Genomic DNA, 144,179 nt, shown 5'->3' on the forward strand with positions numbered 1-144,179 from the left:
GTTGAGATATATCACATTATTATTAAGAGTCAGGAGCAGAAGACTAATCATGTGTGCTCTTATGTGATGTTAAGTGTTTGTATGGTGAAGCCTCCTGAGAGGATTACAGTAGATAGTAGGACAATAGCTAGTGTTATCTCATATGAGATTGTTTGTGCAATTGTGCGGAGTGCCCCAATTAGGGCGTATTTTGAGTTTGATGCTCAGCCTAATCAAAGGATGGAGTAAACGGCCATACTGGAGAGTGTGAGGAGAAATAGTAGTCCGAGGTTTATGTCTATAATTATGAATGACAGTGGTAGTGGGGTTCAGAGTATTAGGGCTAGTAGTAGGGCTATTATAGGGGCTAAAATAAAGGGGGTGAGTGATGAGGCTGTTGGTTGGATTGGCTCTTTGATGAACAGTTTTACCCCGTCTGCGACTGGTTGAAGGAGGCCTGTGGGTCCGATGATGTTGGGCCCCTTTCGTAGTTGTATGTAGCCTAGTACTTTTCGTTCCAGTAGTGTTAGAAATGCAACAGCGATAAGAATCGGTAGGATATAGAGGGCTAAGTTAGTGATAAGAGAGGGCAGGTGTGGCATAGTTGAGGAGGGAAGTTGAGCCCCTGTTTAAAGAGCTTAGGTCTTTTGCATGGCTGCTCTGCCACCTCAACAGATTGGGGTTGTGGTCTTCAGCCTGATTGAGTGTGTTTGGTGTAGCTTTATATAGTGTCAGCTTAGAAAACTAACGCGTGTTGGTAACATTGGCGCTGCCTTCCTGGTCCTTTCGTACTGGGGGAGGCGTATCATAGATAGAAGCCGACCTGGATTTCTCTGGTCTGGACTCAGATCACGTAGGACTATTAATCGTTGAACAATCGAACCTTTAATAGCGGCTGCACTATTGGGGTGTCCTGATCCAACATCGAGGTCGTAAGCCTTCTTGTCGATAGGGACTCTATAAGAAGATTGCGCTGTTATCCCTGGGGTAACTTGGTTCATTGGTCAGTGGTACTGGGTCATAGGTGTGTTACTTTGACTTGTTGGTCTTGGTTGGGTTTTTGGTCCTTGGGTTTGGAAGTTTTGTTTGTTTCCAAAGTCGCCCCAACTAAAAATGCCAAATCATTGATGTTGATTTGGTGATTTTAAGCTCCACAGGGTCTTCTCGTCTTATGTATTTATACCACCTTTTGTCCTGGGAGATCAGTTTCATTGACGTGCTTTAAGAGACAGCTCAGCCCTCATATGGCCGTTCATGCTAGTCCCTATTTAGGGGACAAATTGTTATGCCACCTTTGCACGGTTAGAGTACCGCAGCCGTTTAACATGTGACTGGGCAGGCTGTACCTTTAATACTTGTGTTAGCTAAAGGCTATGAGGAGACAGGCCAGCTGGAACAAGAACAGGCTCCTGATTTTGTCTTTGCTGCCTCTCTTTCTGGAGTCCTTCCTGTAGGGCAGTTGTTGGTAGTCAGTTCAGGGGTGTGAGGAGGGCAGTTCTGTTGGAGTAAGCTGTGGGGACTTAATCTATACTTGCTCTCCTTTCCTTTCCACACGACAAGGTGATAGATTTTGTGTGTGTGTGTGAGAGAGAGAGAGAAATGGCAGTACAGCTAGAGCACGATGTAGTGACTTCATAACACAGGAGCCCTGCTGGATCAGGCCAGTGGCCCATCTAGTCCAGCATTCTGTTCTCACAGTGGCCAACCAGAAGCCCCTGGGAAGCCTGCAAGCAGGACCTGAGCTCAAGAGTGCTTTCCCCTCCTGCAGCTTCCAACAGCTAGTTTTCAGAAGCATGCTGCCTCTGACTGTGGTGGCAGAGCACAGCCGTCATGGCTAGTAGCCATTGATAGCTTTATCTTCCATGAATTTGTCTAAACTCTTAAAAAAGCCTTCCAAGTTGGTGGCTATCACTGCCTCTTGTGGGAACGAATTCCACACTGTGCAGTGAAAGAGGAAGTTCTTTGCTTTGTCTTTCCTGACTCTTCTGACATTCAGCTTTGTTGGATAGTCTCATGTATTATATGAGTAAGGAAGGAAAAATTATTTCCATCTACTTTCTTCACACCCTGCCTAATTGATAGCAGTTTACTATGGCCCCTCCAGGCTTTCCTGCTAGGGCAGAGTTGTAAACTAACTCTCAATAGGCTGATCACCTCCTAAGATTAGCTCTTTACAGGATTTATCTCACTGGCATTTAGCTCCTAGCACACAGCTCCTGCTGTGCTGCTGTTGTTTTGGCTGATATTTCAATAAATAAATAAATGGGTAATGCCCTCTCCCTGCACAGTTGCATAACTCTCTTGTTACCTTGATGTGGTGGTTGGCCCTATTATAACCTGTTTACTGCCCTTCTTGCTCTTACTCCTTCTATCTATAACAGCCTTCACTAACCTGGTGCCCTCCAGATGTTTTGCACTGCAACTCCCATCACCCCCAGCCAGCTGTGCAAAGGCTGCTGTGTAACAGTCTGTGGAATTCTCAGTCCTGAAGCTTCACTTTTCCTAGTCTTCCAAAGAAGTGGATCACCAATGTAGTATATCAGTAGTCTAGTGGCAAATTCAGAAGTGCAGGGTCCCTTCATAATAGTCACAGCCCCACACCCTTCTAAGATTATAAAAATGTAAATGTACTGCCTTCAAGTCAATTCCGACTTATGGCGACCCTATGAATAGGGTTTTCATGAGGCTGAGAGGCAGTGACTGGCCCAAGGTCACCCAGTGAACTTCATGGCTGTGTGGGGATTCGAACCCTGGTCTCCCAGGTCATAGTCCAACACCCTATCCACTACACCACACTGGCTCTCTGATTATACAACCTGTAAAATTATAGAATAATATGACCAGGCTTGAATTTTGCTTTACAAGACTCTTTTCAGTGGCTAACACCTGATTGGCTCACAGAACGCTGGACGCATAGGGACACTCCTTGGTGGTATTAAGGGCAGTCTTCCAATTCTGGCTCTGAGGCAGTGCTTCATCTCCTCAGGCTCATCTTGTTTCTCACTTATTTTCTGAAGCTTAACGAATTCCTTTTTCTCTCCTTGTTCATTCCCATCTCTATCCAACATCATTTGTTCTAAACTCTTTTTAGTGCTGTATTTTAAGTTATTGGCACCTTATGTTTAAGGGTGGGCAATAAATCAAATTAATATTTTAAAAGCAATGTGAAATCCAGTCTGTGCTTTGTGTGTATTGTCATCAAATACAGGTATTCAGTGTAGGAAATAAGTCCTCTATAAAAGATTGGCCCTGGTTTAGCCTTTGCAGTCTTTGCTAGGTCCAGAATGTACCTCCTTTTGCCAGTTTCTTGGCTAAAGCTCTGTATCCCTATTTGTCAAGCATATGGAACCACAAATAGAATTTGAACTAATTTTGCTTGAGTTCATGGTTGTAGGTGGCCTCTACCTGGAGTTGCCACACCCACCTTGTGTACAAGAGGAAAAGGTGTTTGCATGGTCACCATAAGCAGGAAGATTCTGCAGAAAGCCAGCTGGGCAATATTAGTGCAGCCTTGATAAAGTTCTGTCTGTCTGAGAGCTTGGACCATAGACTCTGGGCAAATTCCAATGCAACATTTTCTTCTTGGCAGAGAAACACATTATGCTGAATTACAAAATCCACTGAGATGTTGCAGGAAACACCTTATATCTCGAAAGATAAATGGGCCCTAACCTAACAATTAGTGTTGCTCTGAATGAAAATTAAATAAATTGTTTTGTATTTGTTTAACTTGTTATCTGTTTTTTCATCTTGAAAGCATGCTTAATTCTTCCATAAGGAAAAGAAAACATAAAATTTAACATTTTTGCCAATATATATATTACATGATCTTTTATGCCCATTTTACACCCCTGTTGGGGTTGACTCAGGGAAGGTTCCACCTCTTCGTTCACCCCACCTTAGTTACACGGCTTGCTGCTTCCTTGAGAATCACTTTCCTTCAGATACAAGGATCACAAATACAACATATTTCCAAATGGCAAAATATCTTTTCCAATTCCCTTCTATTGGATTTGTGTTAAAGGTCTAATAACTACCCTTCCAGGCATGATGTTTATTAGCTGGGGGATGTGCGGGATGATTTATGCTTTTTTGCCCAGAAAAGTACCCTACAAATATTTTAAATGAAATAATTTACTGTGGTCTGTGACAGTGTTATCCCTATGAGAGTATTTTGCAACTGGAACCTTACATTTTTTGTAATGCGATAAAGCAGGAGTGGCGGGCCTCAGGCCTGGGGCCAAAGGCACCCTCTAGGCCTCTCAATCTGGCCATGCCTGTCACTAGCCCAGCTCTATACTGCCCTCAAGTGCCTTTGCCTGGCTGGAATGTGTCCTTGAAGTAATGTCTCTTGCTTGCCTGGATGGAGAGGCATAGGAACCTCTGAGTTTTACATCGTGGAATCTAGCTTGCTGAACAAAGGTTAAGCTTGCATCTGTTGCTCCACTCGTTTTTGTCTCTGGTTCAACCCACACTGGCATGTGGCCCCTGGAAAGTTGCCAATGAGGAGGTGTGGAAAAGGTTCCCCACGCATGCAACAAAATAGGGTGGAAAAGGTTCCCCACACATGTAACAAAATAGGGTGCCTGATGATGTCCTTCCGGGATCAGAATGCTTTAGCAGCCGCCTGGCACCTCCACTCAATGTGCAGATGTTCTAACAACTGTGGTGAATGATCTTGCAAAGGGGAAACAGCAACCACAAGTCCTAGGGTAACATCCCTTTTGTGAGGCAGTTCCTGTTTTGCTGCTCAGTTTGGTATTACCGTTAGTAAAGGAAGGCAAGTGTAGAACTGCACTAACATCCTGTGTCATTGTCTTGATAAAACTGCAGTCATGGGCTCATGGCTAGGGAAAACATCATGCTGACAATGCAACATCTGTTCCCCCCTCCCTTATTTGCATTCAATATCTAAGTAAGAGGAAGCATTCTGTTATTTGAAAGCCTGCTTCCAGCATTTGAAACAGTTGTTGGGACCAGGACTGTGGAGTTGGGCTCGTGGGAGCTGTAGTTCCAAAAAGTAACTTTTCCAAGCTCTGGATTCACGTGGTGGTGATGAAATGCCTTGTGCTACCATTTTACTACAGTAAATTTGTTATTACTAGTTAATATACATTTGCCATTTATGAAGGAGTCGGAGTCGGAACATTTCTACCGACTCTGACTCCACCCAAAATTGCTCCCATCTCTGACTCCAACTCCACAGCCCTGGTTGGGACAAATAAAGAAGTTCCATTTGCTCTGTACATTTACTGTTTCTGGCAGAGATAAGGGACAAGTGTGAAAACGTCTGCCTCCTATTATTATTACTATACTTCACCTTTCTTTCCCTCCCTAGAGTTTGGAGGAACACATCTACATTTTATCTCACAACAGCCCTGCGAGATAGGGTAGGCTGGGAGAAGGGGACTAGCTGGCGGTGGCAATGAGGGGACGGGTCTTTTCAGGAGTGCCCCTCCCCCCCAGTCTATGGCATGGCCATCCACGGGAGAGTCAACCTTGACATATGAACGCAGGAAGCTGCCTTATGCTGAATCAGATCCATTCATCCATCTAGCTCAGTACTGCTGACACTTGACTAGCAGCAACTCTCCAAGATTTCAGACAGGAAATCAGGCCCAATGTCAGAAGGGGACCACATGACCCTCCTTAGAGTGAGATGGTGTTGCTCCTGTGCCACAATCTGTGGCAGCATTGGGTTCTGCAACCTGACGCTGCCATGGACTGTGGAGCAGGAGCTTCCAGGCAGCCCCCCATACAGGCAGTGTAGGCTTCAAAAAGCTGCCTGCGTGCCCCCCACTTACCTCTCTCATCTATCTGCATGCCATGATGCATGCCTGCTATCACCCAAGGTGGTGGCAGAGCTTCCCTAAGGGGTTGATGCCCCATCGCCATCTTGGTTGATGGCTGTTGTGCACACTGATTTGAGAGGTAGGTGACGTGTGTGGGCAGGCTTATTAGCCTCACACCACCTGTATTGGGAGGGGGTGTTGGGCTACGGCACTCCAGGCCTGGGTCAGGCTGGTGCCCATGGGCCTAGTCGTGCCTGGTGCTGGCCCTGAAGATGTTCCCAGCTTGTGATGCAAATCACACAAAGCAGATGACGACTGCGCCATAGCACTTTCCTAGATAAAACTGTAGCGTAGACTGAATTGATGTTAATGTTTGGACTCATTTTTTTATTGTTATATACAGAGTGTTGGATTAGGACCTGGGAGACCAGGGTTCAAATTCCGACTCTGCCATGAAGCTTGCTGGGTAACCTTGGGCTGTTCACAGTCTCTCAGCCTAACCTACCTCACAGGGTTGTTGTGAAAATAAAATGGAGAAGGAGGAGGACTGTGTACCCTACCTTGAGCTCCTTGGGGAAAAGGTGGGATTATAAATGTAATGATAAAATAAATAAATAAAATACATTTTTATTGTTTCAAGGGCATTGTTAACTGGCTGGTCAAAAACTAATCTTTTCAGCACCAGGCAAAGATGCTTCTCTTCTCCCAGGCATTTGAGTGTTTTTTCTTTGCGGCAATTTGGTTACACACCACAACAATTTTTTTGTCTCTGGTGGTTAGACCAATGTTAGGAGACGGAAGGATTATTATTGTTTATCTTGTATTGGGCTTCACTTTCAATTATTTTGTTTGCTTTATGTCATATTGTGTGTGTTTACTATTATTTCTAGGCATGCTGTTAGTATATATATATTTGTATTATACTGTAAGACAACAGAGTTTTGGAAGATATGATCTGGGATACCCAGAGGTTTCTGGATAATTTACAGAAATGCCATTAAGATAATCTCACTTCCCCTTCTGCTAAATGGCTTTTTCCCATCTGGATGTGCCAAGGACTACAATATTGTGCAGAATTTAGAATCTGAGAATATCATTTTTTGTGACTGAAAAACAACTTTCTGGTTCTCATGAGAACAGGTGTTCACAATTCACGAGCCACCTAGCTGAGTACAGTTTATCTGCCATGTGTTGTGACCTGGCTGGCAGATGCTTGACTCGCAACCCTCTACCCCTGTTTTTGTCAAGCAGGTAACAAAACTAGGAAGTCCATTGAGCCCCTGTAGGGCCACCATACATCACAGCTGTTATGTGTGTGGCTTAGTGGATCACAAGTTGTTCAGGTCTTTCTTTGAAAAGGTCAGTGAAAGCCTGGCATGTCTGCAAAAGACTCCCAAGATTTATTTGGGTTCAGAAAGAAAAGCTGTCTTGCCAAGATCACAAAGACAACTGCATCTGTTACAGCTACTACTTTTTATTCATTTCTCCTGTGCTTTTAACATCATTCTGACACACAGAAATTAAGGAGATGAAGCTGTTCCTTTCTCTTCACCACCAGGCCAGGAAAAGTTCCACTGTCTTAATTTCTTTTGTTTCGGGATGCTGTTAAAGGCATAGGAGCAGAGCCAGAATAAAAAGTGGCCACTAGGGTTATTTTTCTAAGAAGCATAGTTCTATTTTTTATAAGCTGATCAGCGAGGTTTTATTGGTACTTTAGTCAATAGATTGGAGGGGGGCACCTTAAGTTTCAGAGCTGTGAATTTGAAGAATAGCTGATGTATTTATTTTGATAATCTTTGGCTCTGGTGTGTTCCTGTAACAGAGTAGTCCAGCATCCTGGTCTCACAGTGACCTGCCAGATGCTCCTGGGAAACCCTCAAGCAGGATGTGAGTGCACTAGCACTTTCCCCACTGGTGATCTCCAGCAACAGCTCATATTCAGAGGCATGGAAAAGACTGTTTCAGTGGCAACTTTGGTTTAATATCTTGCAAGTTTTCACACTTTCTTCAGTCTCTCCAAAAGGGCACCTATGCAAAAGTTTTGATTATATGCCAACTTACTTAAATTGATCTGGCAAACTGGATAAAAGGCAGGAGATTTAATAAATTAACAATTAGTTCACTGATTTCCCAGAGTTCTATAAAGAGAGGAAGCTTGTAGCCTTTGAACTGCAAGTCTTGCCTCCCCATGGCCTAATTCCGATGTTGTCATGGTGATTGCCATTGCAAAACCAGTTCCATGTGGCTGGAGACCTATATTACATGTGGTAATAGTGTGAAAACTACTTGGCAAGTGTGATCTGCTTGTCCCTTGCATAGGTCACAGTTGCAATCAAGTACTCCCCCATCTCATGGAAATGTTTTGCAGATTTTTTTTTTAAATCGCCATAGTGGCTCAGGATGAAACGAGAAAAATGGAAGTGCGTATGCCTACAGTGTTGAGGAAAATGCATTCTGCATATACACAGACACCTTGTTTCCCCAGAAGTGATAAACCTACATCCAGACTGTATCTCTTCAGACTGCAGATGGGGACTGCAGGGGATGGGCAGTAGCTTGGTGGCAGAGGGCATGCTTCTAGGAGGGTTTGCTTAATTAAAAGGGGGGGGTGATCTAGTTGTAAATTTTAAACAGACCTGTCTAAAAGAGCCAAGCCTCTGACATTTTCTCCCATGTAAGAGAACATACAGGTTTTAAAAATATATGTATATCTAAATTGGTCATCTTCCCTTAAGCCTGTGTGTGGTACGGCTATTTTACTCATCTCTGAGAAGGGCTGCTATGCCTTTAAAGAATGTCAAAGATGGAAGAAGAATTTTGCCCAGCATAGCTTCCCCTAGTGGTACAAGAAATTTAATCTCATTGGATTCTCTATTTTGTGCAGGAGATGGGGGAGCCTGAGGCCATGCTGGCTGGAGAGGATGGGAATTGGTGTCCAACACCAGCAATAACAACCACCACCACCACTGGAGGGCCACAGGTTCCCCACCTCTGTTTTAAAGCTTATGGGAACTAGCATTTGGCCCTGGCAAAGTCTATTTTATCTTCCTCAGAACTTCAGGTATTCCCTCATCACCATGGTTGTATGTATGGGGGGGGGAATGCTTGGATGAGGTAGTGGGTATATGAATGAGTCAGAGGGTGGAGGTTAGAGGAAATGCATGTTAGTACTCATGTTTCCTGAACCTAATATGCAGAGGAGTTTAGACAAGAGAACTGTTTAGACTGCCCAATATTGCTCTGGCTCCATATATCTAGCTGGGAAACTGTAAATTTTCCTGAATGCTCTTTTTTTGTGCTTTGTTCTTCTGAAGATGAAAGCTGTCCTGTCTCTGAACTCTGCTGCGTTTCTTACCTTCTGGTTGCCTGTGGGTGAGTCCTGAATATGCCTTGTAATCCCCTGGCAGGGAGAGACAGAATCTGGAAGCTGGCTTAATCTAAGGGTGCTGCCCGACGGAGGCTTAATTTGCAAATGGATCGTTGAGATATTGCAAACAGGGTGTTAGCAACAGTTTTGTATTTTCCATGGAAAGGATAACTCTGGATGAAATGAGGTGGGTGGGATGGATATGGGCTGGCATTTTGACACCGATGATGTGTGGCTGCTGCAAAAAACTTGAATGAATAAGAAGCACACTAAACAGTCTGGAAGCACCTGAAGAGCAAAAGGTTCATGGAAATACAAAAGGGGCATGGAAAATGTCATGTGACTTGGCTGAGATGTGAGAACTTCACATATCATGAATTTCTGTGATATCACTTCATAGTAGGAAACTGTAGGTAGGTCAGGCAAACACTGTCTCATGCCATGTTTTGCACCCTGCCCTTGCTACACTTAAGTGCATTTTCTTGAGTGCACTCATGTGGATACCTACCTATCTGGATATCTGGAGCACTTAAATCAACTTACATGTTTAATTTTAGATGGCAGTGATGGTTATCGCATTCTTAATGTGAACTGACAGTGGGTTTTGTCATTGCGTTTTTTCCCTTTTATTGTCTTTCTTTTTCTTTTGTTCTTTGTTAAATTTGATATTTAAAAAATTAATTTAAAACATATCTAGTTTTGCTTAGAGTGGTGACAGTTTCCCCACAGTATATGTGTATGTCAGAACAGATGCGTGTATCACATTCTACCGGTTAACAATATGAATTATTTGCTACAGGCAAGTGGTGTCCAAAGTGGATGTTTGTCATGTATGTTGGCTCTTTTCTCTAAGGGGTGAAACTGTTAAGTTACTCTGACTCCCCTTATGTACTCACAGTGGGTCAGTTCGGACATTATACAAGTTGTTTGCAAAGCTTAACTATGATTTGTTGTGATTAGCTGAGACACCAGAATGTGAAACTATGGGTTGAAGCAGGTTTATAAAACATGGTTAGAAGCAGGCTTTCAAAACCCAATTTGTGAAAACAGTAACTTACTGTGATATCAAAATTGGGAAAAAACATGGCTGCACCTGTTGCTTCATCTGCTATAGAGGAGGCACAGGAATCCAGAGCAGAGCAGGTGGGAATGAAAGTAAAGCACCCACTTTCCTAAGCATTGCTGGCATTTTCCTAAACCCAGCCTCCTCCTCCTCACTCTGGTCATCTCCAAACTGTCAGTATTTTGTGGGAGGGACTGAAGCACATATTGGCAATTTAGGTTTGCACAATTAAAGCGGATTAAATTGCTCAGTCATGCTGTTGCAAAAAAACCACTTTAAAAAAAAAAGACTTTTTGCAGTTAGAAAAATGAAGGGAGATGCACTGAACAGGATGGGATGAATGAACGAATGATATATCAACCGTGCAAGCAAATCAAGATGAACTCAGGATGAATGTTCATTGTTGTAACCTCCCTGCAAACTAGTCAGAATGGGTGCTCAGTAAAGATTGGTGTAACCTCTGTGTAAGCTTTGTGTGAGCAAATCAGGATGAATGCTCAATGAACAGGTTGTCTGGAGGAGCCCTCTATTCTGCTCAGAAGCCTGGTCTCCTTCTCTTGCATTGGCTTTCTTTTGTACCTCAGATGTTAGCTTGTTTCTTGTAGGTGGGACGGGCTGACAAGGTGATGGGGAAAACATTGCTGATAAGCAGAGGATGCAATATGAATAGGGGCCAGTTAGAAAAATAAAAAAGAGGGGCAAAGGAACAGGATCTGCAGAACGGTGGAGAAAACAGGAGTACACAACTGGAACAGGGGACAGCAACCCAAGAGTTTTCAAGGCATCACAGCTGCACTGTCTCTTTAGAGATGCTGTCCAATAGTAGCAACAAGCAAATGCAGAATCACCTTACCAGTAGTAAGGGAAGGCAGAGCAGTTCAGTATAGCATCAATGTATTTTTAGGTGAAACAGGCAAGATGAAACCCAATGTAAACTATCTTTTGGAAAACCAACAAGCTATAGATAGTGCAAACTATGGTTTGTTGTGATGCTTGAATTGAGACAATAAGTGGAGGTGAGCATCTAGATCCTAAATATATTGCAGGGCTATAACATTTTTTACATGGTCAGTGCTTAATATGAATTTGGGTCTAGTTTATTAGCCCACAGAGCCTGTTTTCAGTGCTATCCTGAGCTCTGAAAAGTAATAACAATAGAGAGTGACTTTAACTAGTCTTCACATCCCTCCCTCAGATTAAGGCCAATGTGTCTATATCCATGGTTTTCAGGAAGGTCTTGCTGAAAGACATTTGTACTACAAGAAATATGCTTAAGATATCAGTATAAGGCTATGATAAACTGATATATTCTTTTCTTTGCCCATTACATTGTGTGAGTGCCCCTGTATAGTACAGCTTAATCAACTGCAAAGGAGCACTTTACCCCTGACAGCTGGGGTCCTTCTTGGAGAGAGAGGACCTGGTCGTGTTAATCCATGTCCTGGCAACTTCTAGGTTAGATTACTGTGATGTGTTGTACACTGGGCTGTCCTTTAAAAGCATCTGGAAACTACAGCTAGTTTGAAATGTGGTGACTAAGCTGTTAGCTGGGACTGATTGCCATGAACATTATGCTAGTGAGCACAGGGACCCCTGGAAATCTCACTGCTCGGAGATTGGGGTGGCGTGCAACACTGGTGTTAGCAGCGGGATTGAGTTTCTTGGAAGAAGCATTGGGAGAAAAGTGTGCCTGAGTCAAGGTGGAGGGGACAACAGCAACCCTCCTAGAACAGTTGAATTGATATACCAGGAACATAGGCAGGAGGACTGGCAGCAAAGGCAATGAGAGCACCAGGAGCACTGGCAACAAATGGGGGAGATTTTTGAAAGCATATTTGGAGAGAAAAAGGAGACCCCATGTGAGGAGGTGAGAGCTCTGCCTGATCAGCCGCTACAAGTGTTGAGAGTGACCCAGGAGTCCAACTGGGGTAGCTAAAGAGATCCAGAAAGTGGATGGGCAGCTGGAGGGATTGGACTGTGAGGAGTTGCAGTCAGTAGTGGAGAAGGAAGAAGAGGCTTTGATGGTCCAGGAGCCTGCCAGGGGGGAAGACACCAGCCATGAGGCTCACTGGGTGACCTTGGGCCAGTCACTGCCTCTCAGCCTCAGAGGGAGGCAATGGTAAACCCCCTCTGAATGCCGCTTACCATGAAAACCCTGTTCGTAGGGTTACCATAAGTCAGGATCGACTTGAAGGCAGTCCATTTCCATTTTTCATACATGAACCAAGGGCAAGACTAAATTATACAATCACATGAACAATATTTAATCAATAGGCACATAACCAAGATTGTAAACTGCATATACTATTGCTCAGAATATCTACTAACTGAATACAAAATCAACAATATGCATCTATTGTTATTACTAATTGTTAGGGCTAACCAAATATTCACATGGTAATATTTTCAGTGTAAAACGTGTGCTTTCAGGAATAGGAGGAATTGTTATCAGGGGAAAGAAGAAAGCCTTCCCTCTCCAGATGTTCTTATTTGTTTATTTAGCCTTCGTAGACCAGTGTGCTGCTGCTTTGGCAATGCTCCTCCCTTCTGTGTGGCTTCTCTCTCAATCACTTTGTGATCCTAGCAAATCAGGGATCATGCAATGAGTGTGATGTCACACAGCCAGATTTGATTACATGATAATGTTGTCACTGCGAGCAAGGAAACCAATGCAGAATGAGGGTAATTTTTCTTATATCTCATTGATCTTACTGTGTTTGGGAGAGCTGAATGGGGAACTGCCATCTGCATAGATGGGGGAGTGGAAATGCAGCCACTGCCTGGTATGCTATGGCTAGACAATGCAGGTGTTTCCACATGTTGCAGTAGGTGCGCTTCCTATGCCTTCACCCTCAACTTTCTTTGCCTCCACCTTCTGCATGACCACCATTTTCTGTAGAGCACCTGTCACCCCTGCAGAATGCATGAACAAATGTCCTTCTGAGCCTGTTTTCAACCTTACTAATACTAATAATTACTTCTAATCTATTGTGCTCATTGTGTTTGCCCTCCTGATCACCCTGTGATAAATGCCATATATTTTTAAAGATTCATTTTCCTAAATTATGTTTACTATTACAGAAAATGCAATATATTATCATGACATTTGACTATACTCCATTGAGCCACTATTATGACTGCTAAGTGGTTAACGCTGCACAAGAGCAGAAATATGTAAAAAGAAGCTATTATCAAGAACAAACAGCAAATATAGAACATTTTCATGTTTAACTATAAAGTATGGGATGTATCCAACCATGTAGTGATTCATATACACAGAGATCACAGAGAATTTACATAAGAGATGAGAAACCTGTGACCTTCCAAATGTTGGACTACAACTCCCATAATCTCTCACCATTGGCCATGCTGGGTGGGGCTGATGGGAGTTAGAGTCCAACAACATATGGAAAAGCACAGGTTCCCCTGTCCTGATTTACAGGCAGAGATAGATCTCCATCTGATTCCTGCACCAAACAGTGTTTAAAAGAGACAAACCCTACTGAGTTCAATGGGACTTATTCTAAAGTAAGTCTAAGGCACTGGGAAGTTAACCTCCATGTTAGGGAGTCCCTGACTTCCCAAGGAATCAAGTTGTAAATTCAGAATAAACCATAGGCAAAGATACAGATATTCTAGGTATCTCTCATTTTCACAGGTTCTGCTTACTTTAAATGGACTACCTGCCTTTGAGCACAATAAGAACATAAGAAGAGCCTGCTGGATCACACCAGTGGCCCATCTAGTCCAGCATCCTGTTCTCACAGTGGCCAACCAGATGCCCAGGGGAAGCCCGCAAGCAGGACCCGAGTGCAAGAACACTCTCCCCTCCTGAGGCTTCCGGCAACTGGTTTTCAGAAGCATGCTGCCTCTGACTAGGGTGGCAGAGCACAGCCATCATGGCTAGTAGCCATTGATAGCCCTGTCCTCCATGAATTTGTCTAATCTTCTTTTAAAGCCATCCAAGCTGGTGGCCATTACTGCATCTTGTGGGAGCAAATTCCATAGTTTAACTATGCACTGAGTAAAGAAGTACTTCCTTTTGTCTGTCCTGAATCTTCCAACATTCAGCTTCTTTGAATGTCCACGAGTTCTAGTATTATGAGAGAGGGAGAAGAAGTTTTCTCTATCCACTTTCTCAATGCCATGCATAATTTTATACACTTCTATCATGTCTCCTCTGACCCGCCTTTTCTCTAAACTAAAAAGCCCCAAATGCTGCAACCTTTCCTCGTAAGGGAGTCGCTCCATCCCCTTGGTCATTCTGGTTGCCCTCTTCTGAACCTTTTCCAACTCTATAATATCCTTTTTGAGATGAGGCAACCAGAACTGTACACAGTATTCCAAATGAGGCCCTTTTTTAATGTAAAAAACAGTTGTGTGGTGTTTTTCTTTCTTTCCTTCCTTCTTTGTACAAACTGCCAATGCTATTCCACTATGGATCTGCACATGTGCATACATGCCCACAAATGTTTTCTAAAAGTGCAGAGGTTCTTTCTAAATAGCTTCATTTTACTTTGTCTAAAATTATAAGCTCTGTATTATATACAATTTGTTCACTCACCGACCTGCTTCAAGATCATCTGCCCCAAACTGAGACTGCATTTACAGCTATCAAATTAAGTTCAATTACAGAGGATTTATTTCTCCACAATAAGAGAAACATTTAAGACCAACACTTCACACCAAAAGATGTTATAAATGCCAATTAGCCTATTCACTATTCAAGTTCAAGTTTTGGATGTGTGATTTCCAAATGCTTGGATCACTTCCCCACAGCCAACCTGCCATCACTACCCTTTGTCTCCCTGACCAGTTCAAGTGTCTTGTAACCACCTCCTTAACATCTGCTTGAAACCAAAATGAACTGTCCACTACTGGGCTCCTTTTGAAGACTAGGAAATTGCAGTTAGTACAGAATTTAGGAGCTTATTTTCTTACATTTATATTCTGCTCTTCTGTTGTTATGGAAGCCAATACACTGTATATGTGCCGCCCCCAGCTGAATGCAGCTGCTAGGATAACTACCTAGGGCCAGATCTTGGCAACATCCTCACCCCTATGCTTAAAGAGCTACCTTGGCTTCTGGTCCATTCCTGAATATACTTCATACAGTGCTGACGATGACTTTAAAGGTCTACATGGCTTGGGACCTGGATACATAAAGGAATACCATCTCTGTTGTCCTTTTGATGCCTACTAAAGACCTTCCTCTTCCAACAAGCTTTTGAAGGAGAGATCTTTCCTAGTCTGCATCTCTATTGTTATTATTTCTAGAAGTTTTATAATTTCTCTGTTTGCCACCCTGGCTCCTCCGGGAGGAGGGTTGGGATATACAATTAATATACAATTAATTAATTAATAACAATAAAGTAAGAGCTCTGTGTGTTGATATTTCTGAAGGCTTCCCCCAGAAATGATCATATATGCAGTGAAGGAGGGCCTGCTGACTGCCCATCTATTGCTTAGCAGCAAAGTAAATGGCAGCCGGCAGGTCCTCCTTCACTATCTGCGTGATTTATTAACCATCACTTACATTTATATAGTGAATTGGAGAACTCATGGTCTTCCAGTTGTTGTTTCTGTTGGGAGCTGTAGTCCAATAACATCTGGAAGGCATCAGGTTGCCCATCCAGGTTAATGTGGTATAGTGGTTAGAGTGTTGGACTAGAAACTGGGAAACTAGAGCTCAAATCCCCTCTTGGCCATGAAGCTCACTGGGTGACCTTGGGCCAGTCATCAACTCTCAGCTTGGCCTACCTCACAGGGTTCTTGTGAGAGGATAATATGGAGAACCATGTATGCCACCGTGAGATCCTTGGAGGAAAGATGGGATATAACTGCAATTAGAAAAATCCTAGCTTTTGGGTGTTCAAATTCTGTTGTATTTTTTTACAAGAACCCTGTACAATAAAAGTTATTATCCACGTAATACAAAGTGGGTTCTGATTAACAGTGGCTGAAAACCTCCTAGTGAGTTTGTGGCACAGAGAAAATTCACACTTGGGACCTGGGATTTCTAGCTCAATTTCTTAACCATTAGGCTACACCAGCTTCCATTTTCATCCTCTTCAGCTTTCCCTGTCAATTGGTGTGGGAGCTTTCAGAGTTTTTAACAGGCAAACCTCTCACATGGTGGGGCTGCTGTCATGTGGTTGCAATGGACAGCCATGCTCTTAGAGGTCACTAGTGCTGGTGGCAATCAGGACAACTTGTGGGTTGGTGTGGGAAGACCTTTGTCCCCTGTCCTATCCCAGATCTTCTTGTCCCTGGATCTGCAGGCGGGGGGGGGGAGTCTGATTTCACCCAGAGGTTTTTTCCAGATGTCAGCCTCCCTTTTAATATTGAAAGAGTTATATAGCCACATACACTTTTTAAAATGAAAATAAAAACAATGCACAACTTTCCCTCCCTCAGCAGTGACCTCCTGTTCCAGAGCTTTTCCTCTTTCCTAAAAAAAGTCAGTGCTGCTGACATTAGTGAGCTAGACGGACCATGGTCTGACTTGGTATAAGGCAGCTTTCTATATCTCTCTGAGTGTGGATCCCAAATTGCCCATGTAGTGATGAAATTTAACACCTACCTGAGGTAAAATAATGACAGTAGTTACGACTCAGAACTCCAGCTTTGGAGTAGAGCGAATGTGACAGTGCTGGCCAGCTGCATGTCTGTCTGCCTTGTTATACCATGAACCTAAGAAACCAGTTTCTAGGTTAATGAGATTGCTGTTTGATTACTCTGTCTGGGACTATCACTGTGGCTTTGCCTTGTCTGGGATTGAACAAAGGTCTTGTTACATGCATCCCCAATCTCTGAGCAAGGAGAGATTTCAGGGTTTTAGCTTGTACCTTAGGTTTAGTTCCCTTGGAGTGAAGGGCACTGGAGACTTTTTCTGTGATGATTTTTTCTGTGATAGAAGATTTTATTGACATATATACATATATATATACAGGCTAAGCATAAGATGGCTCACCCCATTAAGACTACAACAGATCCTGCTAGGTTTCTAAAGGAGCCGCAGAACCATGGCACTGGATTCATCACAGAGCAAGCCAAGCTTCTGCGTCTGTTTTAGACCCAGTTTTCAGACAGCCGTACACAGACACCTTGATGGCATCACTTCCAAAAAAGGGAGGATGAAGAAAGACAGGCTTTCAGAAGGATCTCCAGCACAGAAGGGTGTCCAGGGTCACAGTTTCTGTGACAACATATCCCATATACTTGGCCATGTCTTTCGTTATGCAAAGGCCCAGTCTCCCAGCAAAAGCTTGTCCACCCAATTTGACCTCTTCCCCCCCCCCACCTATAGGGCCCCCTTGACTCATTTGATGAAGACTTTGATGTTTCCCCACTGACTAGCAGAAGAAAGCAAACACCTATACTTTTTATTTATATTTCTTAGCAGAACTGAATCAAATTTGCAGTCACATTAGCCCCTTCTCAGGGGCTGAAGCCCACCAAATGTCAGACTGTGCAGTGGGGGCTGTGGTAGGTGCTTTTAAGGTTTGTTTGTTTCCCCTCCCCCCCCCAAAAAGGCTGATGCCCTTTCCTGTGGTTTTGTGGGCAGTTTAAATGAAGGTAGAGAAGCCTTCAAAAGAATACTTACAGTATTTAGGGAAAGGCTTCAGCAATTACATTTGCCATGGTGAGTGTGGTGCTGGCTTTCTGGTGATCATGACAAGGAGCCAGCCTTCTTCCCGTTTATGAATCTACAGAGGTGGGCAGAGATTTATTTATTTATTTATTTATTGCATTTGTATACTGCCCCATAGCTGCAGCTCTCTGGGCGGTTTACAATAATTAAAAACATTAAAAACAAATATACACATTTAAAAACACATTTTTTAAAAGTAATTTAAAAACACATGCTAAAATGCCTGGGAGAAGAGGAGAAATCACCCTGGAAGTTCAGTTGTGAGGTAATATTTAATGTAAGTGGTCCAGGTAGCTGATCAGATGTTTATTTAGAGGATAATTCCACCTTCTCAATAGCTTTCAGTGTTGTTGTAAAAAGAAGGAATTCACCTGTGTAAGTGGCTTGAAAACAATACCAATAATATTTTTCTGCTCAGGGAGTTCTCCACACAGGTCCAATGAAAACATGTGGTCGGCATGCACTGGAGCCAGAGTAAACAGTAATGTTTATACAGCCTAAATCTGGCAAGAATAAAATCTCTACAACATTTAGCAACATGCAGATTTGTAAAGTAGGCAGCTAACTGGGTAGGATTATTGTAAGAGATACCTAAGCAGCAAGGTGAACAGGTTGTACATGAATGAACCAGAAGAGATTGAAAAGAAATGGGCCAAAGTCTTCGTTTTACCAGGCAGATGCATCATTATGTCCCATTTAAAGATGGAGGAATGGTGAGAGTCCAGTATAGGCAGCTAGCTTTGTCCAAACACTACAATAGGTGTTCCCAGGCAAATACGCTAACAGCCCTGTTCTCATTTTAAGATCTTAAGTCAAAGCTTTAAGACTGCCAACCAAGCTCTTACCTCAAAAATGCACTGTCTTGTTTCCAAAAGTAGAACTGCATTAGGTTCATATTTTGGGATCTGTAGAAGGCCTCGTAGAGATTTAACTTGAGCTACATTTGACTCAAGACAACACTCCCCTAATTCAAACAGCAGCTCCATAAAGAAATTGGGAGTTTATCCTAGCCCATCCTTATACACACATACATGTTCCCTAGCAGTCCCAATGCACAAGTGCCTTCAGCCAGGGTTGGTCCTTGCTCTGTCCATACCTGGTGCTCATGCAGAAAAGGGTGACTGCAGAACGGACCCAGGTCATGGGGTCTGCACCCCAAGATGCATACTTCCATCATGAGGCAGGGGAGATACTTGGATTCTTAGAACTGGTACAGGCCCAATTCTCTATCTGCTTCATTGCTGTCTATTTGTTTCTGAGCTCAATTAAAATAGTTTTAGTTTTACAGCCCTCCATTATCTAGTATGTGCTTGTACTTTGAAGGAAACATGGGGACGGAGGTGAGGTGAAGGGGGCTAGGAATGTCTGTGAGAGATTTCTTAACACCCTCATCAAACTACACAAGGTTCTTTGGGGACCATCATGACAGTTGAAATAATATAAGACAGATATATGTCCATAGTGTAGATGTGCCCTCCAAATGGTGATTGAATTATATTACAATATGTTCTTAGTGAGCAATCTCTCATCTATTTTTATATATTTCTTTCTTGTAGTACACCTCCTTGACACTTGTAATGTGACCATCCACCCCAAGGCATCTGTTGTGGTGTTTGGAGGGTCTGTGAATCTAAACTGCACCACTTCATGCACCAATTATACCCAGATGAAATGGGAGGTGTCTCTGAAAGGAGCAATTGAGATAGGAGATGGATGGAGTACTCTAAACATCACCAGTGCAACTGAATGGGACCTTAAACCTCTGTGCCTAGTCATAACAGAAGGCTCTGATCCACTCACCAGTGCTGTCATCTATGTTTACAGTGAGTATTGTATTTATATTATTTCAGAGCTAGGATGTAGCTGGAGGCTATGCAATCTAGTCCCTTCCTCCCATATTTAATTTCCTGGGGGGGAAAGAGGTCTCGTGTTGCCATCTCACCCGCTACCCTATAGCAAAATGCCAGCTCACAACTACTGGGTGTAAAGAAAGGGAAAGGCTAGGAGACTGCCTTGTAAGATAGTCCAGATGTGTCCTAAAACTATCCAATAATGTTGCTACCACACTCCTTCCTGATACTTACAGCCTCTAGGTGGGAGTGAATTTCTGGGAGATGAACAGCAAATACTTAAATGGAGACCCTGAGATACCCAGTTTGCTTGTCTCTCTCTCTGGGGCAAAAGAAACTTGCTTTTCCCCACCAAGATCCCAGTCATCTTAAAAGGGGCAGCTCCTTAAAGCGGAACATGATGGATTTAGTTACAGAATCTGCTCTTTTCAAATACTTCTAAGTAAAATTTTCAAAGGATGTCATCAACAGCCCCCCTTTTTTATTCACAGTAGCAATTTGTTCATAAATCATTATCAGTGTTCTTGCTGTTAGTAACCATTGTTTTGCAATGAAGTCTGTAACAGAAGGCTGTTGCATTAGTCCCTTATCTTCTTCCCGTAATTTCTCTAATTTATCCTTCAGGGAGTCCTGATCAGACATAGATTATTTTCCTTATGGTAGTAGACTTTCAGCTAAGTAGAGGGGCTCATCTATGTCCTGAGCAGCATATCTGTAACAGGGACTGTGACAAAGGGCTTATCCATATGGGAGCATTTCTTCATAGTAAAGACACATTTTTTTACCTCCATTGTTGATTTCTCCGTCTGCACTGCATGCTCCATGCTAGCTGCAAACACAGTCTTTTCCATGCACAAGTAGGCATTCCTCCATGAAGGATCAATCATGCTGTTTCCTAATGATCTCACCCTCTTGTTTTACATTTCCAGTCCCTGTGTTTGCTAGGGAACTGAGCATACGTGTTTTATTTTAAACAGCCATAGTAGATTCCCTTAAAAAAAAAAAAAAAAACACCACCCGCAAGTGCAAGCATTTCCACCTCCTCTGGTTGCTTCAATTGCTTTATTTGCATTTAGCCAAAGGCCATTGCATAACAAACAAACAACAATAAAACAATAAAATACATATAAAACCGAACAACATATAGTTACTGACGTACCAAGGATTGTTAATTTAAAATTTTGACATGGTTGGCTCTGATCTTTCTAGCTGCGAGAGCAAAATTTGCCACCGCAATTGTGACCATATTTTGCTTGTCCCCCAAGAGGTCTGCTATTAAAGTATCGGGAGGACACCCCTCTCTAATACTTGTCAAGGGCTCCAAGAATTTATACCTCCTCTGGTTGCTAGATAACTGGGTATGCACAGATTTCTGTATTTCCGCAAAACAGTCTAGATCAGAAGTCCCAAAATATTTTCCCCCTGCTTTACCATATTAAAATTGTCAATGGTCTTGGCAGACAACTTAATGAATTTTCTTCCTGTTTTAGCCATTGTAATGTGCTATGCTAGATGCTGTATGATTTTTAATTGTATTTGTATTGCTGCTATTATTTCTTATATATTGTATCTTTTTCAACTTTCAACCCTCAAAAGCTACTTAATTGCCTCAGCAAGCTGAGGGGGAAGGGCTAGTCTCCTAAAGCATAACCAGATACTGATCTTTCTTTAGATATGTTAAATCAAGCATTGAGCAGGACAATTAAGGTTACAAACAAATCAGCTGGACAAAACCTGAGAAAGGTCAGTCCAATAGCTACAAGCAGACAACAGATTTCCTTGAAGATATATAAAAATGAAGGTTTTATGGTTTTGCAATGAATAATTACAAACCGTTTAAATGTGTTTCCTGTTGATATACAGCTGTACAAAATTACAGATTTACACCAAAGTGCAAAACGAAAGAAAAAAACAACCACTAGATATGCTTTCTTTTGAACAGGGAAATCTGGACGTGCAGAATGAAAAAGGGGGGCACAGATAGAACACCTGGGGGGTAGAGAAAAAACTGTCTCCAGCAAGTGGGAAGGGGTCTGGTCGACCGAGCTTGATGACAGGACTGGAAACCACTATGGAATGACAATTAGTGACCACTTCCTCTCATCAGCTCCAGGAGACCATGCTGAAAATAGCCCATTGCTGGTTCACTACCCCAGTGTGGATCTCAAGGGTGCATCGCATCATCTCCCACAAGTGCTGGACTGGATGCGATTCAATTGGCATGTATCACCATATGTGGTGGTTGTGTGAGAAAGTGCAAGACTTTTGGACCTGAATATTTGAAGAAATTAAGAAAATAACTGAACAAAACATTGACCAGACACCACAATTGGCTATCCTAAACCTTTTCATAAACTCAGATAGAGACATAAAATGCAAAACACTTGTGGGACATCTGCTCATGGATGCAAGAGTTAAGATTGCATAACACTGGAAAGACTTAAAAGGGGCCAAGCTTGGTTACTAGTTTGGCGTATCGCCTTTATGGAAAAGCTAACCTCTAAGCTCAGACAGGCTGGAGGACTCACAACAAAAGATTTTGTGGATGCTTGCTACTTGTTTATAATACACGTCAGTCAGGTGGGACATGGATGGTCTCCACCAGCTCAATATACTACCAGCTGGAATGATTGCTACAAAATGTAGTGACCCTTTTCGGGGGGGAAATGGAACACTCAAAATATTAATTTCTTCTTCTTCTTCAATCCTTTAAACATAATTTAATCAATAAAAGTACACACCATTGTTTTTTGTTTTTGTTTTTGTTTTTTTTTTAATAATTTTTATTCAAATTTTTCAAAAGACAAACAAAACAAAGTCAAAAAACATAACAATACAACAAAAAAAATAAAATAAAAAGTTGACTTCCGATTTGTCGCAGATCAGCTATAAGTATATAATATACATCAAACCTGTCCCTTAATGTATACATACAGGATCACTTTTCTCCATAGGCTGTCTTAGTTAATCGTCAAATCCAATATCATCATTTTATTTTGATCTTTCAACAAAAAGTCTAAGAGAGGCTTCCATTCCTTAAGAAATGTATCTGTCGATTTTTCTCTAAGTAGACATGTCAATTTATCCATTTCTACTAAGTCCATTAATTTCAATAGCCATTCTTCCATTGTTGAGGGGGGAATAGGGGATATAGATAGGGATTGATAGCAGGATAGTTAAATATTTGGGGGTAGAAATTTATTCATATCATATTATATTTTGGGAATAGAAAAACTTGCAATAGTCAGTCAGTCATTTTATCTGTATGTTATGTAGTTTCATTGAAAATTCTGCAATAAGATATATATTTTTAAAAAGAAGGCAGTAAGTAAGAGGCGGTAGCAGCTGGAAGAGTGAAGAGGAGCAGCCATGTGGGTGGGAGGGAGGGCACTTGGGACATGAGGGCGGGGAGGGGAGGGAGGGTTGGAGTAAAGTGGGCTGCGTGTCCATTCTAGGTGCTTCCTTTCTCCGAGTGACCTGTGGTGGCAGTGAGACCTCCAAACAAATGCACATGGTTCCACTCTGCTTCTTTCCCTCACTCCCCACTCCTGTCCCCTTACACCAAAGGGAGAAGAGGGAAGTAGACGGTGAGAGCAAGGGTGGAATCCTCCTCAACTGCCGCCTCTTTCTCTCCCTTTCTTTCTGAGGCAAAGGGGTGAGGAGTGGCCTTCCCTTATTTTCTCTCCCTCACCTCCCCATCACCACTCCCTTCCCCTTAGCCTGGTAATGGCATGGCCTGTGTGGGACTGCACAAACATGCACGGGGAGGGGAGAGTCTGCTGCTGCCGCTGCTTGCCTCTTTCTACATCGTTCACATTGCAGGAGTCTCTGGTGGGTTATGGGAAGGGGTTGCGAGAAGGCCAGAGGACCCCCCTGCCCCTACACACACCCCTCCCACTCAGGACATGTTCGCCGTCATATCTGTGCTCTCCTTCTGCTGTTGCTGCTGCGGCTGCCACTGGTCCACGCAGCATGCAAAGGCTGAAGCCACCCTTCTCCATGAGGGGTTAAGGAGCTGGGAGCTCAGGAAGAGCAATCAGCAGCTGGTCTCCTTGGGGGGCAGGGCGGGGAGCCAGGAATGGAAGTTGCTCACACGTGTTCACTTTGTTCTAGCAGTCCTGAAGACTTCCTTTAAAAATTAATAAATAATTCCTCTCTTGGCTCTTTGCAGCCCTGCCAGAATGACTTCCCAGCCCCTCTGGGGGTCACGGACCCCAAGTTGGGAACCACAGGGTTAGGCCATGAAGTCGCAGACATTTTCCTCCTTTGCTTAATGGACACAAAGTCCCGATCTTGCTGTATGCCAATGATGTGGTACGTGTCTTATCCTGAGATTGGGCTTAGAAGAATGTTGGTGAGTTTGGCTGACTACTCTGAAGAGGAGAATCTGAGGATTAATTATGATAGAACAAAAATAGTTGTCTTCGGTAGTAGCAGAACCAAGCACAGATGGTCAATTAATGCTCGGCAAATAGAGCAATGACCCTTTAAAAAATACCTGGGTACTTTATTTCAGGAGTCTCTGTCCTGGATGGAGCATCTTAATATAGCTTTAACAACTGCTTATTGCTCTGTGGGGGGCATTTTGAAATGTTTCTAAAGGCAGCCAAGTAATACTTCCAGCACTTAAAATATTTCAGGGCAAAGTATTTACACAGCTCCTGTGCAGGGCCAAAATCTGGGGATGGAATGAGATGGTGCTTGCCCAGCTGGAAATGTCCAGAACAATTTCTTAAGGAAAATCTTGGGTCTCCCCAGCCAAGGTACCCCTGCTGTGCACTTAAGGATGGAGGCTGGGCTGCCCTCAATTGCAGTTTGAGTCTGTGTGATACTGTAAAAATATTTCAAGAAGCTTGACAGCCTCTTCGAATATCACTTAGTTAAATCTTGTTACTGAAACTACAGGGAGGGGAACCAGTAGGCAATTATATTGCCCTATATCCTGTAAATGTATTCTTTGCCCTCACTAGAGGACGTTACACACTCATTATTTTGCCAGTTCCAGTGCGTCTCCACCTTTCTCTTCTGAAAAACAAGGGGCACATGATCAGAGCTTGGAAAAGTTACTTTTTAAAACTACAACTCCCATCAGTCCCAGCCAGCATGGCCACTGGATTGGGCTGATGGGAGTTGTAGTTCACAAAAGTAACTTTTCCAAGCTCTGCACATGATGCTGCTCAAACCCCGCCCCTTTTTACTGTAAAACCTGGTGGGAGCAGCTTGAGTGTTTTCTTAAAATTCAGCTTCAAAGAGATTTCGCAACTGATCGGCAGATCAACCCATTTCCCCTCCAGGTGTGACTCATGGAAACGCTTTGTTTTAGCAACTAATATGTTTACAGCCTGAGCTTGGAGTTCTGAAGTTGGATTGAAGCTGGCTTGGGGGAAAGCTCATCAAAGTACAGTATTCTATAAGAAACTATGAGATACCTGTGGATTGAGGGTAATATCATTGGTGCACGGATACAAAATACAGGGGTGAGAGTGGATTGGAGCCAGAGTAAATGGTAACGTATACACAGCCTAAGTGCTCCCTTGTTTAAAGGCACAAGCAAATGCTGCATGAGGGTTATGTTCTCCTTGACTCCTTGGCATAATATTTAAATTAAACCTTATACATAAGGGCAGGGATTGCCATTTGAATATTTTTTTTAAATAATAATAATATGGGCTTAATATGACAAATGGGTCATTCAAATATTTTAAACAGGTTGTTGACAATAGGGGGGGTTTTTTTAGCCTATTGGATTTTCTATATAAATGGTAAATCTGAATTAAAGGGGACATATTCAGACTGGCATATTGATGCAGTTGCCATTGTGTGGATGCTGCAAAACACTTGCATGTAGTGTGAGCAACACCAATCCCACATCTGGGAGCACCCTAACATAAATTCAGAGAAGAAAATGAAGAAAACAGTTAGCAAATTATAACATAGTAAATGATGTTTCTACAAGTGGCAAAAAAACAATCGTACAATTATACAAAAAGTAATAAAGGATCATAATTTTCCACATACCACTTTGCCATTTCCTTAAAAGAGTTTCCTCTCATAATCTTATTCAAAGAAAAGTTATGTCCATGAAGCTTACAATTTCCACCCAGAGTTGTATAGGCATACTGTTCCCTACGGCCTGGGCCAATTTCACTACTTTACTTTTCCGTTTCATAATCATACTGAAGGAGTAATCTATGCATTTTAGATGGGTGGTGCTTATCATTGTTTAATATTAATTTCTGAAAGATTATCTCTTCCCTTAGTTTGTTATTAGATCTTGACTAGGGATGGGAAGACCCGTCCATTTCGGTCCTCTCAGGTTCTCACTTTCCTAATGTTAAATTCAGTCCTATACATTTCTGCAGCAATCCATGCATTTTTTTAAAAAAACCTCATGCAAATTCTGTTCGGTATTATGAAAATACCAGAGAGAAATAGGAACTAATTTGGTTGGTCCTATTTCTTAGCAGAGATATAAAAATACAAGCCGCAGAATGAGAATAAACCAGCCCCACCTTTCTGTATATAAACAACAACTGTCACAATCTTTTAGGTAAAAGAAAAGATTGTTTACTTACGACCTCATATGTTAGGAACATAGGCTCTATAGCTTAGAAGAAAGAAAATAGGAGTCTCAGTTCATTTTAGTGGTTTAGTATTGATGCTCTCAGAGAGAGCATCTGTGCCACGCGGCCTCTCTCAATGGTGGATAGATCAGCAAAATGAGAATATTCAAAATCCCCCAGGACAAAGGAGGAGGAAGTCAGGTAAGTAACCCCACCCATTAGGAAGTTACATCATGGTAAAACAGGTACATGGGATATTCCCCAAATATCCCTTGAAGGAACATGCAACATTTGCCTATTCCAACAAATTATCCACCATATTAATGTGAATTTCTTCAGGAAAACACATTTTTGTAGGCAGTTTTGACAAACGTACACATTTTAGCAAGCCATTTCTCATCATATCATGCCTTTTTGCATGTTATTTTCACTCATATATTCATTTTTATGCACACTTTCCCCTAATATATGCATTTTTGTAAATATTGTTTAGTTGGCGAACTGCATCCCAAAATTCTAATAAATGTTTATTTTGAAGGATGACTGTGTTCTGGTTCTCATATTGCTTCAGAAAGTGCGAATTTGATCAATTCTGCTTGAAATGCGAACTGAATCAAAATTCTCACCCATCCCTAAGTATTTTAATATGATTTTGTTTGAAAGTATTCAAACCAAGAATAGACAGTTAATTAAGCAATCCCGTACTTAACCTTAGGCTGGGAATGAAGATACAAAACTGGCAGAATGGCTGCCAAATCCAATACTTCCCAGCCTGGGGGAAATACAGATACATAGGGAAAACGATAGACAGGCCCCCAGTATCTATGGCAACCACCACAGCCCACCAATCAGGAACTGTGCCACACGGACACAAAAAGCAGCCAATGAATTCACAATGGGGCTGGTATAAACTTATGCCTTTGGAAGGTCTGTGGCCTGAGTGAGTACTGTATAGGATTTGACATAACTGTGTTTTCTCCCTCATTCCATTCACAGCCCCACACCATTTTTGTCTGCTCTTGGCATCTCTTCACTGATGGAATGGTTTCATCACTGGTGTGTTCTGCCAATGAATATCTCATGCTGCCAGTGTCGTATCCCAGGTTCAGCCAGCATAGCAGGGAACATAGGAAGCTGCCTTATACCAAGTCAGACCATTGGTTTGTCTAGCTTAGTATTGTCTACACTGATTGACAGTGGCTCTCCAGGGTTTCAGGCAGGAGACTCTCCCACCCCTGGGACCTTCTGCATGCAAAGCAAATGTTCTACCAGTGAGCCGAGCCCTTCCCCAAGAGGCCTTTACCTGTTCCTAAAGCCCCTTAGCTGGTGGGTTTTTGTAGGATTGTATCCTAAATTTCAAGGTTCTAGTTTTGATGTACAAAGCCCTTTACAGCTCAAGACCAGGTTACCTGAAAGACCGTCTTATCCCTTCATGCCCAGTCGATCACTGTGCTCTGCAGGTGAGGGCCTTCTGCAGATACCTTCTTATCAGGAGGTTCGTTCTGCACAATATAGGAAACGGACCTTTAGTGTGGCAGCACCTACCCTGTGAAACTCCCTCCCTTTGAATATTAGGCAGGCACCATCTCTGCTATCTTTTTGGCACCTTTTGAAGACTTTTCTTTTCAACAAGCCTTTTAAGTTGAGAGCTATCCCAGTCTGCATCTCTGTGTCAGATTTGCTTAATATGTTTTTAATGTTTTTAACCTTTTAAAAAAAGTTTTAAAAATGTTTTTAACACTGTTTTGTCTTAATGTATTTTAAGATCTGTTTTTATGATGTTTTAAAATGTTTTTAGTGCCTTGTTTGCCGCCCTGGGCTCCTGCTGGGAGGAAGGGCGGGATACAAATAAAATAGATAAATAAATAAATTTGTGCTTACCTCTGCATAAGATGGCATTTCATGCCCTCCAGATGTTTTAGATTACAACTCCCATCAGCCCAAGCCAGCATGGCCAATGGTCATGGGACCTGTTGCCCAAAATATTGGAGGGCACCCAGTTTGTGAAGGCTGATCTAAAACATCCTTATAGTAGTAAATAAAATTATGCTTCCACTTTGGAATGTCAAGATTTAATCAAGTTCTGAATCATTTAAAACCAATTTGCCATTTGGGTTTTCTGCCTCAGGCACTAACATGGCTTGGGTTAGTCCTAGGCTATTAATCGTGGCAACATTGTTCCAAACAATAAATATTAACATCTTAAGCAATACAGTTTCCCACATCTGTCTCTCTTAATGCCGGGAAAAGGTCCCTGATGGAAATCTCTGATGCCAGCTTTCCTGACAGGGAGGCCTCTGCCCTTTTTGTTTACTCTCTAACAGTGGTAATTAGGGCTATAGCCCTGTAAATATCTCCAGGCATCAAGCCAGAAACTAATCTTATGAACACAGCCAATCAGTTCCTCTCCCCACTTCCTCTTCATGTACTTGGGAACAAACTATAAAGATTTGTGAGGTCTATTATCCAGTTTACAGGATTGCTAGGCATCCTACTTTTGTCACCAGCTAGGCTTTAGGTCTATAGTGCGTCTTTGTTTACTATTGTTTAACTCTTCCATAGGCTTGATATTCAACTGTAGGATGTACATGTTCTATACATTAGAGCGGGCAAGCCTATATGACTTGAGAAACATTCTCCCCGTCGCCAGCTGAACACAGTCCCCATTTACTTTTTCAAATGCTGGTCATCCATATTTTTGTTTTCCCCAACATAGACTTCTCAACTCCAGATATCTTCCTGGCTTCTGAGATTGTGGCTAATCGCTCTGAGAAGATTATATGCAATATCTCTAGTTTGACAGTGGGAGGCTCCATCCCATCGAGCATCAACATCTCCCTGAGCATGGGCAGCAGCATCCTGAACAGTAGCCATGGCATTTCATCTGTGGAGTACAGTTTTGTAGCTAAGCCTCAGGAGGATGGGGATGATATCCTCTGTGTGGCTTACCTCCAGGTGGCCTCAGAAGTGCTGGAAAAAAGTGCAAACAGAACCTTGAAGATTGTGGGTAAGCTCCATTTGCTATATAGCAGATCAGTTTTGCCATCTCCTGTCAGGGCTGGGAGGCACTCATATATCTGACAATTTGTTCTAGCTTGGAGGGCTCTGGATGCTTCCACTGGCATTGAGGCTCATAAACTGTAGGTAGACAATTGTTCTTAAGAGAGCTGAGTATATTATTTATTTATTTATTAAAAACCATTTATATGTCACCCATAATTTGAAAATATTAAGGCAATTTACAACCAACTAAAATACAAATTTGTTGGAGTCAGTACGTTAAACAATAAACAATAAATACAGATCCGTTACTAACTATAGTTCAGCATATAGTAATAATGGCCCTGAAGACCTGAGTAAATAAAAAAAAGATTTCAACACATGGTGGAAGCAAGTTGCTGTTGGTGTCGGTGCTTTCCAGTCTCTGGATGGAGGTGATTCCATAGAGTGGGAGCCACAAGAGAGAAGGGCCCCTGGTTACTGCAAGATGGGCATCTATGTTATTACCAGGGAGGCCTCACTGTCAGATCTATATGGGAGAAAATGTTCTTTCAGGTAGCTTAGTCCTACATTGTTTAGGGCATTAGATATCATCAATAAAAGCCATAGTTGCCCATGGTGTATTTTTTGTCCCATTTTTATCTCTGTTCAAATGGGTTGGCAGGTTTGTGAAGCACGATGGACCCCTGCAAAACCCATTTTACAATTGTGGAATGAGCATGCACATTATGGGCAAGCATGCTATTATCATATATCACCTTCAGGTTGCTTCAGCTCTCCAGGGGGCTGGGAATAGAATCTGTTTCCAGCCACGCTACCAGGCTTAACTTATCTTCTTTGCCTGAGATGAGCAGTTTGGGATGCTGAGAAAATGGGTATCCTAGCCTTATATTTAACAACTTCACCTGGGATTGAGAGGTGTCTAGGAAGTTCATGCAGGTGAGTAATTTCTACATTCCTCCTCTACTATCCATGCTGGCTGCACAGGAAAGGAAGTCTGTCCCTCCTGCCTCCTTGTCCAGCATGTGTTGCAGAAGACAGGTTGGTAGTTTTTTTATTAGCCTGTCAAGAGGCTGGTAATCTGTGTTTCTATGCTGGCTGTGGAGGAAAGGGTTTCCCCTTCTCTGTGGCTAGCAAGGAAATTCAGGCTACTAGCCACTTAAGAGGCTAGATTTTTTTTAAAAAGGCAGGCTAGTAACTTTTGTGAGCTTATTTACAAGGCTGAAGGGGGCCTATCAGTTTGGTTCTTGGACTTCAGGCAAGGTTTAGCAAGAATAGTCTTTAATGGGCGGAATCCTTTTTTATTTGCCTGTTCTGTAATTCGGACTTGGGGATTGTATGATCTATATCAGGGGTGACCAACCTTTTTGGACCAGGGAGCACATTTTGAGAGTGCCAGTCACAAAATGGCTGCCATGGGGTGTGTGGCATAAAAACATGGCTGCTATGGAGGCATGACATAACACAAAATTAGAGAGGGTACAGTCATCGTTGCTTCCCCCCACCCCTACAACCTCATGTTTACCATGGGAACTCAGCTGCTATGTTCTATGGGTCCTGATTGTGGAGATACCGCTATTAAAGACACAAGAACCGGGTTTTTCTCAGTGCAGTCCTAACCCAAAGCCTAGGTGGCCATCCTGTACCCACTTACCTGGGAGTAAGCCCCACTAAGTAAATTTACTGTTCACTAAGTAAGTAAAGGGACTTACTTCTGATGTAGACATGTATACCATTGTACTGTAAGTTTATACAGTGATATCTTAATGAGTGTCTGGATTTCAGCTCCTGCACAGCAGGAGACAAGCCTAAGCTTCTGTGCAAAGTTCTCACATTTTGCCATTTGGGGCAGGGATTCTTTAACATTCATTCACACTTAACTGTGTAATAGTATTTGTAGGAAATAATTTCTAGGAAGAACTTGATCTCAAATGGACCCACCACAGGAACAATGTATCCTGATTGCAAGGAAAGGCAAAACACAGAGATTCCAAGGACTACTATAAATTAAGACAGAAGCGGGAAAAGTGCACTAAAGGGGAGGGGGAAACAGAAGTTCTTTAGGACTCCAGTGATTTCTATTGTCCAAACAATTCACTTATCAATCACAGCTCTGACTTCACTCATTGGCTAAAAAACACTGACAGGCGGGAACAACCAGACTGGCTCATTTTCACAGAAATCACTTAGAAGGGTATCTGCACTTTTCACTTCATAACTTTCATTCTAGGAGGGCGAGGGACTTAATTTTTTTTTTTTAAGGAAAGCTCAGAGTCTGGGTTCCTTTCCTGAGGACAGCAATTACAGCCATCACAGGCATCATGGTACCTGTGGGTGCTGGGTTGGCAACCCTCAGTCTACACTGAAGTGTGGCAAAGCTTAATTTCTGGTCTGACTGGAAAGACTTTTGTCAGTTGTTTTCCAGGGTCTCTCACAGCGCTTTCATATTGTATTATTTCTTTGTTGGTTTACCTATTTATACCCTACTTTTGATGACAAGCCTTCACAAAGCAGCTTACAAAGATCACTTAAAACAATTACAATAATTGAATAACAATTTCATTAAAGCAATCTATATTTACAAAAGCTAAGCATTGTTTGTCTGACCATAGCTGATCCACGCAGAAGGTCCCAGGTTCGATGTCCAGCATCTCCTGGAGGGCCACTGTCAGTCAGTGTAGACAATACTAAGCTAGATGGACCAGTGGTCTGATTTATTACAAGGCAGCATCCTATGTATCTAGCAGTGCTTAAAAAATAAAACCCAACATAGCTTTAATTAAAAACAAATTAAATTAAAACCACCAGACACAAAACAATTCAGGAAAAATAAAACAGCACCGCACATTCATTAAAAGTATATTGGAATATAAAGGTTTTCAAAGCCCATTTATGAGATAGTAAAGAAGGAGACATTTGTAAATCCTTGGGGGGGGGGTTCCAAAGGTGTGGCCCCATCACTAAAAAGGCCCTGGCTTTAGTAAGGGTACTTCTAGACATCAACTTCCCCAGTGACTGGGCACTGATAGTGCTATCTAACTATTGCCAGTTCCAAGAAAATGCAATGTCTGTCTTCCCAATGTGAGTGGGCTTCTTTCTCCTTGGTGTGCTGTCCTCCATCTAAAAACAAAGATAGCCAAGGCTTCTGTAGCTCATCAGCTCCTTCATTCCTTATTGCAGCCAGTCCTTACAATGTCAGCATTTCAACAAATCTCAAGGTGTACAAAAGTGGTGCGTCGCTTGTGGTGAAGTGCCATGCAGAAGGAAAGCCCTTTCCAGAGTTTTCATGGGATCTCCCCTCCAAAGTTGGCGTGGAGTACTCGGATGGCAATAAGACCATCACAATCCATCCTGCTCAAGTGAACCATAATGGGACTTACCGATGTCTAGTACATAACGTTTATGGCAACAACTCGGCAAAGGTAGAAATTCTTTATGAAGGTAGGATGGATGTGGCTTTCTTTCTAGTCTTGTTTTTCAACTTAGCACTGAGCTCTTCTATCCCTGTCCAAGGGTGCTGCTAGGCAGAGGCTTAATTTGCAAATGGGTCGTTGAGATATCACAAATGGGTCATAGACAACAGTTTTCTTTTCTTAAAAAATATTGGGTATCGCCTGGAAAGGGTAAATCCAGATTAAATGAGGGGAAAGTACAGGCTGGCATTTTGATACCAATGATGTTGTATGGATGCTGCAAAATACTTGCATGCATGAGGACCACCCATCCCAAAAGACACACACATCTGGATGGACCCCAAGTTATTCTTTTCTCAGTAGAGTTGCAATTGGGTTTTCATCTTACGTGACCGTGCAAGTGATTTGATGGTGGTGTTGGGCCTCTTCCAGAGACCCATTTGTGGAATTTCACAGTAAATCAAAAGAGATATGACAAGACTGAGCAAATTTCAAATTGCACCTCACTACTTCTCTGAGGGGTAGTGGAAATAAACAGGGGAACTTTTGCAAGAGATGCTCAAGCACCACGTCAGAAGTTAAAGGATAATTTCTTAGACAAGAAAGTACATCCAGCTGAAGGCTCTTTAAAAAAAACTCTGAGGCTGTGCAAGGCGCTGTGGGTGCAAGGTGCCCATGTAGTGAACTGCTGAAATACAACTAAAAGCTTCTCAATGAAGCATTTGCAGGGCCTGGACTGACTCTGCCCAGTAGAGGCAGACAGGGCCTTCAATTCTCCTGGGCAAGTAGGAGTATGAAAGGCCTGGTCTTATAGGCCTGACAACCGGCTGGCCCCACAGCTCATGGTTCCCAGCAAGGCTGGCACTACTATTAGGCAGAGTGAGGCAGCTACTTTAGGCAGCTGATTTTGTGTGTCCCAAAAGGGCAACAAATGATTAGTGATAATTTATTATTATTATTATGTATTATTGTATTAGTATGGAGGAGAAGCACTTGTCAAATGTTCTGCCTCAGATGCCAACACAGCTTTACTGGCCTGGAGTACTAGGTACCTGGATTTGGGGTGCGTGGTTACCATTTGCTCCTCCACCTCAAGCAGCAAAATGCTTGAGCTGGCTCTGGTTCCCCCTGTTCACAGCCCACCCCAATAAGCTGATTCTAAGGGGGTGACCTTCTTGCCTGTGCTAATGGTGCATACAGATGACTGCTCCAGGGCATCACGAGCCCACACACTACTTTTTGAAAGGGGAGAGGCAGAGGTGGCCTTACCTTGAACCTTTGGGAGGAGAGGGTACACCCCATTATTTATTTACTTGATTTCTTAGCTGTCCTTCACCATAAGGTCCCAGGGCAGGTTACAGTCAAAACAATTTCCAATCAGAATTATAGGGTGGGTCCTAACTTAAGTGTCAAGAGCATGAGAGTCAGTGTGGTGTAGTAGTTAGAGTGTTGGACTAGGACCTGGGAGACCAGGATTAAAATTCCGACTCAGTCATGAAGCTTCCTGGGTGACCTTGGGCCAGTCACAGTCTCTCAGCCTAACCTACCTCACAGGGTTGTTGTGAAAATAAAATGGAGAGGGAGGAGAACTATGCATGCCACCTTGAGCTCCTTGGAGGAAAAGTGGGATATAAATGTAATAACAAATATGAGAAAAGCTATACAATGAAGGTTGCACCTTCAGACATACCTCCATTGGGAGGGAATTCCACAACTTGGGGCTGCCACAGAGAAGGCCCTCTCCCAGGCCATCACTCCTTGAACCTTTGAAGATGGTGGAACTACCAAGAAGGCTGGTCTTAACACCCATAAGGGTCTGTAGTGAAGGAGGTAGTCTTTCAGATATTTGGGGATTAATGTGATCTCTTTTAATTAGGCATGGAAACAAACTGGCAACCAGTGGAGCTGTTTTAAAACAGAGGTTTTGAAGTGTGGGGCACTGTAGGGCTCTTTTGTACCTCCTATTGGTTTCAGTGGGGGTCATGCAGAATTCCTCCATGGTGGATTGTGTCCAAGGGTCCATCCTAGGGCAGCATCCTGTTTTCCAACGGTGGCCATCCAGATGTTTCCAGGAAGCTCATAAGCAGAACTATTTATTTATTTATTTATTTATTTAATTTATAAACCGCCCGTAGCTAATAGCTCTCTGGGCGGTGTACAAGGTTAAAATACAATATTACAATAAAATCAATAACAAATAGCAGCAAGATTTTAAAACTAGAACATTAAACATGAAACATTAAACGTTAACATTAAACATTAAAACATTAAAACATTAAAATGCCTGGGAGCATAGCCATGAAAGCATGTCTGAGCCCATTTCATTGTTTGTCACCTAGTAATCAGCTTCTTGCTCCTCTCTAGCCAAATCCCATCACTTAATGTGCTGTCTTCTATTGCAGAGATGTCTCGCAGTTTGGTCGTAGTCTGGGTGATGGTGTCATTGGTGATCATAGGCATCTTGGGTGTCATCATTTGGTACTGCCGAAAATGAGGATGACCCTTTGGAAAGACAGCAGACTTGGAATGAACTCTTTTGGCATGCAGGAGGCAACAGTAAGAGGGAATTCAGGACTCTACACAGCAGCACTTGGCAGAAACTGGATCATATCCTAGTAGCCCCTGAATTCCATTAATCTGCTACTACCTTCAGACAAAAACATGGAATGTTTCTGTGAACAAGGAGCACCTTTAGAGTAGCTGGAGTGGGTATATCAGAGCAACAGCAGAGACAAAACACACAATATGGTAACAGGCACATAATTCAGCTAGCAAAGAACCTTTGTTTTTATTTGAAAATTAAAAATTCAAGTTTCTAGCCCTTATGGCTGTAGAAGTGTGTGCACAATGGCTTTTGAAATCTCAGCTGGTCTGGTCTGAATACAATTCCTAATCACTGGAGGCAGACCTCCCCTGTGACTAGCAGCACCAGAATAAATTATTCAAATTAAGATAAATTCTGCTTTCCCCCACCAATTTATATATTTATACAGGTTGCTGAACATAAGTTTTCTTGGACAGAATTTGGGTTTCAGCAGCCCTTCTCTGCCCTCTCTTCTTAAGCTTTGCATAAAAAGCAGTTTGAGTCTCAGGTTGCAACCATATGCACATTTCCCTGGAAGTAAGCCCTAGTAAACATAATTGTGTTTTCTTCCACTAAGAATGCATAGGGCTCTTGCAGTGAAAAGAGATACAGATGTAGTTTTAAAAATAGACTTTTCCATTGGGATCAGGGGATCAAAAATCACCAGTCTAGAGAATATTCTACTCTTCATGGTTCCAATCACAGGGATGGGGAAGGAATTTGTTCACTTTGCATTTTCATGTGAATGTACCTAATTCACATTTCCTGAGCCATCCCTGTAATTGGAACCGCTGTGATTGAATACTGTTTCATAGCCTAACAAATTTCATGATTATCTTTAAGAATTTTTTTAATTGCCTGAATTTATGGACATTTTTTCATTCTGTGTTGTCCCAATTAAAAAAACCCTTTATTTGGTTAGATGTTTTAGATGGTGTAGCTTCAAACTTAAGGTGGCCATCTTTAAACAAAGGAACCTCAAAGGGAGGCTGCAACATGAACTGTTAATTGGCTTGCCAATGCCAAGGTGCATGTGTGATCAACTACTTTTGTGTGTGCATGTGAATGGTTACTGTTAATATGGTCACTATCACCATTTATGTTGCATTTCCTTTCGTGGGCTGCAGTCTGTGAACCTTATACCACAACTAATCTGTTAGTCTTTAAGATGCCACAAGACTGTTGCTTGTTTTAGCTTCCTTGTGTTTCTTATATTACCACAGGGTGGAGCTATGATATTAGGGAAAAATCAACATGACTCCCCATTGGTGTGTCTTCGTGTGTTTTAAGAATAGTTAGTTATGTTCAGGGGAGGGCAACAGGGATGATCAGGGGACTGGAAACAGCCCTATGAGAAGAGACTGAAAGAACTGGGCATGTTTAGCCTTGAGAAGACTGAGGGGAGAAATGATAGCACTCTTCAAGTACATGAAAGGTTGTCACACAGGCAGGTCCAGGATCTCTTCTCAATCACCCCTGAGTGCAGGACATGGAATAATGGGCTCAAGTTACAGGAAGCCAGCATCCAGCTGAACAGCAGGAAAAACTTTGTAACTGTTATTGTGGCACAACAATGGAACTAATTCCTTAGGGAGGTGGTGGGCTCTCCAACACTGGAGGCCTTCAAGAGGCAGCTGGATAGCTGCTTGTTGGGTATGCTTTAACTTGGATCCTAAGCAGAGCAGGGGATTGGACTTGATGGCCTTATAGGCCCCTTCCAACTCTATGATTCTATGTTGAACAAGTGTGAAACTCAGCCTCTGCCCTCCCCTCCTTACACTGTATCACTTCCCCTTCCTCCTTGCCTTAGGGTGACTAGCATTCATAGACTTGACGGAAATTTCCTTTGGCTTAGGAATCTTTTGTGTGGAGAAGTAGGGTTGCCAGGTTGCTCCAAGAGATCTTTTGTATCTTTAAAAGTTGTGCAGGGGGAAGGGAGAATTTCACCTTGTGGTTTTTCCCTTCACAGTGTTGCAAGAACACTTGCACTTGGCTGAATTTTCTCTTCTCTTAAAGATACAGAATCATTCTCAGGCCCTGAGCCTGGCAACCCTAAGGGGAAGAGGTGATTTTCTTTAAACAAGGAGATATTTGTTAGGAAATGAGAGGCAGGCAGCATCTTTTTGATGGTTGTGAGAGAACTAAATTTCCCATTCCTCCATCTACAAAAGTGATTCCTCAGTGTATTGTCTGCATGTGTCCAACCTCTCTGAGCAGTGTAACTCAGCTGTGGTGTTTTGGGGAGATCACTGGTGGAGAGAAGTTTAAGGTGTTTTTGTAATACCTGTGTTATTCACTATATACAAGTGGAGCATAAAGCAGAGGCGAATAGAATCACTGCTACAAGGCAGCAGATATGCCACCTTACATCCACACCCCCGACAGAGTGCCTTCAGACAAAAAGTAAAGGTAGTTGTGTTGATCCATAACAAAAGTGCCATACCAAAAATCAATATTAGGCCAAAACCAAAATGTCTCAAAACAGCGTGCCAGCTTGAGAAGTCCTCCACAATCCTTCATCAAGCTAGATCAGGGATAGGGAGCTGGATCTGCCCAGTGAGCTGAATCCTTATTTTCCCCCATGGGCCAATTTGAGAGGTGGGCAGGGGCCCTTTTGAAATCCGTTTGTTGGCATGGTTTGCATTCAGACAACACTGGTAAATGTACATTTTCCTCTATAGACTGGCAAGTTGTCTTCAGAGGGGAAGCTAGGCAGGTTATATATTAAGAAAGATGGAAATTAATTTTAGATGGTTCAGTCTTTAGCTAACTCTCTCTCTCTCTCCAAACTGCAAATTGTTGCTTCCTCACATGCACTCATCTTAGTACATATGCCTCTTAGTTGTAGGGTGATGATAAATAGCCTCTAAACTATAATGCCTCTAAACTATAATGCCATCAAAATACTTGAGAAAGATTTTGAAACACCATTTGAATGAAGGGTAGGCTAACATCACAATGTATTATGTTTCCTTTCATTCTTATCTTGTACACACACACATCATGCTTGGGCACTGCTTCCTAAAGACAGAGGGTACATTTATATTTGAAAGGCGAGCAAGTGCATTTAGTTGGTGACCTGCAGCTCGGTTTACACTGGTCATTTTTCATGCCTAAGCTACATTTGTAATAGTGTTTCCATGTTTAGTCTAGGCTCTAGTAAATGGGGCAGCCTGATGTGACCATGTGTCACTGGTCCTGAAAGCACTGCACTGGCTGCCAGTGAGCTATCAGGCCAAATTCAAGGTGGTTGTACTACCATCTAAAGCCCTAAATGGCTTGGGATCCAAATACCTAAAAGCAGTAGTGAAACGGCAAACTCAGAAGTGCAGGGTCGCTTCATGATAGTCATAGCCATGCCTCCCTTTTGCTGCTGGGTTGAGAATGAGATCCTTGTTAATGCCTTCTCCCACAAAAACAGACATCGCTAGGAGACAATCATCATGAAAGGGGAGAGTGTTAGCTCAAAGAGGCTTCTCAGTTAATGACTCATCTCCTTTCACTCTGATTGGCTCCAATCATCAGGAAAGGACAAGGAAGCAATGGCTGGAAGGATACTTCTCAATGGCTAACACACTCCCCTTTCATGCTGATTGACTTGTAGGATGCTGGAGACAGAGGGACCCTGCTGGAACCCTGCTCCCAAAAAAGCAAGGGGTCTAACACCCCTTGAGATCCTGGATGACCACACCCCTGCCTAAAAGACTGCCTTCCTGTGGTGAGCCATGCAGGGACGGGGTGGATAGATGAGGGTGAAATGATGAGGACTTGGACTGGGAACCTGGGGAGGGGGCAGACAGTGGGGTGGACTCACAGGGTGCGCCAGCCCCCATCTTTGACAGCTCAGCCCCCTCAGTCCCTGACTCCCCTGTGGATGCTCCACCTGGCCCATCTGACACTCTTCAGTTGGACATGCCCATGCCGCCCATGCCAGAGACTCAACCTCACACGTCAGACGTTTCCCAGCACTGCACAGCTTCCCATGCCTGAACTGACTGTTAGCAGCCTCTCTCCGTCGGAGAGGGAAGTCGAGATCAAACCAGCTTCGCCCAGCGCTCGGAGGCGTTTGTGGTGAGAAGTTCAACAGTTGGAGCTGAGGCAGAGACTTCATTTGTGTGCACAATCCAAGCCTACCTAAGCTGACTCAGGGGGGAAACCCAGTTGCTGAGTCAATGTCAGGGCCGGTTCTAAAGGGCGGCCAGGTTGGGCACTGGCCCGAGAGCCCCGGAGCTACAGGAGCCCCTGAGGGGCCCCTGAGGGGCCCTCCGCTCCCCTTCTGCAATCCGCATCCCCCACCCCCCCCACTTTCCTGTCAGCTGGCTTTTTAGCATTGCTCTTAATGAAGATGGTGGCCGCAGCTTCCCTAAGGTACTGAAGCTGCTGCCGCCATCTTAGTTGATGGCAGAGATGTGCACGCATAGCACGCATGTGTGCCATCAACAAAGATGGTGGCAGAGGCTTCATTCCCCCTAGGGAAACCTCAGCCACCATCTTTATTAAGGGCAATGCTAAACAGGTAGGGGGGCCATGGGGGATGCGTGAGGAGGGCCATGCGCACGTGCGTATGCACGCACACGCACACCCACCCACCCACCGGGGGGCCAGGGCAAGCTGATGCCCAAGGGCCCCCGCATGCCTGGAGCCGGCCCTGGTCAACGTCTTAGAGTCTTGAAGTCATGCTTAGTCAGAGGTAGAGCAGAGCTGAGTTCCAAGATAGAGTAGTTAGGTTAATGAGTTGAACTGCTTTGGATGTACCTATTCCTTTAATAAAAAGAGAAAAAGCCACAGCTGAGTCTGAGTCTGAATCCATAGACTTCGGGCAGGACACTTCCCCAGGATCAACCGTCTCATAGCCTACAATCAGCATGTAAGCCTTGTTGTTGGTGCCGCCACCGGGAGCTGCCAGTTGGTGTCGACCCATGACAGGGCCTTTTCAGTGATGGCTCTGCATTTGTGGAATACCCTCCCTGGTGAGGTGCATCTGTCTCTGTCATTATTGACTGTTAGGAGGTATTCCTGTTTACCCAGGCATGTGATGGCTGAAGGAGACTGTTCATAGCAACCCAGAGATCACAGGAGGAAAGAATATTTGTAACTGTAACTGTTTTTAAAATGTGTTTTAAAAATTAATTTGTTGATGTGTTTGCCGCCCTGGGCTCAGTTAATCAGGGAACAGATTTTAAAAAGAGATTATTTTAAATATCAGTACTCATCCTACAGCAGAAAAGGCTTCACCCAGTATTCCTGGCAGTCTGTAAGCAGTTTTAGAAAATGCCTGCCTGTGTCTGCTGCAATATAATAATTGTTTTATTGATGTGTAAATATATGCAGATGCAGTCAATTGGTGATGAATCAGTTAAGGCTGCAATCCCATGCCAAACTAATACACATTGCTCCTGGGAGCCCTGAGAGAGAGAGTGGCCAGTGCGCTTAGCTTCTCAGCCGCTCCTAGTTACCAAGGGTGCTTCCATACAGCAGTTTACTGTGGATTCAGTGCTGCTCATGCTTGGAAGATTTTATTAGTGTCCACACAAAGTGGTTGTCCTCATAATGCCAGCTCATACTTTTTCTCCGTTTAATCCAGATTTCCCCTTAACTGCAAAAAATATAAGTAAAAATATGCTGTTTTAAATGCATCTGCATAAGAATATGCATATGCAGTCAGTGCTGGTGTGAAAGCTTCTTAGGGTAGAAATACATTCACTGTGCTGCTGGCTTCACTGCATCTCCACCTCTCTCTTCTGATAATGAGGGCACACAGCGCTACCCAAATCCTGCCCCTTTTTACTGTAAAACCTGACGGGAGCAGCTTGGGTGTATTTTAAAAAAATTCTCTTCAAAGAGATTTTGCAACTGATTGGCAGATCAACCCATTCCCCCTCCAGGTGTGGCCGATGGAAGCACTTTGCTGTAGCTGACTAGTGTGCTCACAGCCTGAGTATATTTTCTTTGGTGGGTGGTTCTGTCCATCTGCCACCATGCACACCTACTTCTCTTTGCTCCCCACCTCAGCCCAAGCTAGCCATTTTGCTTCTGGTGGTCCAAATGATGCAAGCAGGGCTATTTCCATCAATTGCTGCATACTGTAGGCATGTCACAATACTTAGACCAACCTTTTTATATACATAGGTTTTGTACAAACTGCTCCTGTGCATAATATTTGCATTAAAACAAAATTAAAAATTATATTGGCCACTCAGGATATCAATGGGAATTGGCAGCTACACAAGAAGGAATAAGCAAGTGATTAGAGAGCTGCCATACCATCCGTTCCAAAGCTCTTCGACCCAGGCAGCTGGCCCAAAGAACAGCTGCAGCTGTGGCAAATGGGGAGGGGGATAGAGACCAGCAAAAGAAGCTAGTGATTCCCCCTACTCCTCTCCGTTTTTGCTATGCATGAGTGTTGAAGAGAGGCAATGCACAAACTGGAAGGAGGAAGGAGCCAAACTTGTAGTAGTAGTGGTAGCAGTGGTAATAATAATAGTAATAATAAAATTCCCTCTCAAAAATACCCAACCTTCCATTGTGAAATACAGTATGTTGGCCATATTTGCTCTTGCACATTTCCTGGGGATTTTTTTAAAGTTGTGCATGCACAGGTGTAGAAATACCTGCACACTTGCTCAGAACTTAAAATGGTAGTAGAGGGCAGGGAGGGAGGAATGATTGAGGGGATGGACAAAAAAACCCACACCCAGGATATTTTTGGTCAACTTTCATCCCCTAGTGTGGATGGCAAGTGGTAGGATGGCAATGAATATGGTGACTGGAAAATGGAGTGTGTGAACATTTGTGTGCCAATCATACATGCAGACGAATTGCATCTGAATGACAGATAGGGATGGGGGAAAATGCTCAAAAAAATCAAACCTGGTACTGGATCCTGACTGAATTCGCTAGTTTGCTATTCCTTTCGAGAGGCATCTATCTCTTGCAGTGGGTTGTGTCTGTAATCAGGATGGATTTTGCAGCCAAAACGGCAATCAGCAATTTTTTTAAAATCCTCCCCCTATTTTACATATTTTTTCATAATTAAGATGTTGTGTCAACCACAGGATTTCCATTTGTCCATTATATATCATGATTTTTTTTTGTTATTATTGCATTACCATTATTATCTCTTTTTCCAAAGGGTTCTTCAGGACCCCCCCCCTTTCTTTTGTAAAAAATCATTATGAACAACACACATACACACTGTGCTGCCCACCAACCACTCAGTTTGGTGCAAGTAGCAATCAATCATTCAGCCAGGGAAAGGGGTGGGTGTACTTTCTTCTCCTCTGAGATATCAGTGCTTCCAAACTGGCACAGACCATATCCAAAAGAGAGTAAGCCTGAGGCAAGACAGACTCAAAGGCGATTATCTGCCTCACTGATATGTAAAAAGAGGAAAAAACACCACATGGAACGCTGTGATCAATTCATTCACGTATGTTACCTAAACATTACTTTACCCAGCTGCCAAAAAAACACATGGAACACTGGGATCATTCATTCACACCAGCTACCTAAAAATTACACAATGTTTTTCCTGCCACCAAAAAAACCACGTGGAACCCTGTGATCTGATAATTCATTCAGGGCCGCCACCTAAAAATTACGCAATGTTTTTCCCAATGCCAAAAAACCAAGTGGAACGCTGTGATCATTCATGTCAGCGACCTGAAAATTATGCAATGTTTTTCTCCACCACCAGAAAACTATGTGGAATGCTGTCATTTACACAAGTATCTACAAAAATAATTACATAATTTTTGCAACCCCCCCAAAAAAACTGTGGATCGAATCGCCAAAAAATGCGAGCAGCAGATCGAATCAGTAAGCACCAGAGAAGGCGGAAACAAAAAAGTCAGTCCGGTAAAGAAACCACGGACTATCAAACTGCATGTGGATTGGCACCATGCAGCAAGCCCCATCGCTGATGACAGGTTTGCAAAATGACACACATGTCTGGGCTAGAGTTGCCCGGTCTCCAGTTTTTGCCCAGAGATTCTGGGTTTGGGGGTCCTCTCTGGGTCTCCAGGTGAATCACTTTGATCTCCGGACTCTCTGCTTTCATTTTTTTTAAAAGTAGGTGGTCTGGTTCAAGAGATAAACACCAAAACAGAAGCCCCCCCAGAACGTCTTAAATGAGCTCGTAGCTGGCTGCTCTAACCCCCCCCTTTCAGGTTTGTAGCCAATAAGTGAAGTCAGGGTTGTGATTGACAAGGGATTTATTGACCAAGTAATAGCTAGAACCTCTTGCGAGGTCAGAAAACGGTTGTCTTTTCCTGCTTGTCTGAAAATCTCATAAATTGAGTAAGTATATAGCTTTCAGCAGTAGCAAAAATCCCTTTCTCTAAATAAAATCACAGCAAGATCTTGGTAGGCAATTGTTTAGTGTAAATATAATTTTATCTTTCAAATAATTTTTGAACAGAAATTTAAAGTGTACATGCAAATTGTGTAAATTTTCCTGGGCTGCTGAATTTGTCTAATTCATAGCCTGTTTTGAAAACTTTCCTAATATGAAGCTTTAATTCTATACTCGCTTTTCTGGGAGTAAAGCTGCAATGCTAATCCCACAAACTGGGAAAAACCCCATTAAATTCAATAGACCTTACTTTTGAGTAAAAGTGGCTAGGATTATGCTGTAAATCAATGAGTGAACATAGCAAAAGATTGTGTATGTGTTGTAAATCTTTCTCTTCCCCTCCAATCCTATTTTTAAAGCAATTAAACAGGGCTTATCTAGGTGTCACTGCTTTTATTTTGTAGGAAACTTAGACTGATTTTATTTTTTAAAAATGTTATGCAATGATCAACTGGTTTTGACAATAACCAAAACCATGGGGTGTATGTATTTTTACATCTCCAGTGTGTGTGTATATGGAATCTTTTCAACAACCCTGTTAGGTAGGGTTGGAAACCAAGACAGCTCACTACAAGAAATAAATCCTTTTAAAACCCAATAACCATAAAACAAGTATAAAACAGTAGCAAAATAGCTTAAAGTGGCATGATTCTGAATTTTGGGTTGGGTGAATTACATTCCTTATCACTTGAGGTTGCAGTCCTATGCACGCTTCCCTGTTTGAGTAAACTCCATTGAATACATTGGGACTAGGGTTGCCAGGTCACAAGCATCCCAAAACCTGAGATTTGAGGGGTGGGCCCTAGTTGTGTCATGGAGGTGGGCCTGAGTGATGTCATGGGGCGGGCCTGAGTGATGTCTGTGACATCTTTCCCTGGTTCTCCCTGTCAGGTTCCCACCTGCTTGTGGCTACTGCCTTTCACTAGGCACCACCAGGGACACCACCAGTCAGGACCGTCCTTTATATGGTTTCTCACTCCGTTCTAGCACAGATCTCACTAGATCTCACTGCTAGGCAGCACCACCAGTCATTTCCTGTAACCAATACTCCCAGAGACTTTGCCGAAGTCTCTCTATAGCTTGTTACTTTGTGACTGTATGCCTATGCTGTTCCCAACCCTCTTGTATCTTTATATATAAAGCATACAACTCTGGGTTGCTCTGGATACTTGACTTGTTACAATATCTCCCTTCACTGCTGCCACCATTAGATACAGTTTCTGTTCAGCCTTGGTAATTACCTTGCCCTCCCTTCTGGTCTGTATATTTCCCCAGCCAAGGATCAGGCCTTTGGTAAACCAAATAAGTATTTATTTACTAATAACAGGAAATAACAAGATTACTTTAGGAATGTTTCACAAGCGTATGGTTTCATATATGGTCACTCTTTATGTTTCTGTTCATATATATACTCTTTAAATATCAGCCAAATACAATCCAAACTTCCCTCAGAACTCTGCCAGCCAACCCTCACCAAATGACCTCACTCCAACCAACTCAACAACTTCTCTCTCTTAACCGACTCAACCCCCCCATCGCTCACAAACCTCCATTTATACCTTCAGCCAGCCAGCCACTCAGCCAATCATCATCCGGCATACTTCAGCTTCTCACCCATGTACCCCCCTTTCTCTCTCAGTCAATTACCATACATCACCTAATAGACCCACACTTACCATATTTACAGATGCTTAACCTACAGGAACATCACAATGTCATTAAGCATGATACATTAAGCATGATACATAGACCACTGAACAGCCCGCTGTCAAGAATTTGCACAGCACTTTGCAGATCAAGTCACTCAGATTCGCTCCGACTTGGACGCTAAAATTGATACAGTCTCAAGGGATGTAACTTTGGCTCCTGCTTGTCCAATAACAATGGATTCTTTTCGATTTGTACAGCCCGAGGATGTGGACAAGATCCTTGGAGAGGCGAGAGCCACCACATGTTTGCTAGATCCTTGCCCTTCCTGGCTCATTAAGAGTGCCAGAGGGGGACTGGCCGACTGGGTGAGGGGAGTGGTAAATGCCTCTTTACAACAAGGCAGAATTCCAATGTGCCTAAAAGAGGCAGTTGTAAGACCTTTGTTGAAAAAGCCCTCCCTGGATCCCTCTATAATGGGTAACTATCAGCCAGTCTCCAACATGCCATTTCTGGGTAAGGTAATAGAGCGTGTGGTGGCTGCCCAGCTCCAGAGATTCTTGGATGAAACGGATTATCTTGACCCATTTCAGTCTGGTTTCAAGCCCAGCTATGGGACAGAGACGGCTTTGGTCGCCTTGGTGGATGACCTACTCAGAGAGCTGGACAGGGGGAGTGTGTCCCTGTTAGTTCTACTGGAGCTCTCAGCGGCTTTCGATACCATCGACCATGGTATCCTTCTGGGCCGCCTTGCCGGGATGGGACTTGGGGCACTGTGTTGCAGTGGCTCAGCTCCTTTCTGGAGGGACGAACCCAGAAGGTGGTGCTGGGGGATTCCTGTTTGACTCCTTGGCCATTGACATATGGGGTCCCTCAGGGCTCAGTTTTGTCCCCCATGTTATTTAACATCTACATGAAACCGCTGGGTGAGGTTGTCCAGGGGTTTGGGGTTCTGTGTCATCAGTATGCGGATGACACCCAACTCTTTTTCTCCTTTCCACCTAAAGCCAAGGAAGCTGTCCTGGCCCTGAACTGGTGCCTGGCATCAGTGATGGACTGGATGAGGGCAAACAAATTGAAATTAAATCCAGACAAGACAGAGGTGCTCCTGGTTAGTCGAAAGGCAAATCAGGGAATACGGATTCAGCCTGTGCTGGATGGGGTTACACTCCCCCTGAAGACACAGGTTCGCAGTTTGGGTGTGCTCCTGGACTCAGCTTTGAACATGGAGGCCCAGGTCTCTGCAGTGGCCAGGAGTGCTTTTGCCCAGCTAAGACTGGTGCACCAGCTGCACCCATTCCTGGAGAAGCCTGATTTGACTACAGTGATGTATGCCTTAGTTACATCCTGTTTAGATTACTGTAACGTGCTCTACGTGGGGCTGCCTTTGAAGACTGTTTGGAAACTCAAACTGGTACAAAGAGCTGCAGCCAGAGTGTTAACTGGGGCTGGTTACAGGGACCATACAACCCCCTTGTTACGACAGCTCCACTGGCTGCCAGTTTGTTTCTGGTCACAATTCAAAGTGCTGGTTTTGACCTATAAAGCTCTATACTGCCTAGGTCCAGGCTATCTGTCAGACTGTATCTCCCCATATGAGCCTGCCCAGGTGTTGAGATCCTCAGGAGAGGCCCTTCTCTCATTCCCAACACCTTCACAAGTGCGATTGGTGGGGACGTGAGATAGGGCCTTCTCGGTGGCTGCCCCCAGGTTCTGGAACTCTCTTCCTAGGGAAGCACGAATGGCCCCTTCCTTGCTATCCTTCCATCGGCAGGCAAAGTCTTTTTTATTCCGACAGGCTTTTGGACTAGAAGATGTTTAAGATGGGGCCTCATAAGGTCTGTTGTATTGTTCTATTCTTAATGTTTTTAATTGTTTTAGTATCTTAAGTGTATGTTTCATGATTTAAATGTTACGAATAGTTTAATTCTATTTTAACTGTATATTTTTGTATGTTTTTTTACCTATGTGTAGTTTTTATTTGTAAGCTGCCCTGAGTTCCAGTTTTGGAAAAAGGGCGGGGTAAAAATAAAGATTCATTCATTCATTCAATCAATCACAAAGAAATCTGTTTGGAAATTAAAATAGAAATCTTAGCTAAAAGATGGAGCCTGGGTAGGGAACATTTAATCTAGCCTACTTGCTTTCAGCAAGAAGAGTTTAAGTGCCTTCAGGCCAGGCCAGTCACTAGAAGGCCATTGTAGGGACAAATGAGCCTAGTGTTGTGGAGATGTTAGATGGGAGCATTGGGGAGTAAAGATGGATGCTCCTGAAGGCTACAATTCTAAACCCCATTAAACCCCATAGAACTCAACAGGACTGACTTCTGAGTAGATATAGGGCTCATCCAAACGGAGCGGGATAATCCACATTTTCCATATCCAGTTCGTCATCTGACAGTCCTCACTTTGCCTGTTTGTTTGCTCTTTCCCAATAAAAATACCCGCTTCTTTTGCACCCATACATGCAGCGAGAGGACCCATACTTCTTCTCGCTTTTTCCCAGCTCCACTCATAACACTCCCCCCTATCAGCCAATTTGTCTGCAAAAATATGATGTATGCTCCTCTCCCCCTTTGCAACAATGCACAACAAGGTGCATGCGTTTGAACGTACGAACGTGAAAGTTTGAATTTCCTGATGGTTTGGTAGGAGTGGCTGTAAGGGGTGTGTGTCTCCATGTGCCCCTGACCATCCAGGGGGATTGTGGGCAGTGCAAGGGATCAGCGCCTGTAATTGCTGGGTGAATCCCCCCATAACCCTTGGGCTCATTCACTGCAGGATTCAGCCCCGGACTGTTATGCAGCTCGGCGGCAGGAATGCTGCCCCTGAGGGAAGCAAACAGTCCCCCCCCATGGGTGGCCGCTCTTGGGTTGGGCAGGGAATGCGGGCAAACAGCCCCACATGCTGCTGTGTCAATCTGCGCTGAAGCGACCAGCACAGGCTTTGCAGTGTTCCCTCTGATAAAAGAAACATGCGAACCATTTATATGCCTATAATTCCTGTATTTTTTTTTACAATAATTTTTATTCAAATTTTCATAAAACATAGAAAACAAAATCATAAAACATTCAAAGACAAAAAACAAAACAAAAATGATTAAACAAAAAAAAATAAAATGTTGACTTCCCATTTGTCACATATCAAATCAGTTATAGGTCTACAATATATAACAATCCTGTCTCTTAAATCATATTATAAAATCACTTTCCTCCAGTAGTTATCTTAATTAATCATCAAATCTCATAAACATTACTTTATTCTTTCCACAAAAAGTCAAAGAGAGGTTTCAATTCTTTAAGAAATATATCTATCAATTTTTCTCCAAATAAACATGTCAGTTAATCCATCTCGTTAATAATTATAATAATCTTATTGTCATAACCATAGTCCAAATAAACATTTCGATTAATCCATCTCATCAGAATCTGTTAGGTCCAATAATTTCAATAGCCATTATTCCATTATCCCTATTAGTTCCATCTTCCTTCTTCAATAGTCCTGTTAAGTCCAGTAATTTCAGTGTCCAATCTTCCATTATCAGTATTCCATAATAATCTTGCTGTTGTAGCCATAGTCATATAATAAGAGTCTGATGGGAATTTCCTCTATCCCAAATATTTTCTTGCCATCCATTCTGAATAAGTTGCTGAAATACTGTTGTAAAGTCATATCTGTGTTCTTCTTTTTTACAAAATGCACTGGCTCATCTCTTAAGAGTTTTTCCATTGTCACATGGCTGCAGTTAATTCCATAGATTTTCTCTATATCAAGCTCCATCACATCATTCCAGTCCAGAAGATTATCCAAGCCATTGATAACTTTATCTCTAATATCTTCATTAATTTCTTCAGAGATAACGTTAAATTCCAAACAGTAGATTTTATTTCTAAAATCCATAAACTCCAGATCTTTTTCCAATTCCACATTTGTTCCAATCTCCAGGGCTTGTATCTTCCCTTTATTTTTTCTTTTCTCATCTCTGATCTCATTCTCCTCTCTCACAGGATCCCCTATTTCTTTAAGCTCCTGCGTCATTTTGCTCAGTTCAATTTTCAGCTCCTTACTACCCTGTCGCAGGGTTTGTTTCGTTATCTCAATCTCATCCATTATTTTCTGAAACATAGTTACTTCCAGATTCTCAGCCACTTTCTTGATTGCCATTTTTAGAACCACGAAAACAAAGCAAAACAAAAATAAAGAAGAACCACTTCTTATTTCAGCAACAATTGGGTTAATATTCCAGGCTTGATGACATCACAGTATAAACAGAGCAACCTGCCTTATCTCTCTATGTTCAAGAATGCAAAACAAATTTAGTTCCCAGCATCAAAACAGTTAGTGGCGTCGTGAAGAAGCAGATTCGTCAAAATAAAATAGACCAAAAAGAGAATAGTCCCAGACAATATAATATTCCTCGGAATAGAAATCAGGAATAGAAATCCCTCTTCTGTTTATATCTTTAGAATGCACTTCCAGGACAGCTTTTTGCGACAGAAACAGAGATAAGCTGTTAATTTCATGAATAACAGAGAAGAGTTATAGCTCACCCAGAAGTTGTCCAAAGCCGATCAATCTGACAAATCTCCGTTTGCTGCAACAATTTAAACCAAGTAAAAAAATAATAGAAAGAAGGGTGCTTGCCTGTTAGTCCGTTCTCTCTTTAAAGAAAAGATAAACGTATCGCTTAAACAGATAGAGCTTGTTCGGAAGTCCGTCCGGCATTGTTGGCTGGACCTTATCTCATAAATTAATGAAATCCAGTCCTCCCAACAAAAACAGGCTTTTGAGGTTGATCTCTAATGTTCTGACTGATTTATATCTGAATAAGCTTCTTTTGAGGCGGGAGCCCGTCCCAAAAGCAGGCACAAGCGAAGTCACCCTTCCCGGAAGTGCCTATAATTCCTGTATTTTTGTTTGTTTTTATTTGCGATATTTTGCAAAACCAACTGTATGCTTTTCTACCTTTACACATATTAACATTTCTGGAGATACACATGATTGCAATTCCACTTATTTCTCCAGAACAGCAAGTAATGATGTGTGATGTCTAGGAAGGTAGACCACCAATCTCTATGGTTGCGGGTCGCTGAGATGCTCTAGCAAACCACTTATATGCCAATAATTCCTGTGGGTTTTTTGCTTGTATTGCGATATTTCGCAAAAGCGACTGTATGCTTTTCAGCTCAGCTGGGCTGCCGAGAACCTGCAGGCTGTGGTTGAAATTGACAAGACTCAAAGAGAGTAGCCTTGCAGGCAGGAAAGCGAAATTGACTAAGGATGCTTGAGTGTCTGTAATCCAAGAGGAAAGCCTCTATTTCTCTTCTCCCCCCCTCTCCCTTGACTCTGGATGCCTGGAAGCAAAGACCAATATGTTCAAGAAGGGCATTTGATGCGAGGGTGAGGGGTGAGAGGTGGAGGTTAGGCAAAGATAAATATTTTCTCCCTTGAAAAAGTTTACAAACAACCACAATTGCAGATGTCACCCTGAGCGGCTGCCCAGTTTGCAGGCTGGCCAAAAATTAACCACTGTTGCTGCTTCTGCGCAAATGCGCTTTTTTGCATCTGCGCAGTAGAAGTTGCGGGGGGGGCAACACCACACCATTGTTCTGATAGGTTCCTTTCTCTCGGGCTTTCCCCGGACATTCGCGCACATGTGCAACAGTGGAAATATGTGATTGGCTGAGAATGAGGGAACGGATATGGGGAACCGGCCGCCCAAGAACCGCCCATCAAACGCCCACAGCTGTAAAGTCTGCGGTATTGCATCCAAGCACCTGAAGATACAGCGGATGATTCCCGGTTTAAAAAAGCAAATTGCATGATTTGCAGTATTGCAGGAGCGGATTTAACCGCGTGAAAATGTGCAAAAACGTGCAGCATCATATGGACAACTGAAAAATAATGAAAACACAAAGCGATTGTGTCACACATTTTACAGTCATCTGGATGAGCCACTAATTTGGATTGTGCTGTTGGTAAAGCTTGACTAGGGATCCTCTGCAAAGACATCCATATCCAAGCAGGGTTGGCAACCCCCTGCCTGGAATACCCTGCCATTATCTTTTAATGTGGCTGCTCCAAACATCTTTACAGATATGACCCTTCACTTCAGAAAGAGGTCTGAGAAATGAGTAAGAGTAAGAAGTATCTTTTAAAATTGTTCTTTTCAATTGACTCTTGAATGAACATCATACCTAGGGCAGATCCACACCATTCATTTAAAGCACATTCAACACCCATTTGAAGCACATGAATCCCACCACAGAATCATGGGAACTGCAGTTTGTTAAGAGTGATGAGAACTGTAACTGTGAGGGGGAAACGACACTTCCCAGGATTCTTTAGGGGAAGTCGTGCGCTTTAAATGCGAGTTGGATGTGCTTTAAACGTATTGTGTGAATCCACTTAATAAATTTTGCCTGCATGTAAATTGGAAAGGTAGAGAATCTTCTTAGCTCTTACTAATTTCTCAAACTTCTCTCTCCAGTGAAGGGTCTAGTCTGTGAAGGAGTTTGGAGCAGCCATGTTAAACGACAGGTAGGGCATTCCAGGTACAGGGTTGCCAACCCTGCTTTGATATGGATATCTTTGCAGAGGATCCCTAGTCAAGCTTTACCAACAGCACAATCCTAACTATATTTATTCAGAAGTAAGTCCTGTTGAATTCTATGGGGCTTAGTAAGTGTGTTTAGAACTGCAGTCTTCAGAGGCATCCACCATTACTCCTGAGTGCTCCCATCTATCATCTCCACAACACTAGGCTCCCTTTTTCCTACAGTGGCCTTCTGATGACTGGCCTGGCCTGAGGTCACTCAAACCCTTCTTGCCAGAAACAAGTAGGCTAGATTAAATGTTCCCTACTGAAGCTTCCTAAGCAGGTGAAGAGGAATGATCCAGTCACTTCAGCTGGATCTGGGAACACCCTCATTATTTATTTATTTGATTTATATTCCGCCCTTTCTCCCAGTAGGAGCCCAGAGAGGCAAACAAAAGCACTAATAACACTTTAAAACTTCATAAAAACAGACTTCAAAATATATTAAAACACCACCACCATTAAAACATATTAAAACAAAACTTCTTTAAAAACATTTTTTAAAAGCTTTAAAAACATTTTAAAAAAGGTTTAAAAATATATTAAAAAGCAATTCCAACACATTCATCAATGGAATGTTCAGACTTGATTTGTGTTATTGGTATCAGTTACATTTTGCTTCCTGGATGTTTTTCTGAGGAAAATGACTCATGGAAAATACATAGCCAACCTGGGAAATTCTGTGGAATATTTGTGGGCCTGAAATAGTCCTTATCAGAGGACATTGACACCTACTTAAATTCCAAAGAAGTTCTCCAGTAGTTGAAAACTTGGCTCAAAAACAGCAAGAAATAATTGCTCCCCCCCTTTTTTTGCATTAAGAGGAGAGTGAGTTAAATATCAGATCTGCAGCAGGCTTCCAAATCAAACAAACATTTCTGGAACAAGTGACTCAGCTGGTTTATTTAAATAACAGGATTTTTCTGTTCTAAAAATTCATTGTTTTTATTCAGCAGGACCTGCAAGTCAATAGTTATGTTGCTGTTCCATTTGCTAGTGATGTTTTGTCTTTGTGCTAAATTCCCTTTGAGAACTGGAAAAACTAATTACGTATTAAAATAATTAGGTTGAAAGGAAAAGTCTATTTGAATTATATATTTAGCTGCAACAAAGATGTTTGAACAGTCAGTCACTTAGGACACAGCCTTGAACTTGAGAGAGGCCAGATGAGGGGCAATTGGATAATTATTTGATGGAAGCCCCACTATGCTGGCAGGACACCAGATATGCTGCCTCTGTGACAGATATGCAGGAGGAGTACACTGGCGGAAAACACAGATTTTGTATTTTCTTCTTGTCTGTATTTTCCCTACCCCTTCTGGGCTGATACAGATTGCATATGGTGTCTGTTTCACCAGCATAGTGTTGCTGTGTCTCCAGTCCCAGGGTAATCGGATTGCTCTGCCCACCCTGCAAACAGAATCTCAAATTGGTAGTAGGATTAACACCATTTGTGGCCTCAGTGCTTTCCTTTCCTTACAGCAGTGGAACCTCTGATTTACAGGATTGCCAAACTAGCATAGGCACAATGCACCTTCCCCCTAAAAAGAGTGAGAGAGAAACCCTAACATGACTAATGCAGTGACAGATAAACACAAATATACATTAAAATCAGAGCTTGGAAAAGTTACTTTTTTGAACTACAACTCCCATCAGCCCAATCCAGTGGCCATGCTGGCTGGGGCTGATGGGAGCTGAAATTTAAAATAGTAACTTTTCCAAGCTCTGATTAAAATACACAGGCAGAGCAAATCAGCTTGCTTGAGGCTGGTGGGAGCAAAGCCGGCAGAGTTGCTGAAAGGAGCCACCACATCCAGATGCTGCTCAGAGGCCTCTTGGAGGGGAGGATGCTGGCTGTGCTGGCAGGGTGCGGCAGAAGGAAACAAAATCTTTCTGCCACCCCTTTTCCCAGTGTACCAGCTGTTGGGACAGAGGGCTGTGGGAGGGAACTGAACGGGACCTGGATGTCATGTAAAATCCCCCTCTTGGCCCCTTCTCCAACACACCTCCAGACCTCTTCTGCCAGCTCTACTTCCACCAAGCTGGGCTTCTCCTGTAGACCTCCAGCTGAGTCAGCTGGAATGAGGGACTTATGCCAGCCTAGCCCGGCCTAGCCTGGCTCAGCTGGAGGTCTGCCACATCCAACTCCCCTCAGCATTAATAGCCCAGCATTAATAGCAGTTGGATTGTGCCCTAAGCCACCCCTAGGTCTTATGAAGCATACATGTATAACAGTTAGCACTCAGCTTATCTATCCAGATCAAAGTCAGGAAGAGCCAAAGAAAAGAAGAACATGCAAGAGCCCTTCTGGATGATGATGATGACAATTAATTAAGGAGAAGCAGCCCTGGGCTGCAAACAAGGGACAAAACACTGAAAACATCTTAAAACATCTCAAAAATAAACTGCTTAAAAGGAAACATCTTAAAAACATTATTTTTTAACAAATTAAAAACTTCTTAAAAGCAATTCCAAAACAGATGCATACTGGGATAAGTTCTCTACTTAAAAGCCTAGTTGATCAGGCCAATGGTCCATCTAGTCCAGCATCCTGTTCTCACAGTGGCCAACCAGATGTCTTATGGGTAGTCTGCAACCAAGAACCTGTTTGCAACAGTATGGTGGAGGGGAGCAGCGACATGTAGATGATGCCTGTTTGGGTTGCTGCTGGATTATGGGGTTACATCGGGGGACTGAAATGAAATTTAATTTTATTGGATATTATTCTATTTTGCTGTTTCACAATTTATATTTTTTTAAAAAAACCTTTCTATAACTCCCCTTTTGAGATGGGGCTCCTCATTTAAGCAAGCCTACTTTTTTCCACTTCTTGAACAGGAATTAAAAGTTGGTACATTTTCAAAAGCAACCGTTGTTTCATTCCCTTTGAGGTTGCAAAGACCAGAAGATCTGTCACCAGTGTTTGATGTTGTCTTTGGGGTCTTTCCAGCATCCAGAAGCCGCCATGTGTTCCCAGGCTATGTGGTTTAATGTTCTGCATGTATGATACTGTTATATATTTTCCTTCCACTGTAAGAGGCAGTATGTCTCTGAATACCAGTTGCTGAGAATCACAAGTAGGGAGAGTGCTGCTGAACTCAGGCCCTGCTTGTGGGCTTCCCAGAGGCACCTGGATGGCCACTGGGAGACCAAGATGCTGGATTAGATGGCCCATTAGCCTTATCCAGCAAGGCTCTTATGGACTTATGAAAGCACTACAGATACATGAAGGACCAAGCCAGATGTAATGTTAATTGTGTGAGAGCAATTAACATGCACATTTCCCCCATTTATTTAAATAGCAGGTGTGGGTAAGCAGTAGGGGCTTCAGGACCATGGGACGAGAAAGGGAAAAGTTTATGTTTCTCTTTCTGTCATGATCCCCACAAATTTTTCTTCTCTGAAACTGCTATTTGCATTTCAAGGGAAGTCTCCGTTGACAGCAATTATGTCAGGTTTTTGTCAGGACTGCGGCAGGGAGAGAAAAACTCCCTTTCCCCACTTCTAGGGTCCCAGACTTCTCAAGCTACCCCACCTCTGCCATTTCCATTACACAATTGTGCATGTCAATTGCATCCAGACAATTAATGTCTCATCTCATTTGGCCCAAGTGGTGGATCTGGTGCCCACCCAAAGGGAAGAGTCACACTCTTCTCAGCTACCCATCCTATCACCGCCTACCTACTTTGTGTACTTCAGTCTTACACAAACATACAGGTGCTCTTGCATCAGGGAGGGACCATCCATCATGCTATGTTCTTCCTGTGAAGTTTTATGGAGAAGAAAAATAAGGTCTTATCAAGGTACAAAAGCAAATGGGAAGTTCTTGGTTAAGGCTGCCAGCATATTGGGTCATGCTAAGGAGAGTGCAAACAATGGGTTTGTTTTATCTCAGTGGGAGAGCATAGGAAACTGCTTTTTTTGAACTAGACCTTTAGTCCATATAACTCAGAATTGTCTACACTGATAGGCAGTGTCTAAGATTTTAGGCAGGAGTTCAATAATAATAATAATAATAATTTATAAGTCGCCTATCTGGCCAATGGCCACTCTAGGCGACGTACAACTCAGTTAAAATACATCATAATAAATACAGTACAACAATAAAACAGTAAAACAGTGACAGTTCAGAGTAGCAGGCAATTAGTCAAAAAGATTAACCCTCCCCGGAAGTCCCGAAGGCCTGTCTGAAAAGCCAGGTCTTCAAGGCCTGGCGGAATACATTCAGGGAAGGGGCATGCCAAAGATCATATGGGAGGGAGTTCCAGAGAGTGGGGGCCGCCACTGAGAAGGCCCTCTCTCTAGTCCCCACCAGCCTAGCTGTTTTAGTTGGTGGGACTGAGAGAAGGCCCTGTGTGGCTGATCTTGTCGGGCGGCATAATTGGTGGCATTGGAGGCGCTCCATCAGATAAACTGGGCCGAGACTGTGTAGGGCTTTAAAGGTTAATACCAACACCTTGAATTGGGCCCGGAAAACAACTGGGAGCCAGTGCACATCGAACAGCACTGGGGTGATGTGCTCCCGGCGACAACAGTTTGTAAGTAGTCGAGCCGCCGCATTTTGTATAAGTTGTAGTTTCCGGACCGTTTTCAAGGGTAGCCCCACATAGAGCGCATTACAGTAGTCCAAACGAGAGGTGACCAGGACATGTACCACCAATGGGAGCTGATGAACAGGGAGGTAGGGTTGCAGTCTACGTATGAGGTGTAATTGATACCAAGCTGCCCGGCTCACTGCCGAAATCTGAGCCTCCATGGACAGCTTGGAATCAAGGACAACCCCTAGGCTGCAGACTTGGTCCTTTAGGGGCAGTTTCACCCCATCGAACATCAAGTCAATATCTCCCAACCTTCCCTTGTCCCCCACGAGTAGCACCTCGGTCTTATCAGGATTCAGCTTCAACCTGTTCCTTCCCATCCATCCACTCACAGATTCCAGGCACTTGGACATGGTCTCCACAGCCAACTCTGGTGAGGATTTAAATGAGAGATAGAGCTGAGTGTCATCTGCATACTGGTGACACTGCAGCCCAAATCTCCTAATGATAGTCCCCAGCGGCTTCATATAGATATTAAATAGCATGGGAGAGAGGATAGAGCCCTGTGGCACACCACAATTGAGAGGCCAAGGGTCTGAAACCTCCTCCCCCAATGCTACTTGTTGGTACCTGTCGGAGAGAAAGGAGCGGAACCACTGCAGTACAGTGCCTCCTATTCCCAGTCCCTCCAGGCGATGTAAAAGGATACTGTGGTCGACAGTATCAAAAGCCACTGAGAGAACGAGGAGGACAAGAAAGGTGAATTCTCCCCTATCTAATGCCCTCCTCATATCATCCACCAGAGCGACCAAGGCTGTTTCAGTTCCATGTCCAGTCCTGAAACCCGATTGGTATGGATCCAAATAATCCGTTTCATCCAAGTGTGCCGACAGCTGATTAGCCACCACTCGCTCAATGACCTTGCCTAGAAATGGTAAATTTGAAATAGGGTGAAAGTTATTCAAAACTTGGGGATCCAAGGAGGGCTTCTTTAAGATGGGCTTCACGACTGCCTCCTTGAGGGCTAATGGCATTACACCCTCCTCTAGGGATGCATTAACCACCGCCTTAATCCCCTCACCCAATTTCTCTTTGCAGCTCACAAGGAGCCATGACGGGCAAGGATCATTTAGACATGTGGTAGGCTTTACAGTTGAGAGTACCTTGTCCACATCCTCAGAAGGGAGAGGCCGAAACAGATCCCATTTAACCGGCTTGCAACTGGCCAACTCTGGTTCATCCACTGTATCCACGGCGTACGGGATCAAGTTCTGTAAGTGTTCGATTTTATCAGCAAAGTGCTTTGCTAATTTGTCACAGGAGGCCTTTGACTGTTCCAAGGGTTCCTGGGCAACTGGAACGACCAGGCTTCGGACCACTTGGAACAACCTCCTGGGACAGCACTCTGCGGATGCAATGGAGGCAGCAAAGAACTTTTTCTTTTCTGCCTTCACTGCCACCTGGTAGGCAGCTACTGCTGCTCTAACCTGTGTCCGGACATCTTCGGAATGTGATTTCCGCCACCGGCGTTCTAGTCGTCTCACCTCCCGTCTCAGATTACGCAACCGTGGTGTATACCATGGTGCTAACTGAGTTCTATTCAGGGGGAGAGGATGTTTCAGAGCCACCCGGTCCAATGCCCTGGTTATTCCCTCGTTCCACTCTATCACCAGGGCATCGACCAGGCGGCCTTCAGCAGGTTCCAATTCCCCAAGCGCAGTCAGGAATCCTTCTGGATCGATCAGGCGTCTGGGGCGGACCATTCTAATAGGTCCTTTTCCCCTGCGGAGGGTGTGTGGCATCGAGAAGTCTATATTTACCAAGTAGTGATCTGACCATGACACAGGGGTGGAAGAAATCACCCCCAACTTCAGAGCACTTCTCTCCTCTCCCAGGACAAACACAAGGTCGAGAGCATGACCGGCTACATGGGTGGGCCCAATATTACTAAGGTGCAGTTCCCAGGAAGCCATGGTTTCCAAGAAATCCCGAGGGGCTCCAATGAGAGTGGTCTCGGCATGCACGTTGAAGTCACCCAGCACCAATAATTCTGGGGACAATGCCCGTACAGCCGAGACCACCTCCAGCACCTCGGCCAGGGAGTCAGTCGTGCAGCGGGGTGGGCGGTACACAAGCAGAATCCCCAAACTGCCCTTCGGGCCCAACCTCCAGTACATGCAGTCAACAAACTTAGTCCTATGAAGAGGAGGTCTGGTAAAAACTAAAGACTCCCGATAGATGACTGCCACTCCCCCTCCCCGCCTTCCTACCCTCGGCTGCTGTGCGTAATGGAAACCCAGCGGGCACATAGCCTCAAGAATGGGGGCTGAGACCTCATCCAGCCAGGTCTCCGTAATACATGCCAGGTCTGCCCACTCATCCAGGATAATATCATGGATGTGTGATGTTTTTTGTACTACAGACCTGGCATTACACAACAGCAGTCGAAGGTCGGTAGGAATCCTGCATCCCCCAGTTGTCGTCTGGTTCTGGACAGACCCGGAACATGGGATGGGTATTAAGCATCTATCCCCAGTTCCCCTAATCTGGCCTGGTCTGCCAGCAGTACCATTCCAGCGTCTGCCGCCCACTTTTTCTATAGTTTGGCCCCTCACCCTCCCTGTCACATCCCCCCGGTTTGCACATGCCCCTATCCCCGACCGCCGATCAGACAGGCCACCCACCCTAAAGCAATAATAAACCGGAGACCCGCCTCTATCACACTCTGCAACTGTCAAATTAATTTAACTCAAATTAAAATTAAAATCAGTGCAATTTCCATCACATCCACACATCCACACATCCATGCACACCCCACAGTCAGAAGTTAACATAAGATTCCTTTTCTACAATCAACAGTGCTTATAGATGGAACTTGCATGTAGAATATAATCAGAGCTGTGATGAACTCAGAGCCAAGCCCACAGCAACGGGAGCTGGAGACAGCGATGATACAGCAGCTGGTAACAAAATAGTTCAACCAGCCCTACCTGGAGATGCACTTGGGGATTGCACCTGGGACCCTCTGCATGCCAAGCAGATGCTCTGTCACTGAGCTATGGCCCTTAGTTGTTGTTTTTCAAGCATGCTACCTTATAGTCTTAGCCCAGGGCAGCCTAGCATGGCATCAACATACTGTACCTGGAAGCATTCGACAGTTTTGTAAAATGGTCCTCTTTCTGTAGGACAGCTGTTCCCAAACTTCCTCTTCCTGGGACTGCCTGAAAATTGCTGAGGGTCTTGGCTGACCACTTAATAAACTTTCTGCCTATAGTAGCAGCGGTAATGCTCAGTTCTAGATGCTGTAAAATGTTTAGTTTTTTTTTACAGACATGCCACACACTACCTGAATTAAGCTCAACTACAGTTTGGAAACTTCTTCTCTAGGATCTGATACAGTCTGGGCACGTGGTGGTGGATAAAAGTGTTTATTAATGGCCTTTTATGGCTACTCCAAGATACAGAAACCTGTGTCATACCTCACATGCCTGTGTGGAGCCTGATAAGGACAGTTTTGTCAATTTTGGAAGAGGAAAAGAAATCCAGTTTGGAGTTGTTGCTTCCCATCTCCTCAGCCAAAGGTAGCAGAAATGCAGTCAAGATGAGGCAGTTGTTTAGGATAGGCTTTGCTGAAGTGGGTCTTAAAGGTCGAGTAGCAAGGGACAAGAAGAAAATAGAGAAAGGAGCTGCTCCAGGCATCCAGAGTGGCATGGCAAACATTTCAGGGATGAGACTGTTGGGTGGCCCTATGTCCTATTTCATAGCAGTCAATCCTCTGTTTGGAGGGCTATTGAAAGACAGTCCTGCAGGCACATGGGTCACCTGGTCACAGTCTTCCCACGTATGGTGTGACATATTGTATTTCCATTAAATCACTGTAATTAATTATACATTTGCATCTATACATTTAAATTAACATATACAAATTTTATGCAGGTCAGAGTCCTCATTTGTCCTCTCTTTGGGCAAGGCATTTCCTCTCTTTTGGTGATGCATAAGTGACCCCCCTTTGAGATGGAGGTGACAAAAGAGCCTGATGGTAGCTTTTTACAATTGACTAGAATATCCCAGCTTGATATTTGAAGAAGAGGAATAATTTGTTGAAAGCCTACAAACTGGCAGCACAGTAACTAATCTTACATCACAGGAACGGGGAGCCTCTGGCCTGTGGGCCAATATTGGCCCACCTAAGGGTCCAATTAGGCCCATTTCCCCCAAACCATATCCACCTGTCAATCAACTGACATCATTGGATGACATCAGCTGATGGCCAGGGGATGGGGTTCAATCCTGCTGCACCCTGCTTTGCAAGCATGTTCCCTGTGGGGAATGCACTGACAAAGCAGACCCCTCCCCTACCCCACAGGTCAACTTTGACATCAGATTATTATTATTATTGACAGAAAATTGGCCCCCATCAACTTGTCTGTGGTGGTGGTGGGAGATAAAGATCTGGCCTGCTGGGCGAAAAGATATTCCACTCCTGTTATATGTATCAGTTTCTCAAAGAGCTACTGCATGCCAGTGATGCTTCATTTGTAATCATCTCAAGCAAAAACTATCTGTCCCCCTCTGTGTCTATATTCAAACTTGTTGTGACAAACTGTTTCTCTGCCTCTCCTAGCTGAAGAGTGCTACCTTCCAAAGGCAAGGAAGAGATTTCCAATCATCAAAGAACACGAATGTTATTTTAGTAAGTCCCTAACTGTGCATTGATTGACTGATTGATTTTTATTTACGGTCATAGACCAAACTGAACATATACAAAGAAGCATTAAACATAATCACTCTTGTGAGATACCCTCATACTGCATATTGAAACAATAGAATTAAAATATTAAAATTAAAAGGAGTATTGTTTAATCATTACTTTTCGACAATCAATAACTGCTGCAAAAAAACTGGCTACTTTTATTGTGACCTGGGGGTTCCGGTCAGACAACAAATACTCTAAGTAAAATAGATCCGATCTACCTGGGATTTTTATTAAAATTGGAGTAATAAAAAAACTCTAAAATCACAGTAAAAGGAACAATAAAACAACATGTGACCAATTGTTTCCACCTCCCCTGACTCACAAGGGCACAGGCGCTCCCCAAAGGGCACGCTCCTGAATCTGCCTTCAAGGAGGGCAGAAGGCAAGACCTGCCTGTACATTAGTTTCCCAGTGATTGTCCCACACATGGTAATCAAGGAAGCCAAACTATTTAGAATTGTCATTGTCATTGGGGACTGAGATGGAAACCAGGGGCGGGTGGGGAAAATGCAACTCAGGTAGGACTGCAGAACACTGGCAGGTAGAAAAAAAGGCAGTGACTATTTTTACAGATGACTAATTTCCTCCTAAAGTTTGTATGCCTTGGTATGTGTGGTCATTGGGCAGGATGCCTGAACTGGACAGGGATTGGACAAGCAGCAAAAGGCAGAGCAGAACATAGGTAGCCCGGATTGGCTGAAAATATGGGCATTGAAAAATATATATACATTTCTGTCTAGGCCGGGATATGGTTTCATGGGAGCTTCCCATATTGATTGCATTAGATTTTTTAATGCATCCCTTACTGTGATGTGGCTATCAGGGAGAGGACCTTCTCTTTTATGTCCCACCCTAGGTTGCAGAATGCTCTCTCCTGCATGTTTGCCTGGACCCTAATTCAATATATTTTCAGTGCCAAACATGTTTTCTGTTCACACTAGGCATAGAAAGATCTGTCAATTTCAGTCCTCTCAATTTCTCATTTACCCAATCTTAAATTCAGTTCTCCACAGTTCTGCAGAAATTTGCAATTAAAAAAAAAATCCTCATGAAAATTCTCCAGCATTTTAGTGTGAATTTTTCCTAATAAACAATTATTTGTAGGCAGTTTTGAATAATGTATGTATTTTTACAAACAATTTCTTCTCATTTAATGCATTTTTGCATGTTATTTCCACTAATATATTCATTTTTATGCACACTTTCCCCTAATGGGTGCATTTCCATAAACATGTGGTTGGCGAACTGCATCACAAAATATGAATAAGTGTGAATTTTTGAAGAAAGCCTGTGTTTCCATTCTCATGTTGCTTTGGAAAGTGCAAATTGATAAATTTGGTTTGAAATGTGAACTGAATCAAAATTCACACCACGCAGACTTCTAAAGGTTTAATTAATTGTTTTAATGGTGTAATCTTTTTAACTGAGCACTGAAAGTCTGAGCTGGATGTGTGCTTTAGCCTTATGAGACTACTGTCATGCTTTTAGCTCAATGGATGTGTTTTTAGATTTGCATTGTTAACTCTGTTATTGCCTTTTTAGTGTGTGTTTGTGTTCTGTTGTTTTGTTAAGCTTTTGAATTTGTTCATTGATCAGCACAGTGCACTCTCTCTCTCTCTCTCTCTCTCTCTCTCTCTCTCTGTGTGTGTGTGTGTGTGTGTGTGTGTGTGTGTGTGTGATATGCATGCAGCCTAGAGAGGAGGAAGCTGGCAGGCAGTTCCAGCCTCTGCACTGGTTGTAAAGTGGAAGGCAGGCAGGTAGGTGGTGGCTGGTTGGGGGCAGATTGAGGTTGGTGGGGCAGTGATCCTGTGCAGAATTGCTGTATATATGTTTGTGTTAGAACAAATATATATATATTGTTATGAGCATGGGGGTTAGGATAAATGATTCCTGCGGGTTCCCTTTCCAGCCTCTGATTTTGAATCCTGTGCCTTGGAATGAGGAACTCTCTGCTGGTCAAATGAGTCTTTTGTTAACCAAATAGATTGGCCAGGTAAGATAATGGGCCGATCAGTTGCCTAGCAATGGTGAATGGGCCAGGGAGACCCTTTTGTCATTGACACTCTTCAGGAGAGGATCCCCCCCCCTCCTGGAGCTTAGCAGAGGCTTGTAGTTTGAGTTGTGTCAAGAGATTTGCTGAAAACTGAAGGGAGGCAGAGAGAGACTGGCTCTCTGCACCATGGCATTTGGGGTGCCTCCTGTAACCCAGATGGAAAAGCTGGATATTGGACTGCTGATGCCTTGAACCCCTCCATCTTAAGCTCAGGTTGGAATGTGTGTAAATAAATAAACCATATTTCATAAAGACACCGCAGTCTCCACTGACCTTCTTCCCAAAGGAAACCAAACCCTGGAGGAGCGCAGGGACCCCTGAAATCTCGCCACTTGGAGATTGGGGGAGGCGCGCAACAATATATTGTGAAATCTGGGGCTGTCATGAGGCCTTGTGTTGTTACAAGCCTGCTTAGCAGTGGCTGCTTCATGACAGGTTCTGAGAGGAGAGAGACACAATTGCGTTATGATTTTATTAGATGGGGTCTGGATCAGGTAAATTCATTCTGATTGGTCTGGGTGACAGCAGACTCTGATTGGCTTGGAAGTTCTAATCATTTGGGAGTTAACTATCCATGAGGAGCTCAATTGGAGGAGAATTGGTTAGAGTCAGCTGGGAATTGAGAAGATATAGGGAGTTTGATGAAAATAGTGTGAGAAATAAGACCAGAAAATAGCTAAAGAAATAGCTAAAGGTATGTATATTAATTCACTAATAGGCAAAAACCTTGCGGTTTAAGAACATACCTATAGCCCACAGATATTTATATCAAACTTTAAAAAGCAGGGAAATTGGGCAGCTATAGTGAATGCACCAGGGGAGCAGGAGACCTGACCTCTTCTCTGAGATATTGGACTGCCCTACAAATTTTTAAAAATATAAACACAATTTGAGTTGGTCTTTCACAGTCCAATCTATCTCCTGTGTAGCTTGGAAGAATTTGGTAATGTGCCTCTGAACATAGGGTGAGTGATGGCATATTGTGAGGAGGGGGAGGGGAGCAGGCAGGAGGTGGAGGAGGAGGGGAGGTTTGATCATTTGCATGTTTATTGAGTTCAGTGGGATTTACTCCCGTGCAATCGTGCTTAGGATAGGTAAAACTGACCATGGGGGAGGAAGAGGGGGAGGGGAGAGTAGAGGGAAGGAAGAAGGGGAGAGGGGAGCAGAAGGAGTGGGAGGGGAAGGAGGGGATTGGAAGGGGAGGGGGAGAGTGAAGGAAGGGGGAGGGAAGGGGCGGGCAGGTTTGATCATTTGCATACTTATTGAGTTCAATGGGATTTACTCCTGTGCAATCATGTTTGAAAATGAAATGGACTGCCTTCAAGTTGATTCCAGCTTATGGTGACCCTATGAATAGGGTTTTCATGGTAAGTGGTATTCAGAGGTGGTTTACCATTGCCTTCCTCTGAGGCTGAGAGATAGTGACTGGCCCAAGGTCACCCAGTGAGGTTCATGGCTATGTGGGGATTTGAACCCTGGTCTCCCAGGTAGTAGAACTAGGATAGGTAAAACTGACCATGGGGGAGGAGGAGGTGGCAGAGGAGAAGGTGGAGGGGGGAGGAGGGGATTGGAAGGGGATGGGGAGGGGAAGGGAGGGGTGAAGGAAGGGAGAGGGAAGGGGCAAGTGGGAGGGGATAGGAGGGAGGAGCAGGGGAGGGCAGGTTTTATCATTTGCATGATTTTTGAGTTCAGTGGGATTTACTCCTGTGTAATCATGCTTAGGATATGTGAAACTGACCTGGGGAGGGGTGGGAGGGAGGAGGAGGGCAGGAAGGGGGGAGGGGAGGAGATTGGGTGGGTGGGCACTGGGCAGAGGGGAAGCCCCTTTTCTTTCCAAAAGGAAAACAATGTGAACTGTATCACTGTTTTTCCAGTTTCCCCCCCTTTTTATTCTACAGCAGGCACATGTAGCCCCCCACCCAAATTTAAACCAAAGCTGTCCCTGGCCACATCCACACCAGACCTTTATTTTCCTTGAGATAGTTATGGCTTCTCCCAAAGAATCCTGGGAAGGTCAGTTGCTGAAGGGTGCTGAGAGCTGATAGGAGAGGCCCTGTTCCTCTCACAGATCTTCAGTCAGAGTGGCTGACTGTTAAACTACTCTGGTCACTGGAGCTCTGTCAGGGGAATAGGCGTCTCCTCTTAGCACCCTTCACAAACTACACTTCCCAGGATTCTTTGGGGGAAGCCATGACTGTCTAAAGTAAAATAAAGGTCTGGTGTGGGTGTGGCCCCCTGATTAGGCAAGCCCAGCAGCGGTGAGTCTGGTTTTTAGAACACTGACAGTTGGTTCTTACTGAGCATGTCCAACATTTTCATTCAGTTCAATGCTAAATTTCTTAAATTAATTAAAAATCAGACAGACTTTTTTAAACTTTTAAACTGCAGAAGATAAAGGTCAGAGTAGGGGCAAGGTCAGTATTAGGATTACAGGTACTCTGTGAACATGGCTGATTTTTAATGAATTTCAACAGATTATGAGAACTCTGGCAGAAAAAAGTCCAAAAGGGCTCTGAGTTTTTTTCTCTCTTTTTACACTTTGAACTCTCGATTCTCTCTGACTGTTTTGTGTATCGCCATGAAAATTGAGAGGGTTGTTAAGCAAGCGTTTCTGAGTTCAGGACTATAAGTTATGTAAGGTGTTGTTTTGAAATGAGCTTATGGGAAGGATCAGAATGGCATGGGGGGGTATTTTCAATTTAACATTGTGGAATGTGAAAAATTCATGCTGACTATAGTATACAGCCACAAGTGACTGTATAATACCCAGTGTGTTGATAATACTTGTCTGGGGAAGATCAGGGTAAGGGAGCCAGTGACTGAGTTAAGCTGCAGGCACACTAGTTGCTTCAAAAGCAGCCAGAATGGTTTTTCCAGCTGAGTTTTGAAGTGACACTGCCCTCTGCTGGCCACACCTTCCTTCCCCACTACTGACTGTAGACCTTTCAGGACCACCCACACCAAAGCACTGGACCAGTCACTGTCTCTGCCTGAACCTGCAGCAAAGCATTTCCATTGACCACACCTGGAAGACAAAGGGGTCAATCTACCAATCAGTTGCAAAATCTCTCTGAAGCTGAATTTTTACAAAATGCAGGGGAGCTGATCCGATGTGGTTTTAAGGGTAAAAAGGGACAGAATTTGATTAGCATCGTGTGTCCCAGTTTTGAAAAAAGAGAGCTAGCGATGCACTGGCACAACAGTAAGTGTTTTTCTACCCTTCGACTGAGAGGCTGCCCTGTAAAGAGAACTTTCCAGAAGGAAGTGACATAAGTGGGTTTTAATGTTGGCTAAACTACTAGAAGCAGTTAGCTAAGCAGCTCGAAGGACAACCAGAGGAGCTTTGGGGTACAGAAGCAGATTGTCCTCAGCAGCTGGATTAGGTTGTGGGAGTGATTGGCTGGAGTGGAGGTTTAGGGAAATTGACCTGAGGTAAAAGCCAGAGGCTGGTGTCAGCAATGGTGTCTCTTGGGTCTTTAGAAACTGTCAGCAACCCTGGTAAATGTTGTATGATTTTTGTATGATCTTTTGATGATGTTTGATGATGTTTAATAATGGTGTTATTAAAGATTGATTGAAAAAAGAAACTGTCTGCAAGCCCCATTAAGACCCCAATATAAGTATATTGTAGGTTTAAGCTGTCTCTAGTGTTGGCATCTGTCTCACACCTAAAGCCTACTATACCTGCTACGAGAAGGTTTTTAAAGTAAAAAGATCCCTCGCTTGTTGTCCTCAACTGTTCTAGAAGAACCAGGTAATCCAGGCCCAAATACAAGGTCTACATCGGAGGGTCTGGTTTAGATGCTTCCCCAGGGGAGCCTTTGCAATGCTGGCTCCTTGTCTGTCACCACCAGAAGTGTGGGATGATGCTATTTCATGTGCCCAGCTTGTCTGCCAAGAAGGGGAGGGCCCTAGAGGTATAGGCAGGGTGGGTGATTCTGCTGACAAAACATACGTCAGGCGGTGGCTTCACCCAAGGCTCTCCTCAGAAGAAACAAACCCTGGACCCATCAACAGATTTACATTTGTCATCAGTGAAAAGGTGCTGACGTTGGGGCTACAAAGAAGAAGCATGAAACTGAATAGTTCTTCTAGGTCCTGATGATGACAACCATTTTTATCCAAGCGTGTCTATTAATTCAGGAGAGCAGAGGATGTGCCAAGGAGGAAAAACAGAGAACAAAATTTCAGCAATGAATAAAATGCTTCAAGTGACTGAAAAACAGCCATCAAAACTCAAGACTAGTAATATATCTTGTCATCTTCAATTTTGACTTCACACTGCTCTAAAAGCTGCATGCATGATAGAAGTTTTTACCTCTGTTTTAAACTCTGGTTTCAGAAAGCTGGAGAAATGGAGGGGGAAATATGAGGTCCTGCTGTGAATAAATACCCACCACCACGCACAATCCACTGAAAAATGTATATCTCAGTTTGAAGATAGCTTCAATTGCCATTTCAAGGAACTATTTTGGTTCAGAAAAACATGTGCTATTTCCCATGATGTCCTCCTGAGAAAGACCAAAGAGCAGGACAGAAAAGTCAGTTCTCCATTGACGTCAGGAGGACTACTCAGTCCCAAATTGAAGGATCGGGGTTTAATTTCAACTGGAACTAGCGGTTCCATTCCAAATGCCTGTATGATCCTCCCCTCAGCTAAACCATGAGCTTGCTTTCTCAACTCCCTTTGCCAGGCCTCTTGCCGCAGCCTACATCCCTGCTGGATTTCTCAGGCAGCAGCATCACATTCACCAGCACCACCATGGCCTGGGCAGCAGGTTCTTTTGAATAAGCTACTGTTTCATTGCCCCTCAGGGAAGCCAGGGTGCAGGTCTCCAGGATACATTTGAACAACAATTAATCTCTTGCAAGTTTCTGAAACTGAAAATAGACTGTGAACTTTGGAGTAAGGGCTTCTCTGCATCTGAGACTGCAGAACTCAGGAAACAATGAGAGTCATGCGTATTCTTGGATTCCAGGGGCAAATACCATGAATGGACATAGCCTTGGGCTGGGGGGGGGCTCCTGTGCTGAGGGGCTTATAACATCCTCTATATTTTCTCAAATACTAACCTCAGGTGATGGGGAAACTTCCCTTCTCTTTTGATACTCTTACAGCTGTGGGATATTGTGAGCACCAGCTGCTCCCCCAATACCCTGAGCTGCCATCCTAACCTACTCCCTCCCGTCTCCCAAAACTGTGGAACGTGCTCATCTGTAGCTTCAGCCTGCTTGGCTTACTTGAAGGGTAAGCACTTTACTGCTTCTCCTCCTTATAAAGTGCTTCAATCACCTGAGCCTAGAATATGGGGGGGGGTAGATGAGAAAGGCACCCAGGACCAGAAATGTTGTTGGAGGGGGGAGGTCTGGAGAAGAAAGAGAATCATTATAGCAAAGCAGAACAGAAAAGTGGGTGGCCTAATATATTTCAAGCTTTGCAATTGCAGACGCAGCCCTACAATTTCATGTATTACCTCTGCAGTTAATTGAATTGCAGGGCATCATACCAGCTGGGAAAGGAGTAGAAAGAGGCAATCAATGAAGGGCTTGGAGAGAAAGTGGATAGAGAGGGGAACTTCTTTCATCTAATACTAGAACGTTGGGTCATTCAATATAATTGATAGGGAAGATTCAACACATACCATGGAAAGGGCTTCTTCATGCAACATTTGATCAATTTAAGGATTTCACTGGCACAAGATGTGATGAGAGCTACTAGTTTAAGGTGGTGGTGGAAAGGGGATTCCACAAATTCATAGAGGCAAGAAGTCTATGAATGATGGCTCTATAGAACTTCCAGATTTAGAGGCAGCCTACCACTGAATTCTACCTACTAGAGGGCAAGCAACAAGAGTGGGCTAATGCTTATGGGCTTGCCAGAGATATCTGGTTGGCCACCAGATTAGATAGGCCTTTGATCTGATCCAGCAAAAGGGCTATTTTTTTATGCAGACACAGACATCAACCTGTTGTTCACAGGGACATCATCTCTGGTGTATCTGTCTTGTGTGTGAGCTTATACAAAACCCCTTTCATTGCTTTGACATATCATGTGGACTGTGGACTGAGCATTCCTCCCAAAAGAAAAGGGAAGCATTTACAGCCTATAAAGACATCATCAGCACACACTTTTTAGGATAGCCCTGACCCTCATGGAGAGGGAAGAGGTCCCTAGGAGTGTCCTGGGAGCATCAAGGTGTAAGAGAAGATGAGTGTAAAAATTGTGAGCAGCCCAATGTGATGGAGTCATTGTCAGGCAGGAGGAAAGTTTCTCTTGAAATAGACCGTTGGAGAGATTAAAAATGGAGGAGATGGAATGAGACAGGAGGGAGAATGGAAATACAGGGAAAGAGTTTGGAGGAGTTAAGCTCTTCAGGAAGGGAATCAACTAACTTAAGTCAGGATACAAGAAAGCTTATTTTAGTGTTCCATACAAAAGAACTACTAGTCCTGGATATTATTTTGTATTATTAAATATAAGTTTAACACTGTTTGAACTTGTCGAAAATATTATTAAAGATAAATTAACCAAGCATATAGAAGAACAAGCCTTGCTGAAGCAGAGCCAGCATGGCTTCTGCAAGAGAAAACCCTATCTCACTAACCTATTAGAATTCTTTGAGAGTGTCAACAAACATATAGATCCAGTGGACACAGGGTATGTAGACTTTCAAAAAGCTTTTGACAGGGTACCTCACGAAAGACTCCTGTATGAACTGAGCAGTCATGGAATAAAAGGAGAGGCTGTCTTGTGGATCAGGAATTGGTTAAATAGCAGAAAGTAGGAATAAACAAACAGTTCTTCTAATGGAGGGCTGTAGAAAGTAGAGTCTCCCAAGGATCGGTATTGGGAACTGCTTTTTAACTTATTCATAAATGATCTAGAGTTAGGGGTGAGCACTGAGGTAGCCAAGTTTGCTGATGATACTAAATTGTTCAGGGTTGATAAAGCAAAAAGAGATTGCGAAGAGCTCCAAAAGGACCTGTCCAAACTGAGTGAATGGGCGGTAAAAAGGCAAATGTAATTCAATGTTAACAAGTGTAAAGTTATGCAAAAAAATTTAATTTCACATATACGCTCATGGGTTCTGAACTGGCAGTGACTGACCAGGATCAAGACCTTGGGGTCACAGTGGATAGCTCTATGAAGATGTTGATCCAGTGTGTGGCAGCTGTGAAAAAGGCAATTCCATGCTAGGGATCATTAGGAAAGGTATTGAAGATAAAACTGCTGATATTATAATGCCGTTATATAAATCTATGGTGTGGCTGTATTTGGGATTCTCAGTATGGTTCTGGTCACCTCACCTCAAAAAGGATACTGTAGAACTAGAAAAGGTTCAGAAGAGGGCAACCAGAATGATCAAGGCGATGGAGCAACTCCCCTTTGAGGAAAGGTTGCAGCATTTGGGGCTTTTTAGTTTAGAGAAAAGGCGAGTCAGAAGCGACATGATAGAAGTGTATAAAATTATGTATGGCATGGAGAAAGTGGATAGAGAAAAGTTTTTTTCCCTCTCACATAACACTAGAACTCATGGACATTCAATGAAGCTGAATGTTGGAAGATTCAGGACAAACAGAAAGTACTTCACACAGCGCATAGCTCAACTATGGAATTTGCTCCCACAAGATGCAGTAATGGCCACAAACCTGGATGGCTTTAAGAGAGGATTAGATAAATTCATGGAGGATAAGGTTGTCCATGGCTACTAGTCATGATGGCTGTGCTCTGCCACCATAGTCAGACAGTATGCTTTTGAAAACTAGTTGCTGGAAGCCGCAGGAGGGGTATGTGTGCTCTTGCAATCAGGTCCTGTTTGTGGTCTTCCCATGGGCATTGGTTGGCCACTGTGAGAACAGGATGCTGGACTAGATGGGCCACTGGCCTGATCCAGCAGGCTCTTCTTATGAAGTAGCTATGTCCTGGTATATTATAAGGATAGTATCTCTCTCACCACATGTTCTATAGATATAGCCAAATAAGACTATAGAGGGAGAGTCCCTGTTTCTATAGTGTAGGCAGGCTTGTTAGAGACCATGAAGGGAAGTCAAGACTCAGGAGAGCATTGGGATGACTGGCTAAGGTGGGCAAAGCCATGTGGGGGACCCTCAGCCCTCACCCCAGGATATAAAAAGAAGCAGAAGGAATCCTACTTATGGGGGCGTGGCCAGCAGAGCTGCAAAATGGCTGCATAACTTCACTGTTCTGTTCCCTCCGGATGGAAAAGCCTCCCTAATATTAAATCGGGACATAGTCTTATTCATAAATAAAAGCTATTTTGAGGGGGGAATGCTCCCCAGCATATTTAAAGGAAAAGAAGGCATTTTGGGGGACTATTTTAAATCGCAGGACACAGAAGGCCCAAGCGCAGCAAAGAGACAACTACTAAACAATATGGCTCCCGGATTTCAGAAAAGCTCTAAAACAGCACCTGCAGATGAGAATTTCGCGGCTGCTTCATGGAAGGAAGAGCTAGCTAAGCAATTTCAGTCTTTTAAATTGGACATAGCAAGTACCTGGGATGCCTCTTTTCAGCGCTTGGAGGTTAAACTGATGGACCTCGCTGCACATTTAGATGATGTAGTGCAATCAGCATCAGAAGCACTGGATCTGAACCTAACCAATTCAGAGGAACTATTGCTACTCCAACATGAGAATAAAAATATAAAAAATAATCTGGAGGACATCGAGAATTGGGTACGTAGATCGCATATTCGTTTTCGTGGGATTAAAGAAGGGGCGGAAGTACACTCTGCGTCAAAGGCTGCCTTTTTGGCAGCATGGTTAAATTCTGTACTCCCAGGCCTAGAAATATCAGTAAATGATTTCGAGGGAGCTCACCGGGCACTAGCTGCAAAACGCAATGATAAAGCACCCCCACGAGATATTATTGCTTGCTTTACAAGGTTCACAAAGAAAGAAGATTTAATGCGAGCCCTGAGAAAGATTAAAGATTTGTAGTATGTTGGCAAGCCTGTTATGGCATTACAAGATTTATGCCCTGATATGCTGCAAAAGCGAAGAAATTTTAAACCAGTCACCACCCTCTTGCAGAAGGCGGGAATCAGGTACCGCTGGGGATTCCCATTTCGATTGATTGTCCCTAAGAATGGAGGGCTGCTGACAGCGAGCACCATGAAGGAGGCTCTATCACTCCTGACAGCATGCAACAAAGAACACCCTGAAGGGATCCAAAAAGAAGACCTAGAAGCTGACAAAAATGACACATGACAGAGGTATAATGAGCACTGGGAAAGCAGCAAGAAAAACCTTCACCCTCGCAAACACACCCCTACAGAATCAACAGCTAATATCCATGCAGAAGCTCGATCTCTCACATCAAGTCCTTCTAATGCAAAATGAAGAGACTGTGCATCAATACTCACATACTTCTGACAAATTCTCCAGCATTTAAATCTCCCAAATAATGTTGTTTGAGAAATAGCATGCAAGTCACCCGTATATTAATCTTGGTCGCTTCTAATATTAAAGGGAGGGGGCACATGGGGGGGAAGGAGGGGGGAATTATAGTTCTGTCTTCTCCCCTCTTCTTCATTCCTTCCCATGTATCCCCAAGACTTTTTTCTTCTTTTTAACTCATGTTCCATCTGGGGGAGGGGGTAAAACAAAGGAGATGGCAGCTCTTTGCAGCGGTCTTCTCCTTTCCATATTCTTTTTTACCTTTTGGCCTTTCCCCCCAAAAAAGTTGTGTTTATCACAAGGGGCTACGCCCTGGATCTATGCACTTTTGCATAGACGTGGACTCTGTGTTTTCAACCAAGTCTGCAAGGTCAGGCCTGTAATGGCGCCACTCAGGGACTTTAAGTTTTTCCCTGAAAGGAAGGTGCTGGTATGTTGTCCAAGTTTAGCATTTGTTTCATCAGTTAGACCCCATTGGGTAAGGTTTGGGATGGGAAGGGGCTCGTGGGGAAGGAAAGGTGGCTTATTTTGGTTGCTATTATTAAACCTTCGATGGATGTATTCCAAGTTAAATTGGTGGTTGTACATGGTGGATGTTAAGGGAGCAGAGGGGGGAGGGGAGAAAGAAGGGGGGAAGAGGTCGGGAAAAAACCCAAAGACATTATGACTAATGTAAAAGTTCTAACCCTCAATGTGAAGGGGCTAGGTGACAACATAAAGAGGCACAGAATAACCTGTCATATAAAAGGTATGGCCCCTGATATTACCTTCTTACAAGAAATTCACTCACCCCATACCTCTGAAACGCTGTTGAAGCATAGCTATTTTGACAAGCAATATTTAGCAGTTGGTACAGCAATTGTATTCAAGAGAAATTTCCCTTTTGAAGTGCAAAAAATAGTCAAAGACCCAGAAGGGTGCTCTATTTTTTTAGTGGGCCTATTAGAGGGTTCTCATCCAATAACAATAGGCACATTATATGCTCCAAATTCAGGGCAATTAAACTTCTTAACTACAGCATTTCGAAGACTAAAGAAAATTGGGAAAGGGGACTTTATTCTTGGGGGAGACCTAAATCTAAATCTAAAAGGGCTAGATCCAGAATTGCTTGTTAAATCCAAACTGCAAAAATCAATTATTAAAGGCAAACATAAAACATTAAAGAAAAAACTACAAATCCTGCAAATGCTGCATAAATTTGGGCTAAAAGATGTTTGAGTGGAACTATACCCAGGGGACCGTAGTTTCACTTTTTCTTCGAAGACCCATCAAACTCAGACACACCTGGATAGCATCCTAGTATCAGAGACATTACTGACACGGGTGGCAAGCGCCACCATAGGGACTATTAGAATCACTGATGATGCCCCTATCATAGCATCCTTTTCAAACCTGAGCACTCAACAAAACTCCCCAGTTTGGAGGTTTAACCCAATCCTTCTTACCACCCCAGGCAGCACAAATACTATAAAATACACTTTAAAAAATTATTTCACAGAAAATGAAACTCCAGACACCTTTATTACTACCCAATGGGAGGCCATGAAGGTGGTGGCGCGTGGCATCTGTATAAAAGAATTAATGAATATTAATAAAATAAGCAGGTTACAGACAGATGCTATAATAAGAGAGCTGGAAATATTGACAGTGGAATATGGGAGAACAGGATCTAGAAAAATACTACACTCCATGGAAATAAAAAGACAGGAATTGGATTTACTAGAGGTAAACAAAACAATGGCCAGTCTGCTATATGCAAAGCAACATTTTTATGAATATGGAAATAAAGGCACTAGATTATTGGCGAATTGGATCAAGAAAAAACAAAACAAAAGGGTGGTACATAAACTACAAAAAAGATGGGGGGCTAATATGGGAAACTAAGGCAATTAATAGAGAATTTACTAATTTTTATAGTGAACTATATAACGATAGGGGTAGCTCAATGAGCGCAATCCAGGACTATTTTTCGAATGTGCAATTGGCAGCTCTGACAGGGGAGGAGAGAGCGACACTGATAGCCCCAATTCAGTCTGAAGAAATTGATGAAATCATAAGCAACTTAAAGACCAATAAATCTCCAGGACCAGATGGGTACACTAATGAGTTTTATAAACATTATAAGGAGCTTCTTACTCCAAGGTTGGTGCATTTATTTAATGGAATATTAGCTGGTGACGTCTTTCCAGAAACCTGGAGATATTCCAAGATAGTGGTTTTACCAAAACCTTTTAAAAATCCTCTATACATGGAGTCATACAGACTGATTTCATTATTGAACTCTGATTATAAATATTTACAGCTATTTTAACCAAACGTATGAATTTAATTATCACAAAATTAATCCATCCCGACCAATCAGGCTTCATTCCAATGAAACAAATTACTGACACTATTAGACGCATTTTAAATTTGATCAAACATTGTAAAGATAATAAATTGCCCCTTGCTTTTTTATCTCTTGACATTTTTAAAGCTTTTGATTGCGTAAACTTGACTTTTTAAAAGGAAACTGCATGTAGAATTAATTTTGATCCTACAATGTTATCAATCATAGACAAAATATATAATACTTCCTTTGCATCTGTCAGAGTGAATGGAATTGATTCAAATTTCATTTCTATTTGTAGGGGTACAAAACAAGGGTGTCCCCTCTCTCCTCTCCTGTTTTTAATAGCCATAGAACCCCTGGCACAACGTCTCAGGAGCAACAATGCCATCTCTGGGATCTCCATAAGAGGCAACACTCATTTATTAAGTCTTTACGCTGATGACATGACATTGCTGATTACCAATCCGGTAAAAGTAGCCACTCACATTAAAAAAAGAACTTGATCAATTTGCTCAGGTATCGGGATTGACAGTTAATTTCCAAAAATCAGAGGCATTATGTTTTCATTTACCCCCTAGAGATCAAAATATGTTTGGAGAAATTTTAGGTATAAAACTCTGTCCAAGACAAGTACGTTATCTGGGAGTACAAATACATAAGAACTGTAACAAACTATTTCAAGCAAATTTCAGACCTACATGGATGTCGATTAAGGCGAACATGAAAAGATGGAGCAAACTTAATCTCTCTTTAACAGCAAGAATAGCAGCGCTTAAAATGAATGCTCACCCTCTCTCACACACTTCCTATATGGATTTCAGACAAACAGATTAAAATATGGCAAAAAGAGTGGGAATTCTTTGTATTTAAATCCAAGAGGCCCAGAATCCGGAAAAAAAATAATATACTGACAGGAAAAAGCAGGAGGGTGGGGGATGCCCAACCTAAAATTATATTACGAAGCCAATCAACTCTACCATCTTATTTTCCTGATCCTGGACAGCACTAGAAAGCGTTGGGTCCAAATTGAGAATGTATTGGTGTATGGCCTACCTTTGAACACATTGTTTTTCAGAAAAATTACTAAAACAACATTGCAACGCATAATGGGAAATTCTTTCACGGCCACATTGATTAAATGCTGGAAGAAGCATGAAAAAACTCTGGTTGGTTTAAATTCTCCTTTGACTCCTTCTATCCCGATTTTTACAATAAAAATAGATATATAGCCTGGCAGGAATGGCAGTTGAGGGTACTCTTCCATATTCGAGACTTTTTCACTAACAACCAACTAATAACAGAGCAATCTTTTAGAGATACGCTGGGTGACATGAATTTTACTTGGATCCAATGGTGTCAGATGCATGATTTTTTATAAAGAACATGAATCAAAGAACAGGCTTGTTGCCAATTAAACCCTTTTGAACAACTGATTGTAGCTGCAAATAATGGTGAGAGAGGCATTGTTTCTCAAATATACTCAATGCTGCTATCACTTGAAGGCTCTGACTTATCCAGTCTCAAGATGCAATGAGAGAATGACTGTAATATTTTCATAGATGAAGGGGTGTGGCGTACTTACGGCAAAAACCTATAATAAAATCAGCCTCCAGCCAACTACACGAACATATGCTAAAATTGGTGCATAGATGGTATGTCACTCCGGTGTGGCTGTCCCGAATAAACCCAGCAATGTCTGGACTTTGTTGGAGGGACTGTGGGGAGCGGGGCACATATTTACACATGTGGTGGTCTTGCCCTCGGGCCCAGTCATTTTGGAATCTGGTATTTGAAGAAATCCAATTGACTGTGCCTGGGCCCGTGGCCAGGACTCCGCAGGTGGCACTCCTTAATCTCCTCACCGATGTAGATGTGGATGAGAGGGACAAACCATTAATTGGACATCTACTTATGGCCGCCCGTCTAACAATAGCAAAACATTGGAAAGACCTAAAAGGTGCAACGATACAATATTGCTATCACAATATCTGGTTCCTTGCCTTTATGGAAAAACTAACATACAAACTAAGGGCTGCCTGTGGTATTTCTAAAACTGACAAATTTACCTCAATATGGTTTTCTTTTATCCAATATGTTAACAATAAAGAGCACAATCAAAATCCACCATCTTATTATGCTAAAATTTGGAGCGACTAACGTTAAACAAATTTAGAAATGTTTTTTCCCCCTTACCTGCTTCATCCACCATTGTTTCATCCACATCCCCTTATTCCTTAAGTAATGCCACTTGGTTGGGGTGGAGGGGGGTTGTTTGAGGGGCTTGTAATTAGTTGTATTGAAATTGACATTTGTGTAAAAGATGTATGTTCTCAATTAACTAGAATGTGTGTATTACTCTCTTAGAAGAAACAACAAAAATGTCTGTTAAATCATATTGTAAATTTTATTTGGAAAATCAATAAAACATTATATATAAATATATATATATGAACATAATTGTGATTGACCAAACAGAGGTTTTTATTGTATTAACAAAACGTTTCAGCTTCCGCCTTCATCAGCTGCCAACATACAAATGCTGTTACCAAGGTGGCAGTTATAGAGCTTTGAGGATGGAATGCTCAGAGGGGCTTCATTTGCAGAAGCTAAGTAGTGGTGGTTCTGTCCTCCAGGTTCAGGCCATGTGGTGCCAATGTGTCCAGAGAGTATATCCAAAAGTTCTCCCTTTTGGTCAGTGCTGCTGGATCCGTTGGCATCTCTATTGCTGTTATAGAAAAGTCCAACAGGCTGTGACCCTCGATGTTAAAATGCTTTGCAACTGGTTGCTCCACTTTTTTTGTCAAGATTGCTGACTTGTGGTTCCTGAAGCGCGTGCACAGGTCAGTTGTGGTCTTTCCTACGTATTGGAGTGCAAAAGACCAGGATGTCATATATATTTTTAGGTGATTAACGGAATCCTAATAGGGATCCAGAGCAAGCTTGAGTGAAGTTCTGTTTGTTGCTTTCAAAACTTTCTTATATATATATTTATATATATAAAGAAAGCCTACTTGCAATTTTAACATAATGAAGCTCATCTTTGGAAAGATTAACTCTTTCCAACCTACTACCCCCCCCGGCACTGTCTAATCTATCAGAGGTGACTCAGCCCCATCCCTGCTTTCCCCATTTTAGACTGGTCTGTCAGGAATGTTCCTCCACAGCTTGCCTGAGCTGCTCCTCTCTGCCTCTCTCTGCCTCCTCTCTCCTCCACTGCTGAGATATAGTTTGCAGCACCACCTGTTGCTTGGGCTGCAAACTGCAGTGTGATGGATTTAGGACTTTCGTTTATATGTATATAGAAACAATAAATACAAAGTGTACACAAAAATTAAAAATATGAACAAACATATGAACAAAATATAAAGAAAATACAAATAAGATAATAAAGAAAATATAGAAAAATATAAACAAAATATAAATAAAAATGAAATAAAAATAAAGAATATAAATAAATAAGAATGATAAAACCTTCCTCTCCTCTCCAAGAGACACTGACTCTGTCACTCTGTCTCTTCCTCTCCTAGCTCTTCTCCTAACTCCCACAATGGAAACTTGTGGGTGGTGACAGCAAAAGACATCACAAAGGAAGGCGGGTCACTGTTACCTTGACTACTCATCTGCCTGGGCATTGCTCCTTCTCAGTCTTGATGCTTCTTCAGAACTTTGAGGCACTTGCTGTTCTGTCTGCCAGCTTCTTTAAACACCTCTCTGTCACTCACTAACTTATCAGCCCCCCAACTGTCTGCACAGATATGATATGATATGATACCCTCCCCAAATAGGATTTGGATGCTGCAAAGACAGAATGCCTGGTGGTTGGGGGTGATCGGGGCACTTATTTCTTACATATAAGACTGCACTGCTGACTTTATTGATGTTGCAGACAGAAGTCTGAAAAGAACACCACAGTTTTTAATTGGGTAATTCATCAGCTTATACTGTAGCGTAACCCTAATATACAGAGTGCTTTCACAATAAATATTTACACTGGAATTGCCACTCTTTGTTCACTCATTTTAATATGTGTCATCAAGGTTTTGTACCATTCTGCTGCAATGCCATCAGGTGCTTTCCTATTTTTAAAAGGTTTTAATTGTATTATCTGTTTCTTCTTCTTGTGGTAGCCTTTGCAGGTTTTGTGCTTTTGTCACTAACAGCTGTGGAAGCTGAACTTTGTAGCCTTGATTACCTTATCTTTTCATGATTGTGGCTTGGAATAAAAGGATACAATATTGATCTCTGTGATGTCCTTCCCCTGGCACCACCTGTGACACTCTCACTCGTGGCTACCAGCAGTCAGGATCGTCGTGTTTATTTTTACCTCTCTCCACTCTAGCACAGATCTCAAAAGATCCCTCTGCTAGGCCACACTACCCAACACTCTGTGTACTCAATATAGCCTCTAGACTGTGCCTTAGTCTCTTCCTGGCTATATGATACCTTGTGTCTGTGTGTATCGGTAATTCCCAACCCCCCTGAAGCCTCTTGCCTATGAAGCTCACAGCTCTGGGTTGTTCTGTGGTACTGAATGCTGATACAATATCTCCTCCTTTACCGCTGCCACCATTAGATACAATTTCTTCTCCAGCCTTGGTTACCCTGCCTTCCCCCCTGGTCTGTACACTCCAGCTAAGGAATCAGGCTTTAAGTAAACCAAGAAAATGTTTATTGTTCACACTAGGAATAACAAGATTACTTAAATATTTCGTTGACAAGCGTATGGTTTCATATATGATTCTCTTATGTTCTTACTTCTTAATATTTGCCTCAGAACTCCTAATCCAATCTCTCTACAACAACCTTCAACACCCACCACCCTCAACATCCACCACCTTCAACATCCACATCCACCAAACACCACCACCCAGACTCATCTGTCATTCTCCCTTTTATACCTTCAGCCATTCAAACCCACAGCCAATCATCATCCAACATTCTGCAGCCCATGTACTCCCCCTTCTCACTCACTCCACTTACCATATTTCCTATAATAAACCTGCACTTGCCATATATACATTATATTCACATACAGGAACATCACAATCTCTATGGTTGTTTTTAACCTTCAAGCAGAGATGTGGGGGAATTGGGGTTGTTTCAGTTTGTATCAGGAGCTGCTGGGATCATCAAACTGCAAACCTTTAGGATTTGTGTGTGGCTGCCCTTTTTCGTCAGCCATAGAGCTGCAGGCTGGAACATCTCCCCAGGCTACTTAAGCACGCTCAACTTCTGGTTGGCCCCGCCTAACCAAGCTGACTATTGGACCTTCCTGGACAGGAAGGACTATAAAAAGAGTTCCTGTTTAAGTTAGACCTTGTCTGGTATCAAGATCTTCCGGGCTCTGGTGTGTTCCTGTATGATCTTGTTTAGCTACCTCCAACCTGCAGTTCAATGTGTGGGATGACTAGTACCCACAGATCCACAGGTTCCAAGTTTGAGCATGTCCTCCTTCCTCTTCGGATGTGTCTTTTGTGCAGGTTACTGCAAATTCAACTTAGCAGAGTAAATTTTTCTTTTGTTTCTGTATTTGTCTAAGCAACTCTGGAGACAGGGTGGTTGTGTAAGTTTTAAATGTTTCTGTTTGTTGCATTGCCAGTTTATGATGATGTTGGGTTGGGCCATTTTTGAATGGAAAAAATGCTATATAGGCAATTATTCTCCCTCCGGTCCAGTATAGGTTTTTATAAGCATCCTCTAGCATTGCTGCAGATCAGGCTGTGAATAAACTGAGCTTGAAGAATACCTTTCTTCTTCTTCTTCCGAACGCTTCATCTTTTATGAGAGACACAGACTATTTTCTAGGATGACCTACCAAAAGAATCCTGTGAGAGTCAGTATTAATTGTAGTAGTGTATAGTGGTATATATATCTATATGACCAGTTTTACAATCCCCAGTGGCTTTTACAAGTTTGTTTTGTTTTGTCCAATTGGTGCCTGGGGGGAGAAGTTTGCACTGTTGTGCCACTCCCACATGCTTACTGTTGATGCCGTGTAGTGGCATTCTGGTGGCTTTTTCTGCAAAGGAGAATGGTTTAGCACAGCAATCACAGCCTAAATATAAAACTTTAAAAGTGTACAACTGAAAGTATGGTGTCATAGCACAAACAACTTGGTGTTTAAAAAAGGGGAAATTGGAGATGGCAGGAAAAAGGACAATGGAATGGGTGCAGTGTGGATGCAATAATGTGGGAACATAGTGGAAGCGTAGCAGAACAACTGATAAAGGGGAATGATGTGTGGACGGTCCAGTATAAATCCACTCGAAATGCACTATTAATATGTTCACAATATGTTGCTGCATATACCCGCAATACATCAGCAGTTTGGATGGGTCCAAGGAGTCTATAGGCTGAAACCAGCACTTTAAACAAGCCTAAAGGTAAGGTGTGTTGGAGGGCCTAACCTGGAAATGGCCCAGTGGAGGCACAGTACACCTGTAATAACAGCAGTGGAGTTATGTGGGGAACTATTATTTATTTATTTATTTATTTATTTATTGCATTTCTAAACCACCCTATAGCAACAAGCTATACCCCAGACCCCACTTTCTACATGTAACCTGAATCCTAACATCATTAAAGGACCTTATTTGTCTTACACTGTTAAGGGATAAAACTAGATTATCTTGGTGGCATTCCCTTCCCCACTTCCTGAGAAAATTCCCAGGGACTTGATTAGGCTTTTGTTTTGTCACAATATATTCCAGGCCTCAATAAGAGTGGTGGTAAGAATTTCGTCTCTGGGGATGGTTCTGTTTGTTTTTAATTTGTTTCACTTTCATCTCCTCTCTGTTCCCACCCCATGCAACAAAAGCATAGCGGAAAATCTCTATGAGGTCAATCTTTTATATAGCATTTGTGTTTAAAGGAACTCCTGAATTTAAAGCAAAGTTAATCTAAAACATGTTTAAACACATTAATATCCATGGGAAACAAAGTGAAAACTGCCTTTGATTTGTGCACACGCACACCTGGCGTGGTGTGCTGTAGGGTGCCAGGGATCTCAAACCAGGGATAGGATCCAAACAGAAGCAGGTCACCAGGTGGGGCAGAATGGCAATGATAGCTTCCTAGCAGGTGGGTTGCTGTTGCCCCTGAAAGGGGCAAGGTGGTAGGGAGTCAGTGTAGTGCAAATGCACTGGCAGGTACGCTGGGTTGGCTCTGATAGTACACTGTGCCAACTTCCCCACCACCTCCCTCCTGGTAACAGTGACCCACCTGCTGGAAAACCAGTATAATGGTTCTGTTCCTGACGCTACACTGCTGACCCCAAGTGCCTTATTCCTTCTATCACCATGGCTGCTTGAAAACAGGGAGGACTGCTGACCTGATCTCTACTGCTCTGCAACACCACTACTGCAGGTGGCCAAAGTCTGGTACTGCAGCTGCCACCTCAGGAGGAGTCAGGTGACACAAGGAGCCAGTATTATTTGTTTATTAATCTACTGTTTATCGTGGTTTTCAGACAGTTATTGTCTCCCAAGTAGTTCACACATATTAAAAGAGAGAAAGAGAGAGAGAGAGAGAGAGAGGCTGCCAACAGGGAAAGGCAATGGAGGGAAAAGATAGAGGAGGGAGTTCAGTTTTTTAAGCATAGAACAAAATGGTGAGTTGTAAGAGGGCATTTATATCTAGTTCAGGCTAGGCTAATCGGCTTTTGCTGGCATTTTTGCTTCAATAGCAATTGGTGGCTCTTGTTTCTTTGGTTATTGGGTGGGGCCAGAATGTCCTTCTCCCCACTTGCTTCTGCAGTCCCAGGGCAACTGGCATTTGGAGCAGAGTGCTCTTTCTGGTGGGGTGGTGGTGGAGGAGGAAACTCTCTGTAGCTGCTTCTTCTTGGGCTGATGGATGGAGCCACACCGGTCTCTTCCTTGCCATGATATTCTTCCTGGGAAGCAGGGAGAGCAGCGGGTTCCCACCTGGCCCTATAAAGCTGCTAACTCTGGCTTGTTTCCCAATACGAGCAGATTGCGCAGGCTGAACCACTAGGCTGGGCTCTTCATGTGCCTCCAGACCTGATAAGTGTGCTTGTGTTATGCGAGTGAATGTGTTGACAGGATCAAGCAGCAAAATGTTCGCCACAGCTCCAACCAACTCCTACCTCCCATCTACCACACAGAGCTGGTTTACATATGGCTTGAAACTAAAAATCCACATGGCTACCCCATGTCCAACAAAATAACAAGGAGCACAATCCACCAGGAAGTTATTTTATACAAGCATCATTAAAGTTATTGAGAACTGTTCAAGAGAATCATCATTATTCTGAAATGTTTTGTTTTGCATAATTCTAATTTTGCTAGTTAAGAGGAGGAGAGGCAAGGAGCTTTACAGGGCACTGAGAGTCTGCCCTGCCCTTTTACTCCACATCTCCTGCTTGGCTGTGGAGATTTTGTCAGGTATTGGTAGCCCACAATCTTTGAAGCATGACAACAGTGACCTGCTGCGCACATACCACTAAGCCAAACCTTGGCGTAGGGTGAATGTGCGGAGTCCCAGAGAAGAGATCATGTCCGGGGACTTCCAGGAAGGGTGACTTCGCTTGTGCCTGCTTTTGAGACGGGCTCCCGCCTCAGAAGAAGCTTATTCAAATATAAATCAGTCAGAACATTTTTTTTTTTTGACTGATGAAGTTTCTCCCGGGCAGGGAGAAACGTAGAGATCAACCTCAAAAGCCTGTTTTTGTTGGGAGGACTGGATTTCATTAATTTATGAGAAAAGGTCCAGCCAGCAATGCCGGACGGACTTCCAAACAAGCTCTATCTGATTAATGTGATACGTTTATCTTTTCTTCAAAGAGAAAACGGACTAACAGGCAAGCACCCTTCTTTCTATTATTTTTTTTACTTGGTTTAAATTGTTGCAGCAAAAAGAGATTTGTCAAATGAATCAGCTTCAAAGAACTTCTGGGTGGGCTATAACTCTTCTCTGTTATTCACGAAATTAACAGCTTATCTCTGTTTCTATTGCAAAAAGCTGTCCTGGAAGTGCATTCTAAAGATATAAACAGAAGAGGGATTTCTATTCCGAGGAGAAAAAAATAAAAAATATGAACTTTGGAACATTATATTGTCTGGGACTATTCTCTTTTTGGTCTATTTTATTTTGACGAATCTGCTTCTTCACGACGCCACTAACTGTTTTAATGCTGGGAACTAAATTTGTTTTGTGTTCTTGAACATAGAGAGATAAGGCAGGCTGCTCTGTTTATACTGTGATGTCATCAAGCCTGGAATATTAACCCAATTGTTGCTGAAATAAGAAGTGGTTCTTCTTTATTTTTGTTTTGTTTTGTTTTCGTGGTTTTAAAAATGGCAATCAAGAAAGTGGCTGAGAATCTGGAAGTAATTATGTTTCAGAAAATAATGGATGAGATTGAGATAACGAAACAAACCCTGCGACAGGGCAGTAAGGAGCTGAAAATTGAACTGAGCAAAATGACGCAGGAGCTTAAAGAAATAGGGGATCCTGTGAGAGAGGAGAATGAGATCAGAGATGAGAAAAGAAAAAATAAAGGGAAGATACAAGCCCTGGAGATTGGAACAAATGTGGAATTGGAAAAAGATCTGGAGTTTATGGATATTAGAAATAAAATCTACTGTTTGGAATTTAACGTTATCTCTGAAGAAATTAATGAAGATATTAGAGATAAAGTTATCAATGGCTTGGATAATTTTCTGGACTGGAATGACGTGATGGAGCTTGATATAGAGAAAATCTATGGAATTAACTGCAGCCATGTGACAATGGAAAAACTCTCAAGAGATGAGCCAGTGCATTTTGTAAAAAAGAAGAACAGAGATATGACTTTACAACAATATTTCAGCAACTTATTCAGAATTGATGGCAAGAAAATATTTGGGATAGAGGAAATTCCCATCAGACTCTTATTATATGACTATGGCTATGACAGCAAGATTATTAGGGAATACTGATAATGGAAGATTGGACACTGAAATTACTGGACTTAACAGGACTATTGAAGATGGAAGATGGAATTAATATGGATAATGGAATAATGGCTATTGAAATTATTGGACTTAACAGATTTGATGAGATGGATTAATCGATATGTTTATTTGGACTATGGTTATGACAATAAGATTATTATTATTATTAACGAGATGGATTAATCAACATGTTTATTTGGAGAAAAATTGATAGATATATTTCTTAAAGAATTGAAACCTCTCTTTGACTTTTTGTGGAAAGAATAAAGTAATGTCTATGAGATTTGATGATTAATTAAGATAACTACTGGAGGAAAGTGATTTTATAATGTAATTTAAGAGACAGGATTGTTATATATTGTAGACCTATAACTGATCTGCGACAAATGGGAAGTCAACATTTTATTTTTTTGTTTAATCATTTTTGTTTTGTTTTGTTTTTTGTCTTTGGATGTTTTATGATTTTGTTTTGTTTGTTTTATGAAAATTTGAATAAAAATTATTGTAAAAAAAAGAAAAGAAGAGATCATGTCCACGTCAGGCTTTATTCTAAGTTTTTTTCCCTACTGCACAAACAGTGCACTGCATACTGCCTGCCCCCAAACTAGTCAAGTAATCTGTCTCATAATATACTACTAGCAGGGCTTTTTGTGATAGTATTCACCAGTATGGAGTACCTGCACCTCTTTTTTGGGGTGCCTATGCCAGCCATTTTGTGCTGGCACCCACAGTACTTTTATCAATATATGGGTACTGACACTTTGTTTTTTTACTGAAAAAGCACTGACTAATAGTATAAGGTTATGAAAATTTGAAAGCAACAAGTATTTATCATTTTCTATTTCTTTTTATCTTTTACTTCTTTTTTAGAAACTACCTAGCTTTTTATTAAATCCCATATGCTCAACTGCACAAAATTCACACTGCACAATTTTTTTGACATTGCACAAAATGTGTCTAGCTGCATATTATTTATTTTATTTTATTATTTCATTTATATCCTGCCCTTTCTCCCAGCTGGAGCCCAGGGCAGCATTAGCATAAACTTAGCTCCTCCTCTTGTCTTGCTGCTGCTATGAGGTGAGGCATGGCTTAGTGTGTTGTCTGAACCTGGGCTCGTGATTTGTCTCACTCCTCAGCAATTTTCAAGTGGTCCATGGGGGGAAAGTTTGGGAACCACTGGTATAAAGACATGCTTCAATAAACTCAGCTGCTGCACACATCTACATCTTGAAGTCACTCCATCAATATTTCTTTATGGCACCGCAAGAAGGTTTCCTTGCAAATATTTATTTGTAAAATAGGTGCTAAGGTCAATTACAGCCACTTCCATTATCTCAATCATGCTGTGATGCAGGGCTGATTAGGATGTTTGAATGGCCTTCTCCTCCCTCCATCCTTCCCAGCTATCCATCTCCAGTGATAGGGTCATTTCAATAACTGATTTTGTGAATCAAACTACACATTACCAGAGCTTTGTTATTTATTTATTAGATTGATCTCCTGCTGTTCCTCCCAGTAGGAGCCCAGAGCTGGTAGCCATTTCCATGATTGCAGTATGCTGTCATCTAAAACACAAAAAATATGCTGCAAGCAATTGCAGGTTATAATTGTGTGAAATCCAGTTAACACAAAATTGTGTTTTCAAAGAAGGATTTCATGGAGAAAAGTACACTTTCAAACACTTGAATATTTGGCTCTGAGATGTATGGACACTATGGACTGATGATGGCTATGTAGTTATTAAAATATTTCTTCAGTTTGGCACATTGCCTTGGTGCCATGGTGCATCAAAGGTGGTAGTAAGCCCATTTCCCCAAAACTTTTAAGTTCTGGGATATTTGAGGGAAGCTGCAAACACCATACAGGTGGCTACTTATATAATGTGACTGTCCTGACGTTTTGAAAATAAACTTTAATGTGGGAGCATGTGTAACCACCCTGATACCATTAAGAGCACAAATCATCGTGAATGCACAATAAAAAGGACAACTGGAGGGCCCCCAAAAAGCACAAAACTCTTGCTAGTGTGGGAAGTCAATTCCAATTCCACTTGTACCTTACAGTGTGACATTAATGACTGGGGAGTGCTAAGACCTACACAGCTGCAAGCAGCTCAACTCCCAGCTAGATTTACGGGCTCCTGCTTGCTGGACTGGAAATGAGTTTAAAGGGGAAGAGACAAAGGGCATCTTTGCTGCTGTACTGACTAGACATGGAACTGGACTGCCTTCAAGTAGATCCTGACTTATGGTGACCCTATGAATACGGTGTTCATGGTAAGCGGTATTCAGAAGGGGTTCTCCATTGCCTCCCTCTGAGGTTACTCCCCAGCTGGCTAGGGCCTGCCCAGCTTGCCACAGCTGCACAAGCCAGCCCCTTCCTTGTCCGCAACTGCCAGCTGGGGGGCAACTGGGCTCCTTGGGACTGTGCAGCTTGTCCACGGCTGCACAGGTGGCAGGGCACGTAACCCCTGAGCCACTCACTGTGGAGGCGATCTTTAGCTGGCCCTTGACACCCAGGAGCAGGGATTTGAACTCACAGACTCTGGACTCCCAGACAGGATCTCAGCAGAACATATTTTTGGGGGGGGCTTGCTATCCCCATGAGCCATCCTTGTACATAGGCTTGTTCTGTTGTTTACATTAGTCACTTGATGTACATAAATATAAGTATTACTGGGGAATTCTTATGAGATCAGAAACACAGGGAAGGGTGACTGTCAGCCTTTTCCTCCAAAATTGTTGTCCTGATACTTCCTTAATGATGTCTTCTGAAACAGGGGGAAGAGTGACTGCTTCCCTTTCCCCCAAAAAATGTTGACCTGATGCTTCCTTAAGGAAGTTAATAAATTCTTCTAAATCCTGCAGCCTAATTGTACCCAGGAAAGCATCTCTCCCACCAAGCAATAAACATCTTGATCCAAACTAGAACAGGAAATAATAGTTGGCCACACAGAGATTTTCTCTTGAAGATGCCAAAGCTGCTGAATCAGTGTGGAATGAACCAGCTTCTTTTGAAAAACAAATCACTTTAAAAAATGGCCTCTTCACTCCCCCACCCTCTCCCCAGCTGGCCATGGAAAACTGCTTGATCAGCTGCTGGAAGGAACTCTTGGTGTAAGTGAACATCTATTCCAGTTGTTAGAACAAGCACAGCAGTTCAAAGGTGAATGCACCCCTCCAAGACTAAAGGCTAGGCAACAGGTTCACACAGAAAACACTACAGTTGATTTCTCTTTACTCCACATCTGATGGCTCTCAGCTGAACATGTAAATGGACTTCATTGGTAAGATAAATATGTTTAAGGTGAAGTGAGCTTGAGAGTGAAAGTTCTGCCTGCGATATTTGATCTATGATGGTCCATTCATGTATTCAAGTCAAGTAGATAATCCTGCAGTCATCAATTGATGAATATGTATGTATGAAACAGACTAATGGCGTTTTCATATATTAATCAGATTTCGGCTCAATCAATCTGTAATATGAATGTATAATCTGTGTTGGCTAGAATGCTGATTCAATTTTTATGATGTTTAAATTATTATTACTTCTACTATAACACCATCAGAGGACAAGGTGTAGGGAGTTTCATAGGCAAAAACAGGCAGGTTCCTGCCCTCCAGGACCATACAGTTTAAAACAGACAATGCAGAACACAATAAAGGGAAGTTTAAAAGGACTCTAACCCATCGCCTATCCCACGCTGACAATACTCATACATCCATGGCATGAACAATGAAGGATGGGGGGAGATTAAAAGAGGCTTTTAAATATCACGTGTGCATGTGGTCTAAGGAAAAGATTTAAAGTAGGATTATATTGCAAACCTATTTGTATAGTTTGCAAACTGCCCCTCATTCTTCCCTTTCACCACTCGTAGCACAATTTGTATAGTAGGGATGGCTGAAAATTCTGACTGTTTTCTGTATCCTGAAAATTGAGAGGGTTGCTAAGCAAGTGTTTCTGAGTTCAGGACTATACGTTTTGCAAGGTTTTGTTTTGAAATGAGCTTATGGGAAGGATCAGAATGGCATGGGGAGTATTTTCAATTTAACATTGCGAAAAATCCATGCTGGCTACAGTGGGTGTACAATAATCTCTTTCCCCCCTTGCAGGACTGTGATCATGAAATTCTCCCTTCCCCATGGCTAAATTGGGGGTGGGGGGGAAGAACGGATATAAAGGCAATTCTATTCAGAAAGGGAAGACTTAATGATAAAGTTGATTGCCAGAGAGGAGAGATGGACCAAAGAGAAGAAATGGCTAGAATAATCTTTACAGACAATAACTAGCCAGAATCACAGCATGATAAACCAGCCACCTACACCACGGGAAATTGGAAAGCTATTCCATTACATCTGAGCTTTGAAGGAGGGGGAAAGGAAAAGGTGAAGACATGGAAGGAGGAATTTATTATTGTGATGTTGTGCAGACGTCCTTTAAAATGTGAATAAACACAGAGTTGCTATTCCAGAATAGATTCCTTGTGTGGAAGCAGCCTTTCGTAACACTAAAACCCAGGGTCACCCAAGTTGTCTACCAAAAGCTCTAAAACAGACAGACAACAAAGAAAAACTTCTGCATACATGGTAAAGTTGACCTGTCAGATTTGATGCCATAATATGTGGTGATGGCCACTAGCTCTAGTGGATTAGACAAATTCATGGAGGATAAGAGTTAGTTAGTTAAAATGGATATATGCTATCTCCAGGATCAGAGGCAGTACACCTCTGAATACTTGTTGCTTGGGGATCAGCAGTGGGAGAGGGCTATCATCCTCATATCCTGCGTGTGGGCTTCCCAGGGGCATCTAGTTGACCACTGTGGGAAACAGAAAGCTAGACTAGGTAGAACTTTGGTCTGATCACAACAGATTACACATAGCCAATCTGTGCCTATCGGTCCTATCAGGAGATTCTAAGGATACTTCCAGACAGGGCCATAGTATTGCAGAGGAGTCACTGGAGTAACAGGACTTAATTGGATTTTCCCCAGAAAGGGAAAATCTGGTTTAATGGTGGGGAATGGTCTGAAGTTCGGGTTCCAATGACTTTGGGTAGATGTTGCAAAAACATTGCATGCATGAAGAGCACTAATCCCACAATAAATGAGGGATGGAAAGATCTGCCAGTTTTGGTCGTCTCAGTTTCTCATTTTTCCAATCTTAAATTCTGTTCTCCACATTTCTGCAGCAATTTATGAATTCTCATGAAAATTCTCCAGTATTTTAGTGTGAATTTTTCCTAATAAACACATTTTGACTAAATGTACACATTTTCAAGCAATTTCTCATTTAATGCATGTTTGTATGTTATTTTCACTCATGTATTCATCTTTATGCACACTTTACCCTATCATTTGCATTTTTGTAAACTTTGGTTGGTTGGTGAACTGCATTGCAAAATTTCAATAAGTGTGAAATTTGAAGTATGGTTGAGGTTTGGTTCTCATATTGTTTCAGAAAGTGCAAATTTCATAGATTTGGCTTGAAATGTGAACTGAATCGAACTCATCATTCTTTACAGATTGTTGCTGTGTGAGTTTAAAATATATCAGTGCACCACAGGACTTCTCATAAAGCACAGTAATGAAGCTTGCCTACTCCTGAAGGACAGAAGAGTCAGCAAGGCTTATAAACGGAAGGCAAGAAAACAAAGGAACCCAGAAAAAGGGGAAGCAGGAATCTGACAGGTCAAGGGAACTGGGGTGAAGGTAGAATGGAAAAGAGGGTTTGAAGTGACGGGAAGGAGAGAAGAGAAGGCCACAGAGAGGATTGTGAGAAAAAGTGGAAACTGAGGGGCTTAGCTGAGGGAAAAAAGAAATGAACTTTATGTTTTTTGCTTTGTAAAAGTTCTTCTTAATAGACTGGTGCAGGATGCAGGAGGGCATGGAGAGAATGTACTATTATTGGCAGTTCTGTAGCCATGGGGGTGGGGAGAGCATTTCCAATGAATGTGTGTCCTCCATTTATATGAAAGGAGCACTATGTTCAGAGGAAAGGGAAGCCTCATGTGTAACAAAGGCACCATACAGACAGGATTAGTACTTAAGAAGTTTCCTTTTCTGCTTAGTGACCTATCTGAAGAGAGACCTAACAAATGTGAATAGGACACATCTAAATGCTGCGTTATATAGGATGTCAATTGCTCATTTAGTTGAAATAATGATTAAAAAACAATTTAATTAATGATTGGCAGTGCACTGGGGCTTGTTCCAAAGGGACTTGCAGTCTGGCTAAAACAAGGGCTAAATCTTTATGGTGAGGATAAAGGAAGGGTCGTCCTTTTATTGTGCAACAAATGTGTAGTCACTCTTCAGGTTTTGAGGGGAATCCAAAAACCATTTCCCCACTGCTGAAGTCTAAACACAAGCGCGAGTCAGGGTATGAGGGAAAGGGCATCAGGAAATGAGGGAATAGGGCCAAGACCGTTGGGGGGAACAGAGGGGTAGGAAGATTTATGCCAGATATGAACTGAAAAGCCAGAGAAGAAAACAAAGGAGAACCAAAGTGGTCACACTGGTGTACTATTTGCCAATCTGGTGCCTTCCAGATGTTTTGAACTACAATTCCCACCAGCCCTGCCCGGCATGCTGGCTGGGACTGATGGGAGCTGTAGTTCAAAACGTCTGGAAGGTGTCAGATTGGTTACAACTGCACTTGAGTAATCTCCTTCTTACTTTGTAGTGTCATGGTTTCTCTCACAGAACTAGAGGGTGGGAGCCTTTCAAAATCTAAATTAAAGATTCCTAGCTGCTTCCCTTTGAGGGTTATCATTCCCAGAGTTCCCAGGGGAGAAGGAAGGACTATGAAGCCTGTCTATTTAGTTAAACCAGGGGTTCCCATACTGTGGACCTCAGACCACCAGTGATCCGTGAGCTTCATTCAGGTGGTCTGTGACATGTCTGCACATCCATTGCATTATATATTTGTGATTTTGAATTGTATTTGAATTGCTTGTTTTATTTCTTTTATTATATTGTATTACAACTTGAATTCTATGGAATGCAATAAAATAGAATATAAGAAATAAAATAGAAATGCAATTAAAAATCATACAGCATCTAGCTTAGTGTATTACAATTGCTACAACAGGTGGAAAAATCTCTAAGCAGTCCACCAACACCCTCAGGAATTTTCAAGTATTCCATGGGGGAGAAAGTCTGGAAACCACTGTCCTAAGCCTACCTTCATTGTAATCACAGGCCAACATCCAGTTGATAATAGCAATTATAATAAAATAGAATATAAGATAAAAGCACAGAAACAGCAGCTATATGTTTGTTTATTAAACTGAGATTTTTAAATACTGCTTTTTGCTGTACTGATCCGACAGCAGTGTCCATAAAAGTAAACATCAATGACACAAGGTCACTACAACACCATAAAATACAGTTAAGTAAATGCAATAATAGCATTAATAGTGAGGCCCAACAATGAGGTAATCTGTCCCCTTTCACCTGGCAGCCCCAGAGGTCATGCCATGCTTCTAGGGTGCAATCCAATTCGTGTTTATGCTGGGCTGAGGGGAGTTGGATGCAGCAGATCTCCAACTGACCTGGTTGGGTCCTGGCTCAGCTGGGTTATGCCGGTGTAAGCTGGTTCAGCTAAGTCTGGTGCAAGTGGAATTGGCATAAGCCGGCGTAAGGCCCGAAAAAGGGGTGTGTTTGAGGCATGTCAGGGGGGGCTGTGATGTTCCTATATTAATGTATATATTGTAAGTGTTGGTTGTTTAGAAGATACATGGTAAGTGGAGTGAAAGAGGAGGGGGAGTGAATGGGCAGTAGAATGCTAGATGATTGGCTGAGTGTTTAAAATGGCTGAACGTATAAAAGGAAGAGAGACAGTGGAATCTGGGAGGTGGTGGTGGTGGATGAGGTGAACTGAGTGGGTTGCTTGGTGGGGTTTAGAGAGTTGTTTGCCAGGAGAGAGTGGAGAAGGAGGGGGGTGGAGTTCAGATTAGTATTGAGTAAAACCATATGCTTATGTGCCTTAAGAAGAAATCTTGTTAATCTTGTTATCTTTGTTATCTTGGTTATATTTAATAAATACTTAATTTGGTTTACCAAAGGCCTGATCCTTGGCTGGGGTTTCACAGACCAGAAGGGAGGGTAAGGTAATGACCAAGGCTGAAGGGAAACTGTAACAAATGGTGGCAGCGGTGAAGAGAATAACAATACCAGTATTCAGAGTCTCTGGGAATACTAGTATTGGGACGTGACTGGTGGTTGCCTAGCAGGAGGATCTGTTGAGATCTGTGCTAGAGCGGGGAGAGAAACCATATAAAAGGACAGTCCGGACTGGTGGAGTCCCTGGTGGTGCCTAGAGACAGGCAGTAACCACGAGCAGGTAGGAACCTGACAGGGAGAGCCAGGGAAGGGCGTCACAGGGGCAAGTTGAGGGGACTTAGGCCACATCCAACTTGTGTTCGGAGTGCTCCAGCAGATCCCAATCCAGGCAAAAGTAACACTGGGAAAAAGTCAGTCTAAGAAAATTGTAATGGAAGTCAATGGAGAGGGCTTACTCCCCAGTAGGGGTATTTGGGAGAGTAGCCTTTTATTTTCTGGTCCCTGTGCGTGTTCAGCCAACCCAGAGGCTCCTGAATGGCAATTGGATGTGGCAGAGCTTTACACTGGTTTCTCTTGAGCCAGCACCACTTACACCGGCTTCCCTTGAGTTGAGTTGCTCTGCCCGTTAACAAGCATTTCCACAGAAATTCCCACTCTCCCGTGCATGGAATCATGGGTCAAGGAAGACATTCCCAGAAGGAAGTGGCAGCTGACTGATGGAAAAATAGGCCAGCCCCTTGCTGCAGTTAAAACAGGCTGTGTCTCATCAGTGCTTGGAACCACCTCGTCTTCTGTGACGGAAGGAAAAAAATGGAAAGAAATAAAAATAAAGCACCAGTAATAGCAACAAAGTACCCAGTGCTGTCATCATCAGCACTCAGCATCCCTGAGGAGCTGTCAAGGCCCGCGGCACCGGCATTGATATCTGCCCTGTGCCCCTGTTGCAGACAGTTACAAGGCCCCATTTTAAATTTCCCACAATGTCCCAAAACATAAGAATTAGTGTTGCTCTGAGCCATTGTGAGAAACAGTGCCTACATGGCACCACTTGGAGGAATGCTGCGGTCACCACTAGGTAATCCTGGCAAGCAGTATGCCAAAAGGCCCTCAGCAGGGCCGGCGCCAAAGGGCGGCCAGGTTAGGCCCTGGCTGCGGGCCCCTGCGGCTCAGAAGGGCCTCTGAAGAGCCCCTCATCAGGGTGGGAGTGTAGTGCTCCCCTTCCATGATCCGCAGAAGGGTCCCTGCCATGGATCTCAGGGAGGGAGCTTCCAGGCCACCTGCCCGTTCACTCACCCCACCTACCTCTCTCCTGTCCTCTGCTGCTGCACACGCTGTGTGCACAGGGCTCCCATCAACCAAGATAGCAGCAGAGGCTTCTTTAAGGAGCTGATGCCTCTACTGCCATCTTGCTTGATGGCAAGCAGGTGTGGTATACTATGTGTGCATAGTATACCACACTTGCTTGCCATCAACCAAGATGACTGCAGGGGCATCAGCCCCTTAGAGAAGCCTCCGCCGCCATCTTGGTTGATGGCAGCCCTGCACGCACAATGCGTGCAGCAACAGAAGACAGGAGAGAGGTAGGTGGAACAGGCAGAAGCTGCGTGCCTGGGGCAGGCTGGTGCCCAAGGGCCCAGTCATGCCTGGCTTCAGCCTTGCCCCTCAGGCTTGGAGCCAGCCCTTAAAACACCTGTTCTCTAGTGCAGCCTAGATAGTCAAACACAATTTTTATTTCCAGAGGAGTAACCGTGTTAGTATTTTGTAGCAAAACCACAAAGCGTCTTGATTCACTTTAAATACTAACAAATTTATTATAGCAAAAGCTTGCATGGAGTATTATCTTGAGTTACATTTTATGTACACAATTGGGGGAAGGGGTAGGATTGCAAACAGTGCAGTCAGAAGGAAATGAAATGCAGAAAAGTAATATTTTGTAATAATGGCAATTCACTAAACAGTTGTTGATTACATAGATATTCTGACATTGGTAAGCCAATTAATACATATAGCGTGCTAAACATTCTTTGCTTTAGTTCAATCCACAAGTATTGCACCAAAACTCTCGATGTATTGTAATTCAGTGATTTTATACTGCAATCTCCCTTTGAAGTCCCTGTGCTGCAGGATGGCCACTTTAAGATAATTTACAGAGTTCTTGGGATGTTGAAATATTCCTCCACTGGCTTTGGAATATTGCAATTTCTGATGTCAGATTTGCGTCCATTTATTTTTTTACGTAGAGACTGGTCTGTTTACCCACTATAGAAGGTAGCAGGGCATTGCTGGAGCAAGTGAATGAACATTTGATGTTTTTAGTGACATTATTTGGTCCTGTAACAGCATTGCCAGAGTTGATATGGGGACAGGGTTGGACATCTGGGTCTGCTGCAGGGGCTGGGCCCTGTGTCTGTATCTCTTATCTGGCTTCTTGTTGCTGGTAAATAGCTGTTTGAGACTGGGTCTGTCTGTATACTTACCACCCAAAGCCTGTGAGAGTGAAGTGTCATTGTCCAGAGTGGCTTCCTGTATATCATTGATTCCTATTTTCTCAGTACCTGTTATCTGTGATTAATTTGTGAAAAGAGGGATGCTGGGTCTCAGCTTGAAGTTTAATCTGCCAAGCAAGAAGTCTTATCTCACAAATGTGGGACTTAATTGTGGTCACTCTTTGGCATGGGAGTTATATTTTGTATACCGGCGTGACAAACCATTTTTTTTGGCCCAAGGGCCATATCGCCCTGTTGCAAACCCTCCAGCAGCTGCATGCCAGCAATGGGTGGGGCCACCCCACACCCTTGCACATGCGTGCACACAGTATACACACACATCGCACCCAGATATGCACAGAAGCTCTCCTCTGCTCCTCAGCTGGTCTATGCAGATCAGCAGAGGTGTGTGTGCGTGCAGGTAGGGAGGAAGACAGCACCATCTCAGATGATAACCTGACACCATCACCTTGGCTGGGGGGGGGGTGGAGAATGGGAGGATAGGCTGGCAGTTCACCACCCATTTTGTATACACTCAGGTGCAATGTTCTTAATTATTAGTTCCAGATATGTTCCAAATTGGCTCAAGACAATTTAATGCCTGAAACAAGAGATCCCAAAAAGCACTCCTCCCAGAGACGAATACATTCATTATTATGGCACGGGGCATTTTCCCCAGGGCAGTTCGCCAGTGCAAGCTTCATTTAAGTAGGCGCTGCTGAAGAGCACTGTACGTTGCCCTCTGGAGGCACAGTAAATGCTTCCAAGACCAGTTCAACAAGTACAAATTCAGCATGGGTTGTCTGAGAAAATCCTTGGAGGTTTGCATGCTTGGGAGAATGGTTAATTGATCACATGATTGCCTAAAATCAACCCTGAAAATGTGGTGAGTTCAGAGTGCAATACATACAGCTAGCTGTGTGGCCAAGTGACCCTCTTAAAACCAGATCAAATATCAATGCACACATGAAACATTGCCCGCCCACCCCAATCAATTGAAGGTTGATCTGGCTACGGATGGGCTGCAATCCAATGACTTTCCTTTCTGCACACTAATTTCTAATATGTTCTGAATTTGCCACATCTTGAGAGCTGCTAGTGTGTTGTGTGAACTGGCTGTTTAACACAGGCACACATAAGAGAATTTCTGGGTTGACTGTGGTGTGCCCATGGATCACTTGGCCTGTTTCCTACTCTGCTGTCTTTAACGGTGCTGTTTCCTGAAGTAGCCACTTGATCTTTTCTCAAGTTAGCAGGGATTTAAAAATCTGTATTAAAACATTTATAATGTTTTTGCACCCTTCTGGTGCAAAATCACAGGATTGCCTGTGCTGGTATGAAAACAGGCCTGAAGATTTTATTGTTTGTCATGCCTTTGAAACATTTTTAATTAAAGCTGTTTGAGGGGGCACAGGCAGGTAATAAAAAAAGGAGAAGAAAAGAAAAGCATTTCTCTGAATTGATAACATGATTCTGCTTTTAGATTGCAGCGTTTTAGTCCAAAAGCTACCTGCCAGCTGCAATCATAAGAGGCTCAGGGGAAAGGGGTGGGGGTAGGGGCAATGGCTGGCCAATGTAGTGACCTGGAGCACTGGTTGCCATGGATCATGGCAAAACCACCCCCAAATTCCATGGAGACCAAAGAGACCCACAGCAGGCCTTAAGGGCCCCCTACTGAGTTATTTGTCCTGGCTTATGCAGCTGGTTTATGTCCAAGCTCAGGAGATGTGGGACAGGCCTAACAGTAACAACGTTACTCACATTGCTAAACCTCCCATCTGCCCTGCAATACTAACTCAGTCTGCCTCCTATGCTGGGTTCAGCCATCTTTGGCAAATATCACCATAATTTTGTATAACATTAGGCTTGGCCACTTGATGGCTGGTGGCTACTAAGGGTGGCTAGATAGGAAAGGGGACAGAGCTCCCATACCTTTCACAGTTGTGTAGAACAGGGGGGAGCAGAAGGCAGGCGGAATCTGCTTGTATATTGATGGATGATTTGGGGTAGATCAGCAAACAGTTTCTGCCTCCTGGTTGTTTAACAGCAACAACAAAAAGGCTTCCTCCCTTCCAAATTAGACTATTAGAATTTCTGATCTCCAGCAACTCAGAATGGGTTGCTGATCTGTATCTGATCTGGTTTTACCATGGTTCACAAATGAGCGGTTTAATTTTTCTACCTGTCATTCCTAAACAATGCTTCCTGTCCACATTAGTGGGATGTATCCACTTATTCCATAGCCTACCTCCATTTTTTCAAACTGGGCACATGCACACCATTTTTTTTTAATTTTGAAAAACTTTCGTGAAACAGAAAGATAGACAACCATGCACAACAAAGACTCCCACAATGTGGTAAAAAAGAGTAGTAGGAACAGTTCGCAAGTGCCAAAATGTCACAATATGTCTCTGCCTCTCAATTCCCTTCCAGGCCAAAACTCCTGGGCTCCACAAAGAAAGGTCCCTCCAACCTTCTCATAAGCCATCGCCTCAGAATAGCAGTCAAGCAGTTAACCAAACTCATCAGTGTATTGCAGAGGGAACTTGGTTTGCAGTGTAGAATTTGTCAGCTTCCTCCTTACCCCTTAAAACTCTTAAGTGATGGGTCAACCTTTCAGCCACTGCTATACTCCAAAGTCAATCCTTCCAATGTTGTCCATTTTTGAGTACTGGACAAGCATGCTGCTGACGCCACCATCAAGAATGTTACTAGCTCTTTAGATTTAACACACAAATTTTGTTCCTCAAACACATTTAGCAGTAATAGCTGAGAGGTAAGATTGACTCATTCATTCAAAAGCTTTGACATTTCTAGAGTGACAAGTGAACAAAATTGGGCCACCCGTGAACCCCTTTTTATTTATTTATAAATATATTTGTATACTGCTATTTCATTTAAAAACATAAAAGCAGTTTACAATAAGTTAAAAAAACTGTATAGTAAAAATATGAAAAATACAGTAAAAACAAAGGTCCGTGCAAGAGCAAATGTTACCATCATATTTCACAATGGGCAAAATGAAAGGTTGTGAATTTGGAAGCAAGCACTGTTTTGTCCCCTCAGGAAACAAACACCTCCTGTACCTGCCAATTCTTCTTTAAGGACCAATGTTACTTTTATTTTTAATACAACTGTTTTGCACAAGATTTAAAAATTTAAATTTCCAAATTTAAATATATATGCACTGTAAACGTACCTTCAGCAACAAGCAGTGGAAACAGGCATGCTACATCTTTTCCTTTTGGCTGTTGGAAACAAAATGGTTGTGTTGTGTTCAGGAAGGGAACAAATGGAAATGGCGAGTGTAGCAAATGACAGAAGGCAGGGCCGGCTCCAGGCATGTCGGAGCCCTTGGGCATCAGCTTGCCCTGGGCCCCAGCTAGGATTGCCAGGTCAAAAGCATCTCAAAACCTGAGATTTTAGGGGCAGGCCTGAGTGATGTCATGGGGCGGGCCCAAGTGATGTCACAGGGCAGGCCCGAGTGATGTCACGGGGCGGGCCCGAGTGATGTTATTAAGCATGATACATTAAGCATCAATCACAGTTGCTTGGAGCGTGCAATTAAAAAAAAAATCTGACTGGAAATTAAGCTAGACATCTTAGCTAAAAGATGGAGCCTGGGTAGGGAACACTTAATCTAGCCTACTTGCTTTCGGCAAGAAGGGTTTAAGTGCCTTCAGGCCAGGTCAGTCACCAGAAGGTCACTGTAGGAAGAAAGGAGCCTAGTGTTGTGGAGATGTTAGATGGGAGCATTCGGGAGTAAAGATGGATGTCCCTGAAGGCTGCAATTCTAAACACACGTACTAAGGGACTAAGCCCCCATAGAACTCAACAGGACTTACTTCTGAGTAGATATAGTTTGGATTGTGCTGTTGGTAAAGCTTGACTAGGGATCCTCTGCAAAGACATCCATCTCCAAGCAGGGTTGGCAACCCCCTGCCTGGAATGCCCTGCCCTTATCCTTTAATGTGGCTGCTCCAAACTTCTTTACAGATTTGACCCTTCACTTCAGAAAGAGGTCTGAGAAATGAGTAAGAGTAAGAAGATTTTCTACCCTTTCTGTCTGCATAGATGCCCTCATCCTTCCCCTGCGCCCAGCGGAAGCTCTGGGCCAGGTGGGACGCAGTGGCATCTCATAGAGGACATCCTCCCCTTTCATGGGGTGTATGATTTGTCCTGGCCCAGAGCAGATTTTGGGGTGGGCACGCCCAATTACTTATTTTTCCTGTAGGTCTTTTTCTACTTTGATTTTGTATAGATGCCCTCTTCTGTGCCCTGCGCCCAGCAGAAGCTCTGGGCCAGGCAGGATGCAGTGGCATCTCATAGAGGACACCCTCCCCTTTCCTGGGGTATATGATTTGTGCTGTCCCAGAGCAGATTTTGGGGTGGGCACCCCCAGTTACTTTTTTTACGATTTTATGACATCATTATGTATTTATGATAATATCAGAAGCCTGTTGATTTTGATTGCATAAATGTATTGTCAGTCTTGACGGGAAGAGTCCCCAGATCACAGTGATATATCATACAGGGTACCCCAACATATATATTGGGGTTCAAAGACATGTTAAGTTTGGTTTGAAGTTGCTGTAGTTGTCAACTCTTCTTTTTTAGTGTTTTGAACTTTCAAGCAAATAAGGAACTAGGAACCAACTTCAGCATCGTATCAGTTAAATAGATTAAACAGTCACGGGGGGCGCTGACATTTTGGTGTATATCTCGGGAACCAGACCACCTAGAAACTTAATTTTTAAAAAAATTGAAGCTGAGAGTCTGGAGATTAAGGGGTGCTAGTCGGAGAGCCGGAGGGCCCCCTAAAAAACCTGAGACTCTGGCCAAAACCCAGAGACACCAGGTAACTCTAGCACAGCCCCCCACCTACCTGTGTCCTGTCTTTTACCATTGCCATTAACCAAGATGGCAGCTGTGGTTTCCCTAAGGGGATGAAGCCTCTGCCACCATCTTTGTTGATGGCACGCATGCGTGCTATGTGTGCAAATCTCTACCATCAACTGAGATGGTGGCAGGGGCTTCAGTACCTTAGGGAAACTGCAGCTGCCATCTTCATTAAGGGCAATGCTAAGAGGCAGGAGACAGGTAGGTGGGGCGAGGGAATGGCGGGCAGGTGGAAGCTCCTGCCCTGCGATCCATGGCTGGTGCCACGGATCACAGAAGGGGAGCAGAGGGGACCCCTGTAGCTCCAGGGGCCCTTGGGCCAGTGCCCCACCTGGCCGCCCTTTAGAACCAGCCCTGACAGAGGGCACCCAGTGAAATGTCTTCACTAAGGATGGGCAAATCTGCCAATGTCAGTTTCTCTCCTTTTCTCATTTTTCCAGACTTAAGTTCAGTTTTCCATATTTCCACATCAGTTTGCAAATTCATAGAATCATAGAATAGTAGAGTTGGAAGGGGCCTACAAGGCCATCAAGTCCAACCCCCTGCTCAATGCAGGAATCCAAATCAAAGCATTCCTGACAGATGGCTGTCCAGCTGCCTCTTGAATGCCTCCAGTGTCGGAGAGTCCACTACACCTCTAGGTAATTGGTTCCATTATCGTATGGCTCTAACAGTTAGGAAGTTTTTCCTGATGTCCAGTCGAAATCTGGCTTCCTGCAACTTGAGCCCATTATTCCATGTCCTGCACTCTGGGACGATCGAGAAGAGATCCCGGCCCTCCTCTGTGTGGCAACCTTTCAAGTACTTGAACATATCTCCCCTCAGTCTTCTCTTCTCCAGGCTAAACATGCCCAGTTCTTTCAGTCTCTCCTCATAGGGCTTGGTTTCCAGTCCCCTGATCATCCTTGTTGCCCTCCTCTGAACCTGTTCCAGTTTGTCTGCATCCTCCTTGAAGTGCGGAGACCATAACTCAATGCAGTATTCAAGATGAGGCCTTACCAGTGCAACTGCAGCCTGTCAATTAGATGAGGAGGACATCCTGTGAACACAGGAAGACAAATTCAGGCACAAGCATCTTCACATTAAACTCCCATGTAGATGAGCCCTGAATGTAGCCAGTGAAGGAAACAGAAACTGCCTTAAAGACTAGCACTGTCTGGGTATGTGTCTGATCCCTCCCTGGTCAACATGTATAATTGCAAATAAGCAGCTATTACAAAAACAACAACCACTAAACAAAACCCCAACCTCATCGAGACTGCAATGCTTTTTCATCACAAGGAAACTACTTCTATAAAAGGCTGCTCCTGAAACTTCCTACATTTGGAGAAGTGGTTAGCACGGCACCGAGTGACGGTGTGAAGGCTGTGACAGATAATGTAAGGAAAGGTTTTCCAGCTACCTCCTTGGTATGTCTCCTCATATATAAAAAAACAATCACCTCTCCCTTGGAAGAAGGGTAAAGATTATATCAGTGGACCTTGCCCAGCTAATCAAATGCTCCTGTACACTGCAGCAGAGTAAGAGAGGGTGGTGAGGAGAGCTCAGTGGTAGAGCATATGCTTTGTTTGCAGGAGGTCCCAGGTTCAATCTCTGGAATCTTCAGCTCCAGGTAGAGACCTCTGTCTGACATCTTGGACAGCCACTGCTGGACCTCCAAATGTTGCTAGATTACAATTCCCATAATCCCTGGCCATTGGGCATACTGACTGAGGATGATGGGAGTTTTAGTCCACCAACATTTGGTGGGCCACTGGCTCCCCACCCCTTCTACTATTGGATGGACCAATGGCCTGACTCAGAACCAGGCCGCTTCCTATATTCCTATGTAGAGTTGCTACAAACTTGCTATTCCACTTGCAAGTTGCAGCAGAACAGCAATGATTGGGTATTGCTAAATTGTCCACATCTGGAAGTACCCTTTCTTGCAATTCTGGTTGGCTAGTTTCCCATCAGGTCCTAGCTTTGGCCAGAGGTTGGTGGCTGTGCATATGCTCAATCTGTTAATATATCTCTCAGTCTCCAGGTTTGGGACCTGCTGTGAATCCCTCAGGTCCTTTCACCATTGCTAGTGCCCGTGATTATCAGTAATCTGCTGCAAATATCTAGGTCTCGTATGGATGACCTGTCACTTTCCTTCTGATTTTGAGGGAAGTGGATGGTTGTTCAGGAGTGTCAAATTCACATTAATTGTTCAACCTAAATGTGCTGGTATGTGGTTGAATCCCCCTGAAAAATATGTGGGTTTACCCTTGAGGTTAGTTCCAAGACTGCAGCTACACTACAGAACATGGTGGCTGGACTGCTTGTGAAGATAAACTGCCATCAACATATAGCATCTTGTCTGTGGGATCTACACTGGCTGCCAATCTGCTGCCAAGCCAAGTCAAGATTCTGGTACTAACACATAAGGCCTTTTACGCTTTGGAGCCAGGTTTCTTGGGAGACCGTCTTATCCCTTACATACTCAGTAGGTCACTGCATTCTCTGGGAGTCTCTCCTTGAACTCCCTAACATCTCAGAAGGCTGCTCTACAGCAACTCAGAACAGGGCTTTCAATGTGGCTACCCCTGTTTTGTGGAACAGCATCCCTGTTGAGATATGACAGGCACTTACTATCTGTGTTCTGGGTAAATAATTGGAAGCATTTTTATTTTGATAAGCTTTTCCAGCTGGATGATTTTTTTTAGATTGCTGACATATATGTAGTGTTTTAAATTGTATAATTGTAAATTACTTGAGACTTAATATGAAAGGTGATTCATAAATTAATAAATAATTGAAAAACACTTTTAAAAATAGTGACAGTCTAGAAGTGCCCCAACTGTGCAGACAAGCAAGGCACAAGAAAGAAAGTTTGGGTTGTGGACAGATATTTGCTATGCTTTTGTCCCTCCCTATATTCTCCCTGAGAGCTAGTGTGGCGTAGTGGTTAAGGTGTTGGACTACGACCTGGGAGACCAGGGTTCGAATCCCCACACAGCCATGAAGCTCACTGGGTGACCTTGGGCCAGTCACTGCCTCTCAGCCTCATGAAAACCCTATTCATAGGGTCGCCATAAGTTGGAATCGACTTGAAGGCAGTCCAGTAAGTAAAAAAATATTCTCCCTGAGATCTGTACACTGCTATTCACCCAACAAATTCTGGGATGGAAGTTACATGGCATGGTGCCACACTGAAGGCTCCACAACCTGGAGTTAGCCCTGCAGGTCTAGATCACATAGGGCTCATCTACATGGGATCATTTCTTTGTAGCAAATATACTGCTTTTACCTTCGTTATGGATTTGCAACATGCGCAATTCCTGCTCAGTGGTAGCTGTCAATCATTTTTCCCATACACACAAGGAGGCATTCCTCTGGGAAGGATTAGTCTTGCTGTTTCTTTGTGGTCCAGCCTTCTAATTATACATTTCCACTCCCTCCAGTTGCTTGGTGACTGAGCATGCTTAGTCTGTTCTACCAGCTGCAATAGGTTCCTTTAAAAAAACACCCAGAAGTGCGAATATCTGTTTTCCCTGTCTATGGTTGGTAGGATACAGCTGAAATACAAATCTTTGTTTGAGCCGTGTTATGCTTTTGCACACAAGTTAGGGGGAAAAGAAAATAAAGGCACCATTAGCAGCAACATAAAAAAGGCCAGCAGAATGGAGGAGAGCAGCTGAAAGTTGCTTGTCAGCCCACAGGAAACAAAATTAAAGATGGGAAGATGAGATAGTGGGCATGGAGAGGGGAACGATTGACACACCCACCTAAAAGCATTGAAGAAAAGCGTCTGCAATCTCTAGAGAAATGGAGTGGAGACATTTTTTCTCCACTATACTTATTATCAACGGATTGGATTAGTACGGATTTACAGGGGGAAGCTGCATGACAGCTAGTAACTAGTAACATCATGTGAAGCATGCAAATTTAAAGATGTGAGTAGCACCAAACACACAGTAAACCATAGTGTAGATGAGCCCGTAGTCATCAAGTGATGCAAGTTAAAGCAGGGGAGCCCAGGCCAAGTGACACGTGACATATGCTCCGTCTCCCTCTCTCTGTCTATTAATCAGTAATCTATTCCTAATCTCCTTCCTATACATGTACAGACATGGCCTTTGGTGGTAGAGTATGAAAAAAAGTCAAGCAGCCATGCTGAAGCTATAGTGCCCTTCACAGTGCCTTCACCTCTCTTTTCTATTCTTCCCTTAACCCAGGTGTAACGAATGTGATGCCCTCCAGAAATGGTTGGACTTGAACTCCCAGCCTGCACAGAGGGGATGAAAAGGGCCTGGGGTGGAAAAGATGTTTTTGAGGTATCATGTGAAAAATTTAATTAGGAACTATGAGCCTCAGAAATAAAGAGCATAGCCATGCAGAGCATGCACCTCCCTTGCTAATGAGGAACCACTGTACGTAATATGATTCCACAGTGCAACAGTGTGCACAGACAATACTTCTCTATTTCTAAAAATAGATAAATAATAAATAGATAAAAATAAATCAGTAATTAGAGGTGACTTGGGCATGCAACTCCATGCTCTGGTAAGTTCCAGATTGGATTATTGCAATGCGCTCTATGTGGGGCTGCCCTTGAAGAAGACTCGGAAACTTTAACTGGTCCATAATGCAACAGCCAGATTACTGGCTGGGGTTCCCTTTAGATCTCATCTAATTCCTATTTTAAAACTGCTCCATTGGTTGCCAGTTTGTTTCCAGGTTTAATTTAAGTTGCTCATGATAGTGTTTAAAGCCCTAAATGACTTGGGTCCCAAATATGTGAAAGAATGCCTCCTTCTCTACAGACCCTCTTGGGTGTTGAGATTAGCAGAGGGTGGTCTTTTGGTAGTTCCACCACCCTCAGAAGCTCGGGGTGATGATGGCCCAGGAGAGGATTCTCTGTGGCAGCCTCTAAGCTGTGGAACCTCCTCCCCACCAAGGTGCCTCTGGGAACTTCATTGTGCAGTTTTCAGTGAATGCTGAAGACACACCTCTTTACTCTGGCCTTTTGACACCTCAGACATATATTCTTAGAACCCACCCTATTTTGTGATTTTAGGTTGTTTTAAATTGTTTCTAATGGTGTATTTTAAAATGGTTGCAACCTGCCTTGGGTCCTTTGGGTGAAGGACAGATAATAACATTAATATTAATATTAAATAATACCAACAATAACAATAACAGTAGTAGTAATAGTAGTATACAGGTCCAGAACTTAACTTTTTAAATAATTCTTTTTACAGTGTCAATTCTAACACTCCTCTTTCCCTCCCCCAAAGTAGCAATAATAATTGATGATGATTAATAAATGTTGATTATATATTGATATTTCTTCACTTTATTTCATTGACATTGCTAAGAATTGAGCTGGAGTTGATGACAACTTTATAAGTTCCTCAAGGGGTCAATGAACTCAAAATGTGGGAAATCCTGATATCCAGAATGAAGAGTGACTGATTCACAATCTGCACTCCTCAGATTTATGGAAGGATCACAACCGTCTCATGCATATTGGCAGACCTCCTTTCAGAATAGCCTGGCTGGTGCCTTGCAGAAACTTTTGTTTCCACCTGAAAAATCCATGTTCTCCTTTTAAAAGAAAAGTGTAACCCTCTTTAAAAGGTAACATTCTGCTGCCCCAAAACTCCCCTCAGCTGCCTACTTCCTCTTCACTCAGCATGTGAGAAAACAGAGTGTTCGCTCCTGGACTTTCCCATGCCGCTCAACAGTAAACAAGAACCTCAAGGGCTAGAAGGAAGCCCTAGCTGCGGGAGAGTGAAAGCAATGATGAAATGCTTCCCTCCCCTTCAAAAAAAGTCCCAGAGTGGAACACCCAGAGGGTGCTGAGCATTCTTGACAACAGCACAGAAAGAATGGAAGGGGAGGCAGATAATGCAGGGACGTGTGCCAGCTGTGGCTAGGCCAGACAGTGATGAGACGCAGCTGGGAGCTGGCAGTATGGAACTCTGGTGTAGCCTTTTACAGCTGCCAGCTCTTTTCCTCTCCAAGCATATGGAGATGATGTGAAAAGGTCTCCGGGGTCCCATTCCAAAGATGCCTAAACTACAAACAATCTGCACAAGAAAGATGCCCCTGGCAGTGCTGCAGAGACATTAAGAGCTCCAGCATGTATGGCCTGGAATGCGGCATGTCTGCCTGAGCTAAACTCCCAGGAGGCACCTGGTGAGAGAGTAACAGATGGAGAGAGATGGATACATTGTTTTGGGAGATGAGCCAGTCTGGGTGGCGAACTCATCTCAATCTCATTTTTTAATTCAGGGGCAGGATTACTGGGTGGGATGAATTGCACCCAAGGCTGAAACAAGTTTGGGATTTTGCTTTCATGGAGAGCAGTTGTAGTGTAGCAGCTAAGCAAATGAGCTACAATTTGCAACATACAGCAGTTTTGGGGGTAGGATTTCAGTGGGGAAATGGTATAGGGGCCAAAGGAAAAAGATTATATCTCTTCCCCTCAATGCTGCTGTCCTGATCTGGATCAGGGCCCCCACAGCTTTAAGAAAAGAAGCAAAAGGAAAGGATTTTAATTTACTTTGACCCTCAGGCTGCCCGCAGTTCAAATCTTGCCTCTGCTATGAACTCACCATGTGCCTTAGGCAAGTGACAGTCTCTCAGGTCGCTTCCAGATGACCTGTTTATTGAGCATTCACCCTGATTTGTTTGTTCAAAGTTTGTAGGGAAATTGTATGACATCAGCTGTATCACCATTGTGATTCTTTTGTGGGGAGGTTATGCAACCCAATGTCAAGCCATTGTTATCCCACACTTTCCAGTGCATTTCCCCATCATTTTCCTTACCATAAAAAGCCCAGTTTTTTTGGAAGAGGGTCTGCTGCATAAGAGCTCCAAATCAACTTTAATTGTGCAGCCGGAATATGCCACTATGCCATTGAATCCCACCCACAAAGTAGCAACAATCAAGAAGCACCCCTAGTCTTAGCAACCACCCCTTCATCTAGGGCAAACACTAATAAAAGATATAATAATGTCCACCAACTTGGATGTCTTAAAAGGGGTTCTAGCAAATTCATGGCTATCAGTGGCTCCTAGCTCTGATGGCTGTGTTCTGCCTCCAGCATCAGAGGCATGATGCCAGTCTGGATACCAATTTGTTGGGAGCACAAATGGGAAGAATGTTCTTGCATTCAAATCCTTCTTGTGGACTTCCCACAGGGATCTGGTTGGCCACTGTGAGAACAGAATGCTGAACTACGTGGGCCTTTGGTCTGACCTAGCGGGGCTTTTTCTTAAGTTTTTATGGCCCCAGGAGGGCCCTCCATTGCTACTGACACTGGGCCTCTGGATTGCCCTTTTCTTTACTGTTTGGTTTGGCACTAGCAGGATTGTGCGGCTGGATTTGGCCACATGATAGCTCCCTTCACACAATTAATGAGGGAGCATGGTGGGCCTGGCAGTGTGGCCCAGCTCCCGGGTAATCATATTAATACCTTTCTACATATACAATGCATAATAGGTGGTGGCTCATGCCTGCCATTGGAGGAAAAATGGCTCATTCTTGCTTCTTTTTTGTAATAATAGAATGAAATTCACTAGACCACAAACAGTGTTGCAACCTCATCAACTGAATGTCATGACTCAATTGACTGACCAAAAAAAGCAGGTACAACTGGGATTTGGGATACTGTATAGGAGTGACGATAATAAGGATATCCATCTTATAAGATATACGACATGCCCCTGCCCTAAGGGGCTTACTGTCTAAAATCGACAGAAGCAAATAACAGAGAAACGTAGGCATGGGTAGTCACTGGGCAGAGGAAGAATATGTGATTATTTCAGTGACTCATACTTCGGCTGAGTTCCAATAGAGGAGGAGGATCCAGAGGCTTCCCAGAAAAGTTGGATTTTGAGGAGGGACTTCTAGGAAGTAAGGAAGTTGGTCGCAGGGAGGGATTCTGGGAGGCAATTGCAGGCACAAGGAGCAGCAAGGGGAAATGAGTAGAATCGTTTTAGGGAAGGACCGCATAGGTTGGCTGAGCTGGGAGATGGAAGACTGGGAAATAAGCCCAGAGAGATAAGGGGGCATGATGCTTCCCCTTTCTGTGTTGCTCCCTTCCCCCACATCTTCTTTTATGTTTGGATTGGGGCCAGTGCCACAGCAGCTTTAATGGGAAGTCACTGCCATTGCTCTTCAGATACAACCGGCTGTTCACAGCCCCAGACTTTGACAGATGAGTTGAGGCTGGCTCCCTCGAGCTCAGAATGCCAAGTGACCCTGGCTGGAGTAGTGCTTGGTTTCTGCAACGAACGGTGCTAGGTCAGTAATATAATATAATCTCTGATGCACGGGGGTGGGGGAAAGATTGTGGAAGAAATTGGATTCAGTTCACTTTAAAGGCAAACCTACCCGATTTGCACGTTTGAAAACAACACATGAACCCAAACACAGTCATCCTTCTAAATTTGCACGTATACAAATTTTGTGATCCAGTTCTCCAACAAATGTTTACAAAAATGAATATATTAGTGAAAATAGCATACAAAGTGCATTATATCAGGGAAAATTGCTCGCAAAAATGTGTACATTAGTGAAAACTGCATACAAAAATGGGTTTATTAGGAGACATCTGCACTAAAATGCTGAGAAATTTTCATGAGGATTTAAAATAAATTTGCAGATTGTTGCAGAAATGTGCAGAACTTAATTTAAGACTGGAAAAATGAGGAACAGAGAACTAAAAGTGACAGATCTGCCCATCGCTAGTGATGAGGAATACTCTGCACATGCTCTCTTCTCTCAGTGGTGAAGCAAACAGGTACAGAAAAGGTTTAATGGCTGTTACAGAGATGCCACCAGGAGAACTAGGGATAAGGCTTTCCTGTGGAGAGAAATGGATGGTGGTCTGGCTGTACAGAATGCTGGCAGGGAGGTTAAAGCTAGCAGTGAACTATTTCTAAACAGAGATGTGCTTAGGAATGCAGCCCTGGCCTCTGCTCTAGAAGCCTTCCCCCTGAATTCCAAATGTGGAGATAACAGGATGTAGCTGGTCAGTAGCTGAGATGAAGGCACTCTGCACATGCTCAGAGGCACCTTTCCTCTGTGTATTTTGCCTCTGTTTGTCACACCCACTGTGGCTGGGAATATCTGAGAGTTGATAAGCCTGGACTGCATAGCTCTTTGGGTCTCTTACATAATTGTTCACTTCCTGCAAGGTTGCTGTGGTGGCTGCTTGCCTGGTGCCAGTGTGCTGAACAGCTGACTCTGGTCAGCGATGAAGAGGAAGTATCACATCAGGTCTTTAGGAGGCTAAATGCTGTGTTTTGTTATCGTATAGGATTGCCAACAGAAAAGAAAAATAAATTACTTCAAATGCATGGCTGCTTCTGATTGGAAGACTCGCAGATTGCTTCCAGATGACCTGTTTACTAAGCATTCATCCTGATCTCTTTGCACCAAGTTTATGGGGAGGTTAGACAGTGCTGACTAGTTATTAAGCACTCATTCTGATTTATTTGCAGGGAGTTTATACGATGTCACGTCAAGCACATGTTACTTTCCAGTGCATTTCTCCCTAACTTCCCTTATCTCAAAAAGTCTGAGCTTTTGAGAAACTGCACAACCTGAATTAGCCTGTATATGATTGAATCTCTCCTGAAAATATTGATAGCCTGGAAGCACCTTTAATGTGCTACTGTGAGAATGGCACTTGTGTTTTGATCTAATATTGCGTAAACCATCAGGACTGTGGGATAGGTATGTTTTAAATCAGGAGAGGAACCTTTTTTCTGTTGAGGACTGCAGTCCCTCGGGTGTAATCTGTCAGAGGCCACATGCCAGTAGTGGGCAGGGTCAGGGGCAAAAGTCTGGCTACATGTCTAGGGATACAATGATTTGTCAATTTAGGTTCTCTACCTTTCTCATTTTTCTAATCTTAAATTTGGTTTTCCATGTTTATGCAATAATTTTAAAAAAAAAAATCTCCACCATTTTAGGTGCAATTTTCTCCTGATAAATACATTTTTGTAGGCAGTTTTGACTAATGTATACATTTTTGCAAACAATTTATCCTAATATAATGCATTTTGTGTGTTAGTTATGCCCATATGTACCTGCCCGGGATTTAAAATCATCTGTCTCAGGTCTCCTCTGCATGCCTGGAGTGAAAGATGTTAGACCGACAGGCACACAGGAAAGAGCCTTTTCAGCTGTGGCTCCAAAGCTTTGGAATACCCTACCCCAAGGAGCCCACTCTGCTCCCTCCCTGATGGTTTTCCAGAGACTTCTGAAAACAATCTTGTTCCAGAGAGCCTTTGGGAGAGACTGAGGGTAGAGCCTGACACTGATTTTATGCCTTCTATATTACTTTTTACCTCAGTAGTCCCTTCATTACCACTCCCTATATATGCATATATGTGTGCATGTGTGTGTATATGTATATATATTATTTTATGTATTTTAATTGCACTTTATGTATTTTAATTTATTTTAATGTTTTTGTGATTTTTATTGTGTACAATTTTATTATGTACATGTTTGATTTTATTGTAGGCTACCCTGAGTGCCCTATTATAGGGTAGAAGGGCAGAATAGAAATATTTTAAATAAATAAAATAAATAAATATTTTTATTAATATATTCCCCTAATATATGCATTGTTGTAAACATTTATTGGTTGAGCAACTGCATCACAAAATTCAGATAAGTGTGAATTTCAAAGGATGACTGTGTTTCAGTTCTCATATAGTTTCAGAAAGTGCGAATTTGATAAATTTGTCTTGAAATGCAAACTGAAATGAATTTTTCACCCATCCCTTAGAAAGCAGCGAGACTGTTTTGTCTGGGTGCAGTTTGAAACAAATCTCCACCTAGCTGTGCACATCTATATCGTTATGCAGGTAGGAAGCTTAGAGATGACCTGAAAACAAAAAAGGACACATATAGGAAGTGGAAAGAAGGCCAGGCCAGAAAGGAAGAGTACAGGCAGGTATCACGGAATTGCCGGGATGGTGTCAGGAAGGCTAAAGCTGAGAATGAGCTGACGTTAGCGAGGGATGCTAAAAGCAACAAAAAAGCTTTCTTCAGTTACGACCATAGTAAAAGACAGAGAAAAGAAATGGTGGCACAGCTACTCAATGAGGAAGGCAAAATGATAGATGACAAAGAAAGGCAGAAGTCCTCAATTCCTGCTTTGGCTCCGTCTTCTCCCAGAAAAGGTCTATGACCCTCCCGGGAAACATGAAACAGGAGGGGCAGGATTGGAGCTTGAGTTTGACAGACAAACGGTCAAGGAATACCTAACCACTTTGAATCAGTTCAAATTGGCAGGGCCCGATAAACTGCATCCTAGAGTATTGAAGGAACTGGCTGAAGAACTCTCAGAACTGCTGTCTATTATCTTTGCGAAATCATGGAGGACTGGTGATGTGCCGGATGACTGGAGGAGAGCTAATGTTGTCCCTATCTTCAAAAAGGAGGAACCGGGGAACTACAGACCAGTCAGCCTAACATCAATCCCTGGAAAAACTCTGGAGCAGATTACAAAGCAGTCAATCTGTAAGCACCTTGAAAACAATGCAATGATTACTAGGAGCCAACATGGATTTATGAAGAACAAATCCTGCCAAACTAATCTTATCTCATTTTTTGACTGGGTAACCTCCCTTGTAGACTGTGGGAATGCTGTGGACATAATTTATCTCGATTTCAGCAAAGCTTTTGACCAAGTGCCCCATGATATTCTGATTAGCAAGCTAGCTAAATGTGGGCTGGATGGAACAACTATCAGGTGGATCCACAGTTGGCTCCAGAATCGTACTCAAAGAGTGCTTATCAATGGTTCCTTCTCAAACTGGATGAAAGTAACGAGTGGGGTAACACAGGGCTCAGTCCTGGGCCCAGTGCTCTTTAACATTTTTATTAATGATTTGGATGAGGAAGTACAGAGCATGCTTATTAAATTTGCAGATGATAAAAAATTGGGGGGCATAGCTAATACCATGGAAGACAGAAACAAAATTCAAAGGGACCTTGATAGGCTGGAGCATTGGGCTGAAAACAACAGAATGAAATTCAACAAGGAGAAATGCAAAGTTCAACACTTAGGAAAAAGAAACCAAATGCACAGTTATAAGGTGGGGGATACTTGACTCAGCAATACGACATGTGAGAAGGATCTTGGAATTGTCGTTGATCACAAGCTGAATATGAGCCAACAGCGTGATGTGGCTGCAAAAAAGGCAAACGCTATATTGAGCTGCATTAGCAGTAGTTTCCAAATTGTGTGAAGTATTAATTCCCCTCTATTCAGCACTGGTTAGGCCTCATCTTGAATACTGCATCCAGTTCTGGTCTCCGCACTTCAAGAAGGATGCAGACAAACTGGAACAGGTTCAGAGGAGGGCAACTGGGCATGTTTAGCCTGGAGAAGTGAAGACTAAGGGGAGATATGATAGCACTCTTCAAGTACATGAAAGGTTGTCACATAGAGGAGGGACGGGATCTCTTCTCGATCGTCCCAGAGTGCAGGACACAGAATAATGGGCTCAAGTTGCAAGAAGCCAGATTTCGACTGGACATCAGGAAAAGCTTCCTAATTGTTAGAGCCATACAACAATGGAACTAATTACTAGAGAGGTAGTGGGCTCTCCGACACTGGAGGCATTCAAGAGGCAGCTGGACAGCCATCTGTCGGGAATGCTTTGATTTGGATTCCTGCATTGAGCAGGGGGTTGGACTCGATGGCCTTATAGGCCACTTCCAACTCTACTATTCTATGATTCTATGAAAATATTTATATAAGCATGACTATCAAATATGTTTATTTATATAACCTGTAAAGATATTTATAGCGCAATCCTATGTTTGTTTACTCAGAAGCAAGTCCCAATGTATTCAATGGGGCTTACTCAACCAGGGAAAACTGTAGCCTCAAGTGATAAGGAACTTGTTCTTTTAACAAGTCCTTTAAGTTGAGAGCTTATCCCAGTCTGCGTCTGTGTTGAAATTGCTTTTTAATATGTTTTTAAATTTTTTCTTAAAAAAATGTTTTTAAAGCTTTTAAAAATGTTTTTAAAGATGTTTTGTTTTAATATATTTTAAAGTCTGTTTTTATGATTTTTAAAGTGTTTTTAGTGCCCCTTCCAACTCTACTATTCTAAGTTGGAATACACTCAGCCACACTGCTGATGTCATACCTTTTAGGACTGCCCACAGCAAAGTGTTTCCACTGGACACACCTTGGAATCACAACAGGTTGATCGACCAAACAGTTTTGAAGTTGGTATAAAGCTGGTTTGAAGGAAAAACACATCCGATCTCAAAAATGCCAGATTTTGGAGTAAAAGGGGACAGAGTTTGACTGATGTTGTGTGCACCCGGATTCACAATACAGAGGTGGAGACACACTGAAATGAATATAACTGCAAGTGTGTCCACAGCCTCTCTTTCTGCCACCCCTTTTCTGTCTCTTTCTCACACCCACTTCTCTCTCCCCTGCACCTTTTGTTCCTTGCACAGTGGGCTGCCGGAAAAGGAACAAATCACTCTTGTGCATCCCTGTTTTAAATAAATAAGAAAGCAAAAATAAAATTGCATGCTTACAATTTGAAGAAAAACTTGAGGCAGATCTTTCTCCTTCTGAGTTCCAAAGGATTGGCGGCCAGTGACTATGATGATGTGGGCTGATAAGAGGAGGGCTTTAGAAGAAGGATCTCTAGAGTCCCATCAAGGAGGGAAACCTGAAACCTCAAGAATGGCAACCTTAGTTCACATACATATTACTAGCAATACTTTGAAAAGGCTTCCCTCGAATCTACCCGCACGAGGGCAAAATAAGGAGGGACAGTTATCAGTAAATATGGAGAGAGATAACTATCTCTTCTAGACCCTTTTCTGATGTTATGTTCACATAATACAGGAAAAGTATTACGGGGAGAGCAGTCCGCTATGCAGTCCCCACCTGCCATCTAAAAAAGGTACGGTACAAGAACAGTTTTTGCACACCATGTGCTGTTTGTGTAGCCTAGAGCTGATACATGGAGGAAAAAGCACCACACAGTAGAGTGGTCACTTAAGCATCAGAAAAGAGTGCACAGATTTGCATAAAGTTTGCATATGCTAATTTATATGTGTAGATGCAAATTTTGAAATAATTACTATAATTTAAACAGAAATGCAATACATGCATCTCACCATAGCATGAGGACTGCCCTGTGTGCCTGCTCAATCAGCTGTCCAAATGTCAATCGGCAACTTCGAGGTCCCCTTATTGTTCATTATCGTTCATCAGATTTGGACCAGACAGCCCCTCAAACAGGGGCCAGCCTTCAAACAGAGCATTGACCTTCAAACAGAGAAATGTCCTCTGTAAAACAGGATGCCTGACAATCCTGCCTCACTCCGAACCTTCAACTCTGCTTCCTTCTGCAAATGCATTACTCTGTTTTGCATCCCAGCACAATGGGAAGAGAGAAACATGGTAGAATCAAACTTCATGTTCCAATCTGTCTGCATTTCAACATCAGCCTGGCACCCAGAAATGCAGCCCCTAAACCTTTCTTGCCACTTTATCTCCACATCAGAAAAAAAAATTCCCCTGCTTAATTTCTGCAGAAATAGGGCCAGGGACGTAATTTTACTGTCCCTGCTTTTGTTTTGTAATAAAATATGTCTGAAGGAAGTATGCATACTGCCCAACCCAGATAGTAAATATCGCTGAATATTTAGTTCCAGCTGTTTTATAATCAAGAGGCACTATGTGATTAATAAACTTTCTTAGCTTTTTTAAGCTGTTATGTTCAATTCAGTAAAACAGCAGACCTGTAATAACATACATGTAATATGTAACTCAAGCATTGATTCAGCGTGTGGGAGTAGTGCCTCTATTTCAACTGAAATGTTGAGGGGTATGAGAGAGAGGTTTTTTTGGGGGGGGGAGGATGCATTCTAGCATGCAATTCTTGCCACCCCCCCATGCTGTATAAATGGTAACGTCCAGACACAGTTTTACCATATGATCTGCTGTTTGTGTGTACACTAGTCTAGAAGAGGAGAATCTGCCCAGTACAGAGACATGCAAAGGCAAAACATCTTTCCCACACTTCAGCATGCGCCAGAATGCAACAGCATTCCTATCAGCAGTACAAACACCCCAGCTGTGCCAAAGCTTATATGAGTGTTTAAAGATGTCCCTTTTCCCTGGTGTTGCCTGTGTTGCTTTCCCAAGGATTCTGCCAGGATTGTTGGCTCTTGAGGCAAAAGCAAGTCTTTTCCCTTACATTGTAGGTCAGGAGTAGAAAGAGGATGAATTTTAAGAAGCAAGAAAAGAGGAGTGGTGCAGAGCTAGGAAGGCCTGACTAGTCTTAGAGTAGGCTTTGCTATGATTTTTCCTCTATTAAGAGCCACATGGCAGGTAGAAGTTCAACATGTGCTGCTGTCTCCTTGTGGTATCTAAATTGCATTTGTTTTTGCCTGTCATGTGATCTTTTTCTCTTGAGAGATGTGCTGTGCCTTTAAGAGACATGTGAGCAGGCAGAAATTCAAGAGGTACTGCTTTTGTTGGGCATGTGCAATGTGTAAGGCCAGAATTCACACTGAGAGCTGATGAGTCCAATTTTTCATTTTCAGATAGAGGTCCTACAACAGAATTGCCCTGTCTGATAACCTTAGCCTGAAACAGCACTCTAGCCATTGTGCATTGAGTCCAAGAGTCCACTTTCACTGGCTGTGATACAAATGTTGCAAACCAGCTCTTTGATTATCCAAAATTGCCTGCTCTCTCTGGGCTTTCATATAGCTTGATGTTTGGAAGTGCTTGCCTAACAATCTTTGATGAATATTGGCTCTTAGTCTTGGTGTCACTCACATCCCAACTGTATGGGGGTGGGGTAGGGTTGCCAGGCTCAGGGCCTGAGAGTGATTCTGTATCTTTAAGAGAAGAGAAAATTGAGCCAAGTGCAGGTTTTCTTGCAACACTGTAATGGGAAAAGCCACAAGGTGAAATTCTTCCTTCCCCCTGCACAACTTTTAAAGATGCAGAAGACCTCTTGGAGGCTGGGCCTGGCAACCCTAGGGTGGGGGGAGAAGGGAAACAGTTTGGCAGGTTAAACATGCCCAGAGAAAGAGGGTGTTGTGGAATTTCCTCCTAAATGGAGTTCTTGTCCAGGAAACGACACAGAGACAGTCTGAAGCTAACAGCCGTTTATTATACTTACAATTGTAAGGAGTCCCTGCTAGCATGTGCTATGGTGGGAGACTGCTTTCTTCCCCACACCGAGGGTCTTTTATATGTTTATACAAGGTACAGTCATGTGTCCCAAGGTACCCAATAAGGGGCTTTACCTTTTTCCCGTTTCCACCTGGCTCCATGATTCGGCAGGTAATTGTCCATTACAGGGAAGAAAGAACAAACATACTCATCTTTTGTCTGCCCAGTCCTGTCGCAACATCTGTCCCCTTCCACCTTATCTACGTACTAATACCAATGACCCTCAGAGGTGGAATTTTCCACTTCAAGGGGAAAGAACTGGCTGGCAAGGGGGAGAACCAGATTATCATGTTTATAAGGTGAGCATGTGTGCCAGCATCCTTCTCCTCAGCCTGCATATGTGTAAACTGGGCTGCATGTGCAGCCACATATTTTGAGATGTGAGCCTTTTGTGGTTCCGCACTCAACCCTCAAAGACAGAAATGCAAAACTTTAAAGTAGTGGTGGTCTACTTGACATCTTCCTCTGTAGCCTCTGCCCCTTTTTCATGAAGTGGTAAGGGTAGTTACCTTTTTCTCCCTTGAAAAGTGCATAAATCTGAAAGAGGAAGTTGGAAGTGTGACACTCTTTCCCACTTCCTCTTTTAAGCTCTATCTTTTAAATATGTTTTAAAGATGTTTTTAAAAATGTTTTGTTTTTAAGATGTTTTAAAGATGTTTGTCATGTTTTTGTTTGCTGATATGGGCTCCTTCTGGGAGGAGGGGCAGGATATAAATTTAATAAATGATAATAATGAAAATGGAAATGGACTGCCTTCAAGTCAATTCCAACTTATGGCGACCCTGTGAATAGGGTTTTCATGGTAAGCGGTATTCAGAGGTGGTTTTACCATTGCCTCCCTCTGAGGCTGAGAGGCAGTGACTGGCCCAAGGTCACCCAGTGAGCCTCATGGCTGTGTGGGGATTCGAACCCTGGTCTCCCAGGTCGTAGTCCAACACCTTAACCACTACACCACCCTGGCTCTCAATGATAATTATAAAAATGATTAATTCTACCTTATCTGACATATGTGTGTGGGTACTTTCTCTTCCGTGTCTATGGGGAAGGGCTGATTGGGGGGGGGATGACCAGAACAGATGGCACCCATGGCAGTTGCTGAAAAATCCAAAAGCACCCTTGGACCTAAAAAGGTTGACAACCCCTTCTCCAAAGGGAATCAAACTCAGGAGCAACTGGTTCTTCCTGTTTCCAGCAGAGGCCAGCTGTTCAAAATGCTGATTGAGGTCACACCCACACCATACATTTAAAGCCCTCTTATAAAGCTTTACCTGTTATAGCCTCTCCTAAAGAATCATGGGAACTGGAGTTTGCTAAGAGTGTTGGGAATTGTAGCTCTGTGACAGGCTTCCTAACAACTCTCAGCATCCTTAACAAACTAATGTTCCCAGGTTCCTTTGAGGGAAACCAGGACTGTTAAAATGTTGTAAAAGGGCTTTAAATGTGTGGTGTATGCCCCTGTGTGTGTCTCTTCTAGCAATCATGAAGCTGCTTCCATCCCACCTGTCAGCTGTGCAAAATGCTGATTGGCTGCTCCAAGTGACAGTTACAATTAAAAAACTGCAGGTAGTGAGATGGAATGGGAGGTAAAATTGCTGCTGTCACTGAGCAGTAATTCATTTGAGGAGGAGGAGGGTGGCTTATCATCCTCACTATCAGGCACTGCGGTGGCACTGGAGGTGGGGGGAGGCTATCTTCATGGCACAATCACAGCCACTCTCAGCCTCCAAGACTGTGTCACCAGTAAGAATTCCTACTTTGATGCGGTTCACTGGCTGAGTAGTGCCTTATACCCTACCTCATGGGCCCCATCAGCCTATTTAAGGCCAAAATGATTATTTGGTTTGCCCACACCCGATCGTGAAAGAAAGATACCTTTACAGCAGTCTTTGCCAACCTGGCTGTCTTCGCTGGAGCTGGGGGAGTTGTGGTCCAAAACACCTGGAGGGCACCAGGGTGGTGAAGGCTGCTGTAAGTGAGTCTTATCTCACTATCACTCAAGCCCACAGAGATTATTGCAAATCACATGACAGTGACTCCTCCGCTCTTGGTCAATGAGCTGCGATGACAATCAGATTGAATCTGACCCTTCAAGCCTGTAAACAAGAGCCTTCAAACCTTGGACAAATTAGCTCTGATCTCATTGTGAATTCCCCTGCAATATTATGCATGTGTCGCAATAACAGAATCAAGGTTCCTCTGTTCAGCAGACCAGAAGGTCAGAGTGCCTCAGCCATATGGAATGCCACACATGTGATGTCTTTATCCCTAGCCATACAAGCGTGTTTAGTAGGCAGTTTTCTTCATGGTCAGTGTGCCTCATTTTACCAGAGAGAGAGAGAGAGAGAGAGAAAGTGAAGGGAATGTTTTCTCCCTCTCTCCTAATTCTAAAAAATTGGGGTCACCCCATGAAGCCCACTGAAAGCACATTTAGGATCAATGAAAAAAGCCCTGCCTGCCTCGCTGACATTCCTTCTTCCTTATGCTTAAAGAGGCTGTTTGAAAACTTGCCAACCCTTTTTCTAAAAGAAGGGTGGGATATAAGAAATAAATAAAATACTTTGACTCTTTCCCCTTGGCAAGTATTTTTAAATTAAATTGATGGACTGTAGCTCAAGGGCTGCCGTCATCACTGCCCTCTGAGGCTATTGGGTTGCATGGCAAAGAATAAGTCTTCATCTTTAAATGCAATAATCAAGCAGGAGGTAGAAAAGGTAGGTGCAGATGCTCCCTTGACCACGTCCCCCAGTGGTGGTATGAATTTAGAAAGGAGGAGGGTGGGAGGAGTGAATGTGACGTGGTTACACTTACGCTGTATGTACGGTTTAGGACTACAGCTTGATCTGATCCATGCTTACTTGGTATACGCCCCACTTTCATTAGGGATTACTCTGAAGTGGGGATGGGGGAGAAATTTGTTTTAGTTCACATATTAATTTTTTTATTTTTATTTATTTACAGATTTATATACCGCTCTAGTTCAGAAAAACTCAGAATTCAGAGCGGTGAACATTAAAACAGAAATAATACAAAAAAGCATAATATAAGAACCTAAAACAGATAAGTAAATTAATACTAAAAACATTCTACAGCAGTTTCATTCAAACATTAAAAGCTAATTGAAACAAATATGTTTTAATCCGCCGACAGAATTCAATGAGAGACGAGGAACGTCGTATCTCAGATGGTAAATTATACCAAAGAGTAGGAGCTATGACTGAGAAGGTTTTCCTCCTGGTGTTCATTTGGCGGATCATAAAAGTTGAAGGGATAATAAGAGTGCCTTCAGAAATCGATCTCATAGGGCGATGGGTTTTAAATTCAACAAGACGGTTTGCCAAATATGCCAGCGCCAGTCCATGAAGTGCCTTAAAAGTTAGAACCAGTATCTTAAACTGGTGTCTGGAGTCAATAGGGAGCCAGTGAAGATGGTAGAGAAGAGGTGAGGTATGAACCCGAGGGCCAGTTTTAGTAATCATCCTAGCGGCCGCTCTTTGTACCATCTTAAGCGGGTGGAGTACTCTAGCAGAAAGGCCAACATATAAGGAATTACAATAGTCCAGTCGAGAAGTTACTAAGGCCTGAGTTACTTTCATTAATTCTGATGTTCCTAAAAATGGGCGGAGTTGACGGACCAGTTTTAGTTTTGCAAATGCGGCTCTGGAAACGGCTGCAACCTGAGGTCCAAAGGTTAGGGCTGAGTCCAAGATTATACCCAGACTACGGACTTGAGGTTTTAAAGGGAGAAAAGCTCCGTCAAGTGAAGGCAGATGTCCAACTCCTTGGGGGAGATTTTTACCAATGAGAATGACCTCTGTTTTTTCTGGGTTAAGTTTCAATTTGTTTTTATTCATCCAATTTTGCACTGCTAAAAGACATTGATTAAGGCACTGGACAGTCTCTACAGTGTTCGGTGGAAAGGAACAATAAAGTTGTGTATCATCAGCATATTGATGATAATGGATCCCAAATTCTCGAATGATTTTTCCTAAAGGGCTTACATAAATATTAAACAACATCGGGGATAAAACAGAGCCCTGTGGGATGCCATATTTTAATGGCCAGGGTTCAGAGCAGTAATCCCCGAGGACAACTCTCTGGAGCCTTCCTTCCAGAAAGGAGCATAGCCATTTTAGAACTGTACCTCTGAGACCCATTTTAAAGAGACGGTCCAACAGAATGTTATGATCAATTGTGTCAAATGCAGCAGATAGATCCAGTAAAACTAGAAGGGATAGATTGCCTTTATCAAGTTCTAGTCGAAGATCATCAATTAATGCTACTAGGGCTGTTTCAGTCCCATGATTCGGTCTGAAGCCAGATTGAAAGAGGTCATAATAGTCAGTGGTGTCTATAAACTTTTGAAGTTGTAAGGCTACCACTCTTTCAATGATTTTACTCAGAAAAGGTAGATTAGATACCGGTCGATAATTATTTAATATTTTAGGGTCAAGAGAGGGTTTTTTTAGTAAAGGTGTAACCATTGCTTCTTTTAGGCATTCAGGTAGGAGGCCTTGTTGAAGAGAAGAATTTACGATTATACTAAGCCAGCTTGCCAGTTTCAATTTTGATGTTTTTATCAGCCACGAAGGACATGGATCAAGTAAGCAGGTTGTTGGATTCATTCCATTTAGAAATCGAGGGATGTCATCTGGAGCGATTAGTTGAAAAGTATCAAGAAACAGGAGGCAGTCGCTTTCTGATATAATGTTCTTTCCATCTGCCATTTCAGTATGATCTAAAGTAGAATGTATTTGATCCACCTTAGTTTCAAAAAAAGAATTCTTGGCAGCGGGCTTGAGAGCAAATTAAGTGAGAATTTGTTTGTGGTGTCTGTAGGAGATTATTTACTATCCGGAACAATTCTTTTGGATGATTACCCGATGAAGCAATAGAGGTCGAATAAAAAGATTTTCGGGCTGCCATTCTCGCCAAGGTATAGGTTTTTGCACATTTTTGGCTTGAATTTTATCGAATAAGCTCATTGACTTTTTCCAACGCCATTCTAGGCGTCGATAGGAGCGTTTCATTTTTAATAGATCTTTTGAGAACCATGGAACTGATTTTGGTCTCACCATTTTCAGTGGGCAGAGAGGGGCCATTGCGTCCACTATTTCAATCATCCTGTCATTCCATAAATTAGTCAGAGTCCTGTATGGGGATCAGTATACTCTTGCAGCCTGGATGCGAATATATCTGGGTCTAATAATCTTTTTGGACGATATAATCTAGAGGAAGTATTAGTCTCGGTGGCGGAGGGCGAAATTAATAATTTGAATTGAATCAAATAATGATCCGACCATAATAATGGCGAAGTGGCCACATTATCAATTTGAAAATTCTTTGTGTCTGGATCTGATTGAAAAATAAGGTCAAGAGTGTGGCCTGCCATATGAGTTGGCATATCTACTAATTGTTGGAGTCCTAAAGTGGACATCATGGTCAAGAACTCTTGTACCAGCCTAATAGAAGGGGATTCCGCATGAATATTAAAATCACCTAATACTAAAATTTATGGGATTCCAGTCGCAGTCCTGAGATTAGGTCAAATAAATCTGATAAGGATTGTTTTAAAAAATGGGGAGGGCAGTAAATTAATAGAATAACAATAGAGTCTTGGGAATTAAGCCTAAGGCACAGAGATTCAAAGCCAGAATACTGTTGACAGGATAGTCTAGAAAGAAGGAGAGATTCACGATAAATAATTGCTACACCCCCTCCTCGATTAACAAGTCTGGATTGATGGAAAGCTAAGTAACCTGGGGGGCAGAGGCTGTAGAGATTAACTCCCCCTGATTCCTCCAGCCATGTTTCAGTTATACATGCGAGGTCAGCAAGGTCATCTGTAATCAAGTCACAAATGATTGCTGTTTTGTTGTTCACTGATCTTGCATTAAAAAATAAAACTGAATGGTCGGAGGGTATTTGTTTTTCCGGGGCGGATTGATCTATACTTCGAGGAACTCAAATAGGTGTTATAATGTCATAAGATGGACGAGAGCTCTTAAAATAACTGCAATTAGTTAACCTGCTATATCTCCCTTTTCCTAATACTGTTAATATGGGTCTGATCATTCTGTTACTATCGGTTATGGAATGCTGCTGCTCGGTAATTCAACATGAAAGGGGTTCCTGGGGTGATGTTAATCCAGCAGTTGGGTGTGTAAGATGAGAGTGTTCCAAGCATGTCTTTTCCACGATCATGGAGGGAAGTTCTGGTGTAATAGAGCGTCATTTATCAGTAGCATCTGACTCCAAGTGGACGGAGGGTTGCTTCTTCTGTACAGGAATCTCTTCAGCAGCGGCATGTTGTAGTTGAGGTGTTAGATAAGTAGTCTGAGTATCTAAGATTGAAGAAGTATGTCCATGGACAGTGGTTGGCAAATTGGATTTAGTCAAGGATAGGGTTGAATAGATAGGATTCCGATTAGGGGCTGTGTACTCTGGGATTAAGGAGTATGGACCGGTTATGTTGACAAAATGTCTATGGAGCTCTATGCCTAGATCACTGAAACGGTGTTTATTCTTTAAAAATATGGTTACTACATCACTAGTTTTGAAAGTAAGAAGAACTGACATGCCATATCCTGTTTTTGACAATGTTTCAGCTTTTGTTAAATCACTAAACTTAAACCAGTTTATATTTAGAGTCTGCAAAAGATGTTGAATGTGTCTCTTGATGTTAAAATTTTTTTGATTGTCGTGACAATATAGTGGATAAGGGTAAGGTACTTGCGATAAGACTAAAGTATTGGTACTAAGTTGTAATTTCCAATTTGTATGGACCTCAGTCTTTTTGCTGACAAGCGAGCGAACTGACGGGCAATCTGGCGGCAAGGAGACATCAGAATCGGAGGTTGGAATCAGAAAGACAGTCTGCTGGTCAGAACCCCGAGATGTCAATATATCTGTTTTTTCTTCTTGAGTTGAGCAGGCTCGATTTGAGTTTCCTCTGGTTCATTCTATCTTAAGTAGTTCATCTAATAATTTGAAGAGTCGGTGAAAATTCATTTTTTTATATCTCGGGAGCTTCGGATTTTTTATATTTTTTGGTTTAACTACCTTTTGCACATTCTTTGAGTGTTTTTTCTTCAAATTTTGTTTACGGGGGAGTTGTTCCTTTAAGGTAGTCGAAGTAGCTCCAGAAGAAGATTCTGTGGCAGTAGTATCAGAGCCAACCAGAGGGGGGGGGGCGATTTATAAATTCCTTAGTTAAAGTTCTTAACAGGTTATTTGTCTCCGAAATAAAGTTCTTAATAGCTCCTATTTGATCTGAGAGTAAAGATAATTGTAAAAATAAAAAAGAGATTTCAGGGACAATGGGAGGTATATCCGAAAAAGTTGACGCGGTAAGAGAATTTGAGTTTTCAAAAGATGCTTCCGTTGTCATTGCAACTGGAGGCGTCTCCTTTAAAGTGACAAAGTTGGTAGAAGCTGACTCTGTTTTTCTGGGCAGTAACACCTCAGCTTGAGCCAATTCGGTCGCTAAATTCAGTGCAGTTGGAGGCGGGGGACTCCTCAGCTGGTGTAACACCTTAGAGCCCAGAGGCCAATCCAAAATCTCATAGGAGAGAGACTTTGGTTGGAATTTCGATCGTATTCGCTCAGGGTTGACTGGAGATGATGGCTCCTTTAAGTCTTTTAACTTTGAGGTGGTGTATTGTAAAGGTGAGGTATGTAGAGATTCTGATGTAATATCAAGCCGAATATATCCAATCAGCACTTTCCAAAATAATATGAGGACTGAAAAGCAGCCGTCCTTCGAAATTCACATTTATCGGAATTTTGTAATGCAGTTCGCCAACCAAGCAATGTTTGCAAAAATGCATATATTAGGGGAAAGTGTGCATAATATGAATATATTGGTAAAAATAACATGCAAAAATGCATCACATTAGGAGAAATTGCTTGCAAAAATGTGTATATTAGGAGAAATTCACACTAAAATATTGGAGAACATGCATAATGATTTTTTTAAAAAAATCACAAATTGCTGCAGAAATGTGAAGAACTGAATTTCGGATTGGAAAAATGAGAAAGGGAGAGGACAGAAAGGGACGGATCTTTCCTACTCTGAAGTAAGATCATGCCTGGAACTGCAGCTTTAGACAGGAAACGTTTGTGGATTTAGTCAGGGCACTGTGAATATGCCACCCTTACGTATGGCACCATGCCTCAGGGGCAGAGATTGACAACCAGCTTTGCGTGCAGAAGGTCCCAGTTGCGATCCCCAGCATTTCCAGTTAAAAAGGATCTCTGGTAGAAGCAACACCAACATAGACCCTTGCACAAGACCTTGGGGAGCTGCTGCCAGTCAGAGCAGACAATTTTGGACTAACCACTGGATAGACCAATGGTCTGACTCAGTGTAAAGTAGCTGATGCCACTGATACTGTTAGGGCTACCAGAGGTCCTGCCAGTTAATTAAGCCACAAGAGACACATTTTCAGAAACCATAAACAGAAGCAAACAGTGCCCTAAAGCAGGTGTGGGATAACCTCAGACCAGAGCTTGGAAGTAACTTGTTATTTTTAACGAGTTACTTTTAATTCGTTACAATTTTAAATAACGAGTGGGTAATTCCATTACATTTGGCAAGTAACAGAACGAATAGTAATTTCCCTACTTTTCAGCTTCAACTTTAACGTTTCCACGTTAGGTTGGACGTTACTTGGGGGCGGGAACAAGGGGAAGTCAGCTCCTGGCTGTGATTGGTTAACACAAGACATGTGCCTCACACTGATTGGATCTCTGCGCAGACTGTCTCTTCCCTCATGATCTGTGTTAGGAGGCACGATAGAAGAGATGAATAGGCAGGGGGAGCCTGCTAGCGTCTGACTCTGAGAGGAAAAAATGGACGCCGGAGGAAAAAGCCAGGGCAAGGAAGGCAGAATGGCGAAGAGCTGTGGAGGTGAGTGATGATGATTTGTGTGTGTGTGTGCCCCAGTGTGTGTGTTTTCGGCTGGAGTCTCTGGTTTTGGGGGGGGGCTCCGGCTCTCTGGCTACCACCCCTTACTCTCTGGACTCTCCGCTTCAATTATTTTAAAAAAGTTTCTAGGTGGTCTAATTCCCGAGATATACACCAAAACGTAACCCCCCCCTGCACAACTTTTTTTTAAACAGATCATGCTCTAGCTACAACTCCCATCAGCCCAATCCAGTGGCCATGCTGGCTGGGGCTGATGGGAGTTGTAGTTTAAAGTAACTTTTCAAAGCTCTGGCTGCAACCCCGCCCTTTCATGATTGTGAGTAAAGTGCAGACTTGTGTTTGTGTTGTAAATCTCTCTCCCTCCAACCCTATTTTTAAAGAAATTAGGCAGGGTTTATCACAGTTTTTATTATGTAGGAAACTAATACTCATTTTTTAAAAAAATGAATGAAGTTTATTTATTTTTATTATTTTATTTATATCCCACCCTTCCTCCCAGTAGGAGACCAGGGCAGCAAACAAAAGCACTAAAAACACTTTAAAAATCATAAAAACAGACTTTAAAATATATTAAAACAAAACATCTTTAAAAACATTTTTAAAAGCTTTAAAAACATTTTTTTAAGAAAAAATTTAAAAACATATTAAAAAGCAATTTCAACACAGACGCAGACTGGGCTAAGCTCTCAACTTAAAGGACTTGTTATAAGAACAAGTTCCTTATCACTTGAGGCTACAGTTTTCCCTGGTTGAGTAAGCCCCATTGAATACATTGGGACTTGCTTCTGAGTAAACAAACATAGGATTGCACTATAAATATCTTTACAGGTTATATAAATAAACATATTTGATAGTCATGCTTATATAAATATTTTCATAGAATCATAGAATAGTAGAGTTGGAAGTGGCCTATAAGGCCATCAAGTCCAACCCCCTGCTCAATGCAGGAATCCAAATCAAAGCATTCCCGACAGATGGCTGTCCAGCTGCCTCTTGAATGCCTCCAGTGTCGGAGAGCCCACTACCTCTCTAGTAATTAGTTCCATTGTTGTATGGCTCTAACAGTTAGGAAGCTTTTCCTGATGTCCAGTCAAAATCTGGCTTCTTGCAACTTGAGCCCATTATTCTGTGTCCTGCACTCTGGGATCATCGAGAAGAGATCCTGGCCCTCCTCTGTGTGGCAACCTTTCAAATACTTGAAGAGTGCTATCATATCTCCCCTCAGTCTTCTCTTCTCCAGGTTAAATATGCCCAGTTCCTTCAGTCTCTCCTAATAGGGCGTTGTTTCCAGTCCACTGATCATCCTTGTTGCCCTCTTTTGAACCTGTTCCAGTTTGTCTGCATCCTTCTTGAAGTGCAGAGACCAGAACTGGACACAGCACTCAAGATGAGGCCTAACCAGTACTGAATAGAGGGGAACTAATACTTCATATGATTTGTAAACTATACTTCCGTTAATGCAGCCTAATATAGCATTTGCCTTTTTTGCAGCCACATCACACTGTTGGCTCATATTCAGCTTGTGATCAACAACAATTCCAAGATCCTTCTTGCATGTCGTACTGCTGAGCCAAGTATCCCCCATCTTATAACTGTGCATTTGGTTTCTTTTTCCTAAGTGTAGAACTTTTACTTCCACCCAGTTTTGTCATGCTGTGTCCCTATAAGTATCCAATTGCATACTATGGTTGTACAATACTTCCTTTACATTTTAAGTATGCCTTGGGGTAGTCATGGTTCTCCATTGTTTTCATCCTGAGGGGCAAATAGGCTGAGAAATGGTGAGTAGCCCATGGTCACCCACTACACTTTATAGCTTATTTTCATTTTGAAAAATTAATTAAAACAATTTACATGCCGGCAAAATTTATTAAGCGGATTCACACAATATGTGTAAAGCACATCCAACTCGCATTTAAAGCGCATGACTTCCCCTAAAGAATTCTGGGAAGTGTCATTTCCCCCTCACAGTTACAGTTCTCACCACTCTTAACAAACTGCAGTTCCCATGATTCTGTGGTGGGATTCATGTACTTCAAATGGGTGTTGAATGTGCTTTAAAGGAATGGTGTGGATCTGCCCTAGGTATGATGTTCATTCAAGAGTGAATTGAAAAGAACAATTTTAAAAGATACTTCTTACTCTTACTCATTTTTCAGACCTCTTTCTGAAGTAAAGGGTCAAATCTGTAAAAACATTTGGAGCAGCCACATTAAAAGATAAGGGCAGGGTATTCCAGGCAGGGGGTTGCCAACCCTGCTTGGATATGGATGTCTTTGCAGAAGAGCCCTAATCAAGGTTTACCAACAGCACAGTCCAAACTATATCTACTTAGAAGGCAGTCCTGTTGAGTTCTATGGGGCTTAATCCCTTAGTAAGTGTGTTTAGAATTGCAGCCTTCAGGAGCCTCCATCTTTACTCCCCAAAGCTCCCATCTAACATCTCCACAACACTAGGCTCCTTTGTCTCTGCTGTGGCCTTCTGGTGACTGCTCTAGCCTGAAGGCACTTAACCCTTCTTGCTGAAAGCAAGTAGGCTAGATTAAATGTTCCCTACCCAGGCTCATATATATAAAATATAAACGGCATTTTGTCAAAAGTATTTTTGTCTACATTTTATACCTCATCCTTGGTTTTCCAAGCTTGGCATGGAATGCTTCTCATACAGAATTAATTTGAAATGCTGCATATTTATTATCATAATCATCATATTCAAAATAAAAAATATATGTACCGCCTTCAAGTTGATTCCAACTTATGGTGACCCTATGAATAGGGTTTTCATGAGGCTGAGAGGCAGTGACTGGCCCAAGGTCACTCAGTGAGCTTCATGGCTATGTGGGGATTTGAACCCTAGTCTCATTTTGTTCTCACAACAACCCTGTGAGATAGTAGGTTAGACTGGCCCAGGCAGGGTTATTCAGTGAGCAAATAGGATCTCTTTTAATTGTGCTATCGACCTGCTTACTTCCACTCTGACTGGGGCATCTTGCAGCATGGGGAAGAGATGGGGGCACATCACAGCTGAAGTTCACCCACATAGGAGCATTATCTCTTGTTTATTACAGAGACGCCTGTTGCAGGTTTTGCTGCTGAGAGCAGCAGTCAGTTAGTGTGGCCACTTGAGTCACAGCTTGTTGATCCTGAGGAGGCAAAACTAGAAAGTGAGGTTCAGAAAGGAGGCCCTGTGCACGAGGAGGAGGAGGGCATGAAGCAGTGCCAGTTGCCCACAGCCACATCTGCAGAACAACAAGTACCATGGTTTGGCTTTGAGAAAGCTTGCACATTTGTGAGCCAGAGTGGGAAAAATGTTGTTGTACGATGCAATTACTGCCTTCCAAGGATCAAAAATCTGAGATCAGCTGTTTCCCCCTCATCCAATGTGAAGAAACATTTTGAGGTAAGCCTTTGTCATGCTGGTCCTCAAAGAGTGTCCATTGTCTATTTATGTTTAAATTGTGAAGTTCCTCTTCCATTTTTTCTTGGATTCATGCTTTGTTCTTCTTCCTCAGAGGGCACACCCTGAGAAGCTGAGAGCAATTGAAGAAGCAATAAAGGCAAGGAGACGTGGCCTTCCTGAACCAAGGCATGACACCCCTCCTCCCAAAATGCTGAAGCAGCAGCAGACAACCCTTGAGAGGTGGGGATCTGGCAGGGATCTGCTTCTTCTGGCAGCCTGCGTACACCCTTGCTTCAAACTAGATCGACTGGAATCGTGTCAGGCCACCACCCATACCAACAAGTAATAACATTAGGGAAGCCCTTTGGGTGGATTACTCCAAGGGAAATGTTGTCTCAAGGGAGGCATCAGAGGGCTTAAGGTGGTAGGCAGGGGCTGGGCCTTTTCTTCCTGGGGCTCCTCATCACAACCTTGGGTTGCTGCAGGTAATCCTTAAGGGTCTGCTGTGCTGCCCCATGAGTGTGGTGACTTGGTCACCTTCCTACCTTTCATGTCATCATCCACAGGCTCAGGCTGGACCCTGAACCAGGGGACATGACAAGCATCAGGAAATGAAGAGCAGATGATGGTTTCCTAACATATATGTGTTAACATATCCTCTCTCTTTCTTAGATACACAATGGAAGCCTTGTTGAAAGCTGAAATAAAGATGGGTGTACTTAATGAGGACAGTGATCAGTCTTCAGATAAAGACCAGGAAGGAGATGACTTAGAAGATGACTTCTTTAACTTTCTGCCCCAGGGCAAGAAGTCAGCAGTGGACACTGCTGAGGAGGAACTGGTGAGGTACCTGAGGTCTCCCAGCAGGGAAGTGTCATCACTCCATGGCTTTCCACGTGTGCTGCGGTGTTTTTTGCAGCACAACACAGGCATGCCTTCAAGCGCCGCAGTAGAACGCCTGTTCAGTACTGGTGGCAACGTAATGACTGTAAAAAGACATTCCTTGTCTGACATGCTCTTTGAGCATCTTGTTCTTTTGAGACATAACAGAAACATATTATAAAAGCATTTCAAGTGTAAAATTTGATTTCAAGAGTTGGGGTATCTTCATTGCTTGGGGGGATGTGAGATTCTGTTATGCCATTATGTTAATCTTATGGATAATTTTTTTTATTCTACTACCCTCTGTGTGTGTGTGTTTATTTTTAATATTGTTTTAGGCTTCTTAGATGTGCAGCAGCCAAGTCCAGCACCTTGTAGGAGTTTTTTTAAAAAAGTAACTGAAATGTAATTGTAGTGATTGCTTTTGAGAAAAAGTAAAGCAATCAGTTACTTTCAGAGCAATTGCAATTGTAACGGTAATTACTACTTTTTTGGGCCAAGTAATTGTAACTGTAATTTATTACTTTTTAAAAGTAATCTTCCAAGCTCTGCCTCAGACTTCTCTATCTGCCTCTCAGGCCTTTCCCCAGGCCACACCCTCTGTCTCCAGGCCACACCTATCATCAGCCCTAATTTATACTTTCCTTGACTGTTTTTGTATGATTTTTGAAGGATGACTGTGTTTGGGTTTGCATACTGTTTCAGAAAGTGCAAACTAGGTAGGTTCAGTGCTTGGAAAGTTCATTTTTAAAAATAACTAGTTCAAGTTCAACATATCCCAAAAGGAACTAATTCCTGTTCATGTTAATTCCTTTAGAAAATGAACTAGTTTTGTTCATGTTCACTTCACAGTTCTATTCTAGTTCATCCAAATGATCCTAGGGAAAAAAAAAATTTCAGCATTCAGAATGTTGTAAGCTGCTGTGCTGAAGTATAAGACAAAGGAATCCTCAAGACACAGTGGACTGTGAATTGTTCAATTTATTTCCCCCAACGATTGTGATATTTAAGCTTAAAGGCCCAAAGAATCTAAATAGTAAAAAGAATGTAACAGAGTAAACTTGAAAATGAACTAGAAATTGTTCAAAGTTCTATCCCATAAGGAACTTAATTCATGTTCTGTTCACTTGACAATTAAAGAAACAATAGGAAAGTATAGCCATGGGGAGGTGGTGAACTACCATAGGAGATGAGGGCAAGGCTATCTATGCCTTGTTCCTTGCTGCCACTCCTCTCATGGATGGGTTTCTCATTGCTCATCTGCTGTGCCCACTGGCCTGTGTGTGTTGTTGTTTAATGCCAGATTGGTACACAATAAGACTACATTCATCCATGATTTGATTGTGAATAAAGGTGCTGATTTGGTGTGCATTACCAAGCCCTGGGTGGGTGAGGTGGGAGGAGTTGATCTGATGATACAAAGTTGGGGGGCATAGCTAATACCGTGGAAGACAGAAACAAAATTCAAAGGGACCTTGATAGGCTGGAGCATTGGGCTGAAAACAGCAGAATGAAATTCAATAGGGATAAATGCAAAGTTCTGCACTTAGGAAAAAGAAACCAAATGCACAGTTATAAGATGGGGGATACTTGGCTCAGCAGTACGACATGTGAGAAGGATCTTGGAATTGTCGTTGATCACAAGCTGAATATGAGCCAACAGTGTGATGTGGCTGCAAAAAAGGCAAATGCTATATTAGGCTGCATTAACAGAAATATAGTTTCCAAATTGCGTGAAGTACTAGTTCCCCTCTATTCAGCACTGGTTAGGCCTCATCTTGAATACTGCGTCCAGTTCTGGTGTCCGCACTTCAAGAAGGATGCAGACAAACTGGAACGGGTTCAGAGGAGGGCAACAAAGATGATCAGGGGACTGGAAACAAAACCCTATTAGGAGAGACTGAAAGAACTGGGCATGTTTAGCCTGGGGAAGAGAAGACTGAGGGGAGATATGATAGCACTCTTCATGTACACGAAAGGTTGTCACATAGAGGAGGGCCACGATCTCTTCTCAATCATCCCAGAGTGCAGGACACAGAATAATGGGCTGAAGTTGCAGGAAGCCAGATTTCAGGAAAAACGTCTTAACTGTTAGAGCCATATGACAATGGAATCAATTATCTAGAGAGGTAGTGGGCTCTCCGACACTGGTGGCATTCAAGAGGCAGCTGGACAGCCATCTGTCAGGAATGCTTTGATTTGGATTCCTGCATTGCGCAGGGGGTTGGACTCGATGGCCTTGTAGGCCCCTTCCAACTCTACTATTCTATGATTCTGTGACCCAGCTTTGACTACCTGGATACTAGATGCGACACCAGCACAGGCTGCAGGGACGAGGGGGAGGAGTTGCTGTCTTCTACAGGACTTCCATGTCTGTCACCAGGAAACCACTCTGTCTTGGAACTGGCTATGAGGTCCTGCACTTGGTGTTGGGCCATGGAGACAATAAACTAGGTTTGCTGCTGGTGTACCATCCACCCTGCTACCTGGCAGCTTATCTAACTGAGCTGGTGGAAGCCATCTTGGCTGTGGTATTGGAGGAGTGCAGAACAATAGTCCTGGGTGAGGCTGCCTCTAGTGTTCCAGCTCTGGACTTCATGGCCTCCATGACGACCATGGGGATGTCTCAAGTTGTCACCGGCCCGATGCATAGGGCAGGGCACACCTCAACTTGGTCTTTGCTCCAGATGGAGGAAGAGGTGGTCTGGAGATAGGGAGGTGGATGCCACCCCATTGCCACGGTGAGACAACTTTCTGGTGAAGTTTAGAGTTATGGCTCTGATCTTCCCTGCAGGGGTGATGGACAGATTAAAATGGTCCACCCCCGGCAACTAATGGAATCCACTGGATTCCTGAATGCAGTTCCCAGTAGATAGAGCAGGTGACCCTGTTGAAGCCCTTGTCACACTGTGGAACAGCAAGGTGCTTCAGGCTGTTGACACGGTTGCCCCCAAGCACCCTCTCCAGCATTGTGGAGACTACTTTGCACCTTGGTACACCAGTGAGATAAGGGCAATGATAAAAGCTGGACAATGGCTAGAGTGCAAGTGGTGAAAGACATGCTATGAGGCTGATCGGGCACAAGCAAAACATCTTAACAGTGCCTACTGTGTGGCGGTGAGGGTGGTGAAGAAGGCCCACTTCTCTGCCTCCATCGCATCCTCAGGTAGCCATCCTGTGGAGCTTTTCCGTATTGTCAGGGGTCTGCTGACATCAACTCCAGGAAATAGAATTTTAGACCCTTCAGAAGACAACTACAAATTGTTTGCAAGGCACTTTGAGGGTAAAGTTGCTCGCCTCTGTAGCAGTCTTGATACCCCATCCATAATCTACTGTAGTCCCCAGTGAGGTGTCCAATACAACATCTGCTGCAACTTCTTGGGAGCGGTTTCAGTTGATGTGGCCTGATGACGTAGACAAGGTTCAGTTCAGTTCAGTTTATTGTATTTGACTAAAAGCCATCACAGCCCAAAAGAATATATATATATATATACAGAAACAAAGTGCAGAAAAAATCAAGTAGACAAGGTGCTTGCGATGATGCGGCCACCAACGTATCCTCTTGCCCTTGCCCTTCTTGGCTTATTAAAACTTGCCAAGGGGGGTTGACCGAGTGGATCCAGGGTGGGGTCAATGCATCATTGCGGGAGTGGTTCCAGCCACCCTGAAAGAGGCGGTGACCATACCACTCCTGAAAAAGTCCACCCTGGATTCATTGGTCTGCGACAATTACTGACCAGTTGCAAATACCCCCTTCTTAGGGAAGGTGATTGAGATGGTTGTGGCAAAGCAATTGCAAGTACTCTTGGATGAAACATTATCTTGTCCCATTCCAGTCTAGGTTCAGGCCTGGTTATAGGATTGAATTGGCCTTGGTCGCCCTGATGGATGACCTTTATTGAGAGGACAGGGGGAGTCTAACCCTGTTACTCCTAATTTCTCAGAGGCTTTTGATACCATTGACCATGGTATTCTTCTGGGCCGACTTGGTGAGATGGGTACTGGAAGCACTTGGTCGCTTTCAGAGAATAGCAATGGGTGATTGTCTTTTGACCTCCTGGAAGTTGTGCTGTGGGGTGCCGCAGGGTATCATCTTGTCCCCCATGTTGTTTAGCATCTAAATGAAGCCCTTGGGAGAAGTCATCAGGAGATTTGGGGCGAGGTGTCAGGAGTATACTGACAATACTCGGCTCTATGTCTCTGTAACATCTGAACTGGGAGAGGCCGTGCAAGCCCTGGACCGGTACCTGGACTCAGTGGTGGGCTGGATGAGGGCCAATAAATTGAGTCTGAATCCTAACAAGATGGAGGCACTGTGGGTTGGTGGTTCCCGAGTTCAGATAATTGGTCAGCCTGCTTTGGATGGGGTCATACTCTTTCTGAAAGTGCAGGTCCGTAGTCTGAGGTCACCTGGATCCATCTTTGTTGCTAGAGGCCCAGGTGACCTCAGTGGCTAGGAGTGCCTTTTATCAGCTTCAGCTGGTAAGACAGCTGCAGCTGTTTCTGGACTGGCATAGCCTGACCACTGTTGTCCACACACTGGTAACCACCAGGTTGGATTACTGTAATGCGCTCTATGTGGGGCTGCCCTTGCAGTTGGTCTGGAAGCTGCAGCTGGTGCAAAATGCAGCGGCAAGACTGCTCACTGGGGCAGGGTATCGTCAACATGTCACCCCACTGCTGAAAGAATTGCACTGACTACCTATTAGCTACCGGGCTAAGTTCAAGGTTTTGGTTTTGGTGTACAAAGCCCTATACAGCTCAGGACCAGGATACCTGAAAAAACGTCTTACCCTTATATATTCGGTTAATCACTGCACTCTGTCGGTGAGGGCCTCCTGCAGATATCATCTTATCAGGAGGTACATTCTGCACAACATAGGAGACTGAGCTTTAGTGTGGTGGCACCTACCCTGTAGAATTCCCTCCCCTTAAATATTAGACTGGCACCATCTCTGTTGTCTTTTCAGTGCCTATTGAAGACCTTACTCTTTCAACAAGGCTTTTAAGTTGAGACCTTGTCCAAGTCTGCGTCTTTGGTGGAATTGCTTTTGAATATGATTTTAAACCTTTTTTAAAAAAAGATGTCTTGAAAGCTTTTTAAAAAAATGTTTTAAAGATGTTTTGTTTTATTGTATTTTAAAGTCTGTTTTTATGATGTTTTAAAGTATTTTTGTGCTTTTGTTTGCCACCCTAGGCTCCTGCTGGGAGGAAAGGCAGGATATAAATTAAATAATAAATAAATAATTTTCAGGTGTACTTCAGAGATTTTTTAACTAATTCAGTGAACTTTATTAAGCCAACCCTGTTCATTCCAAGCACTGGGTAGGTTTGTTTTTAAATGCAGCCAAACCAAATTTCTCCCCCATCCCTCATCTGAATAGGCCCTCCCAAGCTAATTTCCTAGCCCCATATTCATGAAAAGAAAGACAGGAAGAACAGGATAATCCAAGCAGATTTCATAAGGCTGGAAGGAAAGCTCCCACTCCACACTGTCAAAACAGAATCCTTGAAACATCAAATATATTGCAGAATCCTTCCTGCTTCCCCTCGCACCTTTTCTCCCCGAGGAAATGTGCACATCCCAACCGTTTATAAATTATAATATTTATCACAGATTTAGCTAATGCTGTACATTGGCTACCCATTCCTTACAGTTCATAGGAGGGGTTGGAAGCCTGTGGCCTAATTTCATATGTGCATTTGAGTGGGGGGTGAGGAGCAGAAGGCAGGAGGGGAAAAATAGGGAAAAGCTGAAACTGATAGACAGGTAGAGATGGGGTAGAAATTCAGTGCAGTTCTCATTTAAAGCCACATCTATCACATTTTCCAAAACAGTATGAGAAATGAACCTCAGACATTAGTACTCATCTGAATTTTGTGATCAGTTCTCCAATCAAACAGTGTTAACATAATGCATAGATATGTTAGGGGAAAGTGTGCATAAAATGAATATATTGGTGAAAATAGCATACAAAATGCATTGCATTAGGAGAAATTGCTTGCAAAAATGTGTATGTTAGTCAAAATTGTATATAAAAATCTGTTTATTTGGGAATAAGCACACTAAAATGCTGGAGACTTTTCGTGATGTTTTTTGTAAAAAAAATTGCTAGTTGCTGCAGAAATGTGGAGAACTTAATTTCAAATTGGGAAAATAAGAAACTAAGAGAAACAAGAGTGGAGAGGAGAGCTCTCTGCAAGTGATCAGCTCGGACGTCTAGCACGGAGGGGGACTTGGGGGGACCTTTGGCAAGGAAGGGAACTTTTTACATGCAAAGCAGAGATGAGCTGCTAGAGATGGACAAATCTATCCATTTCAATTTCTTTCCATTTCTCATTTTCCAATCTTAGGTTTGGTTTAGCCCATTTTCACGTTTGCAATTTTAAAAAAATGTCCACATGAAATTTAGTATTCACTTCCATATGTATTTCTCCTCTTGCACACATTTGCATATACAGTTTTGCATAGCAGAAGCATTTTTGGCAAGCAATAAAATGCATTTTTGTAATGTTTATATATTTGTGTGTGCTCTTTTCACTAATATGTGCATTTTTCTGTGTGTTCCTTAACTGGAGAACTGTCTTGCTATGCTCAGATAAATGTGAATTTCAAGGGAGAGTTGTGTTTTGGTTTCCATATTGGTTGGGAAGTGAAAACTTAATATTAAAATGCTAAAATATTTCATATTAAAGTGCTAACAAAAATTTCTCCTCCATTCCTATATATGCCATCTTTGAGCCTAAATTTCTTAGTTTTGAAGGGTGACTAATGGATTAGAGTAAGCTATGCAATAGGTATAGCTGGTTTCCCAAGGTAATAATGCTTTTGTCTTCTCTCCTGCTTTGCTTTCTCTGGGTTATTACAACATCAAACCATCAGCAGATAGATCAGGAAAAAATACAGTTGAATGTAGGATTTCTAGGAAGAGAGCTGTATATAATTAAAGATTTATATGACTCAGCCTTTGACTTCTGTGAATTGAAAAGGGGAATAAAGAACAGAACTGGGGTCATTTTTAACAAAGTGCCTAGATTATCTTTCTTTCGCAAGCATGTATCTTTCTGGTGTCAATCACAAACCCTTCCCAAACATTTAATCTAGATTGATTTGAAACCAAATCCTTTAGCAATCAAAGGAAACTGTGGAAAGAAACTGTGATTGAGGTCATCCAGCAGCAGCTGATCAAGACAGGAAATAGGATATAATCTACCAGGCAAAATGAAGATTAAACAAGATTCTAGCCCTCATCATTGCAGAAAACAAGCTGAAAAACCTGTGGCCATTGCTTAACAGGTAAATCATGTAAGAATTACTGCAAATACGGAACGACCCTTTCTCTCTGAGGTGCTGGTTTTTTACTTGCAGAAGGGCTTTGTTTTTTTACATGGGGGAGCAAGAAAAAATGGTATTCCCTACCTGTAGCTTGAAGTGGTATAGTCCACTCTATCCAGTGTTGGCTCCAGTTTTGGGTGTATGTGTAATGGCCATGATTCTTTAAGTGATGTCACCAATGTGGCACCCATGGGCACCATCAGTAACTCCTATGATGCCTGTGAAAGTCTCGGTAAATGTCTCCTCAAAAATCTGTAATACACGAGAGATTGTTTCCTCTTCCTGTTCTGTTCCTGTTTGCACTGGCTCAGTCTCTCCTACACAGAACACTCCCTTTACACATGCCCACATTTCAATGGATGCCAGGACTGGACACCCACCCTCCCATCTGTTCTGAATACAGGAGAGGTGCAAAGAGCTTCTCTCTGTGAACAAGTGTGGTAGTGGCTGATTCTCCCATTGATGGGGCAACTTATAGGGCCCACTCCATTTTGTGATCCTGTCTATGTTTCTGCTCTTCCAGATGTAGCAGCCATTATGCCACGCCCCTATGTCAGCCATTTTGTATCACTGTTCCCTAATATAAAGCATTTAATGTTATTTTCATTCATGTAGGCATTTTATGCACACTTTCCCCATATATATATTAGGGATGGGAGAAGATATCTGCTAAATTGAACTTGGTACCAGATTCTGACTGAATTCAACAGTCTGTTATCTTTTTGGACCAGCACTGATTTCTTCCAATGGGCCGCAGCTGTAGTTGGCATGGATTTTGTGACCATGGCTGCAATCGGCACAATTTTTTTTCTTCCTATTTTACGTAATTATCTTCATAATTTCCTCAAAGTTGCTGCATTTGTAACAGCATAGGTATGATAACAATCACCATTTGTCCATTATATATTATGAAAAAATGTGTTATTATTGCCATATAATGCAAAAAATATTGGTTGCCTGTCCTGCCCTAGGTTATATATGTCATTAATGCTAATTGTCAAATCATCCTGCAAATTCATGTTTTTCAAAAAAGACAGCTCAGAGCATTCTGAATCTCCATCCTCTTGTGCGGGAAACATTATTATGATGAAAGACTGACCCACATGACCCGCCCAGACCCCAGCCCACTTTCATTGCTGCTCATCAGGGGCTGTCACTCTGTGTGTGTGTGTGTGTGTCTGTGAATAAAAATACAAAGTGGTACTAGTGGTGGCAATGATGACGATGCAGTGCTGCTGACAAACTAATTCAAGAATAGTGAATAGCAAAAGGCAGGGGAATAATCAAGTGGCACATCAGTTAGCCAGAGGCGAGAGACGGACTCAAAGGCAATTATCTGCCTCATTTATATATAAATAGGGGAAAAAACATGGAATACTGTGTTCATTTACATAAGCATTTACATTAAAAAATAAGAACTTTTTTCATCACCAAACCCAGAAAACTGTGGATTAACCCCCGCAGTGGACTGAACTTTGAGAAGTGCAAATTTCTTTTTTTTACAATAGTTTTTATTCAAATTTTCATAAAACAGACAAAACAAAATCAAAAAACATAACACAATAAAAATAAAAATAAAAAAATTGACTTCCGATTTGTCGCAGATCAGCTATAAGTATATGATATATATCAAACCTGTCACTTAATACATACAAAATCACTTTTCTCCATAGTCTATCTTAATTAATCGTCAAATCCCAGTATCATCATTTTATTTTGATCTTTCAACAAAAAGTCTAAGAGAGGTTTCCATTCCTTAAGAAATGTGTCTGTCGATTTTTCTCTAAGTAAACATGTCAATTTATCCATCTCTACTAAGTCCATTAATTTCAATAGCCATTCTTCCATTGTTGGTGTTGATTCCATTTTCCATTTTTGTGCATATAATAATCTTGCTGCCGTAATGATATATAATATTATTCTTCCATATTTCTTTTCTATTTGTTTATCCATAAAACCCAATAAAAAAAATTCTGGTTTTGACTGAATATTTATCTTTAGGATTTCCCGGAAGGAGTGCTCTGCTGGTGGTGCCTCTGAGTGAGCTCTGTCTCAGAGGAAGCTTTTTTCAGTTAAAAACCAGTCAAGAGGAATTTTTGACTGGCGTAAATGTTCTCCAAGGCAAAGGTGAACCGAAGAGATTATCCACGGAACTTTGTCGAGCTGTAGATAGCTGGAATTGATCAGGAATCCCCTGAGATAAGAAGGCTTATCTAGCAGCGGAAAACAAAGTCAGGACTTCTAGCAAGCTGTGCTGAAAAAAAGCAATACTTTTTTTCCCCTTAAAAACGTTCTATGACGAGCGAGCCTCCTTCTGTCTAAATCTTATCATTTGGTTTAAATTACTACAGTAAAAGAGACTTGTTTACGAATCAGCAATTGAGAAACCTGGGTGAGTCACACTGTTTTCCTTTTATATAAAATTAAAGAAAAAAGAAAATTTAAAGAACTTAATTTATAGTTTAATGACAAAAAGCTGGCTTGAATTTGGAATTATAAAGATTAAAATGGATGAGAGGCAACTTATCCGATAAGATGATTTGATTATTTGAAGGAAATATATCTGGGACTATTTTTTTCTCTTTTTTTTGGACTATTCTCTTTGGACGAATCTGCTGTTCGTGTATGTTACTGACGGTTGGGTGCTGTGAACCAAACTTGTTTTGCATTCCTGGACGTGCAGGAGATAAGAACTGTGCTGGCTAGATCATATTAACAGGCCTGGAATATTAACTCTTTTGTTGTTGGGGGGAAAAAAAGAAACACATTGCCTCTAGGTTTGGGAACATTGGTCAATAGCAGAAACTAAAGGTTTTTTTTTTCAAGAATGACAACTAGGAAAGCAACTAAAGCCCTGGAGCAAAGAGGCTCAACTGATGCACAGGAAGGGGCTGTCTCCCCAGACATGTTCCAGAAAATAATGGATGGGATTAGTGATCTTAAACAAGATCTTAAACAAGAGATGAAACAGGATAGACAAGAAATCAAAGATGAATTTGGCAAAATGAAGATGGAATTGAAAGATATAAAATAACATATCAAAATAGAAGTGGATGAGATTAAAGGCACAATTGGGCAAATAACACAGGAGGTAAAAAATGTTAAAGGAAAGGTGCAAACCTTGGAGAACAGAACAGATTTATTAAATGTGGAATTGGAAAAAAAATTGGACTATATCGCTGTGATGGAATTGAGAGATAAAGAATATTGTTTGAGATTTCGTGCAATTCCTGAAGAAACAGGTGAAGATATTAGAGATAAAATGGTTAATGCTCTGGTAAAATTTTTGGATTGGAATGAAGATCTGATGGAATTTGAAATAGATAAAGTTTATAGAATCAATTCAAGATATGCAACAATGAAAAAAATTCCAAGAGATGTGCTTGTGCATTTTGTAAAAAAGAGGACCAGAGATATGGTATTACAACAACATTTCAATAATATCTTTAAAATTGATGGCAAGGAAATACTGGTGATGAAAGAAATCCCTATTAGAATTTTACGCAAGAGAAAAGAATATGCTTTCTTTACAGAAAAACTTAAACAATGTAAAATTCAATTTAGGTGGGATGTTCCAGAAGGAGTGATTTTTACATTTAGACAACAAAAATATCGATTGAATACTGTTCAAAAAGCAAGGGACTTCTTGAGAAAAGCTTCAAAAGACATGGAAGAAGACAAACTCAAAGACATGGATATAATTCCTGGGAAGCAAAGTCAACAGGAACATGCAGAGGAGGGAAAGGAAGATGATGGATTAAAGGGAGCATCAGGTACTTTTTAAAATACATGCTTAAAGATGGATTACAAATATCTAACTTGGAATATAAATGGAGCCAATACGTCACAGAAGAGAAAGAAAGTATTTCATTATTTGAAAAAATTAAAATTGGATATAATTTGTCTACAAGAAACTCATATCAAGAAGAAAGATTCGAAATATTTGATTTGTAAAAATTTGGGTGAAGAATTTTTTTCGGCTGGATCAAAAAAAAATGGTGTTGTTCTTTATATTAATCCACAATTGTTTCCTAAATTGATATTATTGGATGATAGTGGTAGATTTGTGGGGGTTGAAATTACTTTACAAGGTACAAAAATTTTGATAGTGGGCATTTATGCCCCCAATGAAGATAAAACAAGGTTTTACACAGGACTTATGGGAAAATTGTCAGAGTTTTCATATGATCATTGGTGTGTTATGGGTGATTGGAATGGAGTAATTTTACCAAAAATGGACAGACTTTCTGAGAAAAATATTAAAGAGACACAGGGTAAATTACCGAAGATTTGTTTTGAATTGATGGAAAATTTAGAATTGGTGGATGCTTGGAGATATATAAATGATAATGCCAAAGAATTTACTTATTTTTCAGAAAGACATAAAACATTCTCGAGGATTGATATGATTTGGATGTCTAAAAACCTAGTGAAAGACATTTCTAAAATGGATATATTACCAAAAACCTTTTCGGATCACAATCCAGTGATACTGACTTTTTTAAAAAAAAATCTTGGATTTAGATGGAGACTAAATGAATCTTTATTACAGAATGATAAAATAGTGCAAGAATGTAAGAAGAAATTAAAAGTTTTTTTAACACAATTTACATAAAGGAACAGATGAAAATATTGTTTGGGATACAAGTAAAGCATTTATGAGGGGATATTTTATTAAATGTAACTCTGAATTAAAAAAGAAGAAACAACAGAAAATGCAATTAATCTTGGAAGAAATAAAACAAAAAGAGGAAGAATTGAAAAAGAATCCAACTAAAGTTTCTATTGTAAATCAAATTAAAATGTTACAGAAACAAGTGTCAATGTTGACAGTTAGAGAAATTGAAAGGAAATTAAACTTTGCTAAACAAAGGACTTTTGAATTTGCAAATAAACCAGGGAAATTGCTAGCATATAAATTAAGAAAAGAACGACAAAAAAATCTTATTTTAAAGATACAAGAAGGAGATGAGATGTTGACAGACAATGTAAAAATCCAAAGGGTCTTTCATCAATATTATTCAACTTTGTACAAGTGTCAGGAAATTCCCTCTGAAAAAATAGAAGAGTATATATCTAAACAGAATTTGCCTAAAATTACAGATTCTCAGAGACAAGCTATTAATGGTCCTATTACGTCAAGAGAAATATCTGAGGCTATAAGTAAAATTAAATTAGGAAAGGCGCCAGGACCGGATGGACTATCAGCAGTGTATTACAAATGCTTGGAGGAGGAACTCTTATTACCTTTACAGTATACAATGAATTCTATTTTGCAAGAGGGAAAGATACCGGATAGTTGGAAAAATGCCAATATAACATTAATACCTAAAGAGGAGCAGGATCTAACCAAAACAAAAAATTATCGGCCGATATCTTTGTGGAATAATGACTATAAATTTTTTACAACGATTTTGAATGAAAATAATATTGCAACAATTTATTCAGGAAGATCAAGTGGGGTTTCTACCTAAAAGACAACTACGTGATAGCGTCAGGAATGTTTTGAATGTGTTGGAATACTTAGAACAACGAAATGATAAACAAGCAGCTTTGATTTTTTTAGATGCTGAGAAGGCATTTGATAATTTGAATTGGAAATTTATGTTTAAGGTCTTGGAGCAAATGGATTTTGGAGATAATTTTATAAATGGATTAGATCTATTTATACATCTCAGAAGGCTCAGATAATTGTTAACGGAGATTTAACGGATTCATGTGAAATACAAAAGGGTACAAGACAGGGATGTCCATTATCTCCCCTTTTATTTATTTTGGTCTTGGAAGTGATGCTTAGAGATATAAGGCAAGATAAAAGGATTTTGGGAATAAAGGTAAAAAAAGAAGAATATGAATTGAGAGCATTTGCTGATGATTTGATAATTGTATTAGAAAACCCTTTGGAAGGAATTAATGCATTGATGGACAAATTAAAAGAATTTGGATCGTTAGCAGGATTTAAGATCAACAATCAAAAAACAAAGATGTTGGTGAAAAATTTATCTTCAAAGGAACAAAGAGAGTTGATGGACAAGACAGATTTTACAATAGAGAAAAAGTTGAAATATTTAGGTATTATTATGACAAATAAAAATTCAAAGTTGTTTCATAATAATTATGAAAAACTATGGACAGAGATTAAGAAAGACTTGTTAAAATGGGATAAATTACAATTGTCATTAATGGGAAGAATATCCGTGATAAAAATGAATGTATTGCCGAGAATGATGTTTTTGTTTCAAACAATACCTGTAATATCCTCTGATTTACCTTTTAAACAATGGCAAAAAGATATTTCTAAATTTGTTTGGCAGGGGAAAAAACCAAGAGTTAAATTTAAATTATTACAAGACGCCAAAGAAAGAGGAGGACTGGGATTACCGAATTTGAGACTTTATTTTGCTGCCTGCTGTTTAGTCTGGATAAAGGAATGGATTTTATTGAGGAATAAAAGACTATTGGATTTGGAGGGCCATAACCTGAAGTGGGGATGGCATGGATATCTATGGTATGATAAAGTAAAAGTTAATGTGGATTTTAATAATCATTTTATAAGACGTCCTCTGTTGAAAATATGGAATAGATATAAACCAAGGTTTTATTCGAAAATACTATTATGTGTCTCAAGTCAAGAAGCATTTTATAGAAGAGAAATGGCTGGAAAAGAGAAATGGTTAACTTATCAAGAACTATTAGAAAATGTACATGGAGAATATATAATGAAAGAGAGAGAACAACTGATAAAGGAAGGATATAGTTCTCAATGGTTTGCCTATTTACAATTGTTAGAGAGATATAAAATGGATAAGAAAATGTATGGGTTTGAAATAAGTAAATCTGATTTTGAAATAGGTTTGTGTACAAATGATGAAAATATAATTGCGAAAATGTATAAACTCCTGTTGAAAATGGATATGGAAGAAGAACAAGTAAAAGAGTGTATGGTAAAGTGGGCAAAAATTTTTGGTTATAATATACAAATGGGTCAATGGGAAAATATGTGGAAAAAAGGCTTGAGATTTACATTATGCTATAAT

General features: G+C 42.4%; 1 protein-coding gene across 6 annotated transcripts; it reads left to right on the plus strand.

Moving 5' to 3' along the window:
- The first annotated feature begins 8,666 nt into the window (after positions 1 to 8,666).
- LOC133379127 (intercellular adhesion molecule 3-like) lies at positions 8,667 to 90,486 on the plus strand. 6 transcript variants are annotated; one of them, XR_009761118.1, is made up of 7 exons: positions 8,978 to 9,143; positions 19,412 to 19,678; positions 28,985 to 29,275; positions 32,449 to 32,709; positions 35,084 to 35,237; positions 61,025 to 61,093; positions 90,444 to 90,486. XR_009761118.1 is itself a non-coding variant. In XM_061613745.1 (5 exons), the coding sequence occupies exons 2-5, from the start codon at positions 19,522 to 19,524 to the stop codon at positions 35,173 to 35,175; spliced, it is 801 nt and encodes a 266-aa protein (XP_061469729.1). In that variant the 5' UTR covers positions 8,667 to 8,832; positions 19,412 to 19,521; the 3' UTR covers positions 35,176 to 40,052. The 6 variants fall into 6 exon arrangements, 4 of the variants coding, with proteins under 4 accessions (XP_061469729.1, XP_061469728.1, XP_061469730.1 ...); XR_009761117.1 differs by lacking the exon at positions 90,444 to 90,486 and having other exon boundaries at positions 61,025 to 61,181; XM_061613745.1 differs by lacking the exons at positions 8,978 to 9,143; positions 61,025 to 61,093; positions 90,444 to 90,486 and adding an exon at positions 8,667 to 8,832 and having other exon boundaries at positions 35,084 to 40,052.
- The last annotated feature ends 53,693 nt before the right edge of the window (positions 90,487 to 144,179 follow it).

This window comes from Rhineura floridana, chromosome 3, assembly GCF_030035675.1.
Source record: "Rhineura floridana isolate rRhiFlo1 chromosome 3, rRhiFlo1.hap2, whole genome shotgun sequence".
Classification (NCBI taxonomy): Eukaryota; Metazoa; Chordata; class Lepidosauria; order Squamata; family Rhineuridae; genus Rhineura; species Rhineura floridana.

What these genes read in the sequence shown, in the direction of transcription:
- LOC133379127 (XM_061613744.1), top strand. Translation starts at nt 9,086, where the DNA reads ATGAAAGCTGTCCTGTCTCTGAACTCTGCTGCGTTTCTTACCTTCTGG. An exon ending in TACCTTCTGGTTGCCTGTGG is followed by an intron (nt 9,144 to 19,411) that starts GTGAGTCCTGAA and finishes TCTTTCTTGTAG; the next exon opens with TACACCTCCTTGACACTTGT. An exon ending in TGCTGTCATCTATGTTTACA is followed by an intron (nt 19,679 to 28,984) that starts GTGAGTATTGTA and finishes TCCCCAACATAG; the next exon opens with ACTTCTCAACTCCAGATATC.